Source organism: Micromys minutus, assembly GCF_963924665.1.
Source record: "Micromys minutus genome assembly, chromosome: 4".
NCBI classification, from domain to species: domain Eukaryota; kingdom Metazoa; phylum Chordata; class Mammalia; order Rodentia; family Muridae; genus Micromys; species Micromys minutus.
Window position 1 is genome coordinate 82789467 of NC_137973.1, and position 139989 is coordinate 82929455.

The 139989-nt window shown below is 44.3% G+C and overlaps 2 protein-coding genes and 1 pseudogene across 5 annotated transcripts in view; 1 reads left to right on the plus strand and 2 right to left on the minus strand.

Annotated features, from left to right (window-relative positions):
* Positions 1-51632: 51632 nt before the first annotated feature.
* Positions 51633-53683, plus strand: LOC308420152 (leukotriene A-4 hydrolase-like; annotated as a pseudogene). The gene is made up of 2 exons: positions 51633-51938; positions 52318-53683. The product of its transcript is annotated as a leukotriene A-4 hydrolase-like (transcript).
* A 1436-nt stretch (positions 53684-55119) lies between these two features.
* Positions 55120-120844, minus strand: GIPC2 (GIPC PDZ domain containing family member 2; the record flags this gene model as incomplete). The annotated part of the gene is made up of 6 exons (XM_080916573.1): positions 55120-55411; positions 63567-63648; positions 70132-70238; positions 85675-85855; positions 93975-94160; positions 120605-120844. The coding sequence occupies 6 exons, from the start codon at positions 120842-120844 to the stop codon at positions 55263-55265; spliced, it is 945 nt and encodes a 314-aa protein (XP_080772699.1). The 3' UTR covers positions 55120-55262.
* A 15612-nt stretch (positions 120845-136456) lies between these two features.
* Positions 136457-139989, minus strand: part of DNAJB4 (DnaJ heat shock protein family (Hsp40) member B4) — a 24494-nt gene continuing 20961 nt past the window's right edge. For all 3 annotated transcript variants that reach the window (XM_080915850.1, XM_080915851.1, XM_080915849.1), the window contains 2 exons: positions 138865-139433; positions 136457-137676 (listed from right to left, as the gene is read on the minus strand). In XM_080915850.1, coding sequence (XP_080771976.1) covers positions 137443-137676; positions 138865-139433 — 803 coding nt within the window. In that variant the 3' untranslated portion in view covers positions 136457-137442. The remainder of the gene's footprint in view (positions 137677-138864; positions 139434-139989) is intronic.

Sequence of the window (139989 nt, forward strand, 5' to 3'; positions counted from 1 at the left end):
ACAATTTAGAACAAAAGATGAAACTCAAAGCATTTCATAAACAACTAAGAGTGTAGAAGACAAAAATATGTGTGACAGATGTGCCAGCATTTGACTGCATGCTACAATCATAAAAATGCAGATGTTCCTCCCATACTCCACCAGAAAACCTGCTGGGTCGAACCTCAGCAAGAGAGCCCCTAGGGAATAATGGGTAAGTTGAACTAGGCTGGGCTGCATCATTGCAGAAAAATTCATACTCAGAGAAAAGAAAATTAGGGATGCTCTTTATGAAAAGATAAACCAGTAACATAATACCAGCCCTTGCTCACCACAGGCTGATGTTTGAAGAGTTACAGACTCTTAACATTGTGAAAGGACGCTAATGAACGGAATAGATTTATTTCCCAAACTTCTGGGTGTTGTCGAGACATTTAAAGGGTTAGAGTTTGGACACACTGGGAACTGTGAGGAAATGACTGAGGGATGTGTGCACCTCAGGAGCCTCCCAGTCATGCAGGAAGCTGCAAATTATGAGAATAAACTATTGCACATGCCAAAGGTAACTAACACTGCTCCAACATCTATGCAAAGACAGCCAGAGTCTCTCCCATGGGTATATGACTTCCACCAAGGCCAAAGGAAGTCAGTGCCAACCTGGGAAAGATAGAGCCCATCCTTCAGAATTTGGGAACAGAGCTTCTATTGCTGGAAATATGCATACGCATTCCAGGATCCCTTCTCCTAAAAGCAAGCTGTACCCAAGAGTCCGATTCCCGAGTTCATCCACAAATGTTTAATGGACAATCTTCCTAAAACACTCCACATACATAAGCAGGATGCTGAGGAGGTATGTGTAGGGGTGTAGGCAAAAGCAGAGGGGTGTAGGCAAAAGCAGAGGGGTGTAGGCAAAAGCAGAGGAGTGTAGGCAAAAGCAGAGGATGTAGGCAAAAGCAGAGGGGTGTAGGCAAAAGCAGAGGGGTGTAGGCAAAAGCAGAGGGGTGTAGGCAAAAGTAGAGGGGTGTAGGCAAAAGCAGGGGGTATAGGCAAAAGCAGCAGAGGGGTGTACAAGGCTGAGCCACAAAGGAAGAGAAGTTCAGAGTAGGTAGGTGACATGGCTGTACCACACACCTGCTACCAGGCACACATGGTGGGAGCTTGGGACACACAGCCTGTAGCCCACCAGGCTCAGCGCTCCAGGTGAAGATTCTGCTAGGCTGGGGTGAGACTTCTAGCAGCCAAGGAAGCACTGAAGACTATGGCAAGTGTCCTGTGACTCACAGCAGTCACAGGGCTGCCCTGCTGGAGAAAGGCACGACTAGGTCAGGTGTGCTGGCCTCAATGTATTCTTTCCAGAATCCATCCTTCAGGCAGGGGGTTGCCATGAGAAGACAAGGTCAATATTTATTAAAAAGAAAATAATGCCCACAGCTGTTTAATTGCTGTCACTAGTATTGATGGAGTCTCAGATACAGTCTCAGCAAATATTCCTATCAGTTGGTGAAAACAGTCAGATGCAAGCTGGTGATTGTTTGGTTTCTGACAGGACCAGGGACTGAGGTGTTTTACATACAAGCAAAACACAAGTAGATTTTTAAGAATCCCAAACAAAGTAATGTAAGAGCGAAACAATCTACAAAACCACCACAGAGTTGTTTCTATGGTGCCTATCTGCTAGGCACAGAATCTACCCTTAAGCCTGCTCTATCTGCCCAGTGAGACTCCATCAGAGAAAACTAATCTTTCCTTGGCAGGTGCTTGTCAGTTGGAGGTAGTGTCTTGATAAGTTGTCCACTTCTCCCCCTCTTAGCACTGAGACCCCATCCAGCATAGACCCGGGCAGGCCCTATGCATGCTGCCACAGTCCATGTGCGCATGTGTGTGAATAGTGCCTTTGTAATGAGAAAGAGAGGGGCTCAAGCTAACATGCATGCTTTGTCATGTGACCTCAGCAATACTGGCTTTGCAAGAAGGTCCTCTGCAGAGGATGAAACTAGTCTCTAGTATTTCCTTACGGAACAGAAAGTAGACTGGAACAACTGATACTCTAAACTCCAACCCAATCTTTGATACATTATAGACTTCCTTCCTCTTCACTGAGGACTGATCTTCAATTAAGACTTGGTACTAAAACAAAAGTCACAAAACAGCTACTATACTACCCACCAAGAAGCTTCCTTCAAACTTCCCAAGCCCATCAACTTCTTTCAAGTCTTTAAAAGTCGGTAATGCCTCCATTTGTACCATCTGGAGTCACTGCGCATTTTATCAATTCATCTTTGGAGCTAAGACATTCTTGAGACTTTAAAAAAGTCTTAACAAATATAGCATTAAAAAATTTTCACAAGTAAAAAAATCTAAATAATATTATCTATTACAATTCTTATTATTTGTAAAATTAATGGACTATAATCAAGTTAGATCTATTTCTCGGAATAAAAAATAATTCAAACAGTAGGTTTGTTTAATTTTATATGTAATGTAGCATCTTAAATATTCTGCCTTTTGCCTACTGGGTTGTGGGTCTAATTTCTCACCAAATTACAATGTGTTCTTATGATTTATGTTCTGAATGCATTTGGAAAGTCTTCATAATTGATAACTTTTGGTGGGTTATGTTTTATTAATACCTTCTCTACATTATCAGCATCTTTGTCCCATTCATAACTTTGCCTTCATTTTGTTTTGCCCATCATTAATAGAGGTTGCTATGCTTCCATAAAATTCAAAATCCAATTCACATCCTCTGTTCTAAAATATCTGGAGAAAGCTAGAGAATATCCATCTAAAGACAAGAACAATGTCCAATCTGCCTGAAAATAAAGATACTGTTCCCGTTAGTAATAAGAATATGCCCCATGTTACCATTACTTTTTGATTCCAGAAAATCTAAAGGAAAAGAAAAGAAAAGAAAAGATGGAAAGGTTGGAATAAAATGAGAATTAGAATCATAATTAGTGACAGACAGTTTCATGATAACAAGTCCAATCCACATGGACATTTAGAGAAATATTAGTATCATAATCAATAACCCTATTTGTCCCTTGCTAGAAAATAATTAAGCAAATATTTAATTATTCTCATGTCATTTGTCAGCTATATCTCCACAGAGCTATAAAAGTATTTGTTAATTACATTAAAGCAATGTAACCAGGAAGGCACATATATATGTCGTCTTTACATATATGTATAGTCCTCAAATGGCATTCAGACTGCTAATCTAGGCAGCTCAGTCTCAAAAAGACTAAGGAGCTAGACACAAAAAAGAACCAGGGCAAGGGCTGGAGAGATGGATCAATGGTTAAGAGCACTGACTGCTCTTCTAGAGGTCCTAAGTTCAATTCCCGGCAGCCACATGGTCTCACAACCATCTGTAATGTGATCTGATGCCCTCTTCTGGTGTGTCTAAAGAAAGCGACAATATACTCACATAAATTAAGAACCAGGGGGAAACATCTTTGGTAAAGTTTCAGAAATCTATTAGATGGTCCAAGACTTTTCAAAATACCCACCAAATATCATCGCCAAAAAAAAAAAAAGAAAAGAAAAAGCCTGTTGGCCCGCAGATAACAAACTTCCCTTATAATCAGTCAAATGCATTAAGATTAGTCATTAGAAAATTCTGGTAACAATTTACTTGGCAATTAAAGACCTTAGGAGGGTTAGAGAGATGGTTTAGCAGTTAAAACTGCTGATCTGCAAGCAAAAGGTCTGGAGTTCAGATTTTCAAAACCCATAAAAAGTCCAGGTAGCCACTGTGGTCTTCTGTAATCTCAGCATCAGAAGTAAAGGCACCCATTTTCAGAACAAGACAGCTAAGGAGACTAAATAGATAAAGAAACCTCGGATTTGACCCTAACCAAGGAAGTGAAAGATCTGTATGACAATAACTTCAAGTCTCTGAAGAAAGAAATTAAAAAATATCTCAAAAGATGGAAAGATATCCCATGCTCATGGATTGACAGGATTAATGTAGTAAAAATGGTCATATTGCCTAAAATGATCTACAGACTCAATGCAATCGCCATAAAAATTCCAACTCACTTTTTCATAGAGTTAAAAAGAGCAATTTTGAAATTCATTTGGAATAACAAAAACCCAGGATAGCAAAAACAATTCTCAACAATGAAAGAACTTCTGGGGGAAATCACCATCCCTGACCTCAAGCTGTATTACAGATCAACTGTGATTTTAAAAAAAAAAAAAAAAACTGCATGGTATTGGTACAAAGACAGGCAGGTAGATCAATGAAACAGAATTGAAGACCCAGAAGTGAACCCACACACCTATGGTCACTTGATCTTTGACAAAGGAGCTAAAAACATTCAATGAAAAAAAAAAAAAACAGCAACTTTAACAAATGGTGCTGGTTCAACTGGCAGTCAGCATGCAGAAGAATGCAAATTGATCCATTTTTATCTCCTTATACAAAGCTCATGTCCAAGTGGATCAAAGATCTCCACATAAAAGCAGATACACTGAAACTAATAGAACAGAAAGTGGGGAAGATCTTAGAACACATAGGCACAGGGGAAATTTTCCTGAACAGAACACCAATGGCTTATGCTCTAAGATCAAGAATCGACAAATGGGACTTCATAAAATTGCAAAGCTTCTGTAAGGCAAAGGACACTATCAAAAGGCCAAAACAGCAACCAACAGATTGGGAAAAGATCTTTACCAATCTAATAGAGGGTCAATATTCAATATATACAAAAAACTCAAGAAGTTAGACTCCAGAGAATCAAATAACCCTATTTTTAAAAATGGGGTACAGAGATAAACAAAGAATTCTCAACTGAGGAATACTGAATGGCTGAGAAGCACCTAAAAAAATGTTCGACATTCCTAGTCATCAAGGAAATGCAAATCAAAACAACCCTGAGATTCCACCTCACATCAATCAGAACGGCTAAGATTAAAAACTCAGGTACCTGACAGCAGATGCTGGTGAAGATGTGAAGAAAGAGGAACACTCCTCCACTATTGGTAGGGTTGCAAGCTAGTACAACCACTCTGGAAATCAGTCTGGCAGTTCCTCAGATAATTGGAAATAGTACTACCTGAGGACCCAGCTGTACCACTACTGGGCATATATACCCAAAACGTGCTCCAACATCTCACAAGGACACATGTTCCACCATGATCATAGCAGCTTTATTTATAATAGCCAGAATCTGGAAAGAACCCAGATGTCCTTCAACAGAGGAGTGGATACAGAAATTGTGGTACATTTACACAATGGAGTACTACTCAGCTATTAAAAACAATGACTTCATAAAATTCCTAGGCAAATGGATGGAACTAGAAACTATCATCCTGAGTGAGGTAACCCAGTCACAAAAGAAGACTCATAGTATGCACTCACTGGTAAGCAGATACTAGCTCAAAAACTTGGAATACCCAAGAAACAGTTCACAGACCTTATGAAGCTCAACAAAAGGAAGGCCAGAAGGTAGATGCCTCAGTCCTTCTTAGAAGAGAGAACAAAACATTCATGGGAGGAAATAAAGGGACAAATAGGAGCAGGGATTGAAGAAAAGATCATTCAGAGTCTGACTCACCTGGGGATCCATCCCATATGCAGTCACTAAACCCAAGCACTATTGCTGATGCCAATAAGTGCTTACTTGAAGGAAGATAATATGGATGCCTCCTCAGAGACTCTGTGAGAGCCATATTGATACAGAGGAGGATGCTTGCAGCTAACCATCAGACTGAACACAGGGACCTCAGTGAAGGAGCTAAAGGACTGAAGAAGCTGAAAGGGCTGCAACCCCATGGGAAGAACATCATTATCAACCAACCAAACCCTCCACAGCTCCCAGGGACTAAAATACCAACCAATGAGTTTGCATGGGAGACCCATGGCTCCAGGTGCATATGTAGCAGAGGACAGCATTGTCTGACATCAGTTGGAGGAGAGGCCTTTGGTCCAGTGACGGCTCATTTTCCCAGTGTAGGGGACTGCTAAGACTCTGAGGTGGAGTAGGTGGTTGGGAGGATAAGCACCTTCATGGAGTCAAGGGAAGAGGGAGGAGGAATGGGAGTGAGGGGAAAGAGGATAACATTTGAAATGTAAATACAGAGAATATCGAAAAGAGCAGGGAAAAAAAGAAAATAGAAAGCTAGAAAACTTCCAACACATGTAAAAGACACTAACAGCTGTTATATTGCATAACTCTACAAAATAATGGTCTCAAACAAAAAATGGGTGAAATCCCAGGAAGCTTCTGGAATGATTGTCTTTCTGAAGCAAACAACTGTGTTGATGGGAAATTAAGACAAAAACACACATCTGCATTAAGAATTCAAACACAACCCCCAAGTGAAACATTAGAATTCCACTGGACTTTGGGGGGGGGGATATTGTAACTAACTTGGTAAAAATGTGTATGACTCTGGCCAAATTCCACCACACAAGACTGCCTTTTATTTGAGTGTTTTGGTAAACGATTTGTAAAACTGAACTGATTAAAACCAACAAACAAGCATCTTTAACAGTCCCCCAAGCATTTGGCACCGGTGCTGCTGACCCCAGCATGGTACCTGTACACAATGGGAGCCACCCCGGTTTCCTCATTGGCTTTTGTTCTACTTGACAAATGTCTGTGAATGTATCTCTAGGCTCTTTTGCAAAACGTTAGCCACAGACCACAGCCTGAATGCAGCCAGTGCCCTACCTTGAAAGAGTGCACATTCCTCCCTCCCCTTTCCATTCTCCCTTGGAAGGATTGGTCACTGTGGAAGGGTTACTTACTGTTCTTATAAAATGCTCCAGAGCAGTCCACTTTGTGAAGGAACCACACACTTGCTGTCAAGGAAAGACAACAGGCATATAAACAAAATAAGCTGCCTGTGTGGGTCCAGCCTGAGCTCTTTATAGTAGCGAACTATCACTGCATAAACAATCCCATTCATGAGGGGAACCAGCAATAACCTTTAAAGGATTCCTCTGTTTCCTCCCATTGGTTTACTTTAAATGTCATTTTCTAAAACAACATCTGTTAAAAAAAAAAAAAAAAAAAAAAAAAAAAACAGGTAAGGACAAGGACCAGTGGTGGAAAAGTGGCAATGGCAAGAAGTTGAGTCACACGTTACATTGCCCATCCCACGTTTCAAGGGTAGCCTCGGGGCAGACAAGGTGAGCTGCTTGTCTATCACCCAGACCCAATAACTAAAGACGGACATATTTCAAACCTGACTCATGAATGTGTCCTCACTACCAGGTTAATTCAGAGCTCTTAACAATTGAACTAACAGCCCAGAAAATATAGGAAAAACAAAATACCACCATGGTCAAAATCCTTTTGTTCTTAAATTTTGATGACATTGGTATAGCCAACACTCACCTTGGCCATCGAGCAGCCTTAGGAAAATATCTATAAAATGGGAAGTTTTAGGCAGCATATCTTCCTGACTAGTCATCTATAATAAAGTCACCACAAAACGTTCCTGTAATGAGCCACTCACTCTGTGGGATTGCTCTCTATAATCCAGTGAAGAGTTGGGGAAAGGGGAGCTTCCTTTTACTGAAAAAGAAATGGCCATAAATGTAATGGCTCAAAATAACCACCCTTGAAAAGTGCTGTAAGTCAGAAGCCAGCATGGAAAAGCTAGGCACAACTCAAGATTTTAAAAGTCCAAAAACAAGGGACTGGCCATAATGAGCTCCTTCTGAAGCCCCAGGAAAAAGTTTTCTCAGGTGCTCTGTTCTCAGGTTCACTCATGGGAGCTCACATTACAATTTCACTTCATTCTTCCTTCTTTACCCAGCAAAGGCACTTCCTCCCTTCTTAGTAGCCTGAACTGGGACACGTACCGTCTTAGAAATAGTGAATGTGTTGGTTTAAGTCAGCTAGGGTCAACCTCTGGAGCCAGATGGGATATTCACTTCATGGCTGACAGAAATGCAACCTAACTCAAAAGGCATAAGCACCAAAGGAAAATAAAAGGAAGGAAGGAAGGAAGGAAGGAAGGAAGGAAGGAAGGAAGGAGGGAGGGAGGGAGGGAGGGAGGGAGGGAGGGAAAGAGGGAGAGGAGGGAGTGAAAGGAGGGAGAGAGGGAGGGAGTGAAAGGAGGGAGAGAGGGAGGGAAGGAAGGAAGGAAGGAAGAGAGAGATAGACAGAGAGAGAGAGAGAGAAAGAAAGAAAGAAAGAAAGAAAGAAAGAAAGAAAGAAAGAAAGAAAGAAAGAAGAGCAATCAACAAAAGCCTATTGTACAGAAAAGCAGAAAAGCTGGATTCTCCAAGGTCATACTCAAAAGCTTCCATGGCTCATGAAAACCTGGCTCTCGTTAAGTAAGTTATGGACTCGTCAGTTCCTAGTGTTAGCACCCCATCTAATTTCCTCATGTTTCAGCCATTAGAGCACAGGAGAACCATGCAATGTGCCTGAGGACACCAGCTCATTAGGCCATTGAGAAGAACATTACCCAGTGTGCTTATGTCTGCTCCAATCCTGGTATGTTATTACCACACAATCAGGGTGAAAATCAGGTCATGTGATGTGTCATTCCTGTTGTCCTGTAAACACAGTTTTCTCGTAAAAACAGCATGTTTGCTAGATGTCTAAGGAAGGCAAATTGGGGGAAAGACTGAGATAAGGGGGAGCAGTCTAGTACCTTTTAATTTGGTTTTAACCCGCAGAACTAATGCATTCGTCAACCCTAGAGCTTTCGGAGGGGGTGAGGAAATGTGATGGGTGTCGATGATAAGATCCAAGTAGTAGGAAGTTGGGCTCGGAGCTCCTAGGTCCAAGGCTGAGCAACACTTGGAAAACAGACAAGTCCCTGGCTCTGCCCTCAACAGCCTGTGTGCCTGGAACCTTCCTCATAGTTCTCATTGGCCCTGCTTTCACCTGAGGAGCCACTCAGAGAAAAACCTCATCCTGGTCAACAGTAGTCACAGGTGGGGACATCATCCAGGTTCACCCATATTGTCACATCCAGAGGACTTCCTCCCTTCATAAAGCTGAGTCATAAGTCATCTGTCATCTGTAGACACCCTCGCTGTCCTGGCAAGAATAAAGTCACTCTAAACAAACACCTATATCCCTCCTTTTAGCTGCCAGACAACTGAACCAGTGCACACCCAGGTACACTGGACGCTCTGGCTAGAAGAAGGAAATGACTGACAGGCTGGTACCAGACAGACGGATACTGTCACCCAGACAGAGATCTGCAACTTGTACTACACAGTGTCTTGGACCAAGATGATGCTGGTGGCTGGGACTATGCCTTGGCCAGAACTACTTCGGTATACATATCTCTCAGCCTAACAGAATTTAGGACCCCTATTTAAACCTAACAGAATATTAGGACCCCAAAATAGAGTGAGGGTCCCTGAACCTCTTTGTTGTTCTCCCAGTGTGGCCTTTTTCTGCTTCTCACTATGAGTCTCTTTGACTGGCCTATTAAGCGTAGTAGTCAGTCCTGGTTCACTCAGGTATCCAGGAGCTGGGCTCTTACCCTAACAGCGCTGTAATAATACCACACTTTCTTCATCCATTCTTCTACTGGATGTCTAGGTTGCTCAGGTCTCACAGCTGTTGTAGATGTAACCGCCATGACCATTGGAGAACAGACACTCAAACACTTGTTGAAATCCTGCCTTGTTTAATTAGATCAGTAATCGTCCCAGATTACCCTAAATGTGTAGGTGTCACATTAAGGAAAGAAAGGAAACACTTCCCCATTGGTGCAGTTTAACCAGGAGTAAGGCCAGATTTGAGTTCTCTCCTTCTCTGACTGTCTCTTCCAGCTTGCACAGAAAACAAAGGAAGGCTACTAAGCAGTATGCATGTGTTGTCTTCAGCATTTCCAGTGGATATTCATTTATAAGGTTACTGTCCACCTACCTGCCGTTTTCAGTATTTATCATACAAACATATGTGCAGTAGCAGTGGGCTGGGGACATAATTATAGCTCTGCATTGGTGTAGGCTGCAAAAGTTGAAATCCAGGTAAGTGAGGTTCATTGTTTCACTGTTCTCTTAAAGTCAGGCTTTTAAAAAGTGTACTGTGTTGTACGTAGTAGGACAACAACCTTAAGTCTTAAGTGACCTCAATGTATATTAACTTAGATGTGTGGTGCAACAAAAGTTCCAGTCTCTTTATATGTAAGGGGTATTTCCAAAATATTGTATCATCACAAAAATCCTCACTTCATTTCTTTGAGGTAACACCGTGAAATAAGGTTGCTAAGTCATGTGGAGGTTCTATTTAAGGACAAACACTCCATGACTCCAGTTATCTGAATATATTAAATAATTAAGCTCACAGAAGCAGAGCATAGGAAGGCAATTGCCAGGGGCCTTGAAGGGAAGAGAGAAACCAGGAGCAGTAATTCAGAAGATGGGATGTTTCAGCTATGCACAGTGGAGAGTTCACACAGGCCCTAGCTTTTGCTAAGATGGCAATAACCCTTATATTGTATACAAAAACATCAAACTACATTTGATAAAGTATTTAAATAATAGAGAGACTGCATCCAGGTCACAGCACTGTGTGTCATTTTGGGACAGGTCAGCTAGTGACAACCAGCTATAGGTATAGGGGAAAGGGACAAAGGACAATTGTGACAAGGATGTGAACCATCTCCCATACAGTCATGTGTTTTAACACTTGGTCCTCAGCTAGTGGAACTGCTTGGGAAGGTTGTTGAATCTCTGTGTGCAGCCTACCTGGACAAAGTGGATCCGCAGAGGTGGGCTTTGAGGTTGCATAGCCCATATCATTTCCTGTTCACTCTGATTCTGGACTGAAGGCTGAATGTGACCGGCCAGCCTTCTGTTCCTGATACATGCTTTCTCGGCTGCCATGTCTTCCTCGCCATGGTGGTCTGTACTCCCTCAAGCCATAAGCAAGCATAAACTCATCCTCCCTTGAATTGCTTCTGGTCAAGGAGTTTGCCACAGCAAAGAGAAAACTAATATAACAACCAAAGGTTCCTGTCCCTGAGACCTGGAGAAACCTGTCTTTAGAAGTAACCAGTAACTGTAGGTGAGGAGCAGCCTATTCCAGGACCAACTGCTCCATTGGTCTGTCCGTCTCAGCCTGTGAGGCATCATAATGTCTCATCAGGAATGCATTTAATCAACTTTTACTTACTTAGCTTCCTTCCAGATCCCTGCCAGCCCTTGTCTTCCTCCAGGCCTTCCTGTGTCTTCTGACCTAAATCCCCTTTGTAACATAAGCTGAACTGCATAATTGTGTTATACACAAACAAATACAATGACTATAGGATAGCAGCCGCCTTGTTAACCTGATCCATGAGGCCCAGCACCAGCCACTATGACTCATCCTGGAATGTCACCCACCAGAACAGCAAGGTCACCTCCCAAGCCACCTCCACCACCACACGGGGACCTCTTGCACTGCTACCTCCCCACTGAAAGCCTTCCCCGGCCTCCACTGGAGAAAATCTTGGCAATTCTTAAGAAAATGCTTTAAAGTTGCCTGCTCGCTTCAGCTCCTTAGGTAATTCCCTTCTCGGCATTACTAAGAACAACACGTTTCATTTTATATCTACTTTTATATTTAATTAGCTTACAGAGGATTTTGGATTTAATTTAATTGGATTTCCCTAGGTCATTTTCTTTCCCCCACCCTTCAGTTCCCCCATCCTTGTACCCTACACTCCCCCATCCTCCATTCCACTTTCATATCAGACAGAAAGATATTTACTCCTTGGTCTTCTCCAGGACAGGAACTGTGCCTTATTCACCATTGGGTTGTCAGCTATTATGGAGTAGATGGAAGACAACACAACTCAGTTGAATCATTTGATGTATCGCTTGCCTTCAGACTGAAGGCAACAAAGTCTCCTGACTCTAGGTTCGACCTCATTCCTGCCTCATCTAATTTTAAAATTAAAATGAATCCCTAGTTCCAACTCTCAGGACTAGTGAGGCAGAAAAGGGGACTTTGAAAAAGTCCAGCCCACACCTTAGAACTCCAGGTCAAATCCCTCTGCCCCTGGATGAATCCCCTGCCGCTGGATGAATCCCCTGCCCCTGGATGAATTCCCCTGCCCCTGGATGAATCCCCTGCCCCTGGATGAATCCCCCTTTCCCTAGTTGAATCCCCCTTTCCCTGGTTGAATCCCCCTGCTAATGGTTGAATCTCCCTTCCCCTGGTTGAATCCCCCTTTCCCTGGATGAATCCCCTGCCCCTGGTTGAATCTCCCTGCCACTGGTTGAGGCTGGCATCCACTTATTAACTTCCCAAGGAGACACTGGAAAGCCTATTTTGCATCGATGCAAAAAGGAAAGCTGGGTGATGAGGAGACAGCCAGCAATCAGTGAGCCAGGCTCCTTGGAGAGGACAGACATGGGTAAAGACACTGCAGCCATTGCAGCTGCTCTGCCAGACCTCTCCCAATCCTAAATCTCTGGACTATTTCCCTTGGAATTCTTCCCCGGAATCTAAGCCCGGATAATCCAGTTCCCTGCACTTACCTTCAGGCTCCTAGGGGTGTTTTGAAGTAGGTGAACCTTGATAAATATCCTAAGATAAGCGTAAATCACAGCTCATGTTTACATTCTCTTTATCTGAAATCCAATAGCATCAACTATTTAAATCATTGATTACACTTGTTGATCACATTCCTATTACTCCTTGGCTTCTTCGTTTGTTAGTTTTGGTTTTTGTGTTCGGTGTTTGGTTTTTCAAGACAAGGTTTTTCTGCTTAACCTTGGGTATCCTGGAACTTGCTTTGTAGACCAGATTGACCTCAAACTCAAAGATCTACCTGCGCAAGACTACACAGACAAACCCTGTCTAAAAAAATAACAATATGTGTGTATGTGTGTATGTATATACATATATATATACTCTATAATTTCTTTTTTAAATTTCATATATGTGTGCTGTGTTTCTATCATCTCATTCACCTCCCTGTTCTCCCTCTAATTTCTCCTCATCTCATTTCCTCTCAGGTTAAGAGCCTTTTTTTCTTTATTATTGTTGCATATATATGAATAAATATAAATACAATTTACTTGGTCCATTTAGTGATGTTAGAAATTTACAGTTTTAGGGTTGACTACTTGCATTGGATAACACAATAGGTGCTCATCCCTGGGAAAGGTTGATGCTCCCTCTCTCGGAAGTCATTAATTGCCTGTAATTTTTCCATCTGTGGGGTGGGGCCCCATGAGAACTCCCCCATCCATACTGGCATATCAACTGGTGCTATCACTGTTCAAGTCTTGTTTAAGTGACTATACTGTTGAGACTTTGGGGTGCGGCTTCCCTGTCATGTATAGCAGAAGGCAGCAGACATTCTAGTCCTCTGGCTCTTACAGTCTTTCCACCCTCTCTTCCACAGTGTTCCCTAAGTCTTACTTATTGAGTTGTGGCATATAGGTTGTCTTATCTTTGGAGAATCTGATTTCTGCTTCATACCTCAGGAAAACAGACAACTGAGTGGACTGCCTCACAGTGCCCATCCAAGGTAGACTTCATGTCTGAGTGCCTGTGGATTCTTTGTCAACATGTAGGAACCCCATGGTACCTTTCCTAATTGCAGAGGTTAGATCACCAGCTGTGGTGGTTTAAATATGCTTGCCCAATAGGGTGTAGTACTATTAGGAACTATGACCTTGTTGTATGAAGTATGGCCTTCTTGGAGGAAGTGTGTCACTGTGAAGGTAGGCTTTGAGAACATCTTCATAACTGCCTGGAAGCCAGTCGTCTGGTTCCCTTCAGAAACAAGATGTAGAACTCTCAGCTCCTTCTCCAGAACCATGCCTGTCTGGATGCTACCATGCTTCCCTCCTTGATGATAAAGAACTGAAACTCTAAACATGTAAGCCAGCCCCAATTAAATGTTGTCCTTTATAAGAGTTGCCTTGGTCATGGCATCTCTTCCGCAGCAATGGAAACCCTAAATAAGACACCAGCTGAAGCAAAGAGCACTTAGTGTGGTGCTAACCAGAGCATCCTCTTGGCTCCCAGGCCTTTGGGCAGTGCTGAGCATTGTCTCATTGGTGTAAATGTGAAGCTTGAGATGATGGCACCACAAAACCTGGAGGCTGATGCAGAGGAGCCACAAGCCTCAGACCTACAGCTATCTACTGCAGAAGTGGAAAGCAGAGATCACATCAGACTTAGTGCTCAGTCTGCAGGAACCTGGTTCTCTGGTCCTTCAGAAACAAATTCCTCACCTATAAATGAGAAGAATGAGTCCTGCACGTCTCCCTGAATGGGTGTTGGAGAGGCTCATGTGGGATGTTTAGATGTGAACACTCTGTAAAGACTGAAACTAGATTGAGCACCCCTCAACTATGCCACCGCAAGCAGTGCTTCCCCAAGCACCAAACTGTCTCACACCTACTTCTTAGTCCCCCACCTCTGGATTGTAGTAAGTACCATTGGGGTAGAGTCAAAAGAACCAACCGTGTTTACTGCTCTCTCCAAGTGTCTACCATAGTTTTAATTTAATTAGTGCTCAGTAAGAATTTTCAAGGTGTCTGAGTGGATAGATGGATAGATAAATGAATGAGTGAATGCGCAAACACACCGATGGAGCCCAAATGTTATTTTTTCCTATGAAATTTCTGCCCCATGTCAAAAGAAGTCTCATTTCACTTATGACTGAGGCCATATTTTTTTAACCGTCCAGACTTTATCCCCTCCAGGTCCACCCTCTGACTGTTCTACATCCCATACTTTCTCCCCAGTCTCCAAGAGGATGTCCCCAACTTGCCCCTCACCCCACCATACCTCCCCATTCCCTGGGGCCTCCAGTCTCTTGAGGGTTAGGTGCATCTTCTCTGAGTCCAGACCCTGCAGTCTCTGCTGTATATGTGTTGGGGGCCTCATATCATCTGGTGTATGCTGTCTGGTTGGAGGCTCAGTGTCTGAGAGATCTCGGGGGTCCAGGTTAATTGAGACTGCTGGTCCTCCTATAGGGTCGCCCTCTTCCTTATCTTCTTCCCCATTTTCCCAAACTCATCCTCAGGGGTCAGCAGCTACTGTCCATTGGTTGGGTGTAAATATCTGCATCTGACTCTTTTAACTGCATGTTGGGCCTTTCAGAGGGCAGTCATGATAAGCCCCTTTTTTGTAAGACCACTGTAGCATCAGTAATGGTGTCAGGCCTTGGGGGTCTCCCCTTTAGCTGGATCCCACTTTTGGGCCTGTCATTGGACCTCCTTTTCTTTAGGCTTTGTCCATTTTTGTCCCTGCAGTTCTTTCAGACAGGAACAATTCTGGGTCAGAGGTTTGACTGTGGGATGGCTACCGCATCCCTCTACTTGATGCCCTGTCTTTCAACTGAAGGTGGACTCTGCAAGTTCCCTCTCCCCGCTGTAGGGCATTTCATCTAAGGTCTTGTTGACAAGTCTGCTTCCCAGTGTAGCTGAAGTGACTGGATAGTGGAATCTAACAGTGTTAGTTTTTCCATGAAATTCTCTTGCCATGCCAAAAGATACCTCATGATACTGATGTCTGAAGCCTTCTTATTGACAAATTTGCTTCACTGTGTAACTAAAAAACACCCACCAGACCCAGATGTGCCTCAGAGGAAATAAAGCAATACCCAGAGTCAGTGCCCTCTGTCCACTAAATTACTCCTTTGATATAAATGTCCTTATAGAATTTACTTTTAAGCCAGTTTTCTACACCCTAAAACCATTTGTTTCTATATGTGGACTTCTTAATACGGCTACATGGACTGTTTTAAACAGAAGCTCAGTCATGTAAAACCCTCATATGCTTCCTGGTGGAGGAGTAAAAGAGTCTGGAGGCCCAGAAGTAAATAGCATGCACAGAAAGTGCAGAGGCAGTCAGAGCAGATAGGGACACGGGCCACTGCTGCACAACCCAGGAAGTATTCTGTAGAAACCATGATCCAAACGCACAGTGTTCAGATTCTGTTATTGCAGACATCTGAAGATGATGAGAAGAAGCTGGGAAGCAGACATATGGCAGGACTTTGATGCTCCAATACTATGAGTACTTCTAAGTATTTGTACCTTAAAAGTACAAATAGTCTTTTCTCTGCTTTTATGTGGGATAAATATGCAGACTTGGCAACTTGATCAAACCACCAGAGGTTTTGTTTAAGGGATATTTTTCCTTTGTGGTGATGAGTCTGCAGAGGAGCCGAGGACAGAGCCGTCATGTGACATCATTGTCATTCTGGAAGAACTGAATAAAGTCTCTACCATCACCAAAAGTGGAGGGCTGGAGGCATGGATCCGTGGGTAAAGTGTTTGCTGCAAAGCATGAAGACCCAAATATGGGTCCCCAGAACCCATGTAGGACGCAGTCGTGTGTGTCTTTAACCCTCGAATTCCCATCATGAGAAAGGAGAAACAGGAGAAACCCCGAAAGCTCGTGGGGCAGTTAGCCTACGGTAGGGACTCTGTGATCAATAACACTTTCCCCTCAGGTAAAATAGAATGCCGAGTTACAACTGTATTGTCACATCTTTTGTGACTCAGAATAATTCTCCAGCAACAAAGTTGTATCATTAACACTCTACACTCAGTGTCACATAATTGTAATTCTTCATTCTAATTGTTCCTGCACTTACTGATACTAACATCAGCCATTAACTAGTCTTTTTAGAAGAAAAGTTAGAATCAGTACTAAAGTTCATCATTAGTTTAAATGTTTGTCCAAGGAAAATAGTTATTTCTTATTAAGGCCTTTGAATTTGTAAACTCTCAAGAACATTTGTTAAACTCTCTTTTCCACATTTGTAAATCAGGAGACGTTTAGTATGTATATACTTCAGGTTTTATATCTTGTCAAAAGAGACAGGAGTCCAACACATATTAGTCTAAAGCCCATGCTCTTCCTGTTTATAAACAACACTCATGAGAAACTGTGGTAGTGTTTAAATACAAATAGGTTATCTTTTATTTGAAATCCTAGGTCAAATAAAAAGAATAGAAATACATACATGCAAACTCAAACGAATCACCATCTTAATTAATGTAGAAATACCAGAGATTGTTTGACTCTAAGAAGTTCAACATGGCAGAAGAAATTACTATCTCACAATAACTAAACTATATAGGAAACCCTAGACAAGAGAAGAAGAAAAAGTTTGCTCCTGTGAATATTTAAAAAGAGTATCCAAAAGGAAGAAATGATCATCTCATCTTATTATCTGCCTGAGCCCACCACTCAAAAAGGAGCAGCTCTGTTCTTGATCCTGTCCTTGCTGCTAACTAGTGTAGGCTAGGGTCCATCCTGGGAACAGTGGGATGTTCCCTTGGTTACCAAATCAGCACTGACACAGACAGGTGGCTCTTCAATGCTACTCCTACTGCCTGACCCAAGTCAGCTCAGACGCCAGCTCTCCCTTGTAGATTTATGTTAGGGTGATAAACGATTAGACAGTGGAGAGGTAGGCAGATAAAGGTAGGAAAATGAAAGAGGGGGAGAAAGAAAATCAAGATGGAGCTGGAGAAAGCAGACTTAGATCCTGGTGGCCATAATTGGTGATAGGTAGATATAAATATTTTTAAGGGATTTTATAGTTCTTTTTATCACTTATAAAAGGACAGTTTGTATTGTCCATTGGATTTAATCTTATTTGTGTAGAGGGTTTGTGGATTGAGAATTTAATATATAAACCTACAATGAAAAGCTATCGGGCTTTGGAGTCATGTTTGTGCCGGGTGGTGGGGTAAAGAAACACACTGGGGCGTCGTATCCACCCAGAACAGAAGCAGCAGGGCAGGCGGAGTGAACCGCCTGGGGAGGGAACCATGAGGAGAGGACAGCTTGGACCGAGTGACAGAGTCAGTGCTCTCGGCTCCATACATGTTCCATCCGTGGAGTAAGACTGTGGGGCCGATGAAGAGATAAGCTATTCTTACATTATTTACTGCAACACTCCCTGGCCAAAAGACTTTAAAGAGACTCTAAAATGTATACCTCATCCCATGGAAAAAGGAAGGCCCATTTATCCTCAGCTATGAATCAGGGATATGCTTGGATTTTCCATGACCCCCTCAAGGGGACACACCTGTAAGGCCTTTAAGTCATTCTCTTTTGCAGCCCTCCCAACCCACTGTCCCCAGAATCATCTGAAGACCAGCTCAGCAATTTTGCCTCATTTTATCTCTGTAGTGTATTCTGAAAGTATAACAAAGGAGCTTATTATTCTCCTATAATGGGCTGAACTCCATCAGGACATTCCTGGTAATGTTCATTTATTTGGTAAGCTTTCTTGAAAACCTACCATATCCCATACAATGTGTAAGATTTAGGGATTGGGCCAGCAAGCTGGCTCAGTGGGTAAAGGTGCTTGCCTCCAAGCCTAAGACTCTGAGTTCGACTCCCAGAATCCACCTGGTAGAAGGAAAAAAACAAACTCATTCAAATTGTCCTCTGTCCTCCATACAGGCACCATGATCCACACACCCACACGTATGTAGATGCGCATGCACACAAAATCAGTTATTCAGTTAACTAATTTTAAAGATAATAAGGATTTTTGAAATGAATCAGACTGAGTCTTACCAACAATGTGCCTTTATCTATAAAAAGAGAAATGGGCGGGTGTTCCACTAATAAGTTTATACTATCCGCAAATATTTGAGCAATTGCTGTTACCCTGGAGTTCACTTTTGGGTGTGGGAGAATCAAAGACAAAAGTCTATGCCTCAATAGAGAAATAAATAATGTCCAGGTAAAGCAGAGCAAACTTCCAGGGGCCATAGTTTAAAGATGAGGGGGAACAAGCATCCTGAAATGAGCTGTGTGCAAAGGAAAAGAACTTGGCCTGTGATAAACCTCTACTTCTAGAAATGAGATGAAAGTACAGACAGACAGCACGGGAGGCAGCCTGGGAAGACAGAGAGATACACAAGGCTCCCAAGAATGTCCCCACATGGTGTTGAAGCAGGAGACCAAACAAGGCTGAGCATTCCCTCTGAGACTTTTCCATGTACCGCATTCATACTACTGTCAGTAGATTGTTTATGTGACAATCAAGCCAGAGATGGGAGGGAACAGTGGTTAGTATAAAATTATCCTGACACAATAGTTCTGATGAGAAACAGTGGCTCCTTTGAGGAAACATCCTTGGCCCCCCTGAAAGATAACCAACTTTTCTTAATACTTGCTTTTACCCAGTGCAGTCACTAGGTAAATCCACTAGGCCATGAGGTTGGTGTTAACTCCTCTGATTTCACTTGAGTAACACTCACAGTTAATTAGGCAAGCCCAGGGGCCTTTATGGACTCTGAAGCATTGCTGAGCTCTGACTTCCCCTACACAAAGGTAAACTTAATTAATGTTTTACTAATTTCTAGAAGTATTCCAATTCGCACTTCTCTAGAGTTTCCACCTGTTCTAAGAAGAGGGAAATGGTTGTAGATTTTTTTAAGACAGTGGCTGAGGTATAAAAATTAACACTAATTCAATTCATGGAATAATTTTGAAGACCTATCTTGCTTTGAGAACTGTAATGGGCCAATAAACAGCAGTGAGAAGGGAGGCATGACACAATCCCAAGTCCCTTTGCTTACTCCAAAGTCTCTACTGACACTTTAACCCTGGCCTCAGGAAAGCTAAAGCAAGGTTAAAAAGCCTTTGAATGCCACTCATTTTTAATACTTGCTTTGTGTATTTCCTGTACAAATCATCACCTTCCTGGAATTTTGACACTTGAAAAAAAAATGGAAGGCATTAATTCCAAAATTACAGTGCAAATGCAAGTTAGTTAGTATCTATCCTCAAGTGAGTCCTCGCTGGGAAATCAACTTGAGAAACATTGGCTACAGTGGAAGATGGTAAATGTCATTTTACTCTTGGCTGTATCTCTGCTTCACAATGACAGGTCTCCTGAGAGTACATTTCCAAAAAGAAAAAAGAAAAACAACGTGATAGAATGACATTAACCAGAGCTGCACTGAGGACCGCTCTGCTCCTACAGGAGATGTATCTTCCTTCTACACCAACAGCCAGAAGATACAGCCATGCTGTGTTTGTTCAGCCAAACATTGCTGAACAGAAACACAAGAAAGGACTGTGCTGTATCTAGGAGTTGCGCTTCATCAACTACCAAAAAGATATTTGATGAGGACTCTGGTTAAAAACTTAGATCCAAAACTGTTGCAATAGACAGGAAATTCTCAAGTAAAACATATACTGTTCACTGTCATCTGCTCATCCCATAAAGTCAGCAGATATTTTCCTGACTCCACAGGTTAACTTTAACATTTGTATATCCTACAGAACTTACACATCATGTGCTGAAGCCAGTGAAGACAAGCCGAAGTTTTGTTCCTGATAAATTTCATAGCAACCCTCTATTTTTGAACACCATCTGGTTCTCCACGAGCATCCCACAGGTCCTGTCAGCACCAACCTTTTGACCTTGCTCTCTTGGCTCCTTTCCCTCCTAAAGGCAGAAAATAAGAGTCTGTCAGAGCCCGTTCTTCAACATGCGGCCCATACTTTACCCTCCTGTTTGTTGCTGGTGGTCAAACATATTGTTCCTGCCTCCTATTCTTCTTCTGTCTTCCGAAGACTAGGATCCCTGCATCCTGTCCTTCCTTGAATCCACCATGATGGAAGCTCACTCTGTTCACGTAAGCTCTAGTCCCCTCTATAGTGACCTCAGCTAAAACATCACTTGGTGCACGGACTTGTTTTAGATAAACACCCTATTTGCTCGCTCCCTTGATTGCTTATTTGTTTATCTACAGCTCTGGGCTATGTTTTATAATTTAGCTTGAAGCTCATACTTTCTTCTTCAAGGTGGAAGTCTTTTGCTTAAAGACTTGCCTGGGCTTCTCAGTACAGCTTCCAAGCCTTCATTCACATAAATGCAGTGTGAGATTCGGTCACTCTTCCCTAACCACAGCCGACCTCGTTCTACCCAGATTCCCTTTCTTCTAACCCAAACTTAAAACCAATGTGTCCTTGGACACAAAGGTACATGACAAGATAAAAGGAAAATCAGGTCAAACCTGTGTCTTCTATCCAAAGGACAATCCTCAGGACTCCGTGTAATCCGCCGAGGTCTACACTCACAGTGAAAAGCCTCTGAGCAAGGGTCTTGCCTATACTTTCCACATCTTGTCTAATCCAGAAATTCTATGAGTAAGAGTTTATTATCTCCCTTTCACAAATAAGAAGAACTTAAGGCTTGAAATGAAACAACTAACCAGACAGCCAGGTAAACAGTAGGTTAGAATCACGGCCAAGTCTATGTGTCTCCAAAGCTGATGTCAATGTTATTTCCACTGAAGCATAAACCGTACCACAATGACCTAAAGAGCACCTTCTGGGGGAATGAAACATAACATCCACATAGAAGTCACCAAGAAAAAAAAAGGATACAACTTGTGGGATGGAGTTAATGCCCAATCAGAGGAATTTAATGACCGTTAAGACATAGCTATGCCAAGTGTCAAAATTCTACTTAAACGATGATGTCATGTTTTAAAGATTCATAGAAAGATACACAGTAATTAGGGGGAAAGTCCATCTTGAGTAACAATCTCTGAAATAGCTTTGAGCAATGCTACCAGAACAGAAAGAACGCTGCCCAAGAGCTGAAGTTAATTACAAAGTTGTAATTGATTTTCCCGCCTTTTCAAGCACACAAACTATCCCATTAGTTGGGAATATTAAGTAATCTAAACCAGAAGTGACCAGCATGCAAATATGTGTGTGACACAAAATGTTCTACAACCAGATGACTGAGCAAGATTAATGACAGAGGGCATTTCCACCTGCGGGTAACTTTCTAATGCTTGGCTAAGAGAAAGTATCAACGTGTTTCCTTGATCACAGGACAGATAAGAGTGGGGACCAAATTCACATGGAGTGGGGGAAATGCTGTGTAAAAAATGTTCTCACATACAACTCTGGGCTTTTCGAGGAGGTAACTCTGATTTGCCTCCTCCAGCTGCCCTCAACGATTACCTTGAACCACTGCCAGCCATGACTAAAGCCTCACTCAGTCACTCCAGTGGCACATGTGCTGGCTGGTTGTGTGTCAACCTGACACAAGCTGGAGTTATCACAGAGAAAGGAGCCTCAGTCGAGAAAATGCTTCCATGAGATCCAGCTGTAAGGCACTTTCTCAATTAGTGATCAAGGGGGGAGGGCCCAGTCCATTGTGGGTGGTGCCATCCCTGGGCTGGTAGACATGGGTTCTACAGGAACACAAGCTGAGCAAGCCAGGGGAAGCAAGCCAGTAAGTAACATCCCTCCATGGCCTCTGCATCAGCTCTTGCTTCCTGACCTGCTTGAGTTCCAGTCCTGACCTCCTTTGGTGATGAACAGCGATATGGAAGTGTAAGCTGAAAAAACCCTTTCCTCCCCAACTTGTTTGTCATGATGTTTTGCGCAGGAATAGAAACCCTAAAACAGGCCAGTTGTTGGGGGTCCTGAGTCTGCTCTGCCACAGGGGTTGGGCAGTTCAGGGAGGCAGGACACAGGAAGTTGGACTACAATTACCCAACGCCTCAGCCAGGTGAGTGTCGGGCTATAGGCCACAGGGCACCGCTCCAAGGGTAAGAAAGCTTGCTCAGAGATCCCTGGGCCTAAGACAAGGTCAGGGTCCTCTGGTTCTCAAGATCTTGGACATCCAGGCACTGCTGGGTGCCACAGAAGAGCTGAGAACAGTGTCAGGACCCAGAGGCTGGGTCTAGCCTGGGCCAAGGGGAAAAGAGGGGAGCTCTGGCTGGTCCCACATGGGTCCTTGTCTTGTCAACAGATGGCAGCAGGCTTAGACCTGGCAGCTGGGAGGGCAGAGAGGCCTTCTGCAGATTACACAGAGGCTCTGTAGGCGAAGGGCTTCTCTACAGCTCCCAAAGGCAGGTCCCAATGAAAGGAGACAGTCCATGGCTTTAAGACATTTATTGTCAAGGAGGAAAGTGGATGAATAAAACTGTACCCCAACTTCCAAGGGTGGGTCTGAGATTAAATACCTCTTCGGGGAGGAGTGTCTGGGAAAAAAGGCTAATTGGCTAAGCTTCCGGGCTTTTAGGTTCCTCATTATAATGAAGATTGTCTTGAGCATACGTGACCTGTGGTCACATCCTCACCTGTGGAGGGCTTGGGCATTTCCCTTAAGTGACTGTGGCCACACATCTGTGGAGGGCTGTGGCTAGTGATGGGGGCCTGGTTCCAGGAGAAAAATGAGACTCCTACCATCCCTTTCAGGGTCACCGGAGTCTCAAGCCTCTCAACCGGGAACCAGGACACCTTACCCAAGGCTCCATACCCTTCACTAAGAAAACTCTGTTCCAAACACTGTCCCTTCCAAACACCACCACTGCACTTCACTTCCCTGCCTCTGTGACTCACACCACTGATTAGTCCTTAAGCATCTGGTAATGATAACTGACTTTAATGCTCACATGACATTTTTTCCTTTTTATTTATTCGTCTCTCATATGTTACATCCTGACCGCAGTTTGTCCTCCTTCCCCCTCCCCCCATCTCTTCCACCCCACACCCCTTTCCCTTAGACCCACCCCCCTGGCATCTCCCCTCAGAAAAGAGCAGGTCTCGAAAGGACATCTACCAAACTTGGCGTGACAAGCTACAATAAGACCATATTCTCACACCGAGGCTGGATGAGGCGACCCAGTGGGAGGAGAAGGGCGCCAAGACAGACAAGACAGACAGCCCCAGATCCCACTATTAGATGTCCTACAAGAACACAACTGTGTAATCACAGCACACACGCAGACTGCCTATCTGTGTGCCAAGCGCTGTCTGCGGAGATCCACGGGGCGCTGGCCTACCCAGAGCCGCCAAACAGTTGTGTTTTCCGAAGGGGATGGAACTCTTCTGTGTTCTTCCCCAGCAGGATGCTATGCTGGCAGCGGAGCTGAGCAGAGAGACCTCACCGGATCTCTTCAGTGGCTGCTGCTGCTCTGGAGTAGGCCACCAAGTGGGAAGTGACCACCGTCCGCTCCAGCAACTTCCCCGAAATGTTACTGCCCTATATGGCAGACACTCTGAGTCTTTGATGAAGTATCCTGTGCTTTATCCTTTGTGGAAGGGGTCTTCTAGACATTTGGGAGTGGGTTAGGGTCTAAGAGCAGATGCTTTCTGTTGGCTTGCCCTGAGATGTTATCTGCATATGGAGTCATGGGCCTCGACATGGGGGTCATGGTCACGTGTTCCAGCACAGGAAACTGGTCCAGAGTAGATGAAACATCTACTATACTCAGGTATGAGGGTCCCAGGATTCCTGAATCCACTCGACCTTACCAAGTTTTCTGACATGGTCCACTGCCCTACAAAGGACCGAGGTCAGACCCATACAGGCTCCCTGATCTCTGTGAGCCCCCTTGAGTCCTAGTCAGTTGGTGTCTCACATGACTTCTAAAGTGGCGCTTAATGTACTCTGAAATATAAAAATAACTCTCATCTACATTGACCAATGTGGTGTCTACGTGTGTGTTCAGTTTGCCACTAATGTGCAAAATCCTCTTCTTCACGGGGAATTTTGTTAATACTTTAGATTGGGCAACCACGTCAGCTATCTTTCTTACGTATCTATGTTTTGTGCTTTATATTCTATGTATCTTAGCAGCACACCTGGTTAAAAGGGAATTCATGAAACCATGGTCTCATCCATTTAGTCCAGATCGTCACTAACTCCTGAGATTTTGCTCCTCAGCATCTCTTGAAGACATTTACACCTCTGTGTCCATTTCAACCACATCGCCATCTTCTGGCTGCAGAAAGCTGCAGTCGGAGCCCCTCACAGGCCCTTCTCCCACCCACGCTGAGCTCTGAGGAACCAGGAGTTGCCTGCCCCTCCAAAAAAACGGCTGCTTCCCCAGGCTGTGGGCTCACATTCTCCCTTGCTTCTTAACCCAGAATTTAAAGGAGATCCATCCCATGGGCACAGGCGGAGCTGCAGACCAGACCTTCCCAGTGAAGGGATGTCTTGCCCTAAAAGACATCTTAAGCAGGAAGCCCAGAGAGCTCAGACTCTGCGAGCAGACAATCAGAGGCAGAGAGCGGCTCCGAAACTCAACAAGTTATTTCTTGTGCCCTAAGAGGATCGAGTGAAGGCACAGATGCCTCAGAGGACAGCACCTCTCCCCACAGAAATGAGGAGGGTGTCAGAGAAAGGGGGGCTCACCCTCCCCGTGTCAGCAAGACCGAGCAAATCTCTTACACTTTTGTACTTGGCCTGGAATTCCCTTAAACAGGTTTCTAAAAGTGGGACAGAGTCAGAGCAAAGGGCAGCTCTGAGCCTTTTCATCCACCTTATCAATTAGCAGATGGTGCACATCTGCACCGCCTCCTGCCCTGGAGGAGAGCACCCGCCCCTTCACACGCTGCTGCGCTGGCTGGGTCAGATGAGACCTCATGATAGGTTCAGTTGGAATTCTGCACTAGTGAGGTCGAAGTGTTTCCCACATGGTATGCACTCTCATACACTCCCTGGTTATTTTTATTTCTACTTCCCTGACCCCTTTGATAACCGCCCTTGCCCATTTCTCTAATGAGATCTTCATCTATTTTTACTCGTTTATAAAATGCAAAAAAATACTTAAGTCATTCTCCTTCACCTTAGAATTCTAGCACACAGGGCAGGAGTCAGAGTCACAAACTTAGTAGCATGTGTGATGTTAAAAGCAATAATTTCTGTACTTATCCGAGCTTGTACTTAAAGCAAAAAAAAAAAAAAAAAAAAAAAAAAAAAAAAAAAAAGATTAAAAAAAAAAAAGAACCTCCCATTTAACCTTAGCATCTACTAGTACTAAATTTTAATGAAAAAATTTTAACTTGAATGATCATTAATACAGAAATATAAAATTTTCTTTACAGATGTACTTTATTTAAATCATATTGAAGACACAGAGATCTGAAATTTGTGAGAAAAAAAATTTAATAGTAATTGCTTGTCTTCCCTATCAAACGGAGCTGCCATCAGAGACCTGGAGATAATTTTACCACACGAAGTAAGCCAGAACCCAGACAGACAAGACTGTAGCATGTGGGATGTGGACCGAGGGCCCCCACTGTCACACGAGTCAATTTTCATAATAAACAGCCCTGGTATATTTGTGGAAGTCTGTATATAACCTATTTGTCCTGTTTCTATGGAGAACCTGGGTAATATTGGATATGCTTGTGGGGGAGACTCAGTAAGTAGGAATAGAACTTAGTGTGACATCATCAGGACTGAGGAATTTGGGCACTCGGCCAGGGGAAAGGAGGAATGGAAGAGCGGCATGTTCTAGTCACGGCAAGAGGCAGGATGGGACACAACATAGGGGTAAGTAGGTCAGTTTGGCAGAAACATCACTAAAGGGGGACGCAAACTGGAAGGAGACTGCAGTATAAAGGAAATAATAATATCTCAATAAATCAATAACCAGCTGTTGCAAAGTTAGCACCTGTTAGTGCTTTTCTAGCTCATTAAATTCTAACCAGAACAGCTGAGGAAAGGACTATCACTATCCGTCTTCCATTTTACAATTTAAAAAGTATAAGCCCGGTTTCATTAACTGGCCTGTCCAGGAACATACATTGTAAGTGGCTACGGCAGAATTCCAACTACATTTTGCTTTTATTTTTGGACACATCTTCTAAGCGTTACTAGACTGTGTGTTGTGCTAAGGAATCTGAACATTGCCATAAAGCCCAGGAGAGGTCAAGAGGGAAGAGAAAAGAATGCTCATTTTTCTTTTATGCAGGACATCTGAAGTCACCGTGGGGAGGAGGAGTAGGGAGGACGGTAAGAATGGATCATCCTACTGGAGAGGTTCATTGAGCTGTGGTCTGTGATGGGTGGCCGCTGGAAAGTTAATAGCAATTAAAGTAATCCAGGCATACATGTATGAATGCTTGGAGTAAGGAAGGGCAACAGGGTAGGGTTCATGGAATCAGGGATATAGGTCCAGCAGGACTTGATGTCTCTTTGAGTGAGAAAGTAATACTATTCCTGGGTGAGTGTGATACTTTGTATATGTTCACCTCAGGAAATGGCATTATTAGAGGATGTAGGCCTGTTGGAGTAGGTGTGTCACTGTGGGTGTGGGCCTTAGTCCTGTCTGCCTGGAAGCTAGTCTCCTTATACCAGCCTTTAAATGAAGGTGTAGAACTTTCAGCTCTGCCTGCACCATGTCTGCTTGGATGCTGCCATGCTCCCACCTTGATGATACTGAACTGAACCTCTGAACCTCTAAGCCAGCCCCAACTAAAAGTCCTTATAAAACTTGCCTTGGTCATGGTATCTGTTCACAGCAGTAAAACCCTAAGACAGAAGTTGATACCAGGAACAGAGGCATTGCTGTCATAGGCCTGACCAAATGCTTTTGTTTGGAAGAATGTGAATTTGGGACTTTGGATTTGGAAATCAGTGGAATGCCTTAAATGGTGATTAATGGGCCATCCTAGTAGGAATATGTAAGGCTTTGTTACTGAGAGTGATTTGAACTAGACAGACCTGGCCCAAGAGGTTTCAGAAGAGAATTTCAGAATGTGGCCTGGAGACTGTTTTGTGGTATTCTGGTGAAGAATGTGGCTACTTTTTCCCCTTGTCTGAAGAGTCAGCCTGAGGCTACGGTGAAGAAACTCAGATTAATTTCATTGACAAAGGAGTCTCAGAAACGGCCATCATAGACTTAGTTCTCTGGTTAAGCCCTGTGAAGAGCATGTTAAACAAGCTGAGAGAGGAAAAATATAAAATACATGGTTCCAGCATTAAAGGGGCACCAGGAACTGAAATGAAGCTGAATTCTCTGTTCAAGGATATTAAACTAAACGAAGGCACAGTGATCTTGGGGCGAGATCCCACCCAGCTAAATTTAGGTCCAGGAAAATGAGCAGACCTCTGCGTTCAAGTTTCACTTCTCAGTGGGATCCTCTGAAACTTAGAATTATCTATCCAAAATCCAAGACCTGCAGACACTAACTCTACACATACACTCTTTACTAGAGTTACTGTTGGGAACTGTATGGTGTTTTCTTGAGGAAGAAGGCGAATTTGTAAGAGAATTCAGTGATCAGAAAGAAAATATAAGTAATGCGACACACCTGACTGCAAGTACTGCCCTTCATGTCGCTAGAATTCTCCCCCAAGCCGATTAGAGAAGACTGCGGTCTCCAAGGCTTCTTTACAACAAAATACTGTTCTGTGAAGAATCTCCATTAACTTTTAAGCAGCGTGTCAGAGCTTTCTCTTACTCAACGCAATGAGAAGGAAATGGGCAGCTGTCTTGGCAATGTTACACCCATTAGTAAATGGCCGTGGTAAGAGGACAGGAAGTGGGGAGGGAAGACAGACCGTCCATTATGTCCCCCACACTGAGGCTTGCTGTAAGAACCCTATAAGATAAAACTCGGGGTCTGATCAGCATTATTCACTGTAGAATGCTCAAAGCCAAGAGCAGGAAAGATCAATGTCTATGAAATATTAACTGTTTCAGATTTGTTGACTAAGATCTAAAATATAATAGGGAAGATATATGTTTAATATTTCAGCAGAGATAGATTCGGGATAAATAAATGTACAAATTCTTTTTCTCAGTGGGAAAAAACATTAAGCTTTTGTTGACTAAGAAAATAAAAGCATCAAAATATGAAAAGGTAAATTGACTCATTAGTTTAATGATATTTTGTGGGAGTGATAATATCTTGGGGGCTGAAACCAGATGGCCACGAGTTATTTTACAACCTGACCTTCAAAGCGCCCTGCAAGCCACATACGGGAATTTTACAATGGCCTCCCCAACACACCCTACCACCCTTTGACACAAACACAGAAAAGTCAATGAAGAGCAACAAATGCCAGATAGACTGAGGGAGTAGGAAAACAGCGGACCACACGTCTGTGGGACAAGCGGTCTGGAGGGACTGCTACTCTTCAGCAGAACATGCGCAGTGGAGAGTGGAACCTCAAATACACATGCGCAATGGGAAGGAACGCGCTCTCAGGACCAATGCTCTCAGGAGCAGAGGGAGGAATTCTGAGAACAGCCAGGGCTTTGAGAGGCTCTGAGAAGACAAATGGAGAAGCAGAGCAAGCAAGATGGCAGAAGATCTCACAGGGACCATTAACCAGTCAAACAGTTCCATATTTACTTATTAAAGTGTTGTGGGAGATAGATAAGGGGCTGAACTTCCGAACGACACTGGGTTTCTGTAAGCAAAGAGTAAAGCGGAACATGGGGAATTAGAGCATAGTTAGCCCAAACACCAAGAAGTCGGATGTTGTCTTTACAGACATTAGAGGATCGAGTCCACTCTAACATGGTTCTGAGAAAAGTGGGGAACTTCTACAGTTTCTATGTTTCCTATACAAGTTCACATTGTTCCTAAACCCGAGGGGACAGGTTGGGGAGCACTTGGTTTCCTCAGAAGATGGAATAATGCAATGAAAACAATGTCTTACATATTAAATTACCTTTGAATTACAATAGTCAAGGGTCGCTGTTTTTAAAACAGTCTGTTATGATTGGTGTCAAGAGGGCCCCCAGTTCTGGGCCACATGAGAAGAGGGTGGCTGATCGGTAAGGACTCAAGTAAATGTCTTTTCTGATAGCATCAGTGGACTGCACCCTTTCCCAGGTGCTGCTGGGTAAATAGGAATGCTGGTCACAACAAGGCCATGAATGAAGTGGTCAGCAATCCCACCATTGTCTCTTCCCTTTCTTACTCTCTGTCTTAACAACAACCCTAATGGGTAATGTTAACATCCCACTGAGCGGATGAAGAAAGTACAACCCAGAAACGATGGCCCCAGAGATGGTAAACATCACACACACACACACACACAACATGGGAGCTTTTCTAAGCCACTTGTGGTGGCACATGCCAGTAATTCTGGCATTCCTATGACCCAGGCCACCCTAAGACACATAGTCAAGAACCTATTTCAAAAAAACATAGAGTAAATGGGACTGGAGAGATGGGTCAGCCGTGAAAAGCCCTTGCTTCTCAAGAGCCAGAGTTTGGATCCCTGAACCCAGTTAGGGTGGCTCACAACAGCTTGTAACACAAGCTCTAGGGAATCAGACGTCCTCCTCTGGCCTCTGCACGCATGTGCACACACACACACACACAACAATAAGACTAAAACTTTTTTAAAAACATAATAAAATGAAGTCAAACAAGCCTTTCAAATACATTCTTGGTGTAGCTTTATAATTTATATACTTCACTTATCTGGAATTTATGCAATGGAAGTATTTCTCCATCTCAAATATTTACATAAGAATTTGGGCTATGCTTATTCATGTGCCTTTGATTTTAAACTCAGTAGTTGAAAGTCTCCATTAGACTTAAAATGTAGGCTTTCTGTGACGAGGTCCTCGGGGAACACGGACTCACTAAGATGTAAGTGTGATGTTTATTCTTCCAAAGGTAAAAGTGTGACTGGTAAAAAAATCTTAAGTGAATTTATTTTATTTTTTACATTCAACAAATATTCAAAGAAGAAGAAATGCTTGGGGAAGAGACATAAATGCTGAGGAGATGGAGGGTAAGCTCTAAGGATCTGCTAGTGGCTTGCTAAGGTGAAGGAAAGAAGCCAGACTCAGGGACCATGAGAACAGCGTCCACAACCATCCAGTCGGGAGCTGAACGTTAGTGTGGACTGGGATTCTCAGACAGCAGGAATCCACTTATGTGTCCCCAAGACCTCATAATGGGAGCTGCAAAGATGTTTTGGAACTAAAGTAATACATTCTTACAGGAAAATACTTAGCGGAAGGAATGGAAGGGAAAGGAAGGAGAGGTGGGCGTGGCCATGTTGCAGATTTATCAGGTTTGGAGGCAGCAACACTAAGACATTCCCTTTGCATTAGGCAGTTCCCAAGGCCTGATTCGAAGTCCAACGAGCCCTTATATTCCTGCCTCTGACACAGAACTTACTAAACTTACACACTTAGAGCCCACCCCAAATAGAGCACTCAGCTATTCCCTTTTACCTAAAATCTGGTGACTTATCTGGGAACGGATGATGTTTCTTTCAAGCCCTCTTTTTCTGACATTTCTTCCTACCACCTTTGAGCACTCGGGCTTTGCTTCTCCAATGGGAAAGTCTCTTTTGACAGATTTATACTGAGATTTATGTCAACTGCAATTCGGAATAGAAAGGCGGGGCCAGCTCGGGGTTGCTTGTGGCGTTATGAGAATTCTGATGCAGTCAGAGGTCAGACACTCCTACCCAACTGGAAAAATTCTCACACAGACATACAAATATATAGCCATCAAAAACTCTTCACTTCGTTTGGTACATTTCCTGGGAAGAAATCCAAAAATGTCACAATCGATCCGTGACCAGTTCAGGGAAACCTCAAAACTCTCGGAAAAATAGAGCAGAGGACAGGCCACAGGGTCCAGACCTCTGCATCTGGGGAGAGTGCATGAGATCCCAAAACCAGAAAACTCTGGGAGACTCACCGTGGTCAGTTGCGTGTTCCGATTCACATTAGGAAGCACATATAGAAGAGAGATTTCATTAGAATTAAGGTGTGTTTTGAGAAGAGTAAAAAACATTAACTCTGGGACAATAAGTCAACCTAAGAATATGTTAGCCACTCTTACTCATGAAATCAGAAACACTGCAAACACGGCATCAGTAGACTGGTTTCGAGGACAATACACTTGGCCGGATTCAGGCTCTCTTTCCTGAGTCTCTGTGCTGGGATAAAAACACCAAAAACAAAAGCAACTCAGGGAGTAAATGGTTTATTTTGCTTGCACTCCCACATCACAGCTCATCATCCCTGGAAGTCAGAGCAAGAACTCAAGGCAGGGACCTGGAGGCAGGAGCTGATGCAGAGCCCATGGAAAGATGCTGCTGACCGGCTTGTTCCTCATAGCTTGATTAGCCTGCCTCTAGCCCCGCCCACAGGGAGCTGGCTCCTCCCACATCAATCGTTAATCAAACAATGCATGCAGGCCAATCTTATGAAGATACTTTCTCAGTTAAGATCCCAGATGTTTCTGGGTTTATGTTGAGCTGGCAAAACAAGAAAAACCAGCACTCATGGCCTCATGGCTGTTTAGATTACTTAATTCATTTCTCGTGTTAAACGGAAATGGAGGTGTGCGAGGAAAAAGCCTGAGTGTGGCGTCTTTTGCATTGCTGGCAATTTTATATGTATTTGCTAAACAGCAATTGTCTTTATAGACACTAGAAGGTTTAGCCAAATTTAAGACTTTGGGGGCATGAAGAATTGTGGTACTACCTTAGATTCCAATATAAATTCGCAATCCTCCTGAAACCTGTAACTGCTTTGTTAGCTGGTCCCTCGGCAGACGGAATTACACTTCACAGTATGATATAAAACATGCTTGCCAAGCTGGGTGTAGAGAAAAAGACCTATAACTTTGGCACTTAGGCAACAGAAGCAAAAGAATCGGAATCCAAGTCAGCCTGGGCTACCTAATGATACAGTCTAAATGCTTTTAAATGCTTTATTTTTTTCAGTGGCTTACCAAAAACCAAGAAATCGAAAGATGAATTGTTATTCAGGAAACTCTTTCTCTTTTAATTCAATAAAATGTGGCATTTGCTTCTTCTCCCCAAAATGGTGAAAAATCACTGCCCACCCAAGTGCCTTGCTTCTACTGGGACCTCTGCCCACTGGCATGACCTGCTAATGCAGAGAGAGGCAGATACTTCACGCTAACATTCCTCTGTGGGTTTAAGAGGCTCATGTTGAAGATGTCCCATCTCTTCCTGCAAGAAGAGTTTGTAATAAATAAACACGACCCAGGTGTTTAACATTCCCTAAACTTCCAGCTCTACTCAGTCATACGTTCATGTAAGCATTTTTTTCTGACACAGTTTCAAAGAGGCTCTCAAGAAGCTTTCTGGAAATATGTAGTCTGCTTTAAAAGTTACAGCCTCTCTTGTCCTTAGTTTGGGCCACTGTCTGAGGCCATGCTATGTGTGCGCCGTGCTGCTACAGGGGCCATATTTATCTGGGTGGCATGCGCTGCCACCTGAAGCCACGGTGATGTCTGCCTCCCTGTTTGTACTGCACCAGCGTCTGTGTTACCAATGAAAGTCATACGAATGACTGTGGTCTGTGCTGCAGCCTTATGGTGATGTCCGTGGCCCGGGCATCAACAGAAGGTTGTGTAGCTGTCCATGGTCTGTACCAGAGACCATGCTGAGGTGCTGAAGCCAATGTTCATGGTCCATTCTGTTACCAGAAACCTTGTGGAAGTCCATGATCCATGCGCCTGAAGACTGTAAAAGACAAGGAAGCTATTTTGCCGTGGTATCGATGTCTACAGACTCACTGAGAAAGAGAGACAGAGAACTGTGACAGCTCCCACCCTGACCCCAGCCTAACCACCCCAACCCCAAAAAGTGAAACCTATACAGAAAGCCATCAGAGAGAACTCTCATACATTCCGAGAGGACGCTGAAGTAGAGCACCTCACAACTGATGGCTTCTGGTGGGAGTGTGGGTGGGGAAGGACAGGTGCTGACCTCAGGGAGTCTGACCATGCGCCAGAGAGTATATGAGCAACACAAACTGGACTTGTTTTTGTTGCTGTTGTTGGGGGAAGGGGGGGCGTTGTCCTTCTGTTGTCTTTTTCTTTGTCTTTCTTTTATTTGAGTGTGGGTTCACAAGGGGAAGGGTGGACCAGGGAGGACTTAGAAGGGAGTGTATTAGGGGGTCCATGATGTGAAATTCCCAAATCATCAATAAAAATATTATGAAAAAAATTAAATTCTCTAAAAGTGTATCACTTATATCTCTGAGATAAGCAAAACAACTGTCATCTACAAAACCTTAATTTTCTAGAATTATCCAAATTGTACATATTTAAACACAAATTGAACTATCTAATAATAGAGGTTTGGCTAAGTAAATAATAATATATTATACAAGGGCGACATTTTCAGCCATTTAATCAACACAGAGGAGTATGAAGTGTGGATTTATCTGAACTACATAGTTATGGCAGGCGAAAAGATGAAAAACACTATTAAAATATAACCCTGAATTTACAGAAAAGGGTAGAGAAAATATATACATCAAAATAATAATTGTAGTTCTACTGTAGTGGGAAAATCATGAACTAATTTTTGCCTTCAACTTTTCCATATTTGAGCTTTTATTAACATGTTCTATTTTATGAAATGTATTTTGAAATATTATAAAAAATGTTTAGTATGATTCCATCAGCAAAACATTCTAAAAATGTAAAAGTTTAAGTACTCAGGCTTACGTTACCAGATGGAGCAAGCCTCAAATTCAATCAAAATGTCAGGAGCCTCCAGCGAAGGCTAAGACTAGCAGGTGGTTTTTCTGGAATGGTTCCACCGAGGAACTGCAATGAATGAGCTGTTGGAGAGATGGCCTGTGGGACAAGTCTCAGGGTTTATTCCTGCTATTGATACTTTCTTGTCATCATTAAATTAATTGTAATAATCCCTGGGCATTAGCCCACCCTACTGCGGATCAATGAAGATGAACTGTCTTGTAACCATACTATACAAATAGATGAGTTTTTAATTCCTAATGACGATCCTATAAGAATTCCTAAATTTATACTATTAGAACTCTGCCAGTCTTCAGGAGTCACAAGCTAATTGATCTAGATTTACAATCACAAGCAGGCAAACAGATTTACAATTCAGGAACACATTCTCTGAGGCTATAAAACCATTGAGTAAAGGCTGTAAAGGAACCAAGGGTTTAAGTGCAAGGGCAGAAAACAATACGCTGCCTGGATCTATACAAAACCTCAATGTTAACTTAGACTAAGCATCAGACCCAGGCTCTCAATGATTAGTATCTAGTTAAGTAGCCGCTCCTAATGGAAGCACATGTAAACGTCTCTGCTGTAACTTCTGGTTCAATTTGTGATTCGATTCATGTTTGAAATTTCAGGATACCCTGTGATCTTTTCTCCTGCAACGGTACAAAAACAATGAAAACCTAGGAATGATGACATTAAGAAGGCAGGAGGGAAGAGCAGAATTAATCAGGCAGGAGACTGAGACAGAAGCATTGTGGAGCTGGCTAGAGAGAGGCAGGGCAGGTTAGAGGACAAAGCAGAGCGCAGCAGGCCGGCTTTTCTTACTGGCAGGGACGGGGCTTGTTCTCGCAGATTTGGGGTTCCTCCATTTAGCAATAAAAAGGTAAAAGCTGAGGCTTATTTTTCATCCAGAATGAGCGAGTTCTTTCTGTGCTGGAGCTTGGGCTTTGCTCCATATTGTGTATGTAAGTATAGGTGTGCTGGGTATGTGTGTGTAAGATAAGTAGCCAGGCCTGACCAGGGTGTATAAAAAAACATATGTATACACATGTATGAACATATGTGTGCTTATGCATATCTGCTTGTGTAAACATTTCTCCTTCTTCAGACATGAATCTCTCCTGGTTCAATGAAAGTTTCATTGCTCCAAGTGTTGGGATTCTGTAAACCCCATCCCTCAGTTACCTAGCAACAGCCAGGTATACCCCACCCCTCAATTACCTGGCAGTAGCTAGGTATGCTCCGCCCCAGTGACCTGACACTATAAAAGGAGCTGCTTGACCCCTCCTCTCTCTCTTGGCCTCTCTTGCCCTTGTGCTCTTACAGCCTTGCTCTCCACTCCTACCCCTCCTCTTCCCTTTCCCTTCCCCCTCTCTCCCTCTGCTCATGGCCGCTGGCCTCTACTCCTCTACTCCTCTACTTCTCTCTCTCTCTCTCTCTCTCTCTCTCTCTCTCTCTCTCTCTCTCTCTCTCTGTCTCTACCACCCTCTTAACTCTCCCATGACCTGAATAAACTCTATTCCGTACTATACTGTTGTGTGGCTGGTCCCTCAGGGAAGAGATTCCCAACATGAACCCCCCCAGAGGCATCTTCCTTGCCCTCAGGCCTCGCCGCACCTCCATAGGCCATATGCCCCCCACTCTCTTCATCCTTCTCCTAACATTGGTGCCGTGACTCGTCATCTTTTCACAACACTGGTGCCCTGTGACTTTTCCTTTCAGTGACTTTTCCTTTCATTGGTGCCCCATCATCTTTTCCTTACACCAAGTCTCTGTCTCACCTGGCCAATGAGAGGCGAGGCTTCCAGGCAAGAGAGAAGGGAACTCTAGCAATTAACCCTTTACTTAATTTCCCATCCCTGCAGCTTCTGGCCTCAGAGTAACTTAGACTCAAAACAGGTGGACAGGTAAACATTATATTATAAAAAGCTACCTTAATTTCTCTCAAGACCAAGTGCTTTTTAATTTAATTTTATTGGATATATTTTATTTACATTTTCAAATGTTATTCCCTTTCCAGGTTTCCCCTCCATAAACCCCCTATCCCATCGCCCCTCCCCCTGCTTCTATGAGGATGCCTCCCCCCACCAACCCCCTTTTGCCTCTCCAAACTGACATTCCCCTACACTGGGACATCAAGCCTTGACAGGACCAAGGGCTTCTCTTCCCACTGATGCCCGACAAGGCCATCCTCTGCTACATATGTAGCTGGAACCCTGGGTCCATCCGTTTCTATTCTTTGAATAGTGGTTTAGTCCCTGGCAGCTCTGGTTGATTGGTATTGTTGTTCTTATGGGGTTGCAAACTCCAGCTCCTTCAATCCTTTCTCTGACTCCTCCATTGGGGACCCTGTGCTCAGTCCAATGGTTGGCTGTGAGCATCCGCCTCTGTATTTGTCATGTTCTGCCAGAGCCTCTCAGGGGACAGCTGTATCAGGCCCCTATCAGCATGTACTTCTTGACATCAGCAATATTGTCTAGTTTTGGTGGCTAAATATAAGCAGTCTCTACATGGTCTTTGCTTCGGTCTCTGCTTCAAACTTTTTCTCCATATTCCCTCCTGTAAATATTTTTGTCGTCCCCCCCAGAAGCATCCACACTTTGGTCTTCCTTCTTCTTGAGCTTCATGTAGTCTGTGGATTGTATCGTGGGTTTGCTGAACTTTTAGGTTAACATCCAATTATCAGTGAGTGCATAGCATGTGTGTTCTTTTGTGATTGGGTCACCTCACTCAGGATATTTTCTAGTTCTCCCCAACAATGCTCTTCCCTCTCAGCTGCTTCAAAGAAGACCCAACTTAGCTTAGCTTAGCTCCCAGCACAAAAGTGTTTGGTTACCCACAAAACAGCTTTGCCACTATTGTCCAGTGAGCACGTATTGTGTGACTGTTGGTCATGAGCCCCAGGGGAGAAGTTACTACTAGTGTGCTAAGTAAACAAGCAGTAAAACTGGCTTTTAAATAATTGGGATCCAGCTCAAGGATCACTGATGCTGTGATGTACTCACAAAAAGGGGGCCTATCATAATGGCCCTCCAAAATGCTCAACAAGCAGCTGAGTCAGATGCAGATATTTGGATCCAAAAATGGACAGAAACTGATGACCTCTGTGGTTGAATTAGGGAATAGCTGGAAGAAGCTGAGGAGGGGGTGACCCTAAAAGAAGAGCAGCATTCTCAACTAATCTGGGCCCTCAAGATCTCTCAGACACTGAGCCACCAACCAAGCAGCATACAGGAGCTGATATGAGGCCCCAAACACAGCAGAGGACTGCCGGGTCTTGACTCAGAAGATGCACCTAACCCTCAAGAGACTGAAAGCCCCAAGGAGTTGGAAGGTCTGGGGGGGGGGATTCTTATGGAGACGGGGGAGGAGATATGGGATGTGGAACAGTCAGAGAGTAGACCAGGAGGGGGATAAAATCTGAACTGAAAAAAAAATGATTGTATTATACTATATATACATTATCATATTATATATTATTACATCAGCACCATGCTACATCAAGTATTTAATTGGTAAAACTTTAGTATACTACCTCTGTACTCTGCAACTATTTTTATAAAACATATATCATCTTTTTCCAAAATATAAATTCTGTAAGGAAGTTGTCCATAGCTCCTGAACTATTTAATCATTTTTCTATTCATGGTGGACCAATGTGAGTAGGTTCTAGTTTTCAAAATCTTCCAGAATTATATAAATGAAAAGGCAGGAGATGACACATTAGGCAGATCCAGTAGCCACCACCGTTCAGAAGCCTGTCTGCCTCGAAACCCAGGGTCTGCCTGGAACTTTATCTACAGCAATAATAAGTAAATGTGTTGAGGACTGTTGGTAAAGAGCACACTGCATACACCTGAGGACCTGAGTGTGGATCTCCAGCGCACACATAAAAGCCACGTGCAACACAATAGCCTGTGTCTGTAACACAGAGCAAGACCAGGGAAGAGCAGAGACACATGGATTCTCCAGTCTCACTGACCAGCCAGTCCGGCCAACCTCTAGGTTCAGTGAGAGGCTTTATCCCTAAATTAATCAATTAATTAATTAAAAATGCAAGGTGATCAACACTTAATCAAACTCTGACCTCTGCACACAACCACATTCACTGCATAAACACAGCAACCCACACATGGACATAACATACATATACAAATACACACACATGCACTATATACATGCACCACACACACACACACACACACACACACACAAATAAAATTAATTTGTCAAATGTTGACTCTGCAGTGCTTTAAATGTATTTTGGAAACATAGCCCAGGCAGCAGGAAGGATGGCTGTTGCTACTTCAGAAACAACAGTAGGATATGGGAGACATTGTGGGGTTTGCCTAACCTGGAGGGCAAAGCTGATCCAGTATCCAAGTCTGAATGACTCGCTCAGTTCCATAAGGATGCTGCCATGCTCTTGTGCACTGTGAGTCATCACTGTCTGCCATCTGCAGCTTAGTGTGCGTGATGTGCGTGCACACACTATTTCAACTAAGTATGTGTGATGTGTGTGCACACACTATTTCAACTAAATGTGTGTGATGTGCGTGCACACACTATTTCACAGATGATGAAACCTCTATGTCTAGAAAAGTGATCTGGCTTTAAAATGGGGAGGGAAGATTTCTCTAATGTGTGGCAAGAGCCGGAGGCTCTGGAAATCCCAGTTTTCCAAAACTGAAAATCTGCTACATGCTAATCTTTCTTATCAAAATAAAGTTCTGAGTCCAGGATTCTGTCATATATTTAAATGCCATGGTAATGCTTTATTTACATGGCTACCATTATATCTTAGAGTCAAAGGGTCTGCAGCAAAATAAATGTATCAGTGAAAAAAACATTAAAAAACACATATCCCTTAGGACAGGTTTGGCAGTGTAACCTTGCAATCCCTGCACACAGGAGGCACATAGATCTCTACAAGTTCAAGTCCCACCTAGTTTAGTTAGTGCATTCCAGGTCGGCTGGAACGACATGGTGAGACTCTGCCTCAAAACAAAAGCAGACAGCAAGTAAAGCATCACTTGATACTTGCCAGGTGTGGCGCTGATGCACCCTTTCATCCCAGAATTTGGGAGGCAGAGGCAGGCAGATCTCTGAGTTTGAGGATAGCCTGTTCTACAGAGGGAGTTACAGAAGAGCCAGTGCTACACAGAGAAACCATGTCTCAAAACCCCCAAAGCAAACAGAAAAAAATTACATTATCTACAATTTTTTTAAGATTTACTTATTTATTTATGTGAGTACACTGTAGCTGTTTTCAGACACACCAGAAGAGGGCATCAGATCTCATTACAGATGGTTGTGAGCTACCGGACTCAGGACTTCTGGAAGAGTAGTCAGTGTTCTTAACCACTGAGCCACCTCTCCAGCCCTATCTACAATTTTTAAAACAAAAAAAATTTTTAAATCTATTGTAACACTGACTGAGGCAGAGGCTCAGCCATCTGACCATAGGGGCAGGTTTATGCTAATTAAGAAGTCATGACTGGAAGAATAAAGCCAGAACAAGCCATTCTTGGAGAAAATTAAGGAAAATATTACTCTAATTTAGCATTGCTCGAAGAGCCCAATTTGGAATATGTAATTTATTGGGCAGATAGTTTCCGTGAACAGTAACAAGGCAAAAGCTCCTGCTCGCCTAGTCTGTTAACAACTTACCGGCGCCTTCGTGACCTGTCTGGACTCTGTGCTGAGATGCTCTGTCATAAAGAAGCTGACCAAATACAATTAAGTGAACCACAACTTGTATATAAAGAAAAGATTTTCTTGGGGAAAAAAAAGAGGTAAGTGAATAAAAGTCCAGTGGATGGCCCTCTCACTAAGACCCAGAAGAGGAGTATCCACCACACAGAACCAAGGACAGGCATTCAGACACAGAGGTGTGCTTACCCAGTTCCTACGGCCACTCAACAAGGATCATGAAAGATTTCATGCTTTCCAAAAATAAATGTCTCTGGTGAGCATGCAGCTTGCTATGCAAGAGCTGAACTCAAAACCCATGTAAGCTGATGCTAGGAGAAGCCTTTGGGCTCTCTAACCAGGTAATCTCTGAGTCAGCTGTGCTCCCAGGGTGGGGGCGGCAAACAACAGAAGAAGCTCCAGCTGTAGCTACAATCCCTCTGCCGCACCGCACGGGGGACTCACCGGGGCCAAAAGGCTGTGAGCTTTGTCCTGAGGGCTACCCAGTGTCACTCTCTTGAGTCCTTCTAAAAACTCTGGGCCATTCACCTAGCCCCTTTCTTAGAACGGATTTGTCTCTTATGCACTGTGTGGATGCATCACCTGTCAATAAAAGGCTGGTGGCCTATTAGCAAAAGGCAGGAAGTAGAAGGTGGGAGTTCCGGTGGAAAGATTGGAACTCTGGGAAATAGTAAGAGGTGGGAAGATTCACCCTGCCATGAAACTGAAGAGGTGTAACTGACACTGTGGCGGACATAGAGTACTTTAAACAGGTTATATATGTTACAAGCTAGTTGGGAAACAAGCCAATGCTTATGGCATAGGCATTTATTCATAAATAAGCAAGCCTCCAAGTTGTTGATCAGGAATCCTGGCTCCGGTAGAAAAGCCAGTGAGTACAGACTCTGTTCTCCGTAACTCGGTCCTGATAGGATCCTGTACAGGAAGTTCAGCCTAACGAGCCCAGGGGCAGCCAGCAGCACAAGGCCATGAAGAGAGGGACCCTTTCTCAATACCCGTGAGCAGGTGCTCCTGTGGAGATTATGTCCTTTCTTAGTTAAGTTTCAAATACTGTGGTGAAACACCAAGACCAGAAGCAAGCTAGGGATGAAAGTGTTTGTTTGGCTTACGCTTTCACATCGTATTCCATCAATGAAGAAAGAAGTCAGGACAGAAACCTGGAGACAGCTGATCCAGAGGCCACGGATCGGCCAGCTTTCTTACAGCACCCAGGACCACCAGCCCAGAGATGATACCACCCACCATGTGCTGGGCCCTCCCCCATCAACCACTAATTAAGAAAATGCCCTACATCCTGATTTCATGGAGACAGTTTCTCAACAGAGGTTCCCTCCTATCAGATAACTCTAGCTTGTGTCAAGTTAACATAGACCTGCCCAGCAAAATTGATCCCTTGTCACACCACTGGTAAGCCACAGCATCTCCTTTCTTGCTCATCCCCAAGTTAATATCAACATCACAATTTACAAACTTAAAATGTCCCACAGCCTTTACAAACTCAAGCATTTTAAAATTCAAATCTCTCTAGACATGCAAAGTCTCTTTTTAAAACATAAAATCTCTTTTTAAAAATTCAGTCTCCTGACTGTGGGCCCTTGTAAAATCAAAAATAAGTTAAATACTTTTTAACTTCAACAAGTACCAGGGCAGTCACACTCGGAACAAAGCAAAACCAAGCTCCTGCAGTGAGTCTCTCGGTGATCAATATCTGGGATCCACCCACAATCATCTGTGCTCCTCCAAGGGGCTGGGACTCTTCTCCATCCACTTCCACATTCTGCACCACACACATCTTGTCTTCTAGACTCAGGCAGGCTCTACCCCCCACTGCTGCTGTTCTTGGTGGTCGTTCATGGAACTGGCATCTCCAAAATGCTGGGGACTTCGGCTGTGACTGGACCGCCTCAGCTTCTCTCCTTGACCCCTTCAATCCTGGGGCTTCTGTTGCTATTGCAGTGGCCTCTCCTGGCCTCTCCCCCTGCCAAGCCTCAGCTGCCTCCCATGACCCCTCATGCCTTCAATACTATTGCCTCTTACACATGATCACATTTGGCTGCCAGTCAAGGGGTAAGCTGTGGCTGCCTCTGTGGCTAACTGTGCTGCAGACTCTGAGGAAACACTTCTCAGAAAATCTCACCTCAGTGCATAGGCCTCTTCTTAGTCACCAATAGTTTCTTAACTCCAGCTGACCATCATCAATTGTCCCAGTAAAGCAAAAGTTGTCCTTGCTTATCACAGCTGATTCTTTGGCCCTCGTTCAGCCATAAACACAGACTCTCGACTCAAGACAGCAGCATCCCTTAGAGTCTTTAATCAGCTCTTAAATTTCCTTATGGAACTTCCCAAGCCAGATCTCCCTTGTCTACACTGCTCTCAACATTCCAATCTTCCAAGTTCCTATAGGACAGCTCACCTAGCTTTGGATGGCTTTTGTAGCCCAAAGTTCCAAAGACCTTCCAAAAATTTTAAAAACATGCTCAGGCCTGTCACAGGGATACCCCGGTCCCTTAGGTAACAAATCGTCTTGGTTATGGTTACTGTTGCTGTGAAGAAGCACCATGACCAAATCAGCTTGGGAAGAATATAAGGTTGGTCTCACTCACAGTTCAGTGTAACAGTTCATCGACAATAGGAATGGGAACTGCGCAGGGCAGAAACCTGCAGGCAGGAGCTGATGCAGAGGCCATGCAGGGGTTACCAGCTTGCTCCTCATGGCTTGCTTTCTTACAAAACCGGACCAAAAGCCCAGGGATGGTGCCACCCACAGTGGCCTGAGCCCCCCTATACCAACCACAAATTAAGAAAATACAGGCTTGCCTACAGCCCGATCTTACAAAGACATTTTACCTCCTCTCTGATGACTCTGACTTGTGTCATGTTGACATAAAACTACCCGGTACATGTCCTGAAAGGGTCATTAGAATATTCCAGATCCGGGGCTGGACTGACTGTGGTTAAGAGCACTGACCGCCTTCCCCAAGGTCCTGAATTCCATTCCCAGCAACCACACGGTGGCTCACAACCATCTGTAATGGGATCCGATGCCCTCTTCTGGTGTCTGAAGACAACTACAGTGTACTTAAACATGAAATAAATAAATCTTTAAATTAAAAAAAAAAGAATCTTCCAGATCCATAGGAAATAGATCATATAGATCTCTGTTTCTGTCATTCAAGAAAACACAGCCCCTCGCAGACTACTAAGACCCATGTGCAGCATTTGGTTGGGATATTTGGGTTCATTTCAAAGGAGGCTGGCATACAAATAAAGCAGGGTGGACGGAGAAAACAAACACCAGTGCCAAAAGCGAACCACGGATCAGCAACGTCAGTGAATCTAGCAATAGATCAATGCCTCGAATTCACCAAATGGCCCATGCCACTCCTGAAGTGAATGACGAAACTCTGCAAGTTATGTCATCCTAGTCTCAAAGCAACATGAAGAAACTAGACACAATCAGGTTGCTGCCCAGGGAGACTGAAGGAATGGCTGACCGGAGACCAACCTGAGACCTATCCCGTGGGCAGGCACCAAACCCTGACACTACTGATGATACTGTATTATACTTACAGACAGGAGTCTCTGAGAGTCTCTACCCAGCAGTTAACTGAGCCAGATGCAGATACCCCCAGATAAACATTGGACACGGTCAGGGGGTCCCCTATGGAAAAGTTAAGGGAAAGATCGAAGGCCCTGAAGGCAATAGTGACCCCACAGATAAATCAACAGTGCCAACCAATCTCGACCCCTGGGAGCTCCCAGACTGAGATAACAACCAAAGAGCATAAATACGGGGGCTGCTCTGAGGCCCCTGGCACAGGTGCAGCAGAGGGCTGCCGGTGGGAGCCTCAGTGGGAGGGGTTGTGCCTAATCCTGAAGAGACTTGATGCCCCAGGATGGAGAGATGGGGGGCACCCTCTCAGAGGCAAAAGGGAGGGGGCTTGGGGGAAGAACTCTGGGAGGGGGGACCAGAAGGGAGCAGCACTTGGGATGTAAATACATAAATACATAATTTTTTTAATTTTAAATTTTAAAAACTAAATGTGAAAAAAAAGAGTACTTCTCAGGGAAGGGATTCCCCTTTCCCATGTATGTGTGATATCATGATCAGTTGCGTGTACATGCACGCACACACACACACACACACACACACACACACACGTCTGTTCACTCTGTGGATAAGTGACCCTTCCTTCCAAAGCCGACCTCTCAATTGAAGGAGTTAATCATGATCCTGCTGCTGTCTCCTAGGCAACGCCACCTCCCACAGACCCCATCCTTCAGAAAGCATCCCTGTGTATCTGGACCATGAAGGCACAAGTATCCGCGATAAAGTACAAACGCCCTGTGGTTATGATTATAGGAAACTAGGGCAGATGCCATTTTTAAAACGTTCGGGTAGAGGAAGTCGCTGCGTGGTTAGGTAAAGGTGCTTGATGCCCAGCCTAAGAACCTGAGTTCCACCCCAGAACCCACGTAAAACACTGGATTCAGTCTCACACTTCTGTAATACCCGCTCTCTCACAGTGAGGCACAAAGGTGGAGGCAGAGAATTAGCCAGAAGCTCGAGGAACAGCCAACTTGAAGCTCAGAGTGCATCCGCAGAAAGCAACAAGAGACCCTGACTCAGAACAGAGGAGGAGGCGAGGCCCAAGCCTCCACGCTTTTCCCGACCTCCACATGCATGCAGTGACTCGTGACCATGCAAACACACACAGCACACACACGAACACAAAATTATTCACTAATTAACCAAAGGTGCCAAGACCACATTTGCTTCTAAGAAAATAAAAATAGATGACAAAGCTTGTTTATGACAAATAGCATTTAACCACGGCTAACAGCGGCATTGGAAGGCAGATACCCAAGATAAAACGGTGTTATAGCTCAAAGCATTGGCAAATTACTTAAGTATGAAAAATGCCACAAAGAATAAGAAGCTCAACTGACCGCAGTTAGAACAGTAAAACTTGAATCAACCACTGGACAGAATTCTACCGTAATAAAGATAAAAGCCTTTTCATGAGCTACAGAGTATTGATCATTAGATGCAGAGACGCTTGCCTCGATTATTCAAGCAAAGAACCATTTAATTCACCATTTCCTGTTTGCTCAAAACTCATTTAAAAGTTTCACAGCCATGAATTAAGCTTTAAAAAAAATTTTAATGCGCCTGCTTAATTTTCTGCTTGGTATGAAGTCGTCTATAATTTTCACAGGATATTAACCACAATCATTCCGGCAGCGCTCCACTGGTCAGAGGCTCTCTGGGTTAGTGGAACCTGGGCTGATTTGGGTAGAACTTGTCATCAGCCTCGATAGTTTCAGAGACCGCCAAGTGCAATTCTCAAGGCTCAGAAAAGTAGCTGAGCATCAGAACTGTTCACAGGAGAAAGGCAGCTTCGAGGCGGTAGCCCGTACAGGTAGTGCCACCTACTGGTCAGGAGAGGTAGAAGAGAAAAAGGGTTGGCCCACCTGGGCCATATGAATGAGTATTGCCCCATGAGCCTATCTGGAAGACATTTAATTCACTTTCATTTTTATTATAATTATATTTAATAATATTTCATTTGATATTTTTATTACTATGACAGTTAATTCACTTTAATTTTTTCATTATTATGAGTGTTTTGCCCGTATGCGTATATGTGCCCACAGAGACCAGAAGAGGGCATCAGATGCCCTACAGCTGGAATTACAGAGGGTCATGGTCCACCACGTGGGTGCTGGGAATCAAACCCAGGTATCCTGGAAGAGCATTCAGTGCTCTTAACTGTTGAGCCATTTCTCCAGCTCTGAGTTAACTCACTTCAAAAGACTAATCCTAACTGATCGGTGATGCTTAATCAAGAAAACTAAAGGAGCGATGTGGTCTTGTTCCACAGAAGTTTAGAATGACTAGTTAATGCCTTGGACCCCATCCCAGCCTGCCTTCCCACTCCAGAACCACCCTGGACCTCAGTTAAAGTGGAAGGTATTGAGCACACCCCGTGACAAGTGGAACATTTGATCACTGCTGAAGGAGGAACGTTTTGGGTTTTTGTCAGTACAGATGAGGGTAGTTTTATTCGGAGTTTAGTATTGACAATAGCCTGTCAAATATTCCTTACATGTTGACTGAAAAAACAAAAACAAAATACCTGTTTGTTAAGCCCACACAACAAAGTTCTCGTAGCTGGAATCAAATCAATAAAACCATAAAATCACTTTAACCAGGAAGGGCATATGATTTGTAAAGCGGTTCTTACTCAACGAGAAATGAGCCTAAGCTTTGATTTCTTAAAAATATTTTAAGTCATTCTAGGAAGAACTTGTTACAACAATGACTGCACTGCTAAATTCAAATTTTCAAACGCAATTATTACTAATTTTGGTTTTCCTAACCTAAAGAACCAAGTACCTTTCCATCCTAAAATCCGCCATTTAGCCATCTTGGAAGGAAAAGGCTAGTAATTTTCCACCAGCCTCAGGGCACCGAGTAACCCCTCCCCTCCAGGGAGGAATGCTTCAATCTTATCTAGCCACAGTTCCTGGAATGTCTCCAGGGCACCAAGCTGCCCTTCCTCCCAGGAAGAAGTGTCCCAGCTTTATCTAGCAGCAGCTCCTGGAATGTAGGTCAAAGGCCCTTCGATGCAGCCCGTGTTGGCAGCAGCCATTTGCCTTAAAAGCTGACTAAACCCACCAATGTTTGCATGCCTAATCGCCATCCACTACAGGTATAGCCCACCCTTTACAAAGTGTATAAAAACTGTCAAATGGATAGCTCAGAGTTGCCAATCCCAGCTCACTGGACTAGTAAACCTCTTGCTTTTGCATTGATTTCCAATCTCTCAACTCATTCACAGGAGTCTCCAGGTTGTTAAGGCTCAATTTGAGTCTTACAATCTAAATCTACTTCTAGTTAGCATGGCCTCTAAGAGGCTGTGAGTAGTGAGAGCAGTTAACTGAGTCTACAGTCTTGTTTTCTGGGCCTTCATCCCCTTGGTTGAGTGATGTGCACATTTTACATTGTTCCCTTAACAAAATTAGCTTTGCAAAGAGCTGAGGGTTTAACTCCAAACCATGTTCAAGTCTTCAATTCACCACTAGACACAAGTGTGCCCTTGAGCAAGTGACTTAATTTCCCACAACCTATTCTTTTTTAGTATTTAAAATGAGGGAAATGTTACTCAAGTGGTTGCTAAGGATTATCTCAGGTGGCTGACCAAATACTTGTAGACAGTCTTCATTTGTCTTAGGGTTCTATGGTTATGAAGAGACCCCATGACCAAAGCAACTGTTACAAAGAACATTTCCTCAGGGCTGGCTTACAGTTTCAGGGGGTCAGTCCATTATCATCATGGCAGGAAGCATGGCAGCATCCAGGCAGACATGGTGCTGGAGAAAGAGCTGAGAGTTCCACATCTTGATCCAAAGGTAGCAGCAGAACAGACTGCCACAGCCACACTGGGCATAGCTTGAGCATAGGAGACCTCAAAACCCGCCCCTACTGTGACACACTTCCTCCAGCAAGGCCACACCTCATAACAGCACCACACCCTGTGGGCCAAGCATTCGGCGTTTCTATGAGGACCATTCCTGTCCAAACCACCACACGCATCAATAGTTGGAATAATTTTTAAGTTTGTAATTTTGTGTTGGGCTTCACTTACAATTTATCCTTGGCTGCTTATAGCCCATGTGCTATAAGTAGATACAACAACAAGAAAAAGAAAAAGAAAAAAAGAAGAAAAAGAAAGGAAAGAAATGTCAGTAGTATGTTTTTAAAAATAAAGGCCTGAATAATCATAATATCCCTGCCACATTTATTCAAATAACATTAAAATCCAAAACTATTAAAACCCCAAAAATATTTGTAAACTTCTTAGATTTGTTTATTTTATGGTGTGTGGGTGTTTTGCCTGCATGTATGTAAATATACATTGTGAATGTCTGATGTCTCCAGACGCCAGAAGAAGCTTCAGACTCCCTGGAACTGGAGTCCAGATGGTTGTGAGGCCCTGTTTAGATGCTGGGAATGGAACTTGGGTCTGCAGCAACAGCAGCAAGTGTTCTTAACTGCTGAACTAACTTTCCAGCCCCAACTCCAGACCTTTCTGATAACAAAAATAGCCATTCATCCCTTTATCATGAAAAGGTTTCTACTTCAAGAAAGTGTGCTTTAAACATAGCATTATGAATTACAGCTGAACATATAATATACTCTTTGGTCAACATTAAATTTTACATTTACAAGTAGAAATGCACTAAATAATCAGTGCTGAGATAGTATCAAAATGTAATTAACAATTTTATATATGGATTAATAAATCTAAGACCGGATTTTAAAGTACGTGGGTTTTATTCTAAAATGTCTTCCCAATATTTTATGAGTCTATTTGACGCTACTGTATGACGTTATTAAATGGTTATATTTAGTTAAAGCTTCTTTCAGATTTTTTTTCTTAGTTTTTTCTCCTTGTTACTGCTTGAAAGTTATGGCCATATCCACTTCTCACAGAGTTTAGCATTTCTACTAAAAATGACTCATTTCTTGGGACTTAGTTTACAAGTGATCGCACTATTTTGTAGCTTACAAATTTAGAATCCTTTTATAAGCATATGTTGGGGGCTGATGATCACTTTGCTTTCCCTCCACCCAGCGTCAGGAAGATAAAAATGTATTTAACACGGGTGAAAACTTTTCCACCGCTCTGTTCACCAGCAGGTTGGGTAAAACTTAACTCTCCTTCCGGATTATCTCCACCCGAGGGGCAGCGAGCTGCTGCAGTTACCTGCGCATTCTCAGATGTCCCAGAGGGCGGGGCCGTTCTGCGTTTTGTATCTGTGGCAGATACACATGCTCTGTTTAGAAGATCCATTGTGTTGAGAACTCCTTTTGCAGAGAAGTTCACACCACCTGTAGAGGACAAGGCTGAGCCCATGCTAGGATGAGCGATCCCAGGGACTCAGCAAAGACCCGGAAATGCCTGCTTACTGCCGCTAGTGAGGGAAACATTGGAAAGTATACATCTTCAAGGGAAACGTTGTCTCTTTTCAGCTAATAATCAGCTGTATTATAATATTGAATTAGCAATTCAGACGGGTCAGTGCTATTATAATTGGGCTTCTGAAGACTTTCACGTGTTAAAACTTACACAATTTACACTTCTTTCTTGGTATTTCGAGACAAGGCTGTATAGCCCTGGCTGCCCTGGATCTCACTGTGTAGACCAGGCTGGCTGGCCCCAAGCTCATAGAGATCTGCTGCCTCTGCCTCTGAATCCCGAGTTAAAGGGATGGATCTAACCATCCTATGCCCTGCATATAATTACGTTTTTTAAATATTTCAGAAGCCAGACTATATGCCTATTAATTCTTACAATCATTAGGATATGTGTACCGGATCAGGACCTAGCTCAGAGCCCCCAATGCATTCTCTGCCACCGTGAAAAAAGACACATCTATGTCCTTACTGGGACATCCATAGAAACACTGTATGGGAGGAAAACAAGGAAAAAACAAATAATTGTCTCCCACTGAAGGACAAGAAAATGCACAAGAGAGCCTGGGGCTCAATGGGTAAAGTACTTGCTAAGAAAACAAAGGGACCCGAGTTCTAATCCCCAGCTCCCCTGTAAACGCTGGGTGTAGTGTGTGTCTGCAATTCCTGTGCTGGGGAGGCGGATTCCTGGAGCTCATCCGCCAGACTTTCTAACCAAATCAGTGAAGCCCAGGTTCAGTGAGAAACCCTGTCTCAAAACACTGAGGAAAAGAGCAATTAAGGAAGACACTGATGTCAATTTCTGGCCTCCACAGGAGCACATATTAACACCTGCGACCTCACACACACCACACACACAAACACACACACACCACCCTGAAACTACACAAGAGGAAATGAAAGCATTCAAAAGATTTCTGTCTCACACAGGAAAAAAGTGCCCACATCTGTTACGACTGCTCTAAGTAATTTTGCCCTGTGCATTGTCAAAAGATGCAAAACTCACAAACAGATGTTTCTGCAGGTGTGGAGACGGAATGGCAAGAGGAACTGACCTTGTTATCGGTCTCAGACATTTCAGGGGAATCCTCTGAGTGTATGCAGCACCCGGGTCCAGCTGACACCCTTGGGAACAAGAGTGCCCTTCAAATTATAACCCCAAGGACAGATAATGCTGTTCATGGGTGTTGGTGCCTTGCACGCCTGAGTTCTACAAAGATCACCATGACTGTGACATTCTGTAAGGCACAGGGAAACTGAGTTCTAGTCTTCCGGAAGACCTCCAAAGGAGAAACTGACACATCCCCAGAGGAATTCCCTAATTCATACACACTCACTCTCACCCATACTGACACACACTCATAAACTCTCATACACACTCACAAATGCGCACACACAGAGAGAAAAGTCTTGATAACAAAAATATACAATAAACATTTCAAATCTAACATCTAGTGACCAAAAAAAGTTACATTTTTGCTACTGTTAGAGCCAGGTGTTCCTAAGGGCCTCCTACGCTGTCTGGTAACCTTCCTAAAGCACCATCTCTCCTTTGTGTCTAACACGTGACAGGCGTTTGTGAACATCCATAGAAGCCCAGTGGATAATTGCTGACAGATCAGGGAGCCTGAGCTGGACCCCATTTTCAAATAACGCACAAAAGAATAAAACAGTCTGTATCCTGAGGGCTGCTTGTGCTCCTCCTTACGGACTCAAGCAGCTCCACTGCAGGACCCAGATTTTTTTTTTTTTTTTTTTTTTTGGCAGTAAAGTTTTATTAATGCAGCCCTTTGCTCAGGGTAACACCCAGAAACTATGAGTGCTCCAATTCCAGCCCTACCCAAATTCCTGTCTCGTAGTAGGGATTTAACTGAGGCTTAAGTAAAATAGAGATAAAAGTAAGTTAGGTAGTTTTATACATGCATAGTTATACATTTTTAGATTTTATAAAAATTAAATATTTTTAATTTTAATTTTTCCATTTATTTATTTATTTATTCACCTTAAATGCTGATTGCTGACCCCCTCCTCTTGGTCTTCTTCACACATCTCTTCCATTTATTCACCTCTCTGTTTTCTTCTGAGAGGGTGAAGGCCCCCACTGAGTATCCACCTACCCTGGTACATCAAGTCTCTACAGGGCTATGCCCATCCTCTCCCATTTAAAAAATAATTTTAAGATTAAACTGAATTTATATTTGTTTGTTTGTTTATTATTAGGACTACTTTACTTCATAAGAGTTTCTTTACGTAGCTCTGGCTGTGCTGGGATTTGCTATGTAAGACAGGCTGGTGTTGAACTCAGAGCCTCTGCCTCTGCCTCCTAAGTGTTAGTTAGTATTAAAGGGGTGGATCACAGTACCAGCTTTAGATTTTTTTTTAATTGAACAACTTTATTTTTAAAAAGATAAATCTACAGATTTTAAGCATTTTTACATAAAAGTATACGAATACATTTTTGTCAGTACTTGTTTTTTTAAGGTTTGATAGTGTGCATTAAGATCTTACTAGTTACAATGAGTATAAAGTACATGTAAAACAAGATGTAACCTGGAAATAGTCAAAGTTTTTTTTGGTGTGTAAGGATTAAGCATACTGGTTTTTCATTTTCTTTTTTATTTTTTTTTTCTCTCGAACTTCATATAGTCTGTGAGTTGTTTCTGGGGTAGGGCAAAGAAAATGGCTTCCCTCCTTTCTTGGGCTCGCGGTGAAAGTCTGGCAGTAGAGGATCTGGGTGCTGGTTACCGCATTTTGGATGTCCCACAACCATGCCTGGGGTCGCAGATTCTTGCTCCTTGGCTTCTCCAGCCTCGGTCTGCAGAACTCAGCACGTCCATCTCCGCTGCAGTGTCTACTTCGCTGATTGGGCGCCGACCCCGACCGCCAGGCTCACGGTCCAGTCACAGGAGGGTAATCCGCGCAGCCTGACTTTGGATACAAAAGACCTTATAATAGGAAAAGTGATCAATGGACAGGAAGTCAAATACACCCTTGCAGAAAGTCGGGGTTACAAAGGGTCACTGATGAAAATCTCTTTTCCCACCACTCTGAGCAAAAATCAAGAGGTTGATCAAGTACTGACAAAATCTATATATATTCATATAGTTTTATGCAAAAAATGCTTTTAAAATCTGTACATTTATCTCTGTTTTTTAAAATAAAGTTGTTTAAAGAAATCAAGAGGCTCTTTTAGAAATTTCCTTTGACAGCAACACTTTTGGGCTTGATTACACGCGAGTGCAATCTAACTTTCACTGTCGATGTAGATTTCTTCAACTACAATTTCATGCCCCTTACATGAATGAAAGCAAAAAAAAAATCAGATCTTCTCATGGCTTGTTGAACTTTGCGGTATGTTTGTTGGTGTTATTTAACTTTTCAAAAATAATAAACAATGGGTATTTTGAACAAAAAAAAATTATCCAAAAAAAAAAGAAAAGAAAAGAAAGAAAAGAAATTTCCTTTGAGGCGTCTCCCAGTTCCTCTGCTCTTCAATGGCAGTCCTCCCTGGCCAAGACACTCCTGTGAAATTAACCTACACTGCAGAGGTATCTGTCCCAAAGAGAACCGCTGGCTCTCATGAGTGCCATCTGCGACGGAGAAGCCCCTGACCCAGAAGACCCCAGCAGGCAGTAGACAGATTCAACCAGAGGGTTCCCATACCATGCTACCTGGTTGCCTTGGTTGTTGGGGTTTTAGAAAGCAGGCAAGTTGGCCCAAGAACTCTGGTGCGGTCTGGGAAAGAGCAGGTGGAGAAATCCGCTTATGAGTTTTCTGAGACTGAATCCATGCTGAAAAGTGCACATCTGGGGGAGGGGGGCATGTTTGGGAGTAGTACGACCTGTTGGTTCTGCCCCTGGTCCTTCCCTTGTGTCATGTTCGTAACTCCTACTCTACTGGCAGGTGACAAGTCACTCTCCGATGGTATTGCACACGAAATATCACAGAGCTGGACAGGAAACCTAGTGACTAACAAGACTTGGGATCACTTCTGGTTAAACGAAGGGACATACTGTCTATTTAGAGTGCCACATTTGTGGACGGTTGTTTGGGGGAAAGTTCAGATTTCCACAATTTGGGAGGATGGGAGGAGCTACAGAATACAATGGAAACTTTTGGGGAGTCCCATCCTTTCACCAAGCTCGTGGTTGATCTGAAGGATGTGGGCCCCGATGTAGCCTTTCCCTCCATTCCGTATGAGAAGGGCTTCGCGCTCTTTCACCTTGGACAAGTCTAGGGGGACCAGAGTTTCTAGGATTCTTAAAGGCTTATGTTGAGAAGTTTTCCTGTCAGAGCATAACCACTGATGACAGGAAGAGTTTCCTATATTCCCGCTTTAAAGATAAGGTTGAGCTACCCAATCAAGTTGATTGGAATGCTTGGCTCCATGCTCCTGGCCTGCCTCCTGTCAAACCCAGTTACGACGGGACTCTGACAAATGCCTGCATCGCCTGAAGTCAAAGATGGGTCACCGTCAAAGAGGAAGATCTAAATTCTTTCAGCATCGCAGACCTGAAGGATCTTTCGTCCCATCAGCCGAATGAGTTCCTTGGGGCACATAAAGCGAATGCAAGAGGTGTACAATGTCAGTGCCATTAACAACTCTGAAATACCATTCAGATGGTTCGGGAGGAAGCAATTCCTTTGGCCCTAAAGATGGCAACTGAACGAGGAAGGGTGAAACTTACACACCAAGGATCTCGCTGCCTTCAACAAATCCCATGATCAAGCTACCAGAATCTACCAAGAGCATAAAGCTAGCATGTACCCCTGCCTGCGACGCTGGTGGGAGAGATTTGCAAGTGGATTAAGGAGCTGATTGTTGCTGATTTCAGAAAATTCCTTTTTAAAAAATTGAACCTATTAAGAAATACAAAATTTTAGCTTTTCGTTTTAAAACTAAATAAATAAAGAAAATGAAACCCAGGGAGGGCTACTCTACTGTGACTGAGGAAACAGCACAAGAAACGTTTTGCCTAAAAGGACAAAGTTATCTAGGCATTAACCCAGCATGGAAAAAAAAACATTCCATCTGGTTATCACTTCTGATTACCGCCAAGGCAGGCACTCTGCGTCTCCCGTCCAATGTGCCAGGTGCCTGGCCACGCCCTCTTCTCACTGACCACGCCCTCTTCTCGCTGACCACGCCCTCTTCTCGCTGACCGATCTGCACTGGGGGCCGTTCATTTCCATCCCTCTTACATCCGTGAAATGTCCACGAAGGCTGAGGCTGTAATTTCCTCTCAGTCTTCTCAATCAAGCAAAGGTCAGAGGAAGGGTGCTGCCGGGACCCTAATAACAGGCGCTCTTCCATTCCGCTCTCCTCCCCCAGATACACCCGGGAACCGGTTCCTCCGAAGTTTAGGAGGCCGAAGACGATTGCTGCTTAAACCAAATACTCAGACACCAAAGACAGTATGTCAAACATAGCTGTTTTCTGAGCAAGTATGCTTTAGAGTAAAAAAAAAAAAAAAAAAAAAAGTTACAAATATAGACACTGGCCTGGAGGCCTTAGAAAAGTTAGCAGGAAAGAGATCATAGGTGGAAAGGGGTAATCATACTTGAATTTCTGAAAAAACAAAATCAAACACAAATGCTTCTACTTATGTCTCTCCCTTAAACACACACACATACTCCTGCACACAGAACAATTTTAACCAATTACTTTTGAGAGCAATTACAAAAAAAAAAAAAAAAAAAAAAAAAAAAAAAAAAAAAAAATCAACCTTTGTTTTACAGAGACCTTGGAGACCATGAGCCAGATGTTGAGGTAAATCAGACTCTGATCCTAATTGCCATTATATTAAGATTTTTTAAGAAAGGGTCTGTAGAGACAATTCAGCATTTGAGAACACTGGCTGCTCTTCAAGACGACCCAGGTTCACTTCCTAGCACCCACATGTCAGCTTACAACTGCCTGCCACTCAAGTTGGAGGGTGTTAAACGGTTACAGACACCCTCTTCTGGACTCCTTAAGCACTTCATGCACAGGGTATGTGTATATATTTATGTATATGTATATATATAAACACAACTTCAAACATGGTTGTAAATATACAAAATATTGAAGAAAAATACTCACAAAGCTGTTGTGATCAAGTATTTTATGTGGAAGGAAACACGGGTACAAACAGGAACCAGAATCACCTATGTAGAAAGACTCCTTTAAAAATCTAAAGGCTTTTGAACAAATATTAAAATGGATCATACTTTAATTTTTCTTAAGCATATTACATAAGAAATTACATTAAACGTTGCTCATAAATCAAAATTACATTTCAAAGACTACATCTCATATACATGAAGCTAAAGTAGAGTTCATAACTGCCTCTAAGACTCCCGAGAAGGCTGCCTGCAAAAGAACTCTGGTCACGTCTGCGGGAAGACCGGCGACACCATCACCTTCCCTGTTTCACGTCACTGATGGCGCCCCACACGTCAAACATGAACTCGTCAGGAAAAGCAAAGTCTCCCAGAGTCTCGTCCAACGCCACAGCCAATTCATCTGGGTTTTTCTTGTCTTTTCCAGCCTCAAACATGGTCGTAGCTGTCAACGATAATGTTAAAGAATTAGGGAGCCATGAATTAGCATGGGAGGACTGATAAAACGTTAGTAGGACCATGACTTCCCCCAAAGTAACACACACACACTCACTTACCAAGGGGCAGAGAGAGACTTTAGAATCTGTAAACTGGACCAGGTGTGCACTGTCACCACTGCCCTGTCCCCAACCCGAGAGCTCGTCACTTAGGAGTCTCTAGCACTCGTTTTGGGTCATTTGGGGTTGTAGATTTTGTTCTTTATGTCTGATAGGGGCTGTGTACACAGGTGTATATATTCTGGCCAGAATTCAACCTCAAATGTCATCCCCTGAAACGTCACCCACCTCTTTTTTAAGACTGGGCCTTTCGTTGGCCTGGAGCTGGAGAGTTAGACCATACTGCCATCTAGTCAGCTCCGGGAATCCTCCTGTCTCTACTACCCCAACGCTAAACTTTAAAGCACACACCACCACATCTAATATTTTCACGCGGGCTCTGTGGATAAAACTTGTCCTTCTGAGAGAAGCTCTTCACTGAATCCTCTCTGCCACCCTGCAGCGTCTGGATGGGTAGGGCACACTGTAAGAAACCCCACGGCTGACCTCACCAGGAAAGTTAGCGCATGCGCACAGCTCATCTCCCACAGTGACTGACAATCTCCGTCCCTCCCCTCCCCCAGTTCCTGCCAGATGGAGCGTACACTGTCCTCACCAAAGAAATAGAACGTAGCTCACCACACAGCACTTTGAGTTCTATGACATTTTTCTTAGGCAGCTTCTAGCTCAGGGTAGAAAATTAAGATGGTATCTGAGACCTGCCTTCCACGGGAAGTTATTTAAACCCTGTGTTCTGTGTCTCAGAAACAACATCCGTCAGTCCACATTTCCAAAAAACTTACCCCAGGAGTTAGACGCCCATGGAGTCCACCCTCCATGTTTACTTGGCTCCTTACAAGCACCAACAACCAAAAAGATTGTTTTTTTTTTTTTTTTAACACCGTACATATTATAGCTAAGTGCTGACCTCTTGTGGCTGCTCTGAGAATCTTTTAATGTTCCTACCACCACAAAATTTTGACCAATGTATAGTGTCCATTAAGTTTGTAAATATTTATTTAAACAAGTTTTATGTGTAAAGATTATCCTATTTCTTATCATCTTTATATGTATATGTGTGTGTGTGAATATATATGTATGCATGTGCATTCATCTGCAGATGCTGTACCTATAAGCTTCACCCTCAGCCCTACATACTTTAAAAAATACTTTATTTATCGATTGTTTTTATGTATGTGGTTGTTTTTTGCCTGCATGTATGTCTGTATATATAGTGGCTGCACGTCTGTGCACCATGTGTATGAAGTATCTGTAGTGCCTGTGGAGGCCAGCAGAGGGTGGTATATCTCCTGGATATTACAGATGCTTCCATGTGTGCTCTTAACCAATGAACCATGTCTCCAGCTACTATATGCTCTTTTTAATAGAAATCTACTCCAGATCCCATTGACCTCAGCTTAGGAGCTCTTCAGTGTGCACTGTTTCACTGACCAATGAAAGGAACCCAAGCAAGATGTTTCTCACTTTGAAACATCATATACCTTTCTAACCAGCTATGAAAGGAATTGAGGGAAAGCATAACTTAGGAACTACCATTTGAACTGCCTTCCCACATATTTCTGCCTTTTTAATAGATTTTAAACAATGAAATTTTAAATCTAAAATCCTACATTGGTATTAGGAAGCACGGTAGGTCCAGGGGCAGTTAGCTGTTGCCTGAGCTTCCAGAAGGGACTTATGAGTTGGGTCAGTCCAGGGTACTCGACATTTTTTTCTTTACGGGTAACATCTCAAGGTATTTTGTGTTAGCTTGGCTGGTTGAAACTCACACTTCTCATAGCTTAACTTTACAGCCACTGACATACTTTCGTCCTACAAAGACTCCTGTGAATCTGGGTGTGGGGGCGCACCCCTTCACTCCCAGAACTTGGGAGGTAGAAGCAGTTTGGTCTCTAAGTTTGAGGCCAGCCTGGTCTACAGAGCAACTTCCAGGACAGCCAGGGCTAATCAGAGAAACCCTGTGTGAAAAACCAAATCGGGAGGAAGGGAGGGGGAGATGGGAAGATGGGAAGAGGGAGAGAAGGGGGAGAAGGGGGAGAAAGAGAGGAGGAGATGGGGAAGAGGAGAGAGATAATTTCTGAAAGCTAAGGATGCTGGGATGCAGGGAAGTAACCAGTTCGCTTGTCTGATACATTAGTCTCACATTTCTGAAGTATATTTCATGCTAATTCTGAACAACAGAAATTCCTAATTTAACAACAGCTGACATTCTTCAGATAATTACTTTCCTTACACTGACTCCCTGCGTGACTGATCTCATTACTAATCACGTGTGATGACAATGACTTTGTGTCAATCAAAGGAATTTGCTACAGACGTTTAATTAAACTGACAAGGGACCCCTGGGTGATCCCAGTGAATTTTTTTAGAATATTTAATGGTCTAAATTTCTGAGAGCAAAAGAAAATTCATTCTTTTTTTTAAGGTTCTTTTTCATTACATTTATTTCTCCATGGTGTGTGTGTGTGCGCACACATGCACTTGTACACGTGTGTGTGTTTTCTCGAGCGCATGGTGCCTGCACCAGGCTCAGTGAGCAATGCCTTGACCTGGCATCTCAGTGGCCCAGGAGCCTCATCTTTAAAGACAGCGTCTTGAATTCATCTATAATCACTTTACTATTGGCCAACATTCTGCTGTGCTAAATTTGCATTTTCTAAGATTTACGTTGCAGGGTTTGAGAGATGGCTCGTCTATTAAGAACACTCGCTCTTGCAGAGGACACAGGACAGTCCCCAGCTTTCACATGGCAACTCACAATCATCCATAACTCCAGTTCCAGGGGGTCTAACTCCTTCTTCCGATCTCTATAGGTACTAGGCATGTATGTATGTATATACGTATACATGTGTTTGTGTATATATGTATGTGTGTGCATACATGTATATGTATGTATATATATGTGTGTGTGTATATGTATAAATGTGTGTATACACACAGAAGCAAAACACTCATACACCATACACATCAGTAAAGTAATTGTTTTATTGGGCGGAGCTGGAGAGTTAGCTCGGCAGTTAAGAGTGCTCAGGTTCAGTGCCCAGAGCCCACGTGACATCGCCTAACCGCCCACAGTTTCTGTTCCAGGAGCTACCATGTCCTCTTCAGGTTTCCATAAGCACAAGACTTATTATGTCTCTGCATATTTAAATGTGTGTGTTGGGGGAGTATAGTGTAAGCGTGGTACCCACGGATGCCAGAAGAGAGTGTCAGATCCTTCTGGAGCTGGAGTTACAATGGCTGTGAGTCGGCATGGGGACTAGGAGGCAATCATGTCCTCTGGACAAACCATCTCTCCAGCCCCCATATCTGTATTTTACTAGAAATGGCTATTTCTGATTGAGGTAACTATGAACTTTTCCAAAGCTGAAGGCAGCCCTGAGGTCTTACACTGAGAGCTGTGGTTCCCCCAAATCCCAGCTCAACTAAAGACAAATTAGATCATTTTCCAAAAACACTAGCTGTCTATATTTCTGAGGTCACTGCCCTCTCTCAAACCCCCTTCCCCTTTTTCTATGTGTCTGTATTATTGTCACGAGCCAGAGTCATTTATCCCAATCCCAGAATTTCCCCGAAAATAGAATTCTGGTGATGAGGTGACCCTGACTGTGTGCAGGCTCATTTTTAACTCTAGCTTTTTCTCCTCTGAGCAGACCAATCTGGGGTTCTACTGAGTCCGGTTATTCATTTCTTTCCCTAGATTTGGGAGATTTTCCTAAACACTGACTAGATTTTTCTATGCCTTTAGTTTTTAATCTCAGCTCATTTGTTCTTGGGTTTGCTGACTGTCTTAGTCAGGGTTTCTATTCCTGCACAAATTTCAAGACCAAGAAGCAAGTTGGGGAGGAAAGGGTTTATTCAGCTTACACTTCCACAGTGCTGTTCATCACCAAAGGAAGTCAGGACTGGAACCCAAGCAGGTCAGGAAGCAGGAGCTGATGCAGAGGCCATGGAGGGATGTCACTTACTGGCTTGCTTCCCCTGGCTTGCTCAGTCTGCTTTCTTATAGAACCCAGGTCTACCAGCTCAGGGATGGCACCACCCACAATGGTTCATCCCACCCTTCATTGCTAATTGAGAAAATGCCTTACAGTTGGATCTCATGGAGGCATTTCCTCAACTGAGGCTCCTTTCTCTATGATAACTCCAGCTTGTGTCAAGTTAACACAAAACCAGCCAGGACACTGACCTTGAAAGTGTGTGGGCTTTAGTGCTTAGCTGTCTTCTTCCCTGGTGTCTAAGTGTGGGATGCATAACCTTATCTTCTGATCATGATATTCTTGCTTTTGTGTGACTTAGTTTATTGGTGATATTGTCACCGTGGTTTGATTCAGGTTTGTTTGTTTTGGTTTGGTTTGGTTTTGACTTTTATTACCAACATTTCCTTTTGTTTGGTTGGTGGGGTTTGAAGACAGGGTCTCACTATGTATCCCTGGCCATCCTGGAACTCAGAGATACACCTGCCTCTGCCTCTGCCTCTGCCTCCTGAATGCCAACATTAAAAGCACCCAGCATTTCTAAGCAGTGCAATATGATGCTTCTGTGTTTATGTGTTTACACTACAGAACACCTAAATCATGTTCTACTGGCTGGTTTTAAGTCAGTTTCACACAAGCTACATTTACCTGAAAGGAGACTACCTTAATTGAGAAAAATGCCTCCATGAGCTCCAGCTGTAAGGCATTTTCTTAATTAGTGATTGATGGGCCCAGCCCTGGGCTGGTAGACTTGGGTTCTATAAGAAAGCAGGCTGAGCAAGCCAGGGGATGCAAGCCAGTAAGTAACATCCCTCCATGGCCTCTGCATCAGCTCCTGCTCCCTGACCTGCTTGAGTTCCAGTCCTGACTTCCTTCCATAATGAGCAATAATGTTTAAGTGTAAACAAAATAATCCCCACCCCCACCACCAACGTCCAAAACAGAACATGCACCACAGCACCTGGCACATTTATACCTTTTTTTTTAACTTCAACTTTCTTGCTGAATTTTTCTTCATTTACTGGTTTTCTTCTCTATACACACACACATTTCTTCATTTTTCTGCTTTTATGTTTCTTGTGTGTTGCCCCTGATCATCTGACAAGTGTGCTCTTAAGTCCTTTATTTGACGTTTTATCCAGTTTAATAGTATCTTTGAACTCAACTGGTGAAGAATTACGGTCTCTTGCGTTTTTGTGTTGTGAGGAGTTATCTGTTCGTTGTGCCACATCCATTTTATGTGACTTCGTGAGCAGCACCTGCTCCTAATGTCCGGTCGCCAGCACCTCTCAGAGAGGAGAAAACAAAATACTAAAACGTCAGCAACGGGGGACCCAGCAAGACCCAGCGGAACACTTAGATTTAAACCTCGTAATACATCACCTCCTACCGTAAACGGACTGGGTCAGAGCAGACTGTGGGTGAGATTAGCATTATCTGAGGATAGCACAGAGGCAGGAATGAGAAAATAAAGCAGGGGGGAGGGGGAGCCGGAAGAGGTCCGAGGTTATGGAAACAAAGAGTATATAAGAGTGTTAAGGGGAAAGCCGAAGGAAAACTTTAATAAAAGAAAACAAAAGTCAAAAGGAGGTCACCCAATCATGAAAAACACATAAACGAAATTATAAATGCGTCAGAGCTTTGGAAATAAGATAAAGCAACAATATACCAAAAGCATGATAAAAAGAAAACTAAAAACATGGACTACCAAAACAGGTGGCGTGCTACACTGGCTTCTCTTGGGTCCTTTAAGCCCCGGTAAGTCACGTGTCTTTGGGGCCAGGGGCAGGTAGACTCATAGACCCCCCCCCACACGCGCCTTTTTAATGCCACTACTGTGCTAGCGTGGGTCACATGTCAGCTGTCCGCCCAACCGCCTTAACTTCTGTGGCTTCTTCCCATAGGAAGGGCTTCTACTAACTACGTTCAGCTCTGCATTCTATGGGGACAGGCGGATCTGCTGTGCTCCCCAAACCTCTCAGTTCATACACCACTGGGTGACTAATGCTCCACCTGAGAGAAGTAAACACAACTGTGAGATCGGTGCAGGCCAATCTGACTCTGAACCTCTAAAACTCCCTAAGCGTTAAATGCCCTGAGGAGGAGGGGAGGCAGCAGGTGCCAAGGACCTCAGTGCAACCACGGGGTTCTCAGTTCCGTGGCAGCCTTAGGTGGCTCAGGGTTGAGCAACCTTCTGGCATCCGGTTCAGGACTATAAGACTACAAATTCATTCTAGGATAAAGAGGCCGGTGCCCAGACGTTGAGGGTGAGACCTCGTCTCCTGTACACTCCACTGACAACCTCCCAGTCTCTATGTCCGACTACCTCCATGCGTGAGATGTAGTAGGTTGACTTCGGGCTCCCTGGGAGTTATAGCGTGAGCCTCTGCTCATGAATACATGCAGCAGCCTGGGAGAAATCACATCACATCCTGCTGTAGCCAGCCAGCCCCCCACCCCTTGGAACCAAGAACAGGTACCGACTAAGACTGATAGACCACTCCAGTCTGAAGGAAGGGATGGCAAACCCAACCACCAGCTGCAACTGCAAGATAAGTCTATAGCCCTAACTAGTGCCTGTTTCCAAGACCGGTGTAGGGGGTGGTTCTGATGCTCTGATCGGGAAAGAATGATAAAGGTCCTGTTTCCCAATTGGTTCTTGATCGATCAGTAAAGGTGTTATCGTTCAATGGCTGGACAGAAGAGGCGGAACTTCCGGTTTCCCCTACAGGCAGGCTCCAGAGGCAGGAGGAGGAAAGATTCATCAGGCTTCAGTGCAAGAAAGAACCATCAGCCACATGAGCTCTCCATTGGCTACTTCCCCCAGTGGGCCTGGGGTAGCAGGCAGAAGATTAGAAACACAGCTAAGCTGAGGGAAGATTTGGGGTGCTGAGCTAGGACTAAAGGTAACCTAGCAACTAAGCTGGGGGAAGACTTAGAGGTGTTGAACTGGGAGTGAAGAGAAAGGCACACTAGCTGAGGAAGGCTTAGAAGAGCTGTCGTGTGTGTGTGTGTGTGTGTGTGTGTGTGTGTGTGTGTGTGTGTGTGTGACACAGCATAACCAATCATCTATGTGTGAGTATTTTATTATTTTATCGGTACAATATGTATGTGCACCATGTGTGTGCAGTGCCCATGGAGGCCAGAAGAGGGCGTCAGAGCCCCTGGAACTGTAGCTACAAATGGTTGAGCGTTGGAAACTGAACCCGGATCATCTGCAGAAACGGTAAAGTTGATCTTAACTTCTGAGCCAGCTCTCCAGCCCCCCACAGCTGGCCAGGTTTGAAGACAAGATTCATCATTGGATGTGTTATAAAAACAGTAAATTTCTCCTACTTTTTTTCCACCTTAAATACAGTTGGAATTGGGTTTTGGGTTTTGTTCTTGCTTTATTTTTTGTTTTGTAATATTGGCTACTGGCAGGGTGGCAAACACAAATTTTAGTTGACAAATCAGGGTCTTGCCCCATTAACAATAACATAAAAAATTACCTAGGAAACACCCAGAAATCCCAATGCCAAGCCAACTTACTCATGAATTCTGAGTCTTTTTCTCCCTTTTCCAGAAATCCAGTTAAATTATTTACAACTTTAGTATCATAGTACATAACATAACCAATCATCAATGAAAAGGTGGCACATTCGACAAGAAAGCTTTTCATAAGCACCAATTATCAATATATTTTCATATATATTTTAATGCACAGAACATGGAAGAGGTGGTATTATTTTTATTCACAGTGTCACACATGGTGCACATATGTGTTTTCTGAGAAAGGGTCTCTATCATATAGCTCTGGCTGTCCTAGAGCGCATAGTGTAGAACGGGCTAACCTTGAACTCACAGAGCTCCACCCATCTCTGCCTCTCAAGTGCTGAATTAAAGGCATCGGCCACCACACCCAGTCTAGATAAAAATGTAAAAGTTGACTTAGCACCAATACCTCTCAGCAGGTAACAGGGTAAATGCTTGCTCTTTACTGTTTTTATGTCCTTTTGTACTCATCTTGAAGGTATAATTGGGTATCATTTGTAAACAGCACAGAAATTATCATTAACAGTCTCACCTAAGTCAATGTCTCGAATCCCCATGTACAGTTCAAGGAGATCATCAACCTTTTCGATCGCCTTTGCTTTGGCTTCAGAGGGCTGTGAAGAGAGAAAGACAAGATATTGCACTTACTTAACAAAATTCCTTGATGGTCTGAGCACACACAGCAGGAAGTAGCGGGTCCATTAGCTAATGGTGGACATATCTGGGATATAACACTTCCTTATAGATAAATAAAAATCGATACAGTAATGCTCAGCTATAGTATGGATTTTTTTTTTTTTTTTTTTTTTTTTTTTTTTTTTTTTTTTTTTTTTTTTAGAGAAAAGGACACCATTTCTAAGAACTGAACTACATGGATAGGACCAAGCTGTAATAGTGATTAGACAACTGTTTTAAAGATCATAACAGGTATACAAGCTGGAGGTCTTCAGAACATGATTTAAGAACTGTGTTTCCAAAAGTGGGGAGGGACCAGACACACAGGAGAGAGACACCTCAAGTAGAAGGCAACATACAAGAAAAGTCCGTGAGAATGTAAAGTCTGACAGAACATGTCACAGTCACTGTAAGAAGTTCATGGGTCTGGAGAATACAGTCAGGTGGCTCGAACTTAGGGAGCCTGTGTCACTAAAAGGTTGGGAATCCTCAATATTTCTCTCTCTCTCTCTCTCTCTCTCTCTCTCTCTCTTTCTCTCTGTCTCTCTGTTTCTCTCTTTCTCTCTCTCTCTCCTTCTCCCCCCTCATGTGTCTGTGTCCCTGAGTGTATCTGTTTGTGTATGTGTGTGTCTGTGTATGTGCATGTGTGTGTATCAGTGTGTCTGTGTACCTGTATGTCTCTGTGTGTGACTATGTATCTGTATCTCTGTGTGTCAGTCTGTCAGTAAATCTGTGTGTCTGTGTATCTGTATGTCTGTGTGTGTCTGTGTATCTGCATATCCCTGTGTGTGTTTATCTGTACATCTATGTGTCTGTGAGTGTGTGTGTGACTGTGTATCTGTATGTCTGTGTGTCAGTGTATCTGTGTGTCTGTGTGTGTTTCATGTATATGGACATGTCCAGCATATCTGTATGGAGGTCGGAGGCTGACATGAATGACTCTCCTCAATTGCTCTCCCTTATGGTTTTTGAGTCAGGATTTCTCTCTGAACCTGAACTTTACTGACTCAGCAAGTACAAGGGAGCCTCCAGTCTCCACTTCCCCTGCTGGGATCATCAGTGTGTGTGGATGTGTACATGAGAAAGCACCAATGCATTGTGTGTGACTATGTGCATGTGTGAGGAGTGTGGGTCTGTGTGTTTGTACAAGTGTGTATATGTGAATGAGTCAATTTTTTGTGTGCATGTGTGTAATATTTGACTGTGAATTGCATGAAATGGTGTATATGTGAAGTGTGCGTGGAGAGAGAAATGTGGGTGTATGCATGTGTATGATTTTATGTGAATGTGTGAATTTGTGTGTGCACATGAGTATGTAGAATGTTTTATATAAAGTAAGTGCATGTGAATATGTATACAATTATGTGCATTTGTGTGTTTACAAGGTATACATGTATGTGAGAATGTGTATGCATTAGTCTATGTGTGTGTGTGAGCAAACTGTTTGTGTACATGAGTACATGAGTATGTATGTGACGGTATAGAGTATGCATGTGTGTATGAGTGTGCATGCTATTCTGTGTCAGTGTCATTGTGTGAGTGTATGAGCATTAGTGTATGCAAGTGTGTGTGTAGTTCATACATGTGGATGAATGTGTAAGAGTTTATGTGATGTATGAGTGTGTCTGCAGTTGCATGTACATCATTATTCTATGTGTATACATGTGTGTGGAGTTTTTATATGTGTCAAGTATATGGACTGTGTATCTATATATGGATATATATATGTATGTATTGCAAGTGTGTGGTTATCATTGTGTGAATGTGTATTTGAATGTCATTGTGAGTATATATGTGTATGGATAGCTGTGTGGAACATGTGAGTAGTGTGCATATATGTTGTATGTGAACCTGTGAGAGTATGTGAGTAGAGTACATGAGTTGGTGTGTGAGTGTATGTGTCAGTGTGAATACTATGCAGTGTGAGTGTGTGTGTATGTGTGTATCTATGTGCATGTGTGAGTACCAGTGTGTGCATGTAGTTATATATGTGAGTGTATAAAATATATACTCATGCACATGTGTTGGAACATGTTAACATGAATGTACTGCCTTGTGGGGATAAAAGCCAAGGATTGTACATCATACAGCATCAGCTGACTCTGATATTAACCTTCGTTTCTCCCTGGCCACAGTGTAAGCAGCGGAACAAGCGGCAGTGCTCCTCAGGTTCAAATGCCACCACTATCTGGCCACTGGTTTTGGAAACAGTTCTTGATCCCTTGTCTCTTTCCAGCCACGTTCTGTCTGCTTGGACCCCCATCCTTTCCTTTCGGGCAGAGGTTTCCTAATTTCCTTCCTACTGCACTGGCTGGTTTTGTGTTCACTTGGCACACGCTGGAGTTACCACAGAGAAAGGAGCCTCAGTTGAGGAAATGCTTCCATGAGATCCAGCTGTAAGGCATTTTCTCAATTAGTGATCAAGGGGGAGGGCCCAGCCCATTGTGGGTGGAGCCATCCCTGGGCTGGTAGACCTGGGTTCTATAAGAAAGCAGGCTGAGCAAGCCGGGGAAAGCAAGCTAGGAAGTAACATCCCTCCATGGCCTCTGCATCAGCTCCTGCTTCCTGACCTGCTTGAGTTCCAGTCCTGACTTCCTCTGGTGATGAACAGCATGTGGAAGTGTAAGCTGAATAAACCCTTTCCTCCCCAACTTGCTTCTTGGTCATGTTTGTGCAGGAATAGATACTCTGACCTAAAACACACCCACTATTCCCTCTGAAATCCATCCTGCTCTTCAGCCAAGGAATTTTTCTAAAATACACAACCGACAGTATTGCCACCCCCACAGTTACCACAGGACCTTTCACAACCTCACCCCATCTCTTCCTTCAGCCTCCTCACCACCCAGAGGCACCTGCTGCACCGCTAGCTCTCCAGCCCCCCAGCATCGTGCATTCCCCAAGCCCGTGTTGTTTCATAATACATCTCCCACTTGCACCGACTCTGCCGCTTTCTGGAAGAACTGCTTGCTGCTTTCTTGTCTTCCCTCGTCCCTCACAACCTCTTCATTGTGACACTGTGTTCTTCGGCCCTGACCTCTGGTTCCTAATGGCTTCTGTTAATGCCTCTCTGTCTCTCTTCAAGGGAGGAAAGGGGCCGTTACTCTTTCTTTTATCACTGGTGGCCAGACTGCCAGGCTCAGCAAATGCAATGAATAAACAATGCAGCCTGGGAGTGGAACACCACGGTCAGCTTCCTGCATTTGTGCCAGGTCAGGAGGGCGACCGTGTCAATTCCTGTAAGTTCTTAAAATCCTTCAGAAACCTGATTGCAGGCTATTTGCACCAACTTAATCTTAGCATCAAACTAGCTTCTTATCATTATGAGCTAATTTTAATTGACCTATTTAATTAAACAGACTGTGCAAATCTGTGGGTTTTCCAATGGTTATATTTGAATAGCTTTTTCTTCACTCCCCAAAGAGATCACAGGTTACCCTCCTTCCATTGATGCCCACAAGTACCCCATTAACTGTGTTAACTATTGGGAGATGATGTTCATCCCGTGGGACACCCTCCTTCTTCTGCACCCCATGTCAAAGCTGCTCATTTTCCTCACAGCCTCCCACAGAAAGCCAAGAGAACATTCTCCTAGTGCTCAGTTCGAGCTGCCACCCACTGACTACATTCCCTCACAGAGCCCTGCCTTCCACGGAGGCTTGTTCGGTGATTCAGGAGCAATGGCAGTCTTCGGCAGTACGCCAGGCAGTGATGAGCAAAGGAAGGAGGAAAGACTCGGCCAGATGCCCCGCCCCGCTGTCCCACACAGAACTCAGGGCTCACTTTCAAACGCTTCGGCTCTGCTGTGTCTGGCTCTGGGGTGGCTAATTTTCACTGTCATCCTGATGAGACATATCCGTAGCTATGAGTGTAACTGTAGAAACATCTCTGGGAAGAAGGGATGTTCTAGATCAGGCTAGCTGACATGGAAGACCCACTCTCACCGTGAGCAGCACTGTTAAATGAACTGGGGTCTCAGGACAAAGTAGAAAACGTGAGCTGAGCACCGGCGTTCACCCCTCTTTCTTCATGAGCCCCTGCTCTGGCTCATCACCACCGAGCTGATGACTTGAGTTCCTAACTCTCCACCTCCTCCAAGTTCCTCAAAGCACACAGCATCCTGAGTGACTCACTAAGTCCCAAAGACGGCGTTGACTTACTGGTTCTTTAAGTTTGGGTTCTATCAAAAGAGCCCTTCACTGACCTAGACACTTGTCATCCAGTAAGATCTGTGGACTACTCAGTAAACAGCATCCTAGCTAGTCACCTGACTGACCCTTTGTTCTGCAAACCATCTGAGGGCAGCACTCACATAGACTAGAAGGGCCCAGTGTCTGGGGGTCAGAGGACAGCATACAATCTGTGACGGCCCAGGGCCTCCCCTCTGCTCTTAGGAGCTGCAAGCCTCTGGTCCCTTCACCTCTACTTCATCTGCACTGCCCTCACCGCGGTGGGTAGACTGGCCTCTGGCCTGCCCACTGGGATCTCTGCTGGCTACACTCTGCTCTCTCTTCCCCTCTGTCCCTCCATCAGCTCGTCACCTTCTGGCATTTTCCACGCTGACACTGACCTTTGCGTTGACCCAGTCAGTCAATATGTGAAACCCTTGCTTTTCTCAAAATAAACCCATAATTAACTCATTAATGCTGAAAACACGTAAGTCCCTATGACACATGAGATTCTGTTCTAGGTGACCAAGACTGTGAACTAAAAATGGATGAGATTAAACAAAATAACGACATAAATACAGCAGTATTTGATGCTTTGTTAAAAAAAAATTAAGGTTAAAAAGTGGCCACTTGTGCCAGATATTCAGAAAAGATGACATACAGGCAAAAAAACACAAACGAAGTAAGAGCACACTAATGCCCTGGGCAAAGGAAACAGGGTCTGGGAGAGGGAGGAGCCTGTCTGAGAGAGGGAGGGGCCTACCTGGGAGAGGGAGGAGCCTGTCTGGGAGAGGGAGGAGCCTGTCTGGGAGAGGGAGGGGCCTACCTGGGAAAGGGAGGAGCCTGTCTGGGAGAGGGAGGAGCCTGTCTGGGAGAGGGAGGAGCCTGTCTGAGAGAGGGAGGGGCCTACCTGGGAAAGGGAGGAGCCTGTCTGGGAGAGGGAGGAGCCTGTCTGGGAGAGGGAGGAGCCTGCCTGGGAGAGGGAGTCTGAGAAAGTGAAGGTAAACGAGAGCACGGTAGAAATGGGAGGTCAGTGAGTCTTAACTGTAAACCCCAACCTGGGACCCCACCCCACTCTTGCCCAATTTGCATCTTGAAAGGATAATCCTGCTTCCGTGCCCAGCGCAGAAGGAAAAGGGAATAGCAGCAGCCTCCAGGGTAGGACAAGGGTGCCTGAGGTCTCAGTGCGTCAGGGAGGCGGGAAGAGGTGGTATATCACAGAGCAGGACCCACAAGGTTTTGCTGGCAGGAGGAATGTAGAGCGAGACAAAGAAAAGCCAGAGACTAGGAAATACTTAGGAGATTGAACATCACAAATTGTCTTTCATTACAACAGTCTCGGTAAGTGTGAAAGACCAGGATAAAGCCTGACCCCCTAACAGGCAAAGTAGAAGACCCCTAGCAGGTAGAATAGAGCCAAAAATGTAGGATGGCAGGTTCAGTGACTGCAGGAACTGGCTGACCATAAAGAATTTATGGCCTTAAGGTCAAGGTGACTCTGTTTCAGAAACTGACTGACCATAAAAACATAAAAGTTAAATAACACATTATAAACAATCTTAAGAAACCGGATGTTCCCCTCGAGATTCTTCACTGGTAATTTTCACCTTATAGGCAATCTTGAGAAACTAGATATTTCCCTTACAATTCTTCACTGGTATTTTTGGTATTTTCCAATGACGTATCCCCACCCCACCCCCCTGTTGTGGTTTGTTTCCTTTAAAACCTCCGTCTCCCAGCCACTCCGGGTCAGACTCCTCTACTCCAGCATGGGATATGAGTCTCGACCCCAGTGCACTGGTCAATTAAAAAACCTCATGTAATTGCAGCAAGGACGGTCTCTCGTGAGTTCTTGGGGGGTTGTATTATCCCGAGACTTGACTGAGGGTCTCCCTCTGTGAGGGTCTTTCAAGTGCATTGCTCCTGACTCTGCCTGGGTTGAGCTCTTTTAATTTTTAGATAATCCGAATGTCCACAGACAAGTCTTGACAAGAGCTGCAGGAGTGGGAGGCCCCCACTGACCCCAGCCTCTCTTCCCAAGCTCTGGTGTCTTTTCCTCTTTCGTCCTCGGTGGTTTCCATGTTGCAGGAGGAAGAAATGAACTGAAAGCCTGAGTTTTGCGCCCGCGCACTTTTTAACCACTATGATTATGTTAGCTTTATCTCCAGCTCTAATAAATGTACAAGTATTAGATTACATGTATGCAGCCCTGTACATTGCCGAACAGAATGGGCATGAAATGAACTAACATACCAGCTCTTCTACTGTAGCGGGGCCTTTCGACCTCAGACGAAGAGTCCCTCTCGAAGTACCAATTTTTTCTGTTGATGTCTTTCCGGCTTTAGACCTTGGTCCTATTTCTGTAAAAACAAAAACAACAAAAACAAAAAAAGCGCTGAGTAGAAAAGGCATGAGCTCAGAAAAGATCCCAACAGAAGCAGTGAGAGCGATAGGTTCTGGTAGGAAACAATCTGCAATTGTAGCAGATTTGATAAGGACGTGCCTTCTTACACAGTTACCAAAAACACAATAAGCCCACCTGGCTTCCATTATTCCCATACATCTGTGGGCAGTTGGAGCTACCAGAAGAAAGAAAGCTACCAGGAGGGGCTCAAAGCTTTACAACAGGAACAATAAGAGTTGGTTTTATTCTCAGAGTGAAGAGGTGTGAGTGACCCAGAAAGCAGCCAGGAAATCCCACGGGGACCTCATCTCTGTCAGAAAGGTGGGGAAGGAAGAGTCTGATGGCAGAGAAGAAGCACCGTAGCTTGGTGCTTTGCAGACAGAATTCCACCTTCCACACAGACGGCTGTTGTCAACCCCACCTTACAAATAAGGAAATTAAAGTCAGTGCGGCTGGAATTCAAAACCACTCTGCCAGGCAGAGTGCCTCATGACTAATCCCAGCTCTTAAAGGCTGAGGCAGGGAGATTGCTAAACTCCAAAACTTTAAACATGATCCCAAACTCTTCACTCTTTACTTAGCAACACAGCAGCCCCATAGCAACCAGAAGCTGGGAGAATGGTTTCAAAGGAGTGAGGCCCTGAAGAAAAACAAGCTGGGGCAACTCCAAAGAAGGAACTCCCAGGGTCTCCGGGGACCATCCAAGAAAGGCCACTGCTGTCCTGGGGCTGGCTTTGCCTGCACTTTATTTTGATTTTTCTTTAGAAGTGCACCAAGTGTTGTTTTCCAAAGCATTAATCCTAAGCAAAACAACCCAGGGAGAGGGGAGGGCAGGTAATTGGAAGGGGTGTGCCCCATCTAGACTTCTCCAATAACACATGCCCTGTGGGAACACAGGCCCTGCTTAGCCAGATTCACTGTTTGGCAAAGAAACTGGAAACTCAGAGATTTGTATGAATTTCCTGGAATTTTTTTTTTCAATTTAGGGCAGTAAGCCTAATCCTTTAAAAATAGCACATTGACAAAAATAAAAAGAAATCAGAATCTAAGTAAGTACAGGTTACCAACCCATAACCTCCGCAAATGTGTCCAAGTCCCTTTGGCTGCGTTCTCTGCAGCTGAAGCTTAGGGCACGGGACAGGGGCTCTTCCACCAGGAAGACAGCTGAGCCTGTAGTCAGTGAGGGTCTGCAGAGCACGCTGTTGAAGTGAAGCAGGGAGAGAGGTCTGTGCGGACATCAGCACCCTAGACCCGTTTGTAGCTTCTGCCAAGTTCTGGTTTCTTTCTGGATATGTAGGTCATTGTGATTAAGAATCTTACACACTCATTTTAACGTAAATTCAGGGTCAGGATCTCCAAAATCCAAATTCTCCTCCGAAAGTCACCACAGGATGAAGAGACAGCCTCCCCAAAAGGAAAGAAAGCCATAAATGGTGCTGAGATGGTGCCCAGATGTTACTCGGTGACTGGGCAATTTTCCAGAACAATGAGACTGCACCTGAAAGCTCACAGCACTGGCCTGCTTTACCACATGTCCCTGGGGAAGAAAGGACCCTCCGCTGCTCAGAGCACAGCTCCACAAGGAATGCCCAGCGAGAAAGAATAGGTCAGTCTGTCATTGGCACCGCCCAGCAGTGGGAGTGTTCCCAGCCCAGGGTCACATCCATAAAGCAGGGAAGTCAGGCTTAGCTGGATGGTACCCACACAAGTGCACACACCACACTCAAGTTTTGCCACGTCCCAACAGAGCTGGGAAACATGTACACATGCACACTCCACACTGACTGTAGATCAGAAATGACTTCAGTTCCCGCCGCCATCACTGCCCTGCTGTCTCCGCTTTCTGCCGGGATATTTTATCACAGCGACAGAAAGGAAGCTAGGACAAGTCTCCACCCTCTCTTATTCCCCTCAACAGCGGAGTCTAGAAGGGAAATTATGGAAAATAGAAGAGTGTTTGTTGTTAGCAAATTACTTTTAGAGCTGTTGCACAAGTATACTCCCCACAGACCACGTCCCCAGGCTCCGCCCCCTCGCCAACCAGAGCAGGGAACACGCACTGTCTATCACCCAGAGTCCGCGTTGACACTTGGCTCATTCTTGGCATCCTATACTGCGTAACTGTTTAGGGCCACGCACCCACCGCTGAGTATTACGCAGAGTTCAGTCACTGCCCCAGAATTTCCTTAGGATAGGATTCGCTTTTTTCATCATAATCTTTTCTAACAGCCATCTTCTTCCCAGAGGGTGTCATTTCCAAACCCACCACTTGGTGGCACTAAAGCAGAAGTTAAGCTCTGGTTTACACAGCGTCCAGACAGGCTTCACGCAGCCAAGCTTTTCCCAAGATTTGAGATTTCAGGGACAGGTCAACTTGTTCCTACTTGAAAGCAGGCAGGGCGATCCTGCTCGCTGCTCGCTCACCCTGAGGCTAGTGACGGAGAAGACGGGTTTAATGTTTGGGGAATGTTTAAAAGATTCTGAATGCCGATAGTCCGGCGGAATTTGGAGTATAGCCTACCTCTGCATGTCCCAGCAGCCAGGCCAGAGCCCTAAATCCATCCGTGAGTCAGACTGTAGATCCGGTAACCAACCCCAACCTGTAAAGTCACTATGCCCACGCATGAGGATTCTCCTCTCTACCCAGGAGATGCATGGCTACCTGTTCTGCCCCAGTCACTAAGAATCTAGAACACTCCAGCTCGGTGAGGCTGGCTGCGTCTGCAGTGAACTGAGTGGCACCGAGAGACAGCTGTGTCTCTCCCAAACCTTCTCGTAGCTCTTACATCTGTCACTCTAATTATGTGATTTAATTGTAAAGAACACGAGCTGACGACACGGGGGTGGGGAAGGCGTGGGTGGGGGAGGGGCTATAATTACCAGGAAAATTAGGTTGAGTGCTTTGGAACAACTCTGTAAGAGCTGAGGAAAACAAGGCATGTGGGCGGCGCGGCCCTAGGAGATTAGAAAAAGTATTTTAACCACGATCTTTTCACAAAGGTGGGTCTTCTTTTAATGAAAGAACTCACACGCGTTCCTTAACCTTAGGTGTGGCAGCGGTTACACACTCTGGAGACAGAGACAGGAAGATAAGAATTCAAGGCCAACCCCTGGCTACATGAGACCTGAAGAAAGGAAGGAAGGAAGGAAGGAAGGAAGGAAGGAAGGAAGGAAGGAAGGAAGGAAGGAAGGAAGGAAGCTGCGGAGAGGCGATTTCACATACTCTGATTTGTGTGGTCTATCCAAAGAAAAGGCCTCTTAGGAGCTAAAGGACAAAGTCTCATCCACAGGATCCACATAAACTCACCCTCTGACCTCCATAAATGTGCCATGGCATGTGTACACCACATATGCACACTGATGATGACGATAATTATGAATGAAAATAAATAAATAATGATGGCGATGATGAATAAAAGGCCTTTTAACAGCCTTTTAAAATAATATACATTTTTATGTTTCAATTAAAAGTCAGTGTTCACACAGACATGAATTGCTTTAGTGGCTATTAGCTGACATTTTTGGCAAGCCTACACACTCAGGATCTTAGCTGTATGGTACGAAGAGATGTGTTTGTGTCCAGACCCACCCCAAAGCTAGGATCACAGGGAAATCAGTATAGACAAAACTGATTCGAAAGCCTGTTCTCAGGAGAAGAATTATAGAACTCTCCCCATCTCTGCATTGCCACCAGGTGGTTGGTTACCCTGGAGTATGGTGCCACACTTGAGGACAGGGGCAAAGAACAGGACCTCAGCAAACAGCACAAAGGGGCTCAACTCCACCGGAGAATCAGTGGTCAAGAGAGTCGGGGAGCAGGAAATAGCTCAGAGCATGTGCCTGGCACGCCTGAGCTCCCAAGAATCCGTCTCACAAGCATGCAAGAGACGTAGGGAAGGGTTATACCTCAGACAGCTGGAAGCCATGTTTATATAGAAGGTGAAAGGAAGAAAAAATCGGTATTTTAGTAACTTAGGAAAAAGAAATCAGTCTCTTACAATTCAAAACTGGTGTAATATTTTTAAATATTTCTCATTAGATTTCATCTGAATGTATGGTCTCATTTCGTTTTCCTAACTCCTCAAAAATACATGATCTGACCTTTTAAATTTTTTCTTTCTTTTCTTTTTCTTTCTTTCTTTCTTTTTTTTTTTTTTTCTTTAATTTATTTGATAGCTTCTTACTCACTAGTTCAGGGTGACCTGAAGAACTCATTACATAGCAAATACCCACTTCAAACTCCCACGATCCTCCTACCTCAACCTCTTGCATGAGCTACCAACCCCAACTGCCCTGGCCCTTTGGGATATCTTATGGGGACTCCCCACTGAGATCCGGTGGCCCCACCTTACACTTGGCTTTCACACGATGTTTCATAGCTCAGGCTAATGGTTTACCCCATGTGGCGATCGCCCCTGGTCAAACCTGCACTGTGACCCACAGGTACTGGTTCAGAGCATGGACTTTAGACAGCTGAGCTAGCATCCTCAGCGCTTTCTCTGCAGCTGGAGAAGAGAAATTCTTAAGCAGAGTTTCATCTACAGAGCTGGGCAGGCACCCAGAGAGCAGGGAAGACTCTGGGCCTGGCTGCCTAGCCTATTAGCCGACTGTTATAGGTGCCCAAGGCCTTGAGAGAGGGTGAGGCTGACTGAGGGTAGGAAGGAGGGAGAGAAGAAAGAAGGAAGGGGGGAAGAGTCTTCACTTCTTCCAAAACAAAACCATTCATACTCTTTCCGAAAATGAGCATACAAAGGTTTCTCTTCTTAAGCTCTAAAGTTGTCACTCCAAACACCAGGAGCATGGGCCTCTCTCCCTTTTTCTCTCGGTCTCTTTGTCCTAATTAGCATATATTTTTACCCCTCTCTAAAATAAAGCCATATAATGTCTCCCTTCAATTTGTAGTAACAGCAGATAAGCCTCCTTGTACTCTCTTCCCTCAGACAGATGCAGGCAAAGCCCCCACAGGCGCTCCATGCTGGAGGCCTTAAAGGGGAAGAAGAGTCCTGTGGTAAAGATGAATGTAATCCCAGAACTCTAGTCCCCACCCCTCCATCCCAGAAAGGGGAACACAGGCCTCCCACAACCTGCCAAGCTTCCATCTTGAGTGGAACAGAGAAAGAAAGGTGGAGGAGACAGTTTCTTGACAGAACTTTGCCAACAGTCTCAGAACTTCAAGTCCAGGGATGCTTGCCGTCTCAGGGTTCCCAGAGCAGACTGAGTCTCCAGGACATAACACAAACCAGGTTCACTAGGAGCAGACCCCACCACCGGCCTATTCCACAGGAAGAGAGGGTTTTACACAGCACTGAAATAACCTGTGTTATTTTATACAACTGTGGCACTAAGTGTTCTTATTTGAAGTCTATGTTCTTTTTTCTTGTTACAGTTTTACTATTATTTTTAAGTGTGTGTGTGTGTGTGTGTGTGTGTGTGTGAAAGAGACAGAGACAGACACACACACACACAGAGAGAGGGGGGGGTAGTGTCAGTGCACAGACAGCTGGTGACTTCTGAGGCATTGGACCTCTGGAATTGGACAGTTACAGACGGTTGTGAGTGGTCTGATGTGGGTGCTGGGAACTGAACCCAGGACCTCTAGAAGAGCAGCTCTTAACCACTGAGCCATCTCTCCAGCCCATCGACTCCATGTTCTTAGCACCTTAATCTGCAGCTATTGGAGGCCCGAGAGGGCTCCTGTGCTTCATGCTCACGGTCCAGAGTCTTCCTCTAAAAGATGCCTAGGCAGACACCCAGCCACCGGGGTAAAGATGATGAGACCACAAGCAAAGGCAGACAGAACAGAGCAGAGCAGAGGAGAAAAGGCTCCAGCCCATGGGCTCTGCAAAGCTGAAGACTCTAAAAGCAAGGAGAGGGCAGTTTCAGAGTCCCGCCCAACTGGGTGACTCTGCTCTTTCTCCCTGGCCTGCCTGGGAATGATTCATCTAAAACTTCCCTCCCAACTGCTGCGAGGCCAGAGCTGCCTAGGATACTTGGCAGCAGATCAAAGGGCTGGGCATGGAGGGCGTTCCCTCAGGCCAAAGCTCCACACTGGGAGTTAGCAATTATGTCGGATGCGTTTATGCGTGCTCTACACATGCCATGCTTTTGACTTTTTTTTTTTTTTTAATTAGTCGACAACTTTTTGCTTTTTGGTTTTATCTATCTATCTATCTATCTATCTCTCTCTCTATCTATCTATCTATCTAGAGGCGTGGCCTCATGTAGCCCAGACTGGCCTTGAATTTAATTTGTAGTCAAAGGTGATCTTGAATTCCTGATCCTCCTACATTCAGCTTCCACGTGGTGAGATTACAGGTTGAAGATTCTTAAAGTCCTGGTTTCTGTGGTACTGGGAACCAAACCTAAGGCTTTGGGCATTCTAAGCAAACACTCTACAACTGAACTACATTCCAGCCCTGTTTTTCTTTCTTTCTTTCTCTCCCTCTTTCTCTCCCCCCTTCCCCTCTCTCTTCCCCCCCTCTCTCCCACCCCCCACCCCGCTCACTCTTCTGTGGAGATGAGAGCTGAACTCACTACATAGACCAGTTTGGTACCCAACTCAGAGAGCTGCCTGCCTCTGCCTCCTGAGTGCTGAGACTCAGAGGCTTGCACCACCACACCTGGCAAAGCTTTGTTTTTAATCAGGGTTTACAGCCTGCTTAGAAAAAGTCCCTGTGTTGGTGGCCAGCTGGGTCTTCCACTGAATATACTTAGACCAGTTTTGCTTAGAATTCATCTCAAACACCTACAACACCCCATTAAAGCCAACTGGCCTTTCGTTCATCTTCTTCCATAGAATCAGTGGGACAGGGTGAACTAGACTGCATTACCACTAGTGACCCTCCCATTTTGTCCTTGTAAGCACTTCAAAACCTTGACCAAGACAATGTTTGTCAATGACAGATAAGGTGCAATATACATATAAAACCGAAGTCTCCCCGACTTTCCCCACAGTCACTTCCTCACCCCAAATGCCCCTTTCTAATTTTAACACCATCATTTTTTTTCAGCCTTCTGGGACAGAAACCTTGAGAGTAAGGTTGAGTTATGGGCTTCCCTCCTACAGGCTGATTCTAGTTAGGATGTGACTCAGCCCTTAGCACACACCCTTAATCCCGAGCAGTGAAGGTAAAGTTAGTCTGTAGAAGAAAGCCTCCATGTTTAGAAGTGATGTCGAATTGACTGGCAGACAAAGTGACAAACCAGAGAAAGACCTGACAGAATAGAATACACCCAACTCTCACAGGAAGAGAGGGAGAGATGGAGGGGAATGCAGCAGGGTTCATGGGGAGCAGTTGCAGTGGAGTTGAGAGGGAGAGAGTGGAGCAGCACAGAGGGGGAGGGGAGGCAGTTTTACTGGGAGAGTTTTACAGAGACCGATTGAAGAACAAGCCAGACACAGATGAAGACAGAATAGAGAAGGAGGAGGAGCCAGAAGTGAGGAAAGACTGCTAGAGTTACAGGCCACACAGAGCGGTTCAGGGGTCAAGAGGAAAACCAGACTGAATCAGTTAACTGGGGGAGGAGCCTGAGCCAGAACAGCTGAGTTCAACCAGCCAGAGCTCAAAAGAACGAGGAAGAGGTGAGAGTTTATCCAGCAGCGAGTCTCAGAGGCCGAAAACATTCCAGGCCTAGATTAGATTGTACAGAGGCTAGAAGCTTCCAGGACTAGGCCTAGGTTAGCAGACAGAGGCAGTAAACCTTGGAGATAACAATTAATTTAGGAGAATAAAAAAATACATTTATGCTTAAATGTTCCTCTTTTCTTCCTTAGGAATCCCACTGCAGTTCACAGTCCTAAGCACTTAGCATTTCCTGTCTGCTAAACTGACAGAAACACCATCCACAGCATCTTCTCTAGTCAGATTTGACTTAAGCTTTCTGACTTAATTCCTATAACTTCATTTTGTGTCACTTTTTTTTAAAGGTTTATTTATTTATTATGTATGAGTAAACCGTAGCTGTCGTCAGACACACCAGAAGAGGGCATCAGATTCCATTACAGATGGTTGTGAGCCACCATGTGGTTGCTGGGATTTGAACTCAGGACCTCTGGAAGAGCAGACAGTGCTCTTAACCACTGAGCTATCTCTGCAGCCCTTGTGTCACTTTTAAAACCAGTATAGAATGGCTCGCTCTCGGCCTCTAAAGAAAGTGCATGTTGCCCACCTGGCTTCCAAGCTCTCCTGACATTGCTCTAGCTTTTACAGACTGTCCTGCTTTGGTTCCTGCCACCCACCTTCTAAACCCTCCTGCCTTCAAATATGGTCCTCCCAGGTCAAGTTCAGGTGTGATTTTCACAGAGCATCTTTCTCACCTAGGCCCACCTGCTCCCCATATCCCGTCTCACAGTGCCCATAAGACTTCTAGTGTGTTCTATCCACAATTCTATACATAAGAAATGCCAAAGCAGGGGCTAGCAAGATGGCTCAGTGGTTAAAGGCACTGGCTGCTCTCTCAGGGACTTGCGTTTGGTTCCTAGCTCCCAGCTCTGCCCACTCATCACCTGTAACTCCAGTTCCTAGAGATACAATACCCTCTTCTGGCCTCCTCAGGCACCAGGCACAAACACACGTGCAGACAAAACACTATACACATAAGTCTTTTTAAAAGTTTTTTTAAAAAAAAAAAAACATAAATAAGGGGCTGGAGAGATGGCTCAATGGGTTAAGAACACCAACTGCTCTTCCACAGGTCCTGAGTTCAATTCCCAGCAATCAAATGGTGGCTCTTGACTATCTGTAATGGGATCCAATTCCCTCTTCTGGTGTGTCTTAAGACAGCAACGGTGTACTCATATAAATAATACAAAAAAATTAAATAAGAAAACCAGAAACAATTGTCAAATTGGACATTTGGTCCCCTACTAACACCGTACGAATGCATTGACCCATTCTTGTACCAACCCCAGCTGTGGGTTTCGTGAGAAAACTCATCTGTCTTTGTTGTTTGGGTGGACTTTGTTTCCGTCCCAGAATCCAAAGGACTGAGGCTGCTCTCAGTGATCACAGCCCCACCTTGTCCTGTCACTGTATCCACTTTTGAGCCAAGGCAGGGCCAAGAAAGTCTCTTGCAAAACCACCACTCCCTCTCATGGTTCGAACACCCGGTGCCATCTAGTCAGGTGGCCCAGTACTTTCTCTGGTAATCCTTTGACATCGGCACACACCTGGCGTTGACATCTGTCTCATGGCATCCTCTTTGGGAAGTTTCCACCCAGCCTTACCACTTACTCCCACCTAACAACATTCATTACATTTATTTTTATTTATTTATTATTTATGCATTATTATATATTTACTTATACATTTATAGATTATTATGTTTATATACTATTATGTATTATATATTATAATACATTTATATGGTACTATATTTTATTATTTATGTGTTATATTTACTTATACATTTATAAATATGTTTATATACTATTATATAAACATATTATATATTATAATGCATTTATATGTTGTTATATTTTTATTTATTGATTATTATCCTCAGCTCCTGAAGGAACTGTGCAGTCTATATCAGTGTGGCAGCCTCTGAGCCTTCGAGATATCCTAAAGCAGGAACATACACCTCGGAGCTGGCCAGACTTGTCTCTCCCTACACTTCCACTCCAACCCAGGTGACTGATGAGTCATTAACTACACCAGGACTCAGTTTACTCCTCTGGAAAAGTCTTCCTGGGACCGTATGAGGATTAACTCGGGCCATAACAGGCCTGGCAGCCCTGGCTCCTGTCTCGGTGCTAAAGTATCAAAAAAGATGCAAACAGCAGTGTCTGTGCTCCGAGTCCTTCATCTCCCCCCTACATCCCAAGGCATTCCGATCGCACATCCAGCTCGTGTTATTACTGTTAGTAAGATGAGTAGCTTCTTAGTGCATTTGCCTCTTTATGTAAATGTAAACTCCTTGGGGACAGCAGACGGTGACTCAGCACAGCAGTAGTCAGGAGGCAGGCTCCGGTCCCTGTGACCTCCTCACAGAGGCCCTGGGAAAACAGCTTTAAGTTTACAATGGCTGGGGATTGGATGGGGTTTTGCTTAGAACGTATTTATAAAAGTAGTTGTTCTGTTGCTAAAACCCCTCCTTGCAGAAAATCTATATCCTTACAGTGACTTCACAGGCTGAAGGGTCCTTGTCTGAAATCTTGGAGACAAATGTGTTTTAGCTTTCAGTTTTTCAGATTTGGGGACACCTACCTGTATATACTGGGGTACCCGGGGGACAGGAGTCAAGCCTGCACCTGAACCTCCAGTTTCATATGCCTCTAACTCACAACTTGAAGGATATTTTTGGTGCACCTGTGTTACTGTGGGATATCCCACTGGGTCAAGCCTGGTGCTCAGAAACTGTCAGTTAGGGAACACTTCTGATTTTAGATTTTGAGGTAACATGTGTGAGAACAGCTTAACTATTATTGAAGATTCGCTAAATGGAGGACTAGTGTACAACCTTTCCAGCGTAGTCTTCACAGCAGACTAATGTGGCGAAGTCTCTCGGCATCTTTACCTTTGGTACAGGGAAGCCAAGGCACAGAAAGGTCAGGACATTTACTCTGTCACACACCCAGCACCTGGCAGGGTGACAGGCCTAAGCATTCGTCTGGTCTTGTCAGCTACTCCATATTTGTCAGGGCAGTTTGTAGAGTTCAGAGTACACAACGAACAGCCGGAAGCATCTGTAGTTGAATTCTTTATGCTAAGCACAGTATGAATAGTTGAAATCATCTTCTGAAGGTCTGTGTGGTGTCTCTGAAACAGGAGCGCTCAGGAAGCAGAAGCCAGAGAAATTGGTTCTGCAAAATTGGGGCTAGCCTGGGCTACATAGTGAGACCCTAAGAAGGGAGAGGAGAAAGGGGATGCAGGGGTTGTCTTTTTAATGTTTGAAAAGTTTAGGAAGTTGTGTAGGGAAGGAGTTTTCTCCTCAGGTTTACAGGGCAGCATTTGAAAAGAACAATTAGCAAGCTGACTAAGGACTGTGTCATCTCCTGCCAAGTCACTACAAGGGCTGACTACACTGTTCCACATACTTAACATCCCATTCTGATGGGTACACATCGCAGAAAGGAATCCTCTAAAGGCATTTTAAAACCTAAACACCGCCCCCCCTCCAAAAATTTAGCCTGCAGATGTCTTAATAGGAAACCATTTCTTTCCAACCCCCTTTCTGACTTGGAAAACACAGGGCTCCCGGGAGCCCCCTTGCTCCAAGGGTAAAAGCTCCATATCAGGCAAATTCTCCAGCATAAACAGTTAAGATTCATTTAAACAAAATGGAGCCAAAGCCCCTTGGCCCCAGCAGTAATCCCCTACAGTTCAAAGGTCTCCTGGGAAAAGGAACCGGTCAGTCTAGTCTGGTTTCAAGAGTCATTGCTACAGTCACCTGGGTTTCACAGCTGGGCACAGTCTGGGTTTGCACTGAGCAGGGGCTGAGCTCATTGTGAAAGCTCTGTCCCTTTACACAGGCACAAGGAGAAAGGAAATGAGCCAGGCCCTAAAAAAATCTTTAGAGACATTCCAGCCAACACTTGATAAGGGCTGGAAGGCTGCCAAGGGCATGAAAGGCTTCAGCTCCAGAAAGAGAAGCCGATCAGATGGCAACCAACTAGGGGAAATCATGTCGGGTGTGGGGAAGCTTCACCTCAATTTCCCAACAGGGAAGTCCTCCAGCCTAGAAGCTCTAAGTGCTGTGGGTTTTGCTGTGACTCACCGTAAGAAATGGATACATGATAATGTATAAGTATAATGCGCACTATTAAGACACACAAACACACCTAACTGAAACAGACCCATGTTTGTAACTAAGTTTTCCCTGGAGCAGAGAATGGAGCTCAGTTAGTAGGGTGCCGTGGAACACGCATGAGCCCCAGTTCCAATCCCTAGCACTGTAGACGAGGCCTATTAGTATGTAATTGTGACGCCAGCACTTGGAAGGTAGAGGCAGGAGGATCAGAAGTTCAGATCCTTGTGGTGGTTCGAATGGGAACAAGCTCCAGAAGTTTATATATTTGACTGCTTAGTCATCAGGGAGTGGCAGCATCTGGGATTAGGAGTGGCTTGCCAGGATAGGCATGGCATTGTTGAGATTTCAAGAGCCCAAGCCAGACCCAGTGTTACTCTCCCTGCAGCTGTGATCCAGATGTAGAACTCTCAGCTCCGTCTCCGGCACCACATCTGCCTGCGTGCCGCCATGCTTCCCACCATGATGATAAAAGACTAAACCTCTAAACCGATAAACCAGCCCCAGAGATGGTAAGCTATCAATAAGTGGCCAATATTATCACCTAGCACTCTAAAACCAGCACATACCAATGGTTCGGAAGATACCTGTTGAAAGAAATGTGCCAGTATGATCTCGCTATCTACCAAGACCAGATAAATGCGAGAATATTAGCACATTCTGGACAATTAGAGAATCCGAGAACTTAATATATAATCCAAGAACAGGCAACAGAATGTTTTCTCTCCAACCCTATGGTGGTTTCAATAAGAATGGCCCCTATAGATTCATATGGCCCCTATAGATTCATACATTTGAATGTTAAGGCAGTGGTCCTACTTGAGAAGAGTTGGGTGGTGTGGCCTTATAGGAGGATGTTTGTCACTGAGAATGGGCTTTGAGGTGAGCCCAAACTAGGCTAGATATTTTTGTTGCCTGCAGATCCAGATGTGGAACTCACCTACCTCTGCCTGAGTGCTGCTGTGCTCTGTGCCGTGATGATAATGGAATGGAGCTCTGAAACTACTGGCCAACCCTAATTAAATGTTGTCTTTTGTAAGAATTGCCATAATCATGGTGTGGTGTCTCTTCATAGCATCGAACTTTGACTAAGACATGGGGGCGCAGGAGAAAAAGCAAAGAATTTTTGAGTTCCTAGCCTAAGTCAACAATAGTTCTAGAAAATGCATGAAGAAAGGAAGGAAACCACACAGACAGTAATATTAGGACCAAGGGAAGCTGGAGACATGCCTCCCTGACAAAGACCACACACTGGGGAAAAGCCAGAGAAAGGACAAATAACTTTACCCTATTTCAGGGACAAAAAGCAGAGCAGCAAAAACCCAGGGTCAGAAGGTGGAGAGACGGGCTTCCTTCTGAGAGAAAGCCCCCAGGCTGGGGCCACAGTAAAGCATTATCTCACCGAAGGGAAAATACATGCAGACCATCAGCTCAGGGAGTAAGACCCAGCCACTGCTCCCAACCCCACACCAACAGAGCATGCTTTCCAACACAGGATCTTCCTGTTAGAAAAATCCTACTCAGGAGCTTTCCCTCAGTGTGTCAGTGGACTCCCTAAGGCTCAAGAGAAGCTTCTAGAGAATGTTCTAGAGAAGCTGAGCATGTAAGGATATTTTTTACACATCTCTGATACTGAAAGAGGAAAACAAGGTTTAATCATAGAACAGTATGACTAAGTACAACCACCCTAGTAAGACTCAAAATTATCCAATAACAGCAACCCAGAGCCCAAATTAATAGGAATGAGCAATGTCCCCTATAGACACTGAGACTCCAAGGGTTTCCGTGTATACAACAGTTGAATGTAAAGGTGGATGCCTATAATTCCAGCACTTGGCAGGGAGGAAGAAGGGTCAGGAGTTCATGATCATCCTCCAATATATAGTGAATTCGAAAGCAGCTTGACTTACAACACAAAACCAAAAATACCTAAAACAACAAAAGTGCACACAAATAGGAGAAAACATAAAAAGATTAACTCTGAAGATGGGTTGTGTTTGTGGTAGTTTGAATGTAACTGGTCCCCAAAGGCCCATGGGAAATGGCACTAGGAGGTGTGGCCTTGTTGGAGTAGGTGTGGTCTCGTTGGAGGAAGTGTGTCACTGTAGAGGCAGGCTTTGGGGCCTTATACATGTTCAAGCCATGGCCAGTGGGACAATCTCCTTCTGCTGCCTGAGGATCAAGATGTAGCACCTTCTCTGCGTGCATGCTGTCATGCTTCCTGCTGGGATGAAAATGGACGGAGCCTCTGAAACTGTAAGCCAGCCCCAGTTAACTCTTCCCTCTGTAAGAGTCATGGTGGTCATCACGTCTCTTCTCAACAATAAAACCCTAACAACAGTGTTGGAGATAAACAGACAGAAGTTCTATCTCCTAAGTTATGCAGAGACTAGCTTTGCTTTACAAAGAGTCTGCCTTGTGTAGGACAACGGATGTGAAGCCCTGTCTCCCATCAGTGAAAACAGCAAACACTGGAAGAGCCAAGTAGAAAGGGACTGCTGCAGCGAGACTTGTGCATGCCCTGCCTTCTTCAGGGGGAGAAAGGCATGGCTGCAAATGCACAGGCAGGAGTCTGGCAGCGCCACCACACGCTCCTACCGTGGTCCCTGAGAAGCACTGAGGCCGCAAACATGCTCCTTTCAGCCTTATGGTGCAACTGTCTCCTATGTGCAATGCAATTCCCATTGCCTATCTATTAACTGACAAAGAGTCATTTGGTATCAGGGAGTGCTTCCTAATTCCACATACACAAATACAGAGGTGATCTCTCACTCACTGCAAGGGGGAGGGTAATGTGTAATTTTATTCTTTGCCCTGAGGAAACAATGTGAGAGACAAGTTAGGAGAAATATCTGTGTTATGAGGGAATCAGCAAGAACACAGTGTGGGGGCAGGGGTGGGGAGGAGTCAGGGCAGGCCCAGATCATTCTGCTGAAGATGTTTTAGCATTACTGCGCACGAGGACTTCACGCATTAAAACAGCTAGGCAGCAAGAGAAGCTGGCACATTCTCATGCCATGGTATGGCCCTGGAGGTTTCAACAAAAGTTGACACACAGCTTCTGTGGCTAAAACCAGATGTTGACAGGAAGAAGGGAGTCACTTCATGACGTCCCGAACTCTAAATGTCAAGGAGAAAGTGTTCTGAGTCTGTCAAACAGCTGATGGTTATGTTAAGCAATGCTTCCATACAAAGCTAGCCTCTGCTGCTTGGGGCCCTGGAGAACAACTGTGGGTTAACGAGCCCTGTCAGAAATCTCCTTCCTCAGCACCATGACACAGGATGGCAGAGGCTGGCACAGCCCCGCCTCCAGCACCATCCCTGGACATCTGACTCTGCGGATGCTGAACTTGGTTTAGAAAAAGGTCCTTCGATGGAAAACTTTCTTCTCCCTTCCACAGTTGCTTTCCCTCTAAGAAATGCTGTCTGTAATATTCTGTCTTCTCCCCTAGCACAGAAGACACAAGATGGCATACCAAAAGCATAGGGTCCCACACGGCAGTGTCCTGCCTCTTAGATAAACAAGATGAAGGAATCAGTTTCTGTCTGTCTGTCTGTCTGTCTCTCTCTCTCTCTGTCTCTCTCTCTCTGTCTCTCTGTCTCTCTCTCATACACACACACACACACACACACACTCAACTTACCAAATGCCTTCTTGGGTTCTATTAACTGCAAAGTAAAGAGTTCCTCTTTTTTCAATTCCTTTAACTTCTTGGCGACTTCAAAGTGACGCCACCCAACAATATTTTCTCCGTTTATACACTCGATATGGTCCCCCACACAGATGGTTTTAACTGAGTCAATGGTGCTGCCATCTTTAATTCTCTGAAAGAAAGAAAACCAATGGTGATATCACGTGGAACCGTGTGTCCTTAGGTCTTGTGCTCCTGAGATGCACCATGCCGACATAGTCACAACAACTTAGGGACAGAAGGTGACGAAGGAAAGAACAAACATCCTGTCCCCACCTATTCCTCATCTTCCTTCTGTCCAGAATTCAGCTAGCTCACAGCCACCATCTCCTCTGGAAATCTTTTTCTGGCATCCTCCAACCCGGTCAGTCCCCTGAGAAGGGGTGAGATACCACTTTTCCCTCTGTGTCCCTGTCCACACAGCACCACAAAGCAAACACAAAAACCCCTGCGAGATTCTGCAGACGAGGTTACTGAAGGCTGTGGCGCTGGAAACCAAACATGGCCCCTGGAGCAGCAAGTGCCCTTAACCACCGAGAGAGATTTTTCTTCTGCTCCACGGGAAGTGGGTCTTCTTTTTTTTAATAAATAATTTCAACAAGAGACACATAGAGCCCAAGCTCTGTCTAGCAGCTTTGTGCTTAAATCTGTTACAAATGCAAAGGCTTAATGAATGTAATTACAGCCAAGGAGACCAATGTCCATGACAAACTAATGTTTCAGGAGTCAGTGGAACTGAGCTTTTACCTCCATCAGTGAAGGAAGCTTCACACTATTGATTTCCATTGATGCATTTTAAATGAGAGCGGCCCAGGCCCACGGAGCACCAGCTGCGAGCTATTTGATGAGGGTATTCCTTTGTTTTTTACACATTTATTACATGTGTTTATGTGTGTATATGTGTCTATGTGTGTCTGTGCCTGTGTGTCTGTATATCTGTGTGTCTGTATATCTGTGTGTCTGTGCCTATGTGTCTGTGTCTGTGTGTATGTCTGTGTTCTTGTGTCTGTGTGTGCATGGCATGCCTGTGGAAGTCGGCGGACGGCTCACAGGAGTCAGTGCTCTCCTTTCTGCATGTGTGTCCTGAGGACTGAACGCAGGTTGTCAAGCTTGGCAGCAAGCACCTTTACCTGCTGTGCCATCTCGCCAGACTCATTTTTGTTGGATTTCGGTTTTTAGAGACAGTCTCCCTAGGTAGCCCAGGCTGGCCTGGACCTTGCAATCCCCCTGCCTCTGGCTCCTAAATAAAAGGAGCCTGTGCCATCACTTCCAGTTTATTAAATTTTAATTATCCACAATGTGCCTGTAATGTGGCTTCACTATTAGTTCTAAAATCCATTAGATGGCACCGTGAACTCTGAAGGGAATCAATAACAGATCACTTAAAATTTTAGTTTCTAAACTGTGGCAGAAAATAACAAAGTTAAACAAAAGATTGACATCTAAGGGAGGGGGGAAAACTACAAAATACACTGTTATATGACCATTTTTAAGCCAGTAAGGAATTTGAAAATCTGCATTTATCTTTGACTTTGAAAAAAAATTTTAATTGATGTCTTAATTCACCTGGAGCCTGCTTTTTATTTTGATCAAAACAAATTTTAGTGCCCTTGGACAGATCTTCAGGTTTGTTTTTTTTTCTTTTTTTTAAACACGTTACAAACTTATTTAAAATAATGATATCCATAAGCTTAATTATGTAAAAGACTTAGCAGTGATGGGTGACTTACCTGTGAATTAAGGGGTCAGAGAGACAGTGAGATGCCGTCACCCATGCTGTAAGATGATAGAAAGATCTCGAGAGATCGCACAGGCAAGATGGAGGGGAAAGGCAGGTACCAGAAGTCAGACAGCAGCAGGAGAGAGTCAGAGCACCTGTGGGCCACAGACATGGAGCAGAGACAGGGATGAAGACAGAAAGGTAAAATCTGGAGAAGAGTACCCAAAGGATGCCCTGTATGTGGGAGCGTGTGGTGACGCTGGCGAGTTTACGTGTGATCTGAGCCCCAGATTCCTGAGTCAATGGAATAAAACCTGAGGTGGTGGGTGTTTCAGTTAGGATTCTGTTGCTCTAATAAAGCACTTTGACCAGGCCTGGGAATGGTGGGGCATGGCTTTAATTGCAGTACTTGACAGAGGCAGGAGGATCTCTGTGAGTTTGAGGCAGCCTAAGTAAAGAGACTCTGTCTCTCTGTATCTCTCTCTCTCTCTCTCAAAAAACATAAAACAAAACAAACAAACAAACAAAAAAACAGAAGCAATGAGAAAGAAAGGGTCTATTCGGCTTGGACTTCATGGATCACCGTGAGAGAAACCAAGGCAGGAACTTAAGACAAGAACCAAGAGTCAGGAAGTGACACAGAGACCAGGGAGGGGTGCTGCTTCCTGGCTCACTCCTCCTGGCCTGCTCAGCCTGCTTTCTTACAGAACCCAAGGCCATGTGAAAAGAATCAATAACATACCACTTAAAAATCTAGTTTCTAAACTGTGGCAGAAAAATAACAAAAGATTGACTTCTCAAGGAGGAAAAACAAACCTATAAAATGCACTGCTCAGAAATAGCAGTGCACACAGAAAGCTAACACTTCTTCATCAACCATTCATCATTAAGATCTGCCTATGAATCCCAGCTCCTTGGAGCTAAATGACCCTTTCTCAGGAGTCGCCTAAGAACTTTGGAAAACACAGATATTTGCATATGATTCATAATGATAGCAAAATTATAGCTTCAAAGGGGCAACAAAATAATTTTATAGTTGGGGGTACCACAACAGGAGGAACTGCATTAAAGGACCACAGCATCAGGAAGGTTGAAAACTGGTCTATAGGCAATCTGCTGGAGGCATTTTCCCAACTTGGGTTCCTCTTCCTAGATAACTCTAGTTTGTGTCAAGCTGACAAAAAGAAAAAAGAGAAAAAGAAAGAAAGAAAAGAAAGGGAAAAATGGAAGAAACGAAAAAGCAACTAAGAGCAAGCAGCAATACTGGGCCCGGAAGAGAGAAGGAGCTCAGTCAGCAAAGTGTTGGCTGTGTGTGCATGCATGGGTCCACAAAAAGCCAGGAGTGACGCGTGCTTAATCCCAGCATGGAGAGGCTAAAGCAAGAAGATGCCTGGGACTTGCCCAGATCCCACTGAAAGATCCTGTCACAGAAAAGACTGTAGACAGCGTCTGAGGGACATGACCTGATGCTGACATTTGGCCTCCACATATACCTACACACCTGTGAACAGTTTCCTTTATTTAAATGAGATGTCAATGGATATGAACTTCTGAAATACGATGTGTTTAACAATCACACAGTATCTGAACAGAGATTAATATTGCTTAGGATACTATCTGGTCCAAAGAATCAAGAAAAATGAAAGACAAACATTTGCTGGTATATATATATAGAATATATTGTTCTATATTCACTTGAGAGTCTAAAGAACTTTTTCTCTCATCTTGACTCTTCCTAAGTGGTCCCTGAAGAACCTTCAGCACTTGGATAATTTCCCTGCTCCAAAGAGTGTAGCCTGTCTCTCAATATAAAAACACATCAGAAAATAACAGATTAGGGACTGAAGAGATGGCTTAGAGGTCAAGAGCATGGGCCACTCTTGCAAAGGCCACAGGTGCAATTCCCAGCACCCATATTGTGCTTACAATCCATCTTTAATCTGGGTCAGGTGATCTGACTCCCCCTCCTGGCCTCTACAGGCACCTGTATGCACATAGGTTTGTACACACACACACACACACACACACACACACACAAAATACCCACACACATAATTTTTTTTTAAGACTAAGGAAAATAATACAGTAAGGAGAACCCTAGAAAAAGCTAAGGGATCATTCCAGAGACGTGGAACAACCATCAGAAAGCAGGATGCCACACACTGAGCTTCCAGAAGGGAGGGAAGGTGGGGAAAATAACCAAGAAAACCAAAGTGGACTAGAGATAAGGTTTCCCTCTTTGTTTCATTTTGTGGGAGGCAAGAGCTCAAAACAAGGCTGGTCTCAAACTCCCCACAGAGCCAACCATGACCTGGAACTTCTGATCACTCTGCCTTCACGATCTGAGTGATGGGGTCACAGGTGTGTACCACTATGGCCATGTTTATGCTGTGCTGAGGACAGAACCCACAGGTCTGTACAAGCAAGACAAGAACTCTACCCACTGAGCTACACCCCGCCCTAGGAATTAATTTGTCAAGTCAAAGCAATATTTGATTCTCTTCAATTTTATAGTTGTACTGTGGGTATATGTAACATGAAGAACACTTTTGCTCTTAGTAATTACACTCGGAAGTGGTTAGGAGTAAGAAGGATGAGTCTAGACAGAAATACAAATATAGGTAGATAAAAATGTGTATAAAACACGGCAAATTAGCAAATGATAAAAACTGGACATTTAGGTAAATTATATACAAAAGTTATTTTTATATTTTTGTTTATATTTATTTATATATTTTTATAATTATTGTACTATTTTCAATTTAGCAGTTATCCAATTTATAAAAGTTTTATCATCTGTATTTTAAAGTAGACTACGTGTTGGCTTCCTCCTTTCCTACCATGCCCTCTGTCCCCAAAGGACTAGTGACTAGTACTTTGAGGAAAGCACATGTTTGAAAGACAAGAAAGAAAGAAAGAAAGAAAGAAAGAAAGAAATAAAGAAAGAAAAAAAAAGAAAGGAAGGAAGGAAGGAAGGAAGAAAGAAAGAAAGAAAGAAAGAAAGAAAAAGAAAGAAAGAAAGAAAGAAAGAAAGAAAGAAAAAGAAAGAAAGGAAGGAAGGAAGAAAGAAAGAAAGAAAGAAAGAAAGAAAGAGAAAGAAAGAAAGAAAGGAAGGAAGGAAGGAAGGAAGGAAGGAAGAAAGAAAGAAAGAAAGAAAGAAAGAGAAAGAAAGAAAGGAAGGAAGGAAGGAAGGAAGGAAGGAAGGAAGGAAGGAAGAAACAGAAGCTTGGAATGTCAGGGGCTGACATCTGGAGCATCCACACGCTCGGGAAGCTTCAGAGCCCTCCTCTGCAGACAGTACTCAGGCTCTGCTGCTCCTACCTGGTGTCCTGAGCTTCCCTGGGCTCTCCCACATGACTTCCCCAGCTCAAGGGTTTTCCATTTGGTCACCCACTCCACCTCCAGTGCATTTCTATCTTCTGCAGAGCTAAAAATAACCATCCTATCAAGCAGGCAGTTAGAGAGGCATCTACAGCTAAGATAACATCCCTACAACTGTTCCTTTAACGATGGCAGTGCACCAACAAAGAAAGCCATGATAAACTGTGCTGTTCTGCACAAAGCCTAAGCTGACTCTTAGCTCAGTGCATAGTGATGACAGCTCCAGAGTCAGGCTCCTTGGGTTCAAATCCCAAACCTGCCTGGCCTTGCAATTTTGACCAAGCTATTCAACTATCCTCATCCTATCTTTGCTCTTTGGTAATACTGCCCACCATGAACACATTGCAATGACACACATGTCGCGGTAAATATTAAAAAGTTCTGTTGCTACTGGTCCTGAGGGGTCTCTCTCCTCGGGAGCTCTCACTCTGGGAGCTGCTCCAGTGTAGAGCCAAGTGCCCCGTCTCTTTCTCTACCACACAGTTCCCTAGGCAGTTAGTCACCAAGTCTTGCACACACACATCTCATTCCACGGGGACTGGATCTGCATGCTCCAACTGCCTCTCAGCCATTGCTTTCACACTGTCTTCCGCAGCCTGGTAAAATCATGACTCAACAATCAATAATTTATCAAACAGATTTATATGTTAAATTCTCAATCCATAATTCATCCACACAATAAGCTTACAACCAGTTGACAAAGATATAAACCTCCCACTTAGATGAGATAAATTGACCTATAGAAATCTATTCCTAGAAAGTATACATATCTACCCATGGCTACTCAGAGCCACGCAGAGGAGATGGGTCATTCCCATTTTACATGCTGAATCTCCCACTTCTCCTTCTCCTCTCCTCCTTCCTAGACTTCCCCCCCCCCGCCTGCCCATCCTTCTCATCCAATGATAAGCTTCACCTTATCCTGGACCTGCCTTGTTGCATAATGACATCATCCTACACACAGAGAAAGGCAGAGACTGCAGATATGTAATGCATGGTTCTATAAATCTCAAGAAGTAAGTGGCAGTGGGTATCACCTTTCAGGGCAGGTGTCAGCTGGAAGGGTGCACAGGGAGCCTTAGGGCTCGCAGACATGTGATCCCTATGACCCTTTGAGTCTCACACCACTGTACTGGTGCTAGCACATGAACGTTCATCAAACTGTGCATTTTAAAAAATATACCATACTGGAAATTTAAAAAGACATCATGCCAATAAAATAAGATTGTTGTGAGAATGGGAGATAGTTTGGTTGGCAAAGTCTGTGCTATGCAACTCCAGCTTAGGTCTCCAGCAGCCACATAAAGAGCCAGGCAGGCATCCCAGCAATAGGGAGGTGGATCAGGCAATCCCAAAGGTTCACTTGACAGCCATCCTAACCTAATCTGTGAGCTAGAGATTCGGTGAAAGACCTTGTCGCAAAACATAAAATACGTGGCTAAAGAAGCCATCCAACATCAGCCTCTGGCCTACACACACTTGAACTCGAGTGCAAACATACAGATACACACACACACACACACACACACACACACACACACAAGCCACACCCTGTCACAGCTACCACCACAACACAAATAAGATTAAAATAAAATAAATCAAGCTAGGATTACTGTGGAGGTTAAACAAAAGTGCATGCAGAGAGGACTGGCATCTGATGAGCATTCTGTGTAAGCCAGCTGCTATTAAGACAACATGGCTACTCCCGGTCATCAGCTTGACTACATCTGAATGAACTACAGTCCAGAAACGCAAGGCACACCTGTGACCCAGATCTTGAGGCCAGAAGACACAGGCTTCTGACCTGGATTTTGACATGGGGTGACACACGCTTTTGATCCAGATCTTGAGGCATAGTGGCCATGAAACACTGAGCCCAGGCAAGATTGTACACGCCTTTTTCCTAAGAGACTGAGGCAAGCAGATCCCTGAGTTCAAGGCCAGCCTGGGACAAAGCAAGTTCCAGATCCAGGAGTGGTGGTACACACCTTCAACCTGAGACATACCTTCTACCTAAGAACACTGGGAGAAGGAAGGCCCGCTCTTCACCTGCTTGCATTTATTGGCTAGCACATCTGTTCCAACCTGGATTCCAGTTTATACAGAAGACCAGCTGAGACAACTAGCCTCGTAGAACTCAGCAACTACTAGATTCTTGGTGGACCATTGTTGGGTTAGTTAGACACAGACTGTAAGACATTATGGTAAGTCCCCTTAATATATAAAGACATTCTGTAAGTCCTGTGACTATAAAGAACCTTGGCTAATTAATACAGCAGCCAACCATGAGGCAGGAGAATCACTTGAGGACTCCATGGACTTGCTGTGTAGTCCTGGCTACACAACAAAACACTGCTGCCTCAAGAAACCATGCAACAACTGTGTTTGCACTGGACATACACAGACGTTCCCTTGGTCGCTAAGCAACGTGACACATAACTATTTATACAGATGTCATAAGAGATCTAGAGATTTAGGCTATGTAGGAGGATGTACATGGGTTATACACAAACACTCTGCTATTTGTATTGTACACTTAAACAGGCACAGAATTTAGCATGCACAGGGGTTTCTGAATCAACCCATATTAGCGTGCACACACAGGATGGAGATAGCTATACTCATTAGAGCAGATGCACAGACGTGTGCACACACAGGATGGCATGGCCATACTTATTACAGCAGAATTTTTCTTGGCTATTCTCATTTTCACACTATTTTAGACTTCTCCTTACAACTCTATATTACTTTTTTTATTCAAAAAAAAGAATTAGATTATCAAGATAACTCTGAAGAATATTTTTATAGTGTGCTTGATTCAGCAGCACATATACTTAAAAACAACTGTGCAGTTATAAGTAACATTAAATCTCTAAAAATCATTCAGGAAGTCCTCAGATCGACAGAAGCAGGCCAATTGCATGATTAACGAGAAGGCCCTGGGGCCGGTCCACCCTTCTAAGATCTAAACTGTAGAGGATGCATAAAGCAAAGGGGAGAGGTTTTCAAAAATTCTATCTTCAAACATTTGTTAAGAAGTGAAATACCAATTTGTGAACCCCAGCCGAGCTAGCTAGCTCACCCCGAAGAGAACTTGTAATTCTCCTTGATCTGGAAGATTGTTTTAATTTTTTCTTTTTCAAAAACTGACCTTAATAAAAGCGTAGCCAGAGCCGTTATCTGTGATGGTGAGTCCCAGCAAGTCCTCTGACTTATAAACGTTCACTTCCTTCCTTGTGCCTTTCACATGGGCAAATATGAAATCTTCGAGACCCAGCTGACTGCCCAGAAGTTTGTCCATGTCTATTTTAGGTGTGTTTAAAGTACAAAATAAGATCTGCAAAGAGAGAAAGGAACCTTTTAGATTAGTCTTCTTCAACACCCTGACCATTAGTGAACTTATTCAATAAATATCTATTGAATGAATTAGTCCTCAATCTATAATGTAATAGTTCCTGTCATAAAGTATATTAGTAGTTGGTGTGTGGATAGAGTTTGAGGCAAGTCTTCAACATTTCTGAAGACCACACCCTCTGCTAAGTGATTTACAACCACAATCTCATTTAAGACTACATAAAGGACGAGTTATCCTCACATCAAACAGAAAATGCAGACGTGGCAGATAAATTAATTTGCTTACAGTCACAGAGTCATCACTTGTCAAAGCAAGGATCTGAGTTCAACTCTCTTTAACGTCAAAGTGGTTTAAACTACGAGATTCCCCTCCAAAATATAAGTTCTAATCCTCAAGGTCCCCAGGATGCACATGCATAGTAGTAACGCACACACTCCCATGAACATGCATGTCTAGGCCAATAAATATATCTTTTTGTTTGCTTGGTTTCCCAGGTTTTCTGCTTAACGAGTCTATCTAGACCCACTCTGTACACCAAGTTGGCCTTGAACACCCAGAGATCGGCCTCTGGAGTGCTGGGGTTAAAGGAGTGCACGACCATGCCCAGCCTTATCTTTTTAAAAGAGAGAGATTTTATTTCTTCTGCTTCATACTGATTCAAAATGCAATTTAAGTGAAGCTGAAGTGATGGACATGGCCATTGTTGAACTAATAAGTCTAATAAGTCCCCTTCATCTAAAGATATGAAAAATATACAAATATATAAATTCTATCAGTTCTGATACTCTGGACCACCCAGACTAATACATCACATTACTTATGGACAGCATTCCCCACCCCCACCCCCCCACCCCCCACCCCGAGTTTATGCTTGAATTGCTACTTTCCCAGGGTTTTTACATTGTTGCCAAGGACTTATTACTACTGATCATTGACACTCATCTGGCCAGGACAGCTAGAGGGCAGGACCAGCAGTATCCAGCAGTGCTACATTTCCTGTGGTTACACATGCTACAAAGATACTTTGTATCCTCTTGTGGATGGCACAGAATGGATATTTGCCTCTACTGCTTCAGGAGATACTCTAGCCAAGACACAGATGAGCAAACAACCCCCCAACACATCCAAATTCTTTTTAAAACTCCAGGAAGTTCATTTCCAGCTCCCTTTTGTTTGATGTTTTCCTTAGACAGGAACTATGCTGGCCCAAGAGTCTAGTGTTCTGACAATATGTGAATAAAGAAGCCATGGTTTGCACACCTAGAAATGCATTCTTTGTGGGTGTGGTGTTTTAACTGTTGCAAATAGATTCTTCTCTCATACAATATACTCTGTCTGACCAAAGTTTCTACTCCTCCAAACCCCTCTCTCCTGCTGTATATTCTTTACCCACCCCCACCCCCTCCCCCAGCTCTCCTTTCCCAGAAACACTTCCCCTACCGGTTCCTTCAGAAAAGAGCAAGCCTCCAAGAGACAACAACCAAATACAACAAAAAAAAGATACAAAAAGACTACACAAAACCCTCAGATGGAGGCTGGACAAGGCAACCAACAGGAGAGTCAGAGACACACCCATTCTTATGGGTTCATTTTAGGTGTAAGCAGTTATCTTCTGTGGCTATCTAAAGTAACAATTCTGAAAATTTTTATATACCTGTTTTCTTATATCTCAGTTTTCCCAAGAATCTTGCTTTTTTCCCCCATACCCTTCATCTCAAATAAGAATGATAGAAATATCAGCAGTGTCACTGCAGCAAATAAAAGAGGAGAAATTGAAAATGAATAAACCAAGCATTCACCCTCTCATGTGAAGATTTTCACCCCATAATTACACATAAGAAAACTATGTGATTGCCTTTCTGTTGTTAATTACTAGGTTTGACATAGGCTAGTCTCTTTCTCTTTTTTTTTCAGATTTATTTATTTATTTTTAAGTATGTATATAGGGTGTATACACCTAAGTGAGGGTGTCTAAGGATACTAGATGTATCTGATGCCCTTGGAGGTGGAGTTACAGGTGGTTGTGAGCCCTGATATGGGTTGATATCTGAACTCTGATCCTCAGAAAGAGCATCCAGTGCTGTTAACTGCGGAACCTGGGAGTTTCATATTGTCTAACTTTCAAAGACTGGTCTAGATAGTGAGTTCTAGGTCAGCGAAGACTGTCTAATGACCCCCTCCAAAAACAAAAAGTCTTCCAAAAAGATCAGCATCTTCTGCTGTATGATGGTCCATGGCTTAGTCGTTGTTCTATTGCTGGGAAGAGACAACATAACCAAAGCAACTCTTAGGAAGGAAACCATTTAACTGGGGCTGGCTAAGAATTTCACAGGCTTAGTTCATTATCATCATGCCAGAACCATGCAAACAAGCTGCTGGAGAAGCAGCTAAGAGCTACACCATAATCCAAAACAGAGAGAGACTGGGCTTGGTGTGGGCTTTCAAAACCTCAAAGCCTACTCCCAATGACACAGTTCCTCCCACAAGGCCACACCTCCTAATCCTTCTAATCCTTTCAGACAGTTCTTCTCCTTGGTAGCTAAGCATGCAAATCTATGAACCTCTGGGGCCATTCTTATTCAAACCATCACACTCACAAAGAGTAAACATGTTCTATAATATATATATATATATATATATATATATATATATATATATATATATAACTCAAAATTATTTCCTAACTGTGCTGGTACTGGGGTGAGATATGCACTGTTTGATTGTGGGCTCCCACTTTTGCACAGTGGGTACCAGCATCTACTTTAACTATAACACTGAAAACATGTTGAACAGATGGAAGTGTAAAAGAATAAAGACCAATATTAAGTACAAGAGACTGATGCACTGTGGGTACCAGCTACTTAAACAGCTTGAAGTTACAACAGATCCAGGTAATGGTGTCTTTCAGGTTGCGCAACACTATTTTGAAAGTCCAAATTCAGAACATTCCACAATACAAAACATCTTGTACCTCAGTATATTATGAAATATTCTATACCACAAATTTTTGTTTTCTACCCAAAATTACTTTTTAAAGTGTTATACACCATTATCTTCTGTTTAGGTGTATGAAATTAAACAATTTGTAAATAAACCTTGTATTAAATGTGCAAATATTCCAAAATCCAAAATGAAACTGAAAATCCAGAATACATGGAATTCTAAGCCTTTCTGACAAGAAATAAACAACCTGCAGATGTATTTGTTTATCTGTTTGTTTTAGGGCGTGGTCCCAAGAATGATTAGAACATGCTTCAGGGCCAGTGAGGTAGCTCAGGGGTTATGTGCTTGCCACACAAGCCCGACAAAAGGAGTTCAGTCTCCAGAATCCACACAAAAGCCAAATGAAGTTGCTCATCTCTGTACTCCCAATATTCCTACACAGAGCTGGGAGGCAAACGGAATCATCCAAACGCTCACATAGGAATCACCTAGACAGAACAAGAGAGGCCCTGCCTCAACACAAGATGAAGGAAGAGAATCAACTGCTGAACGCTGTCCTCCAACTTCCACACAGGCACCATGTCAGACACAGGTTGTCTCCCAAAATAATCTTTAGGAGCACTGAGCTACGTCTGCAGGCTTGCCTTTTTATCTATTTTCTCCTGCCTTAGAAAATAATGGCTTCGAGAGTAAAAAGAAATTTTGTCTAGGACTCTGGCCATGGTTGACTAATTCCAATCTCTGTGCCCTCCAGTTCGTCTCTGAGATCTAACATCTGCACAGGACCATCTAAGCCCCCATCACCCCCCAGTGCCTAAGCACAACTAATCCTCTGACTCAGAGGTAGACAGACAGGACATCAGCTCAGACCACAGAGAGTTTGTTTGTCTAAGGTCAAAGTCACAGCAAAAATTCAGGCTTCAGTGGGTTTTTTTCCCCCTAAATCGTAATTCTTTATCTATGTTGTTAATATAAATTCAGTCTTCATAAAGAAACTTCTACGATTCAGAGCTTATGAATTTTATACTATGTAAAACTAAATAGTTTGTGGAGCAAACTGTTCGCTTTCTAAAAAAGTAAGACAGCTTCCAAAATTAACTTCTTGTAAATGGCTCTAAAAGTCACGCTTAAGGAATGTACAAAGACCATCAAAGCAAGATTGCTCAATTTGAATTATTATAATTAAGATGGTTTCTTCTAATGTCAGTTCTGGTCATTTTAAACCACTTACATTCATTTCTCTGTATTATAAGCAGTCATTCCAAGACCCTGCATAGTATTTTCTCAATATAACATACACACTAAATCTCTAATATTGCTCCAAACAATGCATCATGTTACACACAGTGCCTTAACGCCTGTAGTCACTAGAAACAGTTTCACAGCTTAGGAAAGATATAAAATTGGCAACAAGGCAGACATTTAGAAACATGATACTGTGTGCTTTATTTAGCCCCTCATAAGGATATTGTAGAAAGACCTGCCTCGAACAGGGTAGAACTTTCTATAAATGATTCAGTTCTAAATTAGCCTCCCGAGGTCAGCAATGGCAAGCCTTAAATAAAAAGTGAATCACTCTGTGTAATCCTTGGCCAGCACAACTACTTTTTCCCAGTGTTTCTAACGACTAAAATAGTATGACAAAGGAATTCTATCAAAAAAAAAAAAAAAAAGAAAGTCAAATCCATATTTTTAAACCACCAAATGACTTCCCAGAATAACTAAAGGAACAAATTTTTCTGCTATGAGGTCTAATTGAAGGAACTACTTATCTCAGAAAGTCAAAATCGCAAAGCAGTTCCTGAGACCCAAGAGAAGGGCAGGAGGGCTTGGGATTTAATCTTGTCTGTGTGGTCACAACCCAGACGCTACCCTAGCAAGTGAGACATTGCCTTCTCCCACACCATCCCTGCAAGGACGGAGGCTGTTTAGCTTGTCCTATCTGTGTAATGGAAGCTGCTTGCCAACTTCAAGACATCATAAATCAAACGATGCTTCTGTTTCCAGCTTTCTGAACCAATTATCTTCCATAAAGTGTCTCCCTCCTTGATGCGAAAGGTGGGGAAGAACACAGCCAGATGAGGAGACTAGGTCAGTGTGTCACATTGTGGCGCAGTGGGATGGCTCACAAACACAATGAACATGTGATGAGACAATCCTGAACTTTCAGTGGTAAAGATGGTTGTTCGGCATCAAGAGAATCCTTAAGCTCCGTATTCCACCTTGTTTTCCAGAAAGAAGAACTCTGATCCTATTAACCTGGGAAGCTGACCTGTAACACATAGAATAAAATGTCTAACGAGCAGGTGGCATTTGAAAATGACTTAAATGGGGACTGAAGCGAAGGTGTTAGGCATGTTGCAGTTGTCAGGGGCTGGAGCTCAGCTCCCAGCACCCAGTCAGAGAATTTACAACCACCTCTAATTCCAGCTCCCGGTATCTGATGCCTTTTGTGAGTTTGTCTGCATGTGTACACATGTGCGCGCACACACACACACACACACACACACTCATTAATACACACTCATTCATACACACACATACATACATACACACACAGACACACACACGAATTCATCCATACACACATGTACATACACACATAAACAAAACAAGACCAGAGTTATGGGGAGCTCTGTTCCTATAGTTTAGAGCAGAGGGAGCTCTGTTACTACAGTCTAGAGTAGGAATTCAGACAGCAAACCAAACCCTTGGAAAAGGACACACTAAAGAAACTATCAGAAAGAGAGAGCGAAGGACTGAAACATGGATTCTGGACCAAGACATTTGAAAGTTGTTAGAAAAAAAGTTCTTTTGGATTCCCTAGATGAGGTTAATGAATTTGGGAGAAGAAGGGAGACCACCTCCGGAACTTTCATCTTTATTCGGAAACTGGAAAATGTAAGGAATGAATGGGTAGAGTGGGAGGGAGTGGCCAAACACACAGTATGGCTTCCCTTATTGCAAACAATGTGTGAGGTTTCTGCTAGGTTGGGGGTGCTCAGTTTTGACTCCTTTCTTGCTATAGGGATGGGGGATCTCTAGGACCAAACACTGGGGCAAAATGGAAGGGCTGACAGGTCTCTGTGGATGGGTAGATCACAGGCCTAAGTAAAGGCCTCTGTGCTGGGGATTGCTTAAGCTTGCTCCCCGCTCCCCACTCCTGTCCCCCCACCATAGTTTCTTCCCACCCTCTGCTTGCCAGCACCATGTCTATTCAGCCTTCAAGATCCCCTCATACTGGGCAGGCAGAGTCTCTGGGGGATGAGAGAGGACCCACAGGTCAGAAGGGCTCTCCAAAGCTGGCAGACTACTACTGGGTTCCATGCTCAACTCCCAAGAATGTGTCACCACACCAGAGCCAGAACGAGCAGTACCGGGCCCCTGGCTCCAGGCTGGGTACTGACTCTGAGCCTGTGTTACCTGCTTCTATTTTTATGACCACACATGCTCCTTCCCCCAACCCCCCTCAGATCCTGTAACATGTAACCCTCCTCACTACTCTGAGAAGGGGAGATAAGGGATGGAGGGATGAGGAATGGAGGAGAATCCTGTTGCTACTCAGCCAGGACCAGAGAGCTTGGGGTAGCCAATGTGGCAGGAAGAGCAGGAGAAACCTTCCTCACAAAAATGGGAGGACGGAGTATTTCCTGAACATTGCACTCTGGCATCCACATACCGCAGTACTTTCTGTGCTTAGCAATAATATACAGAGGAATGCCTTCCCCAAACCAACCTCCCTACCTGATCTCAAAGCCCATGCTTTTCTTTTGCACCAGCTGGCTCGATGTCTGTCAAGAACCCTGTAACCTGTGACACTTTGAGACATTGTAACCGCTTTGAGACATTGTAACTACTTTGAAACATTGTAACCACTTTGAGCCATTGTAACTGCATGCTCTTATTCTGAGTGTTCTAAACCTGTAAGAGTCAGAACTGTGGCTCAGTGCTTGCCTGGATTTCTATTTTCAGCATCTAGACAAGAACCAAAGCATTCCAAAAGATTGATCTAAACCCAGCAGAGATGTTCTCCTGCCTCCTGGTGTGAAGCATCACCTACAGTAGCCAGGAGCCAAGCAATGGATGGTACTAGCGCTGGAGTGGGTGGCACCAATCTCTAAGGAAAGAGCTGAGATCTGGGAGAGTTCTTGGTTCTTACAATGATCAGGTGACACTGGCATTTGCAGAAGGTTTGGGACGGCTCAGAGATGCCATATGAACTGCCTGGCTTGGTGAAGAATTCAAAAACATTCCAAAATAATTTTCAAGAGTCTTGTTAGATATCAGACTGACAAGGTGGGAAATACAATTACTTCAGCCTAGGCTCTGTGTTACAAGCAAAGTAAGTATTCTTTGTTCTGACATCTCCTAGACTGCACTGACCATGCAAATCAAAGACCCGTTTGTTTTATGCAAAAGCAAGAACCTTTCATGTGAGACAGTGGCAGCACTAACAAGTGCACTGCCTACATTGCCGGACCTTCAGCAAGCATTTCAGTCATCTCCTGGTGTTGCTGTGTTGCAATAAAAACATTTCCAGTGTTCACAAACATTACTTGGTGGTTCTCTATTTTAAATTTCCACGGGAGGTTGGAGTAATGGCTTAGAAGTTAAGAGCACTGGCTGCTCTTCCAGAGCCTGGGTTCAATTCCCAACACCCACACTCCTATCACTCCAGTTCCAGGGCATCCAAGGCTTCTTCTGTCCTCTTCCAGCACCAGAAACACACACAGTATAAGGCAAAAGTCCAATACATAAACAAAACACAAAAGAAATAAAATTGAAGTTGAAAATGTCATGGGCCAGCAAGATGGTTCAGCAGGTAAAAGCACTTGCCATATAAGCCTGATGACCTACATGAGTTTCATTCCTGAGATCCACAGAATCAACTCATGAAAGTTGTCCTCTAACCTTCATATGTGTACAAGTACATACATGCACACATGCATATGCATATACACAACCCCACATACATACACATGGTCACACACATGCACTCATGCTCACATACACACACATGTGCATGTGTATACACACACACACATATGTTACAAAGGTTAAACATTTACAAAGTTTAAATGTCACATATGAAGACAAAGTAAGCTGGGCGTGGAGGCCCACATCTATACTCCCAGCATTTAGGAGGCTCACACTGAATTGCCACAAGCTCAACCCGGCCTGGGTTATATGGTAAACCCCAGAGTGACATCCTGTCCTAAAAAACAAAACAGGTGAGAAAAGAATGAGAATGTCATTGTTTGTGTATGCTCAGCACAGGGGTGACACTGTTAGGAGGTGTGGCCCTGTTGGGGTAGGTGTGTCACTGTAGGCATGTGCTTCAAGACCTACATGTTAGCTGCCTGAAAGTGTGTATTCTGCTAGCAGCCTTCAGATGAAGGTGTAGAACTCTCAGCTCTGACTGCACCATGCCTGCCTGGATGCTGCCATGTTCCCACCTTGATGATAATGGACTGAGCCTCTGAATCTCTAAGCCAGCCCCAATTAAATATTGTCCTTATAAGAGTTGCCTTGAGCTGAAATGGTCTGCAACCCCATGGGAAGAACAAAATGATCAACTAACCAAATCCACCACAGCTCCCAGGGACTAAAACACAAACCAATGAGTTCGCATGGAGAGACCCATGGCTCCAGGTGCATATGCAGCAGAGGACAGCATTCTCTGACATCAATGGGAGAAGAGGCCTTTGGTCCAGTGATGGTTCGTTTTTCCAGTGTAGGGGAATGTCAAGGTGCTGAGGTAGGAGAGGGTGGCTGGGAGAGGGAGCACCTTCATGGAGGCAATGGGATGGGGAGGGGGGATGGGATTGGGGAAGGCAATAACATCTGAAATGTAAATGCAGAGAATGTTCAATAAAATTTTTTAAAATCTCAATGAATTAATAAACTACTACTTTTAAAATGAAAAAAAAAGGAGTTGTCTTGGTCATGGTGTCTGTTCACAGCAGTAAAACCCTAAGACCAAAAATATATAAACATTCAGTGAGATATTATTCTATTTTTATTATGGTTAAATTCATTTTTTACCACCTATAACAACAAACACCTGATTATTTCATGATTCTTCAATTTTTTTCTAAATATCTGTATACTAAAAACTATGTTTCTCTCCAATATTATGGTTAATTAATATATTATTTTAAAATTGTGTGTATAGATAGGTGATGTTTAAAATATTATTACAGAGAGGCAAAAATGTGCCACACATTTAGTATTAGACAAATTTGTGTATAAAGTTAAGAATCAGCTGTGGAGGCTGACATAGCAGTGCACACATTTAAACCCAGCACTTCAGAGGCACAGGCAAAGGCAGGTAGACATTTGTAAGTTCAAGTCAGTCTGGTTATAGGACAGCCAGAACTACATATGTAGACCCTGTGTTTTCTTGGTGTGTATTTCCCTTCTCCCACCCATATGTACAGACAGGAAAATCAAGCCTGAAAGTGGGAAATACAAAGAATACTGAGAGAGACAGAAGTGACAGGAATGGGGACATCCTGATAGAAAGCAGAACTCAAGCTTAGGAGCCTGGATCAGAATTGGCCCTGGGTCAGGAAGGAAATGGTGCTAACACCAAATAACTAGCCACCACTACATGAAAGTGACGCCTGGATGTGTGAATCATCGTAACAGAGATGCAGAATCACAGGCTCCTTAACTCTGACACCGTGTAACCCTCCAAGGCCACTTTAACACTGTAACTTAGGAACCCGTGACTTTTACCAACTGACATGTGGATCCTGGGTCTCAGCCACCAAATAAACAGTTGGAGCTGTCGCTCTAGGACTTTATCTCCAGGGAGATTTTTATACACATAACAAAGATGCTTTCTCAATGCTTGAGTTCATAACCCACTCAGCCACTAACAGAGGGCAGATACATTTCTGAACCATGAACAGCCTGCCACTAGCGAACGCTAAAGTCGCTTCCTGTTTTTCAGATGTCCAGAAAACCTGCAGAACCTTGTCAGTATCAGCAAAGTCTCAGCTTTGACTTCCAGCTATAACTTTAATACCCCAAACACTCAGCCCTACACAAGAACTGCAGTTCCTAAGGCGGTGGCTAAGGTTCGTTTGCTTGTATCTTAACTCAGAGAAGCCGCCTCTTCTCTTGCCTCTCTCCTCTCTACCTCGGCAAGCATCTAGCCCAAAGCTATTTGTTAATTAGCTACTTCTCTCTAATAAGTTTCAGGGAACACCCTTGGCTAGCTCAGGGGTTTATCCTCTGGAGACAAGAGGAAACCCTTCCAGGAAACACACAAAGACTTTTAGGAATCATTCCATTTTGACTCCTTGGTGACAACGTATCACTTCTAGCGCCTGGAAGATGCCATGGGATGTGGTTACACTCATGATGCCTTCCTTCCCTTTCCAGGCCTCTGCCCCATTCCCGCCACTACCAACTGTATATAATCGGTGTTCAGAACGCATCTAGCCAGGTTTATTTTTATGTATGGGGGAAGTGATAACTGATTATGTTATGGTAACATACAGCAGTTATGCTACATTATCTTAACCAAGCATCCGTGAAGCCCTAGCACCCACCACTAAGGTTCAAGTCTTAACAGCACATAATTTGTCCCTTGAAACTAATGATTATTACTGAGTTTGGTCATGTAGTCTCCCAAATTTAACAAGGTAGGACAGGAGGTTCAGAAATGGAAAGCCAAAAGCTGACTAGAGGGATAAAGGTGTCTGTCACCAAACTGATGCCTTAAGTTGGGCTCCTGGATCCCCCGGGAGGAAGGAGAGCACCAATTCCTGTGCACTATTGTCCAACCTCACACCTACATAAGAGCTGTGCACTCCATGTGCAAATAAATAAATAAAGGGAATATAAAAGGTTTAAGAAGTTGAAGGTCTTTCTTGTTTACAGATTGAGTTTAGTACCATACAGAACACTGCCTCGATTTTTAAAGGGGTTGGGGTATACTGAAGTGATAAAATCATAAATATCACAGCTGGAGAGATTGCTCTGTAGTTAGGAGCACTGGATGCTCTTGCAGAAAACCCAGGCTCAATTCCCAGCATCCATACGGCAGCTCAAAACCATCTGTAACTCCAGTTCCAAGAGATCCAATGTCCTTTTCCAGCCGTCTCAGCATCTGCATGCATGTGACACCTGTACTCATAAATCATTTCTAAACATGGTAAAGATCTGTGAGAGACTCATTACCATAAAATTCAAGACAGTGGTTGCTCTTATCAGAGGAAATACTAAAGGCTCTTTGGGAAGTGGTCTATCTCCTATCTCCTGGCTTCAAGGTCGTTCAGTTGCTTTATTATTCACATTATTTGCCTCGTGTGCGTTCCTCTGTTTGGTGACAATAGAAACTCCTTTAGTGGAGGATGAGAGGAAGAAATGTTGGCAAATGTTTGATAGCTGCTGGCTCTGGGCACAGGAATAAATTATATTACCCTCTTGCTTTAGCATTTAAGTTTCCATAATAAAAGGCTTAGCATTATAAAACTTTAACTGTAGCCTAATGCTGGTCCCTGCCCAGAGTAGCTCTCAGGATCACAGAGAAGAGAACAACCGTCGGAGAAGAGCCACTGACATGCAGGGGAGAGGCATACAATTCGGTCCCAAGGTAGAGGGAAGGCTTTGGGATGCTCTGTGCTCTCCAGTAAAGAGCAGGTTAATAGGAAACACCAGAGGAAAACCGTTCAGACAAGAGAAGATGATACATGGAGATACATGGAGGCCCTAGAGAATGGGCGTGGCTAATTTTCCCCTCATTCAAGCTGTGTCAGAATGCATGACTCCTCAGTCTTCACCTCCCTACCCCACTTGACACTTCAGGCAGCATAGAGCTGAATCAAGGAACCACAGGCACGAGAGGGTCCTGACCTGCTGATACTGGACCCTGACACACAGAGACGCTATCTGAAAAAGTGATTTGTGACTCATCATGTGGGGCACAGAAAATTATATAGTCCCCCAGCAAAAAAAAAAAAAAAAAACCAACAAAGAGATTGTCTGCTTTAAAAACCAATGGTGTGAGTGTGCGTGCGTGCATGTGTGTGTGTGTGTGTGTGTGTGTCAGAGGGTAGTTCTCATCTGCCTTGCTTGAGTCAGACTCTCCTTTTGCTCACTGGCATATCCACCGGGACAACAGGCTCTAATACTCCAGGGCTTCTCCTGTCTCCATCTTTCCACAGACACTGAGATTGTAGACATGATATCATAGCAGGATTTGCGTGGGTTCTGGACATTTGAACTTGGGGCCTCTGACTGACACACCACTACCTTACCTGCTGAGCCGTCTCCCAGCCCCACAAAGGAGCTTATTAGCCTCTTGCTCGAGGGTAGTTCATCCCAGTCGCCCAGACAGTCTGCCCAGGTTATCTGAGTGTCTCTATCTCTTGCATAGCCTACCTACTGCAGACTCCAGATAGCTGGAGAAGTGAGCAAAAGGGAGGGCTCTCTGCCTAATCAGCTCCTCAGGCCAGTGCTCTCTTCTCTCTGCTGCTTCTTGGTCTGCGTTTCTCATTCCTGAATGCACGTGTCCAGATATGAGCGTGCATGTGTGTGCATAGATATGAGCATGTGCCATACTAGGAACATGGAAGGGAGAGGACAACCTGTGGCAGGCAGTGCTGCCTTTCCAGTACACGAGCCCTGGGCGTGGAACTCAGGGTCCCATGCTTGGCCAAAGTGCCCTTACCCAAGGAGCCTCCTCACCGGCCTCCCTTTTATGTCTCAAAATGAGTCATTTTTCTTGAAGTTTTCACATGAAAATGTTTGGGGGGATATAAACACACACACACACACACACACACACACACACATAGTTCCTAGGAGAATACTAAGTACACAAAGACACGAAGTGACTGTTAGCAAACTCCGTAGGCAAAAGAACATAAATCCAGAAGATACCAGCAAACCAAACCTTATTTATAGAGAAAACAGAGCAAGTGCATGGTTAAGTTCTACGTTTAGAACAAGAGTCAGGAATTTCTGTACCTTCTAAAAATCAAATCACTCTTCTGGTCTGGAGAATAAAGTCCCCCAATCCTCCCCCCACCCCCGCCACCATCACACACACACCCTAAAGCCCATTCCACACATCCTAAAGCCCCTCCCACACACCACAAAGCCCCCCCCACACTAAAGCCCCCCACACACCATAAAGCCCCTCCCACACACCACAAAGCCCCCCCACACACCACAAAGCCCCTCCCACACACCACAAAGCCCCTCCCACACATCATAAAGCCCCTCCCACACACCACAAAGCCCCCACACACACTAAAGCCCCTCCCACACACCATAAAGCCCCTCCCACACACCCTAAAGCCCCTCCCACACACCACAAAGCCCCCCCACACACCATAAAGCCCCTCCCACACACTCCATAGGAGACTTTGATCCCTCTACTGTCTACCTGCTCAGCTTCATCACACGTATCCACCGTGAGCATTTATGTAGCAAACGTTTATGGAGTACCTGGAGAACCTGACCATCTGGTGACTTAACAAACAAGACTTCTTAACAGCCCAGCTCTCAGGGAGAGGAAGACGTCACTGAGTTAACTCGGCGCTGGTGCCATGAGGCACAGTATGTACTTGTCGCTGCTGGGAAAGGGAGGCCCATAGGGAAAGTTTCTTAGAGAAATTGCAGTTTTAAGACTGGAATGTGAGTTTAAAAATGATAATAATTGAAACAAAAATAACATTAAAAAAGGCACAGTGACTTTCTCCTTCAACTGAACAAGATGCCAAAAAAAAAAAAAAAAAAAAGACCAAGGAGAAGATGACCCTGGCCCCTGTCATTATGAAGAAACGGGGCCAAAAAGGTGGTCAATCCTTTGTTTGAGAAAAGACCCAAGAACTTCGGCACTGGCAGGATATCCAGCCCAAAAGATATCTAACACGTTTTGTCAAAAGGCCCTGCTACAACAGGCTGCAGCGGCAAAGAGCCATCTTTTGTAAGTGGCTCAAAGTACCTCCTGCCATTAACCAGTTCACCCAGGCCCTGGACCAGCAAACAGCTGCTCAGCTACTTAAGCTTGCCCACAACTATAGGCCAGAGACAAAGCAAGAGAAGAAGCACTGGCCCATGCTGAGAGAAAGCTGCTGGCAAAGGGGACGTCCCAACTGAGAGACTACCTGACCTCTGTGCAGAAGTCAATAGTCACCACCTTGGTGGAGAACAAGGCTCAGCTGGTGGTGATTGCCCACGATGCAGACCCCATTGAGCTGGTGGTTTTCCTGCCTGTCCTGTGTCGAAAGATGGGGGTGCCCTACTGCATCATCAAGAGATAGGCCAGGCTGGGGCGCCTGGTCCACAGGAAGACAGGCACCACTGTTGCCTTCACACAGGTTAACTGGGAAGACAAGGGCGCTCTGGCTAAGATGGTGGAAGCTATTAGGACCAATTACAAAGACAGATATGACAAGATCCACCGCCACTAGGGAGGCAACGTCCTGGGTCCTAAGTCCGGCTTTCGTTACCAAGGTAGAAAAGGCAAAGGCTAAAGAACTCACCACTAAACTGGGTTAAATGTGCACTAAGTTTTCTGTACATAAATATAATAAAAAAAAATTTTAAAGGCACAGTGGAATAAAATGCTTAGAAACTATAAAATGTGGGGCTGGAGATGTGACTCAGCTGCTGAAGTGGCTAACAAGCACAAAACCCTGGGTTGTCACCACATAACCTAGCCACAGTGACACGCTTGTAACCTCAGCCCTCAGGAGGTGGAGCCAAGGTGATCAGAAACTCAAGAGCACCCTCATCTACGTACAGCCAGCACTGGATACAGGAGACCCCAACCGAAAGATTTGAAGTGTAAAGAGAAGATTCTCGAAAAATGCGATGAACGCAGCAGCCACAGAGGAAGATGCAGGAGATAGCAGGAAGACGAGGCACCTCTTGACTGGTCGAGGGTGTTTAGAAGTGACGAGGAACCGTTTAGAACGGGAACAGTAGGGCAGAAGACAGGCGGAGTGAGCGAGCTTCCGTAGCACACACATCAATAACCCAGCACTGGCAACCAACCGTAAAGCAAGGCTCTCCCAGAGGCCAGCAGGAGTGACACGCCAACGTTCGGTCCTCCGTAAAATCCATAAATGAGAACACAGCTTAGACTGCATTCTCGGAGGAGCTTTGGGGTCTCAATGAGGGGCTAAAAAGATGGCCTTGGAGATCTGGAGAGACAGCTCAGACAGTAAAGCATTTGCCATGCAAGCATGAAGAACTGATTTCATTTCCATAAACCTTTTTGGGGGAGGGTGTACTGGAGAGATGGCTCAGTGGACCAGAACACTTGCTGCTCTTGAAGAGGGCTCTGGTTACTGGCACCTGCTTTAGGCAGCTCACGGCCACCTGCAACTCAGCTCCACAGGTTCTGACTCCCTCGCCTGGGTTCCACAGGCATCGCATGCAAACAGTGCATATCCAGACAAACACCTGAACAGGTTAATAAAATAACTCCTCAGGCTGATGTGCAATTGTCCAACCCCAGTGCAAGAGCAGGAGTAGAGTCAGGTGGGTCCTGGGCCTCAGCTGCCACCCAGCCTACTTGGCTCCAGGTAGGTAACAGACCATATCTCAAACACACACACACACACACACACACACACACACACACACACACACACGTAAGAATGTAAGATAGCATTTGGCTAAATAAGGAGATATTGGAAACCGATGGCCACTGGAAAACAAGATCCATTTTTTCTTCAATAATGCCGTTGCTGGAAAGTCTCCCAGGATTCAGTGATACATTTGCGCTCAGCCGGCAACCCTGGCTAAACTCACTGGGTCAAAACAAAACCGGGCTTGAAGGAGGAGTGTAGATTGTTCTGAAGCTGTTTGTATTTTAATGTTAATTTCACTTCCCCAAGAAGGGCTTCCTAGTCACTTAAACTTCAGGTGACTTCATCTGAACCTTCCCATTTTAATTAGTAGAATAAAGGAAAGCCAGCTCGAAGGAGAGAGGAGAGGTCTGAGAGGTCATAGCAAGATGGGAGAGTCCCAAGGACCAGCTAGACCCAGGTGGTATTGGTTGGCGTTAAATAGCTATGAACATTAAGGATTTATAGATCTAATATCTCATATAGAAGGGCAGTTTGTATCTTTGTCTATTTGATGTAATCTTGTTACGTAGAGGGTTTGTGGATCGAGAGTTGAACAAATAAACCTGAATGAAAAGCTATCAGGCTATAGAATTGTATTTATGTGGGATTTTGGGGTAGAGAAACACCCCAGGACAGAGGCAGAGAACAGGCAGTAGAAAACCGCCAGGGAAGGGAGTTGCGTGGACAAAATTGGGCCGTGGTGAAGGCTCCGACCTGGCTCGGCTGAATGACGGAGGTGCGCATGGCTCTGTATCAGGGTCGGGCCTGAGAAGTGAGACCTCAGGGCCGATAAAGTGATAAACCATCATTATTTTTTAATATTTACTGCAACAGAGGAGAGCGGCTTTCAGGGAAGGAGGGGTACACAGCAGCAGTGGGAAGGGGGAAGACAGGGTAAGGGGAGGGGGAATCTGATCAAAATATACAAAAATTGTCAAAGAACGAATAAAATACTTAAGTGGAGGGCTGGAGAGATGGCTCAGGGGTTAAGAGCACTGACTGCTCTTCCAGAGGTCCTGAGTTCAAATTCTGGCAACCACATGGTGGCTGAAAACCATCTGGGATCAGATGCCCCCTTCTGGTGTGTCTGAAAACAGCTACAGTGTACTCACATGAAATAAATAGATCTTTTAAAAAAATTTTTAAAAAGCAAATGAAAATAAAGGAGAAAAGAAAAAGGAAGAAGAAGAAAGGAAGGATTTAAGTTTGGTGAGGGGGAAAGACCTGGGGGCAAGACCATCTAACCGTGGATTCGCCCCATGCATGCTCAGGAAATGAGTCAATCCCACAGCCACGAACGTTCGAAAAGCTGTGGATTGGGAATATTGTACACTTTGCAGTGGTTTTACCTGACCTCACTCTGTTTCCGCACAACAGCAGACTGCCAAGGTTACCGCACGTACTAGCTGGTTGCCAAGGTTACCTCAAGTACCAGCCTTCCTCCTAGGCATCAGGCTTGCCTCTCCCTCACACTCTGCTGGGCTTACCTCATTGTTCTCAGAAATCAGTAGTGACATTGATTTCAAATTCCCAGTCCCCCAATGTTGGGATTCTGTAAACCCCACCCCTCAGTTACCTAGCAACAGCCAGGTATACCCCACCCCTCAATTACCCAGCAGTGGCCAGGTATCCTCCACCCCAGTGACCTGACACTATAAAAGGAGCTGCTTGACCCCTCCTCTCTCTCTTGGCCTCTCCTGCCCTGGTGCTCTTGCAGCCTCCCTCTTCCCTTCCCTTCCCCCCTCTCTGTCCCACGTGCTCATGGCCGGCCTCCACTCTACTCCTCTACTTCTCTCTCTCTGCCTCTACCACCCTCTTAACTATCCCATGACCTGAATAAACTGTATTCCGTACTATACTGTTGTGTGGCTGGTCCCTCAGGGAAGAGATTCCCAACATGGACCTCCCAGAGGCATCTCCCTTGCCCTCAGGCCTCGCCGCACCTCCATGGGCCATATGCCCCCCACTCTCTTCATCCTTCCCCTAACACCCAATCCTTGCTGCATTCTGTGGTTGGAGTGTGGGAGCGCTCTACAGGTCTGTGAAGCCCAGGTCCCCGAGTCTTCCTGGAGTTCACATGTGTGAGCCAGGTTGATGGTAGTTTCACCTGTCAACTATCTGTCACTAGGAAACCGTGAAGACCAAAAAACACTTTATGTTCTCCAGAACTGCTGCGGAAGCTTGGCGCTGGTACCAAGGAGTCAGGAAGGGAAAATGCTTCTGAGAAGCCTCATAAGGCAGCTCCCCAGAGCTGTAACTAACTAGGAAGTGGCTTTGCTTGCAAACAGCTGCAAATGTCACCCCTTTGTAAGATGGGTATGCTAATTAGCTTGACTGCTTAACTGATATGTGTGTGTGTTTTATACCTTAAACACATATCATTTTTTTTATGTTAAAGGCAGCTGGGCAAGCATGAAAACCTGGATTTGAATCCCCGTTTGGGCTTCACTCTGTATACTTGTAAGACTACCCCTGGGGAGCAGAGGCAGGCAGATCCTGGAAACTAGGTAGCCAGCTGACCTAACCAAAAAGTTTCCAGTTCTGTGAGACACCATGTGTCAAGACAAAGATAGAGTCAGGTTTCTATTCCTGCACAAACATCATGACCAAGAAGCAAGTTGGGGAGGAAAGGGTTTATTCAGCTTACACTTCCACATTGCTGTTCATCACCAGAGGAAGTCAGGACTGGAACTCAAGCAGGTCAGGAAGCAGGAGCTGATGCAGAAGCCATGAAGTGATGTCACTTACTGGCTTGCTTCCCCTGGCTTGCTCAGCCTGCTTTCTTATAGAACCCAGGTCTACCAGCCCAGGGATGGCACCACCCACAATGGGCTGGGCCCTCCCTCCTTGATCACTAGTTGAGAAAATGCCTTACAGCTGGATCTCATGGAGTCATTTCCTCAGCTGAGGCTCCTTTCTCTGTGATAACTCCAGCTCCTGTCAAGTTGACACAAAACCAGCCAGTACACCCAGTAAACAGACAAGACACATTGTACCCCTGGCGAGCTTTTGCTCTATCTGTGGCACAGGACAGAAAGTAGGACAGTAGAGCAGCGTGGAGGAAGATGTCGCAAGGCAGTGATTAGGTGTGCTATACATCCCAAGGGGAAGACCAGGTCAGCTGTACCAAGAAGACATTGACCAGGGGGAACTGCATGCTGCCGGAAGCCTGTCTGAGCCAACAGGCAGGGACCTCCTGCCCACGAGAAATAGCCACACAGCCAGCCTGGAGTATTTTTCTTCCACATGAGATGAGAAGCCATGGAAGGTTTGGAGCAGAGAATAAGATGCTGACTGATTGGAGACAGCAGCTCGGAAGGAGTTCTGCTGCAAGAACAGGTGAGAATGGTAAGCTTCAGATATGCGACCAAGGGGTGGGGTATGGCTCAGGGAATAAAAGTCACCCAGGCCTGGTGACCTGGCGACTCCATCTCTGAAGTTGGATGCAATGGAGCACATCTGTATGCCCAGCATTCATGCAGTCAGATGAGAGCTGAGACAGGGCAGTCATCTGGACCCCCTGCAGTACATGGCGCAGTGGTGGAAACCAGAAAGTCCCTTCTTTAACAAAGTGGGAGTGGGCTCCAAAGATGGGAGCAAACGCCTCTGAAAATGACCCTGGCTGTCTTCCCTTTAAAATAAATAATTAAATACTTTGAAAGTAAGCGCTTCGGTTTTGTTCGTTTTTGTCTTTGTCTTGAGAGACAGGGTTTCTCTGTGTGCCCTGGCTATCCCGGAACTCAATCTGCACACCAGGCTGTCCTCGAACTCAGAGATCCACCCGCCTCTGCCTGGATTAAAGGAGTGCACCCCCACTGCCTGGCTGGCTGACAGTTTGAAAATTTAAGATCACATTTTTAAAATGTACTCTTTTGGCTAGATGTGATGACACAGCACATGGTCCCGGCTACTCAAAAGGCCGGATTGTCTGAAGCCAAGAGTTAGAGGCAAGTGTGTGCGGCAGAGACTTCCATCTCAAACGCTGGTGGTATGTGGAGAGAGAAGGAACTACCAAAGGTCTACCCTCTCAGCCGATGAGCTGTCTAGTACCTAACTATGGAAACTGATAAAGGTTGCATATCTCTAATCCAAAATGTGCCCAAATCTGAAACTCTTTGAGCATCAACATGGTCCAAGCAGAAAATCCCTGACCTCGTGTGATGGCAGACAGAGTCTGGGCATGAGCTCAAAGTGGAATAAAATTGCATTGTGGCTGTTTATAAAATGGATACAAAACATAAAATTAACTTTGCTTTGTGCATAAAGTATATTAAAACAGAAATTAATTTTCTGTTTAGACTTAGGTTACATCCCAGGATTTTCCACTGTGAATTTACAAATATCCCAAAGTATTTTTTAGAAGTCTGAAACACCATGGCTACAAGCACTGCTGGTGAGGGAACTCACTGGTCAGTATAATCAAGACCACGGAAATAACGTATGAGCCCTGTAAAGAAACTGAGTTTGAGTTGGATGTGCCAGCTTCTGGTTTGTAAGGCTAGGGCTTTACCACTGGGCAACACTGCCAGCCCTGCTATTTGTTTCATTTAATGAGAGTGATTCTGAATTTGGTAAATGGATCTCATTGTAGTTTTGACTCAAATTTTTCTAATGACTAACACAACAACTTTTGGGAGCAAAAGCAATACATATTTTTGGCTTTTTTTTTTTTTTTTTGGTGCGGGTTATTAATCCCAGCACTCAGGAAGCAGAGGCAGGCAGATATCTGTGAGTTCAAGGCCAGCCTAGTCCACATAGTGAGTTCCAGACCAGACAGGGCCACACAATGAAAGAACAGTTTTTTTGGGTTGGCATTTAGAATTTGAGTGCAGTCGCCAAGAAGCTCCTAGCTTCTGTGCAACCAGTTAGAACCAGGAAACCCAAATCAAGTCTTGGCTCCAACGAGCCCACGGATTCTGGAAAAGCAGCTTAAATTCTCAGAGGCACGCTTAGTCTAACTTAAAATGCAACAGAGCCCAGCAAGACAGAGTGCCACACCTTGCCTTGCGTGCCAGCAGAGCAGGGGACACAGGAGACCCCAGAAGTTTGCCTGCACCTGCCTCACCTGACCTCAGGCTCTTTTCTCCTGAGGGAGTGAAGCTCTTGGTAAAATGTCACTTCTGTTTCAGCCACACCTCCAGAGTCAGGAGGCTCCTGAGTCCCCTGTCTATGCCATTCTCTTTAGGGAGGAGATTTGTTTTCTTTTTTTATACACTAACATCTCAAAAAAACAAGGTATATTACCATATCCCTCACCAGAGAAAGGGGAGGGAACAGAATGCCCAGGGTGTGCTTTTTGTTGTTTCTGTTTATATTTCCTTCTTTCTTTCTTTCTTTCTTTCTTTCCTTCCTTCTTTCCTTCCTTCCTTCTTTCTTTCTTTACAAGGTCTTCCCATGTAAATAGCTCAAGCTGCCTTGAGACTTGCTCTGTAGCATCTCCTCACCTCAGAGTCAGGACCCTTGTGCCTCAGCTTCGGAGATCTAAGGTGACAGGTGTGTGGCACCATCCTTAGCTTCTTAAAACACATCTGAAGGCTTTTGGTTTTGTGGGTCGTTTCCTTAGTACAGTGTAAGGAGTGTGTGCAGAGGGCGTGGCAGCAACAGACCGCATGGTGTGTCTTTGATTTCATTCAGCAGCTTCAGTTAACACGTCAGCTCCTGGGCTGTTTACCCTCTCATCCGATGATTTCATGTGTGTGTATAATGTAATCTGGTCAAACCCTCCTCCCATGCCCATTACCCTCCACTAGCCCCTGCCAAGCCACACCTCTTGCCAACAATTCCCTCTCACATCGATGTGTATGCGTGGTGTGTGCCTCTCTGTGTGTGTGTGTGTGTGTGTGTGTGTGTGTGTGTGTGTGTGTGTGTGTGTGTGTGTGTTTAGCTAGGACTGCCTTTATGAGCTTGGGTGTGGAGCTATTCACTGGAGTGTGGGCAGCCCCCAGTGTCTGCACCATGGAAGACATGTTTTCTCCCTCTCTCTTTCTCTCTCTGTCTCTCTCTCTCCCCTCCCCCCCCCCCCCCCGTCAGTACCGGGGAGAAGCAAGTGACCAGTACTCTGGCCAGCACGTTCTCATTATACTCATTGAGGAGTTTGGTTTTTTTCACTTCTCAGGTGTGTGTGGCGGTGTGTCACAGTACACATGTAGTGGCGTGTCACTGTACACGTGTGGTGGCGTGTCACAGTACATGTGTAGTGTCAGCGAACTTCCAGGAGTCTCTTCCATAAAGTAGGTTCTGAGGCCAGAACTGGGTGGTCAGCCTTGGCAACAAGAGCTATCTCACCACTGTAGACGTTTGTAATCCATCTGGGGAACGAGTGTTGGTTATGCACACAAGCATACCAATACACATATTGTTGCTGTAAAAATCTGCTTATGGACTTCACACGTCAAAGCACCTTATGCTCACTAATTGCTCACTAATATCTGAGAACTTTATCTTGCAAGCCAGTGCACTGGAAACTGAAAAAACTTAACACAGCTACCAAACTATGATTAAAGAACTGGAAAAACTAGTTAGCAATGTAGCTTTGTAGAATTTGGAGTCAGGGGGGAAAAGGGCTCACATGTAAGCTCTGCCTTTTACCATGTGTCATAAGTGTAGATTTTATTCTCCTGAGGTAAGTGTCATCTGAGAGGCTTACTGCCTTTGTCTCCTAACCTAGGCTTGGTCCTGAAAGCTTCTAGCCTCTATACAATCTAATCTAGGCTGAGAATGTTTCCAGCCTCTGAGACTGCTGAATAAGATCACTCTTTTTTGTTTGTTTGTTTCTGGACTCTGGCTGGTTCAACTCAGCTGTATGGTTCAAAACTCACTGATTCAAATTAGCTTCTCTCAGCTTCTGACTGAATTGCTCTGCTTGGCTTCATACTAACTTTGGCAATCTGTTTTAATCTTCTGCCTCCTTCTCACCCTGGCTCACCTGTATTCACCTGGGTCTAGCTTGTTTTCTCTGCAACCTGCCTCTATACAGCTTTTCCGGTAAAACTCTCTCTCTCTCTCTCTCTCTCTCTCTCTCTCTCTCTCTCTCTCTCTCTCTCTCTCTCTCTCTCTCCCCTGCTTCTTGAGTCGCTTTCCTTTCATCTCTCTTCCTGTAGAAGTTGGGCATATCTTATTCTGTCAAATCTTTCTCTGATTTGTCACTTTGTCTGCCACTCAATTAGACATCACTTTCAAGCATGGCTGCTTCCTTCTATAAACTAACTTTACCTTTATTGTTTGAGATTAAAGTTGTGTGCTAAGGGCATGTCTGTATTCCAGTCAGAAGGATTAAAGGTGTGTGCTAAGGCTGATCCTCACCACAACTAGAAATAGAATTTTTTTTTTCCCAAAAAATAACACAATCTTAGAGTTCCCAGTGTGATCAAATACCCTGCAAATATCCTGCAATGTATGACTCTGAATCTGAACCTCAAAGCCCCGCTTTCCTCTTTGTGAAGCAAGAACATGACAATACTTGGAGGTTGGTGTCTATGTGCAGGTGAAAGCAGGCACACACTAAGTCAAGGCCTGTGATTGGGGGATTTAGAAAGGCAGGGAGATAGGAGAAGAACAATAAGAGAAGATGGAAGATGATCTCCCCCCGCCGTGGCCTCAAATAAAAATTCATAGCCACAGGTAGCTATGAATATCTTATGGATTATTACAGGAAATTTGTCTTGTCTAAGTGGGCAGTTTGTATCAATATCAATTGGCTCTGAGTTTATCGTGTGGGCATTTGGTGAGGTGGGACTTTACTGATATAAATCTGATTGATAAATTACAAGCTTCTAGAGTTTTGGTTTTACTGGGTTACGGGAATTGTGGCAGAAACCACAGGGGGCAGATGCAAAAAATGTAAGCAGAGTTTGCAGCAGAGATCACAAGAGGGCAGCCACTGTTGGGGCCAGAGAGTCGCAGGAGGTCTCATAGCCTGGAACTACCCTCTGTTCTCTAATATTCACCACTACAATACTCCCTGGGGACAAAGTAGATTGAACAATGCCACGTATCTTTAGCTCAGAATTACGTATCCATGCACGGTAAGGAAAGCTGTTCCTGAACAACACAGTCTGGAGTTAGTCCCTGGCTGCAGGAAAGAGTTTAAAGCTCCCCAGTATTACATGAACAATCTCACTAGCTCAGAAGCCAGAGGACTCAAGCATAAATAACAGCCTTTCTTTTTTTCTTCCAAGCTATACGACCTTGGTCAAGGCCCCACCTCTTGCGCGTCATCCACTTGTTTAACTGGCCCTTATCAATGGTATTAATTACAGTTTTCATAGTACTGACCGTATCCAGTGTAACCTGCTAGGTTTGCATACAGACTCCTCCAGTCTGAAGGACAGCCTTATTGGGAGATAGCCTTAGCTCCACCAGATAGGTAGCTGATGCTGACAGAAGTCAACCTTGGCCAAGGCTACCCAGCTAGTGCATGTCAGTAGAACCTGACTCCACAGTCAGTCATATCTGGTTAACCTACCACCTACCTCACCTAGAGAAAGTGAAAGGCAAGCGTTACTTTGAGAGTACTTCTTCCTATACAGACACAGTGTTATGGCGAGCCCACTTTACAGAGTTATGGGGAGCCTACTCTACAGAGTTATGGGGAGCCCACTCTACAGAGTTATGGGGAGCCCACTCTACAGAGTTATGGGGAGCCTACTCTACAGAGTTATGGGGAGCCTACTCTAAGATAAATAACACACAAAAAGACTTTGTGGTTTGTCCTTAGATCCTGGGAACCCTGAAAGAACAAAGACTAGCACTTTTAAAAACTCCTTTTTGGGGGGTTGGAGAGATGGATCAATGGTTAAGTGTGTGGTTGATGTCTATATGCAGCTGTGGGCGGGCACAAGGTAAGGCAAGGCCTGTGATTGGGCAGTAAAAAAGAAAAGTGGTGCTGGAAAGGCTGAGGAGATAGGAGAAGAAGAAGATGGAGGAGAAAGATGAACTAGCCCCATGCGGCTTTAAATAGCCATAGGTAGATATAAATATCTTATAAGGGATGGATTATTACAGGACAATCTGTCTTATCTAGGTGGGCAGTTTGTATCAATATCAATTGGCTCTGAGTTTATTGTGTGGATTTTTGTGGGGTGAGAATTTACTGATATAAATCTGATTGGTAAATTACAAGCTTCTGCAGTTTTGATTTTGCTGGGTTACTGGGGATTGTGACTGTAACCACAGGGGGCAGATGCTGGGATGGAGGCAGAGAGTTGAGGAGAGTGGCCGCTGCTGGAGACAGAAGGTGGCATCGGGTAAGCATGGTGTGGTGCCATGGACCATTCGCAGTTTGCTGACATTTACCGCTACAAGGAGCACTGACTGGTCTTCTGAACAGCGCTGGTTTCGTCCCCAGCAGCCACATGGCTGCCAACCTCCCTCTGTAACTCCAGTTCTAGGGAATCAGACTGTCAGACACATGCAAACAACACACACACACACACACACACACTCACACTCACACACACTCACACACACACACTCACACACTCAGACACACACTCACACACTCACACACACTCACACACTCACACACACTCACACACACACTCACACTCACACACACACTCACACACAGACACTCACACTCACTCACACACACACACACACATACACACACACACACACACAAAGGAATTTTTTAAAATCCCAAAGTAAATAAATAAATAAAAGAGAACTATTTTCTTACCGAAAAGTCTCCTTGACCTCAATTTCACTCAAACAAACCTAATGAACAAGTAATTTAAAAAGAAAGAAATAAAGCATCGCACAAGGAATTACGGAACAGATGTGTGTAGGTCAGGCTCTGGGAACTAGAAGTTGTTCTATGTACTTCTGGAGGCCCACAGCAAAAGCCTGAGCTCCTAAAGAGACGATGTGTGTACACATTTTGTGTGCCCCGGCAGTAGCATGCACACTCACACACAAAGGAACAAAATGTTTCCATGTGTGCGGCTGCTCGCAGAGGTCAGGGGACAGTCCTGAGCGTTGCTTCTTAGACTGTTCACTTTTTTTTTTTTTTTGAAATAAGTTCTCTCACAGTCACGAAACATACCAAGTAGACTAGGCTGAGGTTACCAGTGTGTTTTTTTCTGATGAGTTCAGGAATTTGAGCTCCAGAGCTTTCTGCTTTTTTGCTGCAGCTCGAAAACATTTCACATTTGCGTTTGCAGGAAACTCTCTTTCATAAGCGTTTACAAACGACCCACAACCATCCTCACAGACTAGTGCATCTAAGAGATGACCAATGGCGACTCCAGTCTCGGGCACCATCCATTCCTTGATCTCTTTTCAAAGATACCTTGGGAAAATGAAGCTGAGCTCTTCCGTGGAAACTGTTTTTGCTAGTCAGACACTTTGCTATGATTTTTCTGAGTTACTTCCCTTGGAATAACAACCCAAGTTTTAAATTTCTTATATATTACCACCAAAGCGGTTCTTCCTGGAGCTGTCCAGTAGTGAGCAAAGCAAGCTTCACGTTGCACCCCACCAGGAGGTAGTTCCCCTTTACTCTGCTGTGCCCAGGGAGGCACTTCCCCCCTCCTTCTTAACTCTGGTTAGACTTCCAATGCAGCTCTCTGACAGAAAGCCTAAGTGCAAAGTCCAAGTCCTGAGGAAGGCAGACCTGAGTCCGGGAAGGTGCTGGCGCACATCCTATCCGGTACGACTAGACCTGAGCAGACTCCTTAACAAAAGAAAGCCTAAGTCTCCTTGACCCCGTTGACCCACAAGCCAGATAGATCTGAGCGGATAGTTTCATCGGGGCTTTTCCACCACTACCTCCCCCCCACCCCCAGGCTCTGGGTACCGACTCCACCCTACAGGCTACTTGAGGCTCGGGAACTGCTGCGCCACCTGCTTGGGTGGCACAGGCTGCGCCCCCTACCTTACCTCGGACGGCGGGATCTCAAACTCGCCGGCGATCTTGGTGTAGAGCTCGCTGATGCTGGAGAAGTTCTCCACTGGGCGCGTGGCGCTGCCGTGCGCCAGCTGTGCGTGGAACACCAGCTTGCGTGCCCGAGCTGGGGGTCCGGGGACACCCTGGCTGCCACCGGATCTCTCGCCCTCCACCAGCCTCGCCGTCTCCTTGGACATGGCCACCTTCTTCTTCCCGCGCAGCCCAAGCGGCATCTTGCAGGTTCGAGGGTGTGGACCACCAGGCACTCCCTGGCCTCGGACAGCGGACTTTGCGCTCGGGGGCCCGGCTCTGCGCAGGTGATAGTGGCTGCTGGGCCAATGGCAGCAGCGCTTCCGCCTAGCGGCCGGGGCTTCAGGTCTCCTCCCTGTGAAGGACGGGGCACCTGAGCGGAGCAGCTACCTGCTCAGGCAGAAGAAAAGCTGAGCACAATGGGCCACCTCCCTTCTAGACTCGGGCCTATGGGTCAACTCAAGCCTCCTCTGAGTGAAAAGAAATTGATTTCTATGAAGGGGTCCCGGGATGCTCGCCCGTCGGCCTTGACTTGCCTTTCAGAATCTGGGCACTCAACTGGGCGTGGTGGTTCAGGCCAGTGATTCCAGCACTGTTAAGGCTGGGGCAGGATGACTGCAATGGTTGGAGGCTAGCCTGGCCTACAGAGTGAGCTAGCCTGGCCTACAGAGTGAGCTCGCCTCAAACACACACCCACGACGAAAGCCCCTCAAATTATATTTTCAGGAAAACGAAAAGATGGAAAGAAGACATTATTATGTTAATCAGAGTAGGCCAGGCTCAAAAAGAAAAACGTCAGTTTTTCTTCTCATGTGTAGAATCTACATGTGGCAGGGAACGTGCAAACAGAAAGGGGACTGTGAGAGAGGCTCAGGGTTATGGGATCCATATGACAGGAAAGTTGACAGGGGAAGGGGTCCAGAGAGAGCAGTGGGGGAGGAGACAGAGGCAGACAATGACCTATACGTGTGAAAACGCCACAAGCAAACTCATAACTTTGTGTACTAACCTAAAAAAATTATAGTAGACACATTTGGGTAACCCCAGCCAGAAACTCTGTTTATAGAAACTTATGTGGAAGCCATTCTTCCTCGCCCTTTCTACAAAAGAGCTCGCTTGACCTTGCAAGTGTCAAGTGAAATACCGCAGCCATTCCCGCAGTGCCTCTCTGTGACCTGTTTCTTTTGGAAGGCCTACTTTCTCCCCTAGGTTTTCAAGTCCATTGTTCCACATCCTAAGAAAAACTCTCCTGTTCTTCACTGAGATGCTGCCCTCAGCGGCCCACACCTCATCAGCAACTCTATCCATCTAACTTCTCTAAGCTCTGAAGTAATCTTTCATCTGACCCCATCTGATTTCTCCACTTAAGGCTCTCTTTAAGGGGGCGGGATCGTGTGTATGCGTTTGTGTAAGTGCATATGTATGTAGTATATATATATATATATATATATATATATATATATATATATATATATATGCATGTTTGTTTATGTGTTGCTTATGTGTATGTGCATTGTGTGTGCGTGCGTACACACGTGCACACACTCTCGAGGCCTAGATCCATGTGGTGCATGAGCGTATGTGGAGCTCAGAGAACAACCTTGGTGTCAGTCCTCACTGTCACCCTGTTTGAGACAAGGTCTCTTGGATGCTGCTATCCTTGTCAGGGCATTTGGCCCAAGTGTTTCTGGGATTTCTCCTTTCTTCACCTCCCATCTCGAGGTAGACATGCTGTGATTGCAGAGACATCTGTGCTGTTGTATCAGGCTTTATAAGGCTCTGGGGAATCCCAGCTCAGTCCTCATACTTGTGCGACCAGTCTTTACCCTTGGAGCCACTCCCTAGCCCAAGACAGTCTACTTTTAATGATGTCTTTCTCAGCCCCTGGGGCCACCGATGGGCAGCCCCACATCGTGCCCAAGTCTCTCACCCTAGCTGTAAGCATTTGCTGTTAGCTTGTGGTCAAGGAGACTACACTCCAAACTCTGGGTACAGTCAGCCAGGTGCCAATCACCTAATGTAATGAACTCCTTCCGGTCCGAGCACCTGTAGCTTTACGTGGCCTGTGCTACTCTTTTCATTCTCTCTTACCTCTTGACACTGTCACACCTCCACTTCCGTTGAGCTGCTGCTTTTCAGGCACTCTCCAGACCTCCTTCCCCATCTGTGTGTTCTCCAAGTGACTGCACTAACCCTCCACTCCACAGCTACTGTTAGCCAAAGTACGTGCTGTGCAGTTGGGTCCCATAGGAAGGAAATGGTATGAGGGTACTCTGCCACGCTGACCTCATTCTTCCTCGTGAGTGGCTTCTCGCTCTATTCTCAACTAAAGCAAATAGACTGACATGACTGTGGTCCAATTTTTCCATCACCCTTCACCTCTCCTGTTAGGCTACTCCTGAGGGATGGGGTGAGGAGAGAGGAGTCTGTGATTTCCTTAGGATGATTTGTTGTCGTCGTTGTCACTTTAAAAAGTAACGTGGGTACTGAAGAGCTAGCTGCTGGTAGTGCTTGCTGTGTAAGCGTGAGGACCTGTGTTAGAGGTAAAGGCAGGGGCAGAGAGGCTTAAGTTTGTAAGCCCTGCCCTAGGGAAGCAGGGAGTGGAGGATTCTTGGGTTTGTTGTCAGCCAGCTGAGACAAGTGGTAAGCTTCCGGTTCAGTGAGACATCCTGGTCCAAAAACGAAATAATGTGGAAAGCAATTGAGGAAGACGCCTGACTTCACACACGTGATCTGTGAACATAGCGAACATTCTTCTTTAAGTTTATTTATGTACTTATGTGTTTTTTAAGTACAGGAGTCATGCCAGAAGATCCCTTCATAGATGGTTGTGAACCACCATGTGCTTGCTGGGATTTGAACTCAGGACCTCTGGAAGAGCAGCTATCGATCGCTCTTAACCACTGAGCCATCTACCCCCCCCCACCCATGTTGAACATTCTTGTTCATCTGAATGACTGAATCCAAAATTCTGTCACATGACCTCAGAGTTTGACTTTGCCTTTGTGACTCTGACTTCTATAGCACCAAACAGTATTACTTGGTCTTGGCCTAATGAGAAGAGAGCAAAGCCAAGCAGTCACTCCAAGGGTGAGCCTAGCTCTTAGAAGGCTGAGGCAAAATGTAGCTCAAGTCTGAGGCTAAACCAGGTGAGAAAAACAATGTCTCAAAAGAAAGTAACAAGCCAAGAGGAGTGTAAGGGGCTTTCCCGTGAAAGCCAGAGAGCTGGCCTTGGGCTGTGAAGAGTGCAGAGAAGTCTGACTCAAAGCAGGAAAAGACATCACAGGCTGCGGCAGGTGCATCATGGAAATCTGGGAACACTGCGTGTAAACCTTAAAAATGTGGGTGTTTCGTCCCCTTTGTTCCTCTAACTTGCAATCCTCCTGACTCAGCCTCCAGAGTGTTAGAATTGCAGTTTTCTACCACACACAGCAAAACAGAATTTTGAATCATGTCCAATAAAACAGCAAAAGCAGCAGGGGAAGGTGTTAGCACTGGGAGGGCTGGGGATGTAGCTCAGTTGGTAAAGTGCCTGCCAGCATACACAAAATGGGCACATCACACACACACACACACACACACACACACACACACACACACACACACACCATTTTTAATTAGGTAGCTACTGCTATGTGGGTTTGTTTCCAGCATTCTCTTTGGTTCCATTAGTCTAGATGCCAGTTTTGTGCCCGTCCCACGCTGTTTTGGTCACTATGGCTCTGCAGTATAATTTGAGAACATGTATTGTGTTAACCCCAAAATTGCTCTTTCTTCTAAAGATTGCTTTGGGCACTCAGGGTCTTTTCTGTTTCTATACAAATTACAGGATTCCTTTTAATACTGTAAAGAATTTTATTGATATTTTGGTGGGGATTGCATTGAGTCTATACATTGTTTTCAGTCATGTGACCATCCTCATAATCAATATATCTCATAATATCAATGTTGCCAACCCATGAGCCTAAGGAAGGTCTTTCTATCTTTTAGTGTCTTCTTCAATTTCTATCTTCAGTGTCTCATGTTTTCATTGTAGAAGTCTTTCCCCTCCTTGGTTTGGTTTGTTCCCACTTTGTTTGAGGAGGGGTGTGTTGGCCTTGAAGCTATTGTAAATAGAAGCTTTCCCCTGACTTCTTTCTCACAACTTCATCACTGCCATAGGAAGGCTGCTGGGTTTTCCTATCCTGAAAGTACTCACCAGCTCTGCGACTTTCCTGATGGAGTCTTTGGGTTTCTATACCCTGACTTTCCCCATTGCGTTGTTGGCTCTAACTAGACAGTCCTCAATGGGAGGAAGCATATCACATTTCTTGTTGCTGTCCTGTTTAATTTTTCATTGCATTATTTGTGTAATAAATATTAGTAAGTATAATTGAATAAGCCAGAGTTCCCCTTGGTGGGGTCAAAGATGAGCTGATAAAACACAACTGGCTAAGTCTGATGCTCACTAACCTAAAACTCAGGACTCAGCACAATGAAGAGCGGATTCAGGTTTTCACTCTGCATCTAGGATCAGAGTGCAGCCTGGCGGCCTGTCTCTGTTTCTTCCATCCACTGGCATTTGGCATTTCTAACAATAATCAAATATCAATCGTGAATCGTTAAAATTCTCAAATCAATATAATCTTTTTGTCTACCAAAAGATTTATTGTCTTGTTGATAAGACAATATATACACCATTAAATGACTCATAAGATAGACTTACTAACTTATTTTTCTCAGTAAATATAGCCTCTGATTACATTAGTTTTGAGTAAATACACACAGTCCCCACCCCACATCCCCACTGTGGATATATCCAGTAAGCAAACGCTTAGGAGAAAATAAACACAGGGTTTGTTAAATGCAACACAGTTTTTCTTGGCATAAAGATGGAGTGTTTTACGGTTGCATGGCAACCGCAAACAACCAAAGATGACAGGGAGAGGAAGAAACAACTCAACTAGAATTCACACAGAATTTGCCGGGAATGATTGGAAATAGAGAACTGGCACATGGGGAAAAGGGGACAAAGATGGAATGTGAAGTGTGCAGATCAGTAAGAGTCGGCGGGTGCCTAGGAGCCAGAGGATTGCTCTGCGTCTGCCTCGGTGCTCACCTTTGCACGGGCATCATCTCTGCTGTGACTTGGAGAAAGTGCCGTGTTGTGGAGTTCCCATTACACTGCTTCTCCAAGGTTATGGTAAATAAAATATTACAGAGGCAAGAACAAGTCTGAATGCCTAGCAACTCTTTAAAAACATTTGTACAGTGTATACATGTGTGTGGTATGTATGGTGTGTGGCGTGTGTGTATGGTGTGTGTGTGTGTGTATGGTGTGTGTGTGTATGGTGTGTGTGTATATGGTGTGTGTGTATGGTGTGTGTGTGTGTGTATGGTGTGTGTGTGTGTATGGTGTGTGTGTGTGTGTGTATGGTGTGTGTGTGTGTATGGTGTGTGTGTATATGGTGTGTGTGTATGGTGTGTGTGTGTGTGTGTGTATGGTGTGTGTGTGTGTATGGTGTGTGTGTATATGGTATGTGTGTGTATGGTGTGTGTGTGTGTATGGTGTGTGTGTATATGGTATGTGTGTGTATGGTGTGTGTGTGTGTATGGTGTGTGTGTGTATGGTGTGTGTGTGTGTATGGTGTGTGTGTGTGTATGGTGTGTGTGTGTGTATGGTGTGTGGTGTGTGTGTATGGTGTGTGTGTGTATGGTGTGTGTGTGTATATGGTGTGTGTGTGTGTATGGTGTGTGTGTGCACACACATACATGAGTGCAGGTACCAGGTCATGAGTGTGGAAGAGGAAAAATTTCAAGAGCTGATTCTCTCTTAATGGGATCAGAGGATGGAATTCCAGTCATCAGATTTGCTGGGAAGTGTTTTTACCACTGAGCCACCTCCCCAGCTCAAAGTGTAAGCTACTTTAACACAGTGTGCTCTGCCGTAACATCGGAAAAGACAGACATGTTCAGGGAACATATATCCCAGCCATTCAGGATCAGACACAACACTGAAAATAGAAACACTAACAGGTTGATACACAAACCTCATCAGAGTGAGGAAAATAGTTTCCTTTATATAAACCCCAAACAGTACACCTGGTTTAAGAAATGCATTTTCATTGACGGGCTAAGGGGACAGCTCAGAGGGTAAGATACAGAAGGCAAGAGGTCACTGTGCAGAGTAGTGCTGGGGAAGCCAGGAAAAGTTCAACAAGGCTTTACCCATAGCCCCCAGAATTTGTGTTCCACTAATTCCAGAATCTTTCCCCACAATTCCTGAGCATTACTTTTAGGCCATAAAAGCCCTTGTGAGAGAGATTGCTTGCACTTCACAACAGCCCAACCTGTATGTGCTCCTAAGGGCAGACCGGCCCTGACTACCTCAGCCATTCCCCTAGACCCTAAATCTTGGGCACTGAGTCAGCAGTACCTATCTTTGTGGAAGATGCCAGATGTATTTTGTAAAGGATTTCAACGTAAACATGTCTTCAACTTCATTATGCTCATGGGACTACTTGTTATCAGGAAACCTTTCCCCCAAAATCTCAGTGTGCTTACAGATGGCGAAAACAGAACAGCTGCTGTCAGACTCCAGAAGTTGAACGAGCACCAGGTAACGCAGTCGAGCTGAACCAACTTCCATTCTTACCTCAGAAAGCCTGCAGAGACTCCGCAGCAGAGCACTGAGCAAGCAAGGCTGAGTGTGTATGACCAGCAGTCACATGAAGCTCACAGTGGCACGTGCTGTGACTCCAGCTCTCCTACAAGTCGGGAGGTAAGAGCGAGAAAATCCCAGGAGTTCATGGTACCAACAGAAACCCTGTCTCAAGAGATGAGGAAGGTAAGACCAGCATCAGGTATTGCCGTTTCTCACACAAACACACACACACACACACACACACACACACACACAAATATTTTCAATGCAAAGAACTACCTCTGAACATAACTTTTACAGTCATTTTTTATTTTTAGACAATCTCACTATCTCAGGCTGGCCTCAGAGTATGGCTGAGGATGACTTTGAAATTCTGATCCTGCCTGGTGCATGTGGTGGCAGAGATCAATTAGCTTCTCGACTGCTAAGCAAGCACTAAGCAAGGGCTTTACCCACCAGGCTACACCACCAGCTCTGTTACAGTGGTTGTGGGGACAAGGGACAGCTGTGACGGAGAAAAGAATTAGAAAATATTTAAAGAGAGATGGACACACTGTGATAGAGAAGAAATTTAGCGATTCTATTGTAACTTTTACACTGTGAAGTCTGAGAGCAGTTGCAGATGGTGCACCCGTCTTCCCAGCACTTGGGACACAAAGGCCACAGGATTGCCGTAAGTTGGAGGCCTCCCTGATCTACACAGCAAGTTCCAGGCCCAGTATAATTACATAGTGAGGCCCTATCTCAAAAGTAGCAACACCCCAGAATTTTTAAATGTGGCCAATACACTTTCCCTTCACTGGAGAAAGAGCATGGGTTGCCAGAAACTGGGAGTTGTTGGGAATTAGGTAGGGGGAGTAGTTTTTTCTTCAATTGTTATATTTTGGACCTAAAATAAGTATAAGTGGAAAAGTTCTCAAGCACAGCCAAATATCTCTTGCTTTATTTTCTGTTGGTGTTTTGTTTTATCCCGTTGTTGCTGTCAGGGTCTATACATGTGGCCCATGTTGGCCTTGAACTTGATCCTCTAGCCTCCCCTCCCAGACGCAGAGTTACAGGCATATGCCATCATCAGCCCAACTCCTCCATTGCTGCACTGAAAAAAATCATACTAGGAGATATTATCCAAAATACTTTTGCCGTATTTGGTAATCAATTTTGTAATAACAGTGGACTTACTCAATAAGCCTTTTTTTTTTTTTTTTTTTTTTTTTTTTAAGATACGGTGTCTCTGTGTAGCCCAGGCTGTTCTGAAACTCACTCTGTAGACCAGGCTGTCCTGGAACTCACTCTGTAGACCAGGCTGTCCTGGAACTCATGGGGACCTGCCTGGCTCTACATCCCAAGTGCTGGGTTCAAAGGCTTGCGCCACCATGCCTGGCATTTCAGTAAACTTGTAAAATTAGAATGTGACGTGAAAATGAGTCCTTGCAACCCCGGTGATTGGGTTTTGCTGTAACTTTTTCCGTGGCAGGGGTAAGCATGTCTCTGCCAAGCAGGGTAAGAACAGTGCCGCCTTCCACAGGGTAGAGACAACTCCAAAGGGATTCCCGAGGGAAACCTTGCTTTCTGTTCCAAAGTGAGTTCCTGGATTTGATTTTTTTTTTATGTGAGCACTTGCCTACATGCATGTCGTCATACCACATTCCTGCTGTTTGTGGAGCCCAGAATACAGTATTACATACTCTAACAACCATTAGACCTGCCTACACATACTTGTGAGCCATTTTATGTGAGTGCTGGGCACCCAAGACACCTCAGCCCTACAAGAGCAGCAAGTGCCCTTAAGTGCTGAACCATCTCTGAAGCCATTCAGTCCAGTTTTAGAAGAAAGGAAACAAGGGATAAGAGAATGGCGCCCATCTCCCCCCACCCCCACCCACCCACCCACACTCACACACACACTCACACACACACACACACACTCACACACACACACACACACTCACACACACACACACATACACAGTGGGGGTGGAGCTTATGATAGAGCTCTGAACACACAGTAATTGATTAAGAAATATTAGTGACAGGCAAGGTGGCAGCACTTAAGAAATGAAACCAGGAGGACAGGGAGTTTGAAGCAAGCCGGGGCTACATGAGATCCTGCCTCAAGAACCAACACAAAGATATTGACACTATTGCATAGTAATGGATGTTCATAAGCGGGTGAGCACCATTCTCCCAGATCATAGAATACTTTCTGAAGCAAGCACAGGTCCCCTTCACCCTCCATGTTTTATGGCATAATCCACTGCACTTTGGCTTTTTGTCCATTTGAGCCAGGGTCTTACGTAACCCAGGCTAGCCTCAAATTCATTTTGTAGTATCTGCCTGCCTCCACCTCTCAAAGTCCCGGGGTTATAGGCATGGGTCACTAGACTGTACTCTGAAGACAGGTTATTTGAACCTCCATGTTTAAGTTTCTTTCCCAGCTGTGAGTAATAAATAGCATTCCATTCCAAGGATTTTGGATTAAGAAACGTTGGCTTTTAATTTTGGCCAGGCATTAGCTGTCCACTCCTTCTGTCTCTGCAGGACACATTTTGGGTTGAAGGTTTTGTGGCTGACCTTATCCCTCCTCTGGGAGTCCTGCCTGGCTACAGGAAGTGGCCATTTCAGGATCCTTGTCTGGAACTGGTAAGAGTCTCAGCTACAGTTGCCACCATAGCACCCTGGGGCTTCCTCCCCCACCTCACCACACCTCACCACACCCCTCTCCAATCTCAGGTCTCTGGCAAGTCCTAAAGATGCCCTCCTCACCAACGATTTCTGTTCTTTTTCCCCGTTCTTCTACACCTGATCCCCCCCACACTCCATTTCTCTTCCCATCCCCTCTCCCATTCCCCCCACACTCCATTTCTCTTCCCATCCCCTCTCCCATCCCCCCACACTCCATTTCTCTTCCCATCCCCTCTCCCATTCCCCCCACACTCCATTTCTCTTCCCATCCCCTCTCCCATCCCCCCACACTCCATTTCTCTTCCCATCCCCTCTCCCATCCCCCACACACTCCATTTCTCTTCCCATCCCCTCTCCCATCCCCCCACACTCCATTTCTCTTCCCATCCCCTCTCCCATCCCCCCACACTCCATTTCTCTTCCCATCCCCTCTCCCATCCCCCCACACTCCATTTCTCTTCCCATCCCCTCTCCCATCCCCCCCACACTCCATTTCTCTTCCCATCCCCTCTCCCATCCCCCCACACTCCATTTCTCTTCCCATCCCCTCTCCCATCCCCCCACACTCCATTTCTCTTCCCATCCCCTCTCCCATCCCCCCACACTCCATTTCTCTTCCCATCCCCTCTCCCATCCCTCCACACTCCATTTCTCTTCCCATCCCCTCTCCCATCCCCCCACACTCCATTTCTCTTCCCATCCCCTCTCCCATCCCCCCCACACTCCATTTCTCTTCCCATCCCCTCTCCCATCCCCCCACACTCCATTTCTCTTCCCATCCCCTCTCCCATCCCCCCACACTCCATTTCTCTTCCCATCCCCTCTCCCACTCACTTTCTCTCTCCATCCACCTCTGACATCTAGTCCATTTCCCCTTCTGAGAGAGATTCAAGCATCCTTCCTTGGACCCTGATTGTTATTTGGCTTCTTTGGGTCTGTGGATTGTAGCATGGCTGTCCTGTACTTTTTGGCTAACATCCACTTATCAGTGAGTACATACCATTAATGATCTTTTGTGTCTGGGTGACCTCACACAGGATGATATTTTCTAGTTCCATCTATTTGCCTGGAAAATTCAGGACGTTCTTGTCTTTAATAGCTGAGTAGTATTCCATTGTATAAATGAACCACATTTTCTTTATCTATTCTTTAGTTAAGGGACATCTAGGTTGTTTCCAGTTTCTGGCTACTGTGAATAAAGCTGCTATGAACATAGTTGAGCAAGTGTCCTTTTCGGATGGTTGGAGCATCTTTTGGGTATATGACCTGGAGTGGTATACCAATCTCTGAGACTGTTAAGGATACCCTATTAGGCTTGCAGACAGGAGCCTACAACTGCTCTCTGAGAAGCTCCACTCAGCAGCCAATGGAAACAGATAAAAAGACCCACAGCCAAGCATTAGATGGAGCTTAAGGAGCCTTGTGTAAGAGTTGGCAAAAGCACTGAGGGGCCCAAAGAGGACAGGGACTCCACAGAAAGACCAACCAACTCAACTACCTGGACCCTTGGGGACTCCCAGAGATGGAACCACTAACCAAAGAGTATACACAGGCTGGACCTAGGCAACTCCCCCAGCCCCTTGACATATGTAACGGAAGGGCAGCTTGGTCTTCATGTGGGTCCCTCAGTAACTGAAGTGGGGCTGTCCCTGAATCTGTTGCCTGCCTGCAGATGCTGTTCCCCTAGCCTCAGTAGGAGAGGATTTGACTAGTCCTGCAGAGACTTGATATGTTAGGGGAGGCTCCCCCTTCTTAGAGGGGAAGGGGAGAGGATGATGGGGGGAGGATCTGTGTGAGGGGGTACTGGAAGGAGGACATGATATTGGGGTGTAAAGTGAAAAAATTAAATTAAATTTTATAATTTATAAAATTAATAAAAAGAAACATTGGTTTAAATGTTAAACATTAGTTATTTGAAAAATGTTACACTTAGAATCCAATAATTTAAAATTATAATAGGAAATTTCAGTAATTTAATACACTAAATACCACACTATTAGCTGTTAGCTAAATAAAGTTCAGAAGTGCATTTACCTAAAATAAGTATTCAGGTTATAAACTTACTTGGAAAGTAACAGGTCTAAATTCATGATATAGTTTATATTTCCTAAATTTGTAATAATCTTCTCCCAAATTGTTTTCAAAACATTTTTGCATGTTTCAAAAACATTTTGCATTATCTTCCTCCTTGGATATCTTTCTTAAATGTATCAACAAATTAGTTTCATAAAACATTTACTAAGCCATTTACCATAAATTTAACCCGGGAATCATTAAGAAATTGTTCTGAATAAGAACTAACCTGGGGTGGTGGGGTGAGATGGCTCAGCTCAGCAGTTCATCTGTGGATTACATATTGTTGAAAGAATTCAGGACAGGAACTCAAACAGAGCAGGAACCTGCAGGCAGGAGCTGATGCAGAGGCCATGGGCAAATGCTCCTTACTGGCTTGTTCATCATGACACCCTCAGCCTGCTTTCCTAGGGAACCTAGACTACCAGCCCAGGGGTGGCACCACCCACAATGTACTAGGTCCTTCCTCATCAACCTGAATGTTCTACAGGCTTGTGACAGCCTGATTTTATGGAGACATTTTCTCAGTTGAGGCTTCCATCTCTCAAATGACTATAGCTTGTGTCAAGTTAATGGAAGAAGCCAACACTCTCTCTCTCTCTCTCTCTCTCTCTCTCTCTCTCTCACACACACACACACACACACACACACACACACAGAGAGAGAGAGAGAGAGAGAGAGCTGAAATAGGCATACACCACCATGTCACACTCCATATTTTTAAATTTTTCTGAGAACTGTTATCAGACATTTTCTTCACTGTTGCCTTAGAGACAGATGCATTTAGCCCATCTATTTAGATCCCAGAAGTCCACTGTACTGAAATAGCATTGATAAAGAGGACACTTGCCTAATGATCTCTGAATTCAAACACATAAATACTAAACAAGACACTAAGAGCTGGATGAATGCTTACCACTGAATGTGGGCCAGCAATAGCTCAGTGGGTAACAGTACTTGCGGCTAAGCCTGATGACCTGAGTTTGAGCCCCAGGACCCACCCACATGTTCAAAGAGAGAAGCCTTCTGCACATCACCATGCTGCATGCATGTCCACACGCACAGATAAATACATGTAACAGTGATAAAGGAAACCACGATGGTAGCATCGTCAGGAGACATAGCTTTCCCCCCACATTGCACTGGTACTCACTTAAGAGGACCATAAAATCAAGAATATTTTTGCCTGACTGTTTCCCAAGCACTGAAATTAAAGGCATGGTACTGCATGCTACATTGTTCTACTTTTATGTTGTGTGTGCGACAAAACTTTTCCTGGGGACATGCAACACACATCTGTTTATCTGATAGATCTCACAACACACTGAAGTCCAACTTGGTGAACCAGTAAATTTTATCGGAGTTCCTGGCAGGAATATGGGTCAGGGGTTACTTACAGGAGCAGCAATAACTCACGTGCAGCTCCACAAAGTCCACCCAGCACAGGTGACAAACCCTGGAACCTGGAGCACACTGTACAATCTGCAGGCATCTCAACAGGTTGGAGAGGGTCCTCTCCGGGCACCTCAGTTGGGTTACACTTCTTCCAAGCAGCTTGGCTGGTTTCTGCTTCTTCCAGGCAGCTGATCTGGTTCTAAAGTCTTTGCAGCTTGCCTCTGCTCAGTGTGAGGAAGTACTCACGGTTTTTATTACTTTCTCTGGCAGGGAGGAACCTAGAGAATATGGACCATCTCGGGCACTTGCTGGAGCTACTTTGAGTTGTTTACCTTCTGCTTCAGGAGAAATTTCACAAATATCACTCAATTGAAAATAATTTTCATGGCCTGAAAATCAGATAATGTGGGCGTTAGGTGTAGCTCATTCACGAACCACTTGCCCAGGATGGGTGAGACCCTGAGTTTAATTCACAACACGGGAAAAGGTATCAGATAATTTCATATTGCCATTTGTATAGTCAAGAAATTGTGTGTCTACACTCAACACTTAAACTAATACCAAAGTTTCATGAAGGCAAACAGATCACAGCATGGAACTGTTATTCTTACTAACAGTTATAAAAAAAAACAAAAAACTGCCCACCCCTCAGAATGCCATGCTACATAGTACACGTGTGTGTGCCTGTGTGTGTACACATGTGTGCGTGTGTGTGGTTTCTATGATGGTTTGAAAGAGAATGATCCCTACACACTCATATGTTTGGACATTTGGTCCACGCTTGGTAGAACTGTTTAGGGAGGACTAGGAGGTGTGGTCTTGTTGGAGAAGGTGTGCCACCGGGGTCAGGCTTTGAGGTTTCAAAAGACTAGCCATTCCCAGTTACCTCTCTGCCTCAAGCTTGTGGATCGAGATGTGAATTCTCAGCTTCTGCTCCAGCGCCATACTTGCCTCCCGGCCACTGCTAGGTACCAACATGACAGTCATGGACTCTAATTATGTCAGCCCCAAACATGTTCTTCCTGCTGTAAGTTGCCTCCATCGTGGAATCTCATCACAGCAACAGAAAAGCACAAGGCAGACTGAAATATTCCGAGACCTCTCCCATCAGGCAATGTTGTGGTGCTAAATACACACTGAATGTAGATGGAGAACCTACTAGGCAGCTAGGCTGTGCAATCTAACAAACTGCTTTGGCTGCACCCCTGCAGAGCATGTTGTTGCATCTAAGACTGTAGACAATTATAACACAACAGTAAATATGTTTCTAAATCTAGGCTTGGCATGGTGGCACACACCTGTTCTCAGGAGGCTGAGGCAGAGGCCGATGGATCATAAGTTCATAGCTAGCCAAGGCTACAGAGTAAGACCCTGTCTCCGAAAAGTTAATTTAAAAAAATCAATGTCCAGCACTGTAAACCTGGTGGAAACACACGGCTAGAAAAGTCAAATTAGACACTTTAAAAAAAAAAAAGGTTTTACAAGTGTATTGCCTGTGGTATGTGGGTGCACCACATGCATGTCTGGTGCCCATAAAGACCAAAGAGGTGTCCTCGGAACTGGAATTACAGATGGCTGTGAGCCACCAAGTGAGTGCTGGGAACTGAACCCAGGTCCATTGGTAAGAGAAGCAAGTTTTTAGCAAGTTTTCCAACTCCTAAAAGGGACATCTTAGAAATCAAAAGTACTTTCATATTTAAATCTGAGAATTTTTAATGCTTTACTGTAACTATTCAGTATTTAGTGAAGCAATGGGCACCACACTCTGAAGCACATCTCCTCTGCATTTACATAGCTTTGTGCGTTTATCTACTGCTGCCACTGAACTACATCCTCAGCCCCAAGAGTGATCTGCTTTAAAAAGTAGCTGAAAGATTATTCACGTTTCTAAACCCTTTATTTTGGCTCAGAGAAAACGTTTACTCAGTAAGATTGTAGTAATAATTGCTGACTCAAAGCAGGTGTGGTGTGAATGGTGCATTTATGCCAGCACTCAGAGGCAGGAAGAAAAACTCCCAGCAACTTAACGGGAACCTGAGTCACGTGGAGCAACATACTGGCCAGGGCAACACAGTAAGACCCTACCACAGAACAAGCAAACACACACACACACCATCCCCAAACAACCCAAAAGCTGCATGATGTGGGTTTCGAATATGAACTACAGCCACCACTCCAAGACTTCAGCTCTTTATAGTTGTGAATTTCCATGATGTTCAAGGAGATGGTGTGATTACCTCAACTCTCTGGCATTTAAACTTTTTTTTTCTATTTGCAACTAATGTATGTAGCTTTCACCAACAATTCCAAGTATGTACCTCAGAGAACACAACAGTTTGTTTACAAATGCTCAGAGCATCATTAGTCATCCAAGCCACTGAGTACCCAGATGCCCAAAACACTAATGAAGAGCTAAACCAAACGGGATTCTACCAAGTACATGGCCTGCCACACAAAGGGATGGAGTTACTGATGCTGAGGCCAGACTGCACCTTGGAAACAATGCTGTGCTAAGTGAGCGACATCAAATAAAGGAACCACACGTTGACTGGTTCTGTGATGTGATAGACCTAAGAGAAAACTCCATCGTGGAAAGCACATCAGTGCCTCCGGGGCTGAAGGGGAGAAAGAGAGGACCACAGACTGTCCACGGGACTGGGACAGCGATGGTGACTGTACATGTCTGTGAATACACTAAATCCAAAACTGTCCACTACAAAGGCAAGGAGAGAGCTGGGAGGCACTTAGTGTGTACACAGCTCTGACTCCAGTCAACAGCACCAAAAAAGGACAGGAAATGAATGTGAATTTTATCTTGCAGAATCCTATTTCAGTACAACCACAATGTACGTGCTTACTACAACCTACACTGAATTTCTAAATCACTCCACATTCTATATAAAAGCTTATAGGGCCTAGTACACCATATATATTTATGTATAGATATATATCATTCTGAAAACTGTTTCATAGAAAAATTTTCATAACATCACTTTTGATGGACATAAAACAGAAGACAGTACAATTTTAAATGTAAATATATTTAAAAATTAAAACACCTAAGAAATGCAGTCTATATACATGAGAAAGTAAGCTATTTATACAGCAGCAAGCACAGCACTGCCCACACTCAGCAGTGGTTCTGTTATGCCAGATTCCGGATAATGCCATAGTGGTAGGCCACTGTCCTACAGGGATTGTGTAAGATGCATAGCATAAGAAACGCATAGGAGACTGGAAATGGAAAATTAATGCCAAGTAACAGTATTCTCTCTAAAAACAGATATCTTAAACTAATGAACCACAAAACGAGCTTATTAAGTTCAAGATTATAGTGAACTAGCATAAAATTACATGTGGCCATTTAAAAATGATGTTTCTAAAATACCAGTAACACTGGCTATTGGGATTTCCACGTGAGATAAAATGCCATTCGCTTTCTTGTTCTGAAGAGGTCTGCTTTAAGAACATCACAACCATGCTCTAAAGGATGCTACGGCACCCTTGGGAATTCACAGCAGCAAAGCATGTGCACCCATAGGCTCTCGTACCGCCCAGCACAGTGTGACCTAGACTGCACTTCTGTGTCACTTCAGCCTTTATTCTCCTCCACGTGTTACATATACAGTTCAGAATTTAATTTCTATTAAGGGAGCCTATCACACCGATCATTTAAACACACACACACACACACACACACACAGAGTAAAGTACTTGGATGATCTAGCACTTTACTAGAAATATACCTATAGACCACAAAACCAACTTTTACTTATAAATAAAATACTAAAAATTTCTGATTTGGGAGAAATGAAATACAATACAATGAATGACTTTCATCTCTACTGTAAAAATCCATTTTGCCTATTTGAACCGTCTCTATTCATGCAATTTAATGAGCCATCAGAAGAGTTTACACATCTTTATACAGAATTCACATCAGTCACTGCCAGTACTTTTATATTTTCAGTGTCTTATCAAAATATGGATAGCAAGGTTCTTCTCGTTCTATGAGGCAGGGAGATGCTTCCTAAGGATCTCTTTGGATGCTGCAGATATGGCGTCCGGGAAGGTCACGTCAAATTCTATCAGTAGGTCACCACGTTGGTCAGGGGTTTTGGGAAATGGCAGCCCATATCCAATGATTCTTCTCCTCATCCCAGGTTTCACAATATCAGTGACTGACATTGGTATGTTTCTTCCATCCATTGTTGGCACATTAATTGAGCAGCCACACAATGCCTAAAGTAGAGCGAATACAATGAAGTTATTAATAAACTTCCAAGCTAAGGAAGAATAAGATTGTACTAAGTAGTAAAAGATAATACCATGAAGGTAAAATTTTAACTTCCAAAAGGATTACAACAGTTAGCAAACCTTTTTTGTACTCTAAAAAACCTGCTCAAGAGAAGCATAATCAGAGATGTTACCAGACAAGAGAGGACAGAGAAGTAAGGATGTCTTCCACACTGACTTAGGATGTGAATAGTCAGGCTGCAGAAGCCTGAGTAGGAGAAACGGGAGGACTTTAGAGCTGAACTGAACAAAACAGGAGCAAGACCTATGTTCCAGAAGACCTGGGGTGTCTACTGGATGCCATACAGTTCCTGTTGAACCACAGAGGAACCATGACCAAGACTTCACACTCAGAAATGCACAAGGAACTCAGAAACATCCACAGAAATTAGCAATTAGAGCAGAGCGTGAGGTGGACAGAGGTCGTCCCGATCATCTGTGACTGCCAAGTACCCACCCTGAACAAGGACTGCGCCGTGGCAGGCACTGGGACAGAGTGAAGGCTAGGAGTGATCACACAGCGTGGCTCTGAACAGAAACCAAACAGTAATAACAGCAAATCCAGGGAAAAGAAAATGTATTTGGGGTAGAGGCTGGATTTACCTTTTAAACTGGTTTGGAATATATGGTAGGGTATACTGAGCCATTTAAATTTTAAACAGGGACATGACCCCATTTAAGAACGTGGCACAAATAAGGACTCAGTACTTTATTAAGGAGCAGCCGCATCATGCACCACGTATCATTATAGACTTGTTAAGTTTTAATACCTGTTCTATAAATCATACCCCAAACCAATCTCTTCAGAAGAAACGTACTAGTGGACTACAGCAGTGGGATGAGCAATACAGATCTCACAGAGCACAACCTAAACCTAGAGTTAACCCAACACTTGCCATAAAGTATCTAATCAAGCTTGCACTTAAAAACTGGCATTTAAAAATCAGTAACTAAATTTAGAAACTATGATGTACTCCATAAGAGATGTAATAGTTGCACTTCCTAGAGAGTTACTGTGAGGAATAAAATTATGCAGAACATTAGATAAAAGCCAGCTCCTGCCTAGACAGTTCTCTAAGATTAATCACAGCATTCATCTCTTTGGTCTTAGAATCGTAGGTCTTACTAACTTACCTCCCGTAAACTAATTTTTGCAGTATAAACTATATTTGATCCGTCTCTCTTAAATTTGGGATGTTCTTTGTCTTTAATAATGAAAACAATGTCTGCTGGGATACTATTTGGTGTTTCATCCCCTTCCCTTGGGAAAGTAATTTTGGTGCCTTCTTTCCACCCTCTTTTGATCTCAATGGTGAGGATTTTGTCCTCGGATCTGTAGCTCCTTCCATCGGGGTTTAGTCTTTTTCGAGAAATCTTCATCCGTTTGGTGCAGCCACTATATATTTCTTCAAGCGATACTTTAAGTTCATGAATAATGGGAGGGTCTTGTTTGAGACGGGAGGGTCCCACAGAATTCCTGTCTCTCGGATATCCATTCATGCTGAATCCAAAGGCACTAAAGGGATCTCCATCTATTTCCATTTCTTCAGAATCTCGGCCTCCACCCATCCGTCTCCCAAAGAAAATTTCAAAGGGGTTGGAACCTCCAAAAAAGGCTGCAAACGTGGCATGAGGGTCTCCGTGGAAAGTGTACCTGAAGGTACCTCCCTGTCCATCAGTGCCTCCGGCTCCTCCCTTCAAGCCTGGGGGAAGAGATAATAAGCCTAATTAGGAAACAGGTTGCAAGTCTAGGCAGCTGACCACTTACAGGTCACATTGCTAATAAACTGACTTAGCACTTACGGTCTGAAACATCATTAGAATTAAAGAGATTCGCTTCTGAAGATCCATCCTAAGTTAAAGTGTTAGCTTTTAAATCATTCCTCCGAATTCTTGTTTCAGTAATTTCTTCTTGAATCTTTGTTTCATAATAAATATGAAAAATAAGAGGAAATTTAAGCTCCCTTACCTGAAAAACTCCTATTCTGGCATATTTAGTATTACAAATTTAAGAATTTTAAAGATGTCAGTTGAGAAGATTTTAGTAAAACAAAAAAAATTGAAATCCTAAGTACCATTACAATAATAAGTATAACAATACAGTTTATACTAGTAGCTTTATTGCATTCTTTCGCTGTTATTTCAAAGATTTTTAATATTTTAATTGTGTGTAGGCACGTGTGTGTGCATCTGAGCACCCGCACATGTGCGGGTGCCTATGAAGGTCAGAAGCATCGAATCCCCTGGCGTTAGAGTTGG